At 42.0% G+C, this 101,188-nt stretch overlaps 11 protein-coding genes and 1 gene segment (V, D, J or C); 4 read left to right on the forward strand and 8 right to left on the reverse strand.

The window, feature by feature from the left end:
• Positions 1–611: 611 nt before the first annotated feature.
• Positions 612–2,656, reverse strand: LOC117057321 (vomeronasal type-2 receptor 26-like). Its single transcript, XM_033168161.1, has 2 exons — positions 2,548–2,656; positions 612–1,513 (listed from the first exon to the last, which is right to left on the reverse strand). The coding sequence occupies exon 2, from the start codon at positions 1,509–1,511 to the stop codon at positions 612–614; it is 900 nt and encodes a 299-aa protein (XP_033024052.1). The 5' UTR covers positions 1,512–1,513; positions 2,548–2,656.
• A 9,600-nt stretch (positions 2,657–12,256) lies between these two features.
• LOC117057322 (vomeronasal type-2 receptor 26-like) lies at positions 12,257–18,453 on the reverse strand. Its single transcript, XM_033168162.1, has 6 exons — positions 18,194–18,453; positions 16,297–16,588; positions 15,222–16,082; positions 14,453–14,680; positions 13,614–13,656; positions 12,257–13,158 (listed from the first exon to the last, which is right to left on the reverse strand). The coding sequence occupies exons 1-6, from the start codon at positions 18,451–18,453 to the stop codon at positions 12,257–12,259; spliced, it is 2,586 nt and encodes an 861-aa protein (XP_033024053.1).
• Positions 18,454–22,150: 3,697 nt separating this feature from the next.
• On the reverse strand, positions 22,151–25,608 carry LOC117057323 (vomeronasal type-2 receptor 26-like). Its single transcript, XM_033168163.1, has 4 exons — positions 25,468–25,608; positions 24,916–25,065; positions 24,453–24,579; positions 22,151–23,052 (listed from the first exon to the last, which is right to left on the reverse strand). The coding sequence occupies exons 1-4, from the start codon at positions 25,606–25,608 to the stop codon at positions 22,151–22,153; spliced, it is 1,320 nt and encodes a 439-aa protein (XP_033024054.1).
• A 68-nt stretch (positions 25,609–25,676) lies between these two features.
• On the reverse strand, positions 25,677–33,241 carry LOC117057325. The segment is given in 2 exon segments: positions 25,677–25,773; positions 32,937–33,241. Coding segments are annotated over 2 exon segments (402 nt in total).
• A 12,434-nt stretch (positions 33,242–45,675) lies between these two features.
• Positions 45,676–46,614, reverse strand: LOC117059303 (olfactory receptor 10S1-like). Its single transcript, XM_033170933.1, has one exon. It carries the CDS (start codon positions 46,612–46,614, stop codon positions 45,676–45,678), a length of 939 nt encoding a protein of 312 aa, XP_033026824.1.
• A 4,619-nt stretch (positions 46,615–51,233) lies between these two features.
• On the reverse strand, positions 51,234–52,172 carry LOC117057326 (olfactory receptor 10G6-like). Its single transcript, XM_033168164.1, has one exon. It carries the CDS (start codon positions 52,170–52,172, stop codon positions 51,234–51,236), a length of 939 nt encoding a protein of 312 aa, XP_033024055.1.
• Positions 52,173–58,443: 6,271 nt separating this feature from the next.
• Positions 58,444–59,373, reverse strand: LOC117057327 (olfactory receptor 10G4-like). Its single transcript, XM_033168165.1, has one exon. The coding sequence runs from the start codon at positions 59,371–59,373 to the stop codon at positions 58,444–58,446; it is 930 nt and encodes a 309-aa protein (XP_033024056.1).
• Positions 59,374–64,737: 5,364 nt separating this feature from the next.
• LOC117059304 (olfactory receptor 10G7-like) lies at positions 64,738–65,667 on the reverse strand. The gene has a single exon (XM_033170935.1). The coding sequence runs from the start codon at positions 65,665–65,667 to the stop codon at positions 64,738–64,740; it is 930 nt and encodes a 309-aa protein (XP_033026826.1).
• A 1,993-nt stretch (positions 65,668–67,660) lies between these two features.
• Positions 67,661–74,807, forward strand: LOC117057328 (vomeronasal type-2 receptor 26-like). Its single transcript, XM_033168167.1, has 5 exons — positions 67,661–67,740; positions 69,343–69,634; positions 72,483–72,710; positions 73,189–73,315; positions 73,906–74,807. Exons 1-5 carry the CDS (start codon positions 67,661–67,663, stop codon positions 74,805–74,807), a joined length of 1,629 nt encoding a protein of 542 aa, XP_033024058.1.
• Positions 74,808–78,463: 3,656 nt separating this feature from the next.
• On the forward strand, positions 78,464–89,021 carry LOC117057329 (vomeronasal type-2 receptor 26-like). The gene is made up of 5 exons (XM_033168168.1): positions 78,464–78,543; positions 80,132–80,423; positions 85,046–85,255; positions 85,844–85,889; positions 88,120–89,021. The coding sequence occupies exons 1-5, from the start codon at positions 78,464–78,466 to the stop codon at positions 89,019–89,021; spliced, it is 1,530 nt and encodes a 509-aa protein (XP_033024059.1).
• Positions 89,022–92,219: 3,198 nt separating this feature from the next.
• LOC117057330 (vomeronasal type-2 receptor 26-like) lies at positions 92,220–98,568 on the forward strand. The gene is made up of 5 exons (XM_033168169.1): positions 92,220–92,507; positions 94,626–94,919; positions 96,340–96,567; positions 96,958–97,084; positions 97,667–98,568. Exons 1-5 carry the CDS (start codon positions 92,220–92,222, stop codon positions 98,566–98,568), a joined length of 1,839 nt encoding a protein of 612 aa, XP_033024060.1.
• Positions 98,569–100,156: 1,588 nt separating this feature from the next.
• Positions 100,157–101,188, forward strand: part of LOC117057331 (vomeronasal type-2 receptor 26-like) — a 6,051-nt gene continuing 5,019 nt past the window's right edge. The window contains exon 1 of the mRNA XM_033168170.1: positions 100,157–100,276. Within this exon, the coding sequence (XP_033024061.1) occupies positions 100,157–100,276 (120 nt within the window). The remainder of the gene's footprint in view (positions 100,277–101,188) is intronic.

Consider the following 101,188-nt stretch of genomic DNA (forward strand, 5'->3'; position numbering starts at 1 on the left):
AGCCAAAATCATAAAGACTCAATAATCCCAAATTAAATGGTTCTTCTTTTCCTACCCCATTCTGTGTTACACTTCTATTTACTTATTTTTTAAAAAAAGAATCGTGGGGAAAATATGCAACAAATGCATATATTTACAGAAACTGGATTAAAGTTCTAAAGTTCAAAATAACAATAAACTGAGAGGAATAATACTGACAGTTTCCTTCAACCACAATATCTCTTTGTTGAAAAACACTCCCAGGGAGAAGATATAAAAAGAAACCACAACACATGTATTAAAACAGAAATAGATTTACAGGTATTATATTCAACTGATAAAATGAGAAATTCTGATACCGTAAGGAAGGAACCCATCACAGCTACCAATGTCCAATGAAGGCCTGAGCGGAAATCAAAAATATGCACGTGGAACATGTCAGCATGTCAGACAGCTGAACAACGTATTTGGTTATGTGCCGTAACACAGAAATTGAAATGCAGCTTATACTTTGTAGAGAAATGCAGTAATAATTTTAAAATGAATGTCTATAACCAATTTTGTATGCACGTATTTTCTCCCAACTGCCGTCTCCAACAGACCCTAGGGTATTATGAGTGAAGACAGATGGCTTAATTCTTTCTTCGTATTAGTTGATCCCTGCTGTTCAGTTCAGGCCTGAGCACAATGATGTAGCATTTTGGGGAAAAGATGCAACCCAGTAACCCAGCACTGGAGGCCAAGATGGAGAAGATCTCCACAGCCACCATGTGTTTCCCTCTTGTGCTCAGGTAGGTTGGAACAAAAGAGATCCAAACACTGCAAAATGCTAACATACTGAAGGTGATGAACTGGGCTTCATTAAAACTGTCAGGTAACTTGCGGGCCAGGAAGGCCACAATGAAACTAGCAATGGCCAGGAAGCCCATGTAGCCCAAGACGCAATAGAACATGGTGGACGACCCAATGTTACATTGTATAATGATTTCTTCAGCTACTGAATTCATGTCTAGATCAGGGAAGGGGGGAGACATTGTCAGCCACATAGTACAGATACCAACTTGAATGAGGGAAGCTGAAAGGACAATGGAATGAGCCAGCCTCTTTCCCACCCATTTCTTCATCTTGGATCCTGGCTTTGTGGCTATGAATGCTAATGAAACAATGATGGTCTTTGCCAACACACAAGAAACAGCAACTGAGAAGATGATGCCAAAAGCAGGTTGTTGGAGAACGCAAGTCAGTTTCCTAGGTTGGCCAAGGAAAAGCAAAGAGGAGAGGAAGCAAAGCAGGAGGGAGACCAGGAGAGTGTAGGTGAGATCCCGGTTGTTGGCTATGACTATGGGGGTATCGTTGTTCTGGATAAAAATAGCCAACACCAAAGCAGTAATCATGGAACATAAAACACTAAGTGAGGCTAAAGTGATTCCTAAAGGTTCTTTATAGGACAAAAAATGTATAACTTTGGGGATGCATCCATTTCTCTTCTTGTTTGGATATTGATCTTCTGGGCAATTGAAACATACGTCCATATCTGAGAAAAATAAAGAAAAGTATAAACAAAAATCCAGTGGCAATTCTTCTGATCTAGTGCATTGAATGAACCATGTATTGTGACAAATTGTACATTATGGCTGTTCCACCACAGCAGGACTGGGTGCCGAGGCACATTTGTGGCAGATTGGCCATGAGAGACAGCACACCAACCAGCAGTGAATATATTGTCGCATTTAAACACTGTATGAGATGGGGAGGTCCGCTTTAGGGCCTTATTGGAGAAGGAAATCTTTGGTTTGATTCCTTGCCCCTATAACACTTGTTCATTCATGCAGGTGCTTCTTTCTTCTCCCTTTTGCTTGCAGCCTACCAGTTGCTATGTTTTGAAGAATCACATTCTAGCATATCACGCCTATCACCCTCCTTTGCTGTGGCTTTTGTTTAATCTCCCTCCCACAGTCATAGCTGGATTTATACCAGAGGACTCTTGCTTTCTCTGCCAAAGCAGCAATTAAAACTGTTTGCAAAATTGCAAAGCAAAGCAGGGTCGGGCAGGGTTTCAAATTCAATAGGAGACCAGAGATTCTAGGAGACCAAATGCATTTCTTTGTTGGCCTTTCATAGCTCTTCATAATTCAGGGTATCCATAGGCTGTCACTGGGTTGCCATGCCCCTGATTTCCCCTATTCCTTAGTTTGCTTTGAGCTTCCTCCAAATATGATGCCTCTCATAGGGCTTTTTTGTTTCAGGATTTATGTATCGAAGGGGAGCAGGCTGTGCTCTAAAACTGACCAGATAGGAAATGGTTCAATCAGCTTCAACTCACCATGAACACCTCCCTCATTCTCTTAGAATGACAATGGTGCCCACCTGAGAGGTACCAGAACTGAGTTCCAGTGAGTTCTGGTTGAAAAAAAGCCCTTTGTGTCACCCAGTGGCTACAGTTCTGCTTTTGAATTTATCCTCCTCTGCTGATCTTGTTATGTTCACTAAATAAAAGTGGCCCAGCAGAAGCCCTGCCTGCTTGTTAGCCTTTTTCTTTCGTTATCAGGATGCAAGAGCTTTACCTACCAATCTGGTTTGAAATCTTCCCCTCTGGGCATGGAGCACAATCATAGCAACAAAACTTTTCCCCTTCCTTCGTTTTCTTCTGAAGACCAGAGTGGCAGGCTTCATTGCACAAAGATAAGGGAAGCACCTATAGAAAGGAGTAGGGGGTGGGAGAGCTTTCATATATGTCACCCACAGAGCCATCTTATGCTTCAGCAATGTGTGTTAAGTATTAGCTGTGTTTGTGAAGGGAGCATTATTTTAGTGCACTTTCAAGGTAATAATGATTTCAAAGTGGGAAAAGGGAGATTTGACATATCAATTCCACATCATATTTCTGAATGCACTAGACATCATTGTTGTTCTCATTATTCCCGTTGTTATTTAGCAGCTTTACTCATACCTGCAAACTTTCTGCAGGTGGGTAATTACAATCCATACCTGGTTAAAACTTTGGTGCCATAGAATTTTGTCCTCACTGATGATTAACTCTTTATTTCCTCTATCACTGGGACCCACCCGTCCAACTTTCACTCTCTGGAAAGACGTGTTTGGGAATGTGACCAGATTCATGATATCAAAACCTCCTCTCATTTCCCTGTTATCATTAAATGAAACCGTTTCTCCAGCTGAGTTGTTAAATGAAACACGTTGAAGAAATGAATTGATCTGTTGTTGTTTTTAAAAAAGAAAAATATAACTATTTGATGTTCCCAATTGAAACAGATTCCAAGGTCAAGTTACATGGTGAAATGTAAACCAGGAAGATTATTTTTTATTATAAAATGTATAAAAATATTACAAAAAGGGAAAGTTCTCAGATTCAATTGCCAAAATCTTCCAGTAACACAGGGAATCTCTTCTTGACTCATTCCCTGGAGAGCCAAAGCCAGTCGGAACACCCAGGGCTATCCAAACTTGGGTCTCCAGCTGTTTTTGCACTAAAAGAGCAATTATCCCTAGCTTGCATTACCAGTGGTCAGGGATGATGGAAATGGCAGTACAACAACAGCTGGAGACCCAAGTTTGGAATGCCCTACTGTACACAATACTGAAACAGATGACTGAAAGGCCTAACTTAGTAAAAGACAACTTCCTGTCCTCCTCCTGTTAATCAGTTCATTGACATGAGAATTTTTGGCTCAGTAACATTACCTGCCAAGGCTGCAGAGATGGAGATCCAACACTGTCACCAACGGTCACTGCTCTGTGCGGGGATCTTGATGAGGAAATGGCATGCAATGTGTGAGCTACAGCATAGGCGGCATTATAGATACTGTAGCTCTGCCCAGTCACGTGCATTTCAAAAACACCTGCAGGGAGACTTTCCAGCCTCTCCTCTCCAGTACATATTCCATCTTCCTTGACAGGCATACCTTGATCAGGATAGGGACAGTCAAATGCCTGCACCCAGAAGTCCTTCCAAAAGCCATCTGCTTTGGTCCTGTTTGTTTGGATGTTCTGAAGGAATTGGCTGAACTCTGGAAGCTCTTCTGAGTGAATTCTAAAGGAAAGGGCACCTTGGAACAGCAGAAAATCCCATTTTCTCTGAAATCCGTATGATACAAAATCTATCTGGGCTGTGATGATCCAGACTTTTCCAAATGATGGGTCCTTCTGATTTCTAATATCCATTATAAAGATAGCCATTCTCAGCCATGCTATTGTCCCATCTGTTCCATAGATGATAAACGTACTGGCCTTTTCATCTGTGAGACCTTCATAAATACTTTCAATTTCACCAAATATTTTTCCCATATATTCTATACGAGCTTGAAGTGGGACTCTTTTTGTGAAGGCTGAACAGATTCCATTCTGGGAAAACAATGGCTCCAGGATCTTCAAAAAATGTTCTCCGCTGTCATATTTGGCAACAAAGAGCCCCACCCACTTCCATCTGAAATACTGAAGTAACCGGATAATCCCTACATATTGAAGGTCTTCATTTGGGACCATGGTATAAAAAGACTTCTGCATTGATTGACTCTCCTTTGAAGCAAATGAGCCATATGTAAGCTAAAAGAAAGTGATAATTTAGCAGAACATTTGCTAAAGAAATTTGTAAGCACTATTCTAATTATTTCTTTAAAAAAAATACTGGCTGAATTTCTAGTTAAGGGAAATAATGCAATTTCCAGACTTTTTATCTTTCACGTTAATATTTCTCTTTTCCTTCTGAATTAAAGAGTCTCAAAAGAAACTTCCCCACATTCCCCTATGCACTGATTCTACCTGTGGAACCCTGTAGAGACTTAAGATATCTGCCATGTGGATAGAAGTGTCAGAAGTGAGTCCCCCTATCACAGCCATGAGGTTTTTCTGAGTGTCACATTTGTAGTTGGGGAGAAATCTTTGCCATTTGAAGAGAAGGTCCAAAGTGGTTCGATAGGTCATTCTCGCATCTGAGTAGCTGTCATAGATGTGGAAACCAAGGGTGACATTGGGCAAGATCTTCGGATTGTCATTGATCTCTTTTATGGCAAACACCAAGGCCAGGATATTCTGATAGAACTTTGTTTTTACACTGTCAATAGGGAAGATATAAAAAGAGAGGTCGGATTATGAAGACCTTAAACAGATTTGTACCACTTGGCTACAATATCATCAATTATATGATAAATTTAACTCTGATAATAAAATTGGTTACCAAAAAGAAGAATCAAGATTCCAGCTAGAACTCTTGATTAATTCCAAAAGGAATCTATAAAAAATGTATAATTTTTTACTCAAAGGGGAACTCAAGGATGAGCAAATTAAAGAAGTAATGATCCAATTGGAACAGGATTTGGGATACGCCATTCCATTAGACCTATGGGAAAAACTATGGAAATCAGATATTAATTTCACCACATGTAACACTATCAAAGAAAATATTATGAAGATGTTTTACAGGTGGTATTTAATGTAACCCGTGTAAAACTAGCCGGAAGATTGCCGGAAGAAATATCAACAACCTCAGATACGCTGATGACACAATCTTGATGGCAGAAAGTGAGGAGGAATTAAAGAACCTTTTAATGACTGTGAAAGAGGAGAGCGCAAAATATGGTCTGAGGCTCAACATCAAGAAAACTAAGATCATGGCCACTGGTCCCATCACCTCCTGGCAAATAGAAGGGGAAGAAATGGAGGCAGTGAGAGATTTTACTTTCTTGGGCTCCATGATCACTGCTGATGGTGACAGCAGTCACGAAATTAAAAGACGCCTGCTTCTTGGGAGGAAAGCAATGACAAACCTAGACAGCATCTTAAAAAGCAGAGATATCACCTTGTCAAAAAAGGTCTGTATAATTAAAGCTATGGTTTTCCCAGTAGTAATGTATGGAAGTGAGAGCTGGACCATAAAGAAGACTGATCGCCAAAGAATTGATGCTTTTGAATTATGGTGCTGGAGGAGACTCTTGAGAGTCCCATGGACTGCAGAATGTCAATCTGAAGGAAATCAGCCCTGAGTGCTCACTGGAAGGACAGATCCTGAACCTGAGACTCCAATACTTTGGCCACCTCATGAGAAGAAAAGACTCCCTGGAGAAGACCCTGATATTGGGAAAGGCTGAGGGCACAAGGAGAAGGGGACGACAGAAGATGAGATGGTTGGACAGTGTTCTCCAAGCTACCAACATGAGTCTGAACTGTGGGAAGCAGTGGAAGACAGGAGTGCCTGGCGTGCTCTGGTTCATGGAGTCACGAAGAGTCAGACACTACTAAACGACTAAACAAAAACAACAACAGCAACAACAAAACTAGCCAAAATTTATAAATTACCATCAAATTTGTGTTGGAGATGTAAGGTGTCAGAAGGGTCTTTGTATCATGTCTGGTGGGGATGCGATAAGTTTTTTTAAAAAAAATTGAGGGAATTGAAAAGAATGTTTAGAATAACATTTGGTTAAAAAAAAAATCCTGAAGCATTTCTTCTAGGAATCATAACAAATGACATCCCCAAAGACATGAAGAGACTTTTCTATATACAACAGGTTACTGGTTGCCAAAAATTGGAAATCTGAAGAAGTACCATCAGTTGGAGATTGGCAACATATTTTTTTTTATTGATTGAATTAGCAAAATTGACTGCAACAATTAGAATGCAATCTAACCAAAATCTCAAACAGGAATGGAAGTGTGTAGACGAATATATGGTTAAAAGATGCTCCAACAAAAAATTATTGATATGTATTGATTGATCTCACACAGTTAATATAAACAGAAATACAAGAATGTATGTTTAAATTATTAAGATATAAGAGTACAATCACAAAAATAAAGTTATAATATAAAAATAAGGAAGTCATGCACGGATGGAGGGAAGACACAGGGTTACGACATAGGGAAAAGATAAAATACAAGTAAGAAATGACTAAATGTGACATAATGAAATGAAAAATGTAAATTTACAAGTATAATGTATATGTAATATTATGTAAACATTTTGTATATGTATTGAGATATCAATAATAATAATAATGGAGGTGGGAATATTTTAATGCATGAGACTGGCTTCTGCCCTTTTCTTTGTAATTTCAACTCTAAGCATCCTAGCAGAATGAACTTATTTCATAGTCTATGAGTAATTTGATATCTTTACATTAAATATGTCATTTTCATTGCCTGCAGTTTTTGGCATTTCCTTTCCCTCTGATGGCACTCCTGCACCATGCCTCTCTGCATTTACATATCTACATGTATTCCTATAAACCTGAAACTATACTACTGACGAAGACTCATATTCTGAACATGATGGGGGTCCATGCAAGCTTATGGAATAGAGTATTGTTAAGTCTTGAAGATGTTGCAGGAGTCCTCTATGCTTTTGTCAATATGTTGGTTTTATTTAGCTTCCTGCTCACTCGCGTTTCAAATCAGTTTGCATATATACATATGCATATATACAGTCCTTTTTTCTGGGGGGACACAAGAAGATGCATACCCCTAAACAATTTGTGAATCTTTATACATTTCCATTTACTGTATTTATCTTTACCTATTTGAACTATAAAAATCTATAATCTCAGTTTTTAAAATTTCTTTGAGCATATGATCACACATGCAAAGAACACATGTTGTTCTTTGTTGATTCAATGGAAGGTAGAAAAAATAGGGATGGGAGGGATATTCTTGCTTACTGTGGAATGTCAAACAGCTCCTGAGAAGGATGTTCCTTGAATGAAACTTCTTTAAAAAGGTAGGTGGTCTGACTTACAATCCCACCAATGAAGAGGTCCCCGGCTTGGCCCCATTCATGGGGCACAAGGATTGGATCAGCTGCAGGGCACTTCATTGTCCGGACTTCACACTTTGTGTGAGGCAGCAGCAGCAGCAACAGCAGCAAGAGCCTCAACATAATAGCTTCAAACTCTCTCTTGGAAGATGCAGAGTTGTCCAAACACATCCCCTGTCTCGATTGAACTGTCTTGGAGGTTGCACTTAGCCTTCTTTTTAGCATCAGCGGGTGTACAAATGCTGTGAATATGAACTTAAATGATTAAACCTCCATTATTATTATTATTATTATTATTATTATTATTATTATTAAAATGTTGATAATAATGACCCCCCCTCTGCCCAACAGTCCTACATTTCACTGGCACAGGACCATATTTAATGCCCTTACTATGCTGGGTTGTTGACTGTTTTCTGATGCCCTTAGGAAACTCCTGAGAGCTCGGTCTAGCTGAACAAATGATTGTGATCTGGATCATTGCAGAGGGAGATAATTACTTCTTGCAGTTTGAGTGGCACATTTGCTCAAAAACTTTTTAAATTATTATTTTCCTCAGATGGAAAAAAAAATCCAGTTGGCTCTATTCCCTAAAAGACTGAGACAAGGGAATTTGAATTCTATGGTGAGTAAAACCCAGACAACGGCCCCAGACACTTAACTTTCGTTTTTTAAACAGTAATCCTCAGTATCTCCCAGAAATAAAGTGATGACATGTTCAGTTACACTTTCCTGTATTTTTATTTTATTTTAGATTTGAGCGTTCTTTTGTCAGTGTCTTCCACCAATGAATGAAGTCAGAGCTATGAATGATACGCGAGTTGTTTCAACACCAGGCAGAGGGAATCTGTGAAGTCCTTTGGAGTTTTTGTTTCCCTTCAGTGGCATCCGCTATTTCATTATTTAGGCCTGGGACAAACTGAGCTGTGAAGGAAATGTTGCCCCTAAGGCATCAAAGCATGACCTGATTACTTGCCTATGACTCTTAGACTGCCTGTTTGTTGGACCAAAAGCATAAACCTGGTGTTCTTGAACTGGTCACCCTATAGGTGAAGGGCGACTTGAATGGGAAAGAATTCAAGAAAGGTTAGATCCCGCCAAATGCCAGGCCAATGGCAAAGGGTGGGAACATCAAAACCCTCCAAAGAACACTCCAAAGCTGAAGCAACCGAAGGTGTCAGAGTGCACTTGCAGCTCATCTTTTGTGTTGAGCGGCTACTACCAAAATGACACTCCATTATATTCCCTAAGAAAAGTCAACCAGATCTTGAGATCCTCCTTAATGTTGCTGGACACGCTGATATGGTGATGGGGGGGGCGATCCCCCAGCGGTGAGCTGCACCAGATGTGCACAGCAGGCTCTCCCTGGGGCAATGACTCTGCAAGGAAAACTGAGATGACCAAGCAGAGATTGGACTTGCCTCAGCATAGTCTTTTTAGCATCAATCATGGCAGACAATAGAGATTTCAAAAGGTCCAGTTTCACCTCAGGTAGACAGGAGGTTTGCTTATACGTGTCCAACTCAATACCCAAGACAGACAAAATGGTGGCTGGGCCTTCTGTTTTGTCTGCAGCAAGCGGGATACCAAATTCCGCAGTAAGGGGCACAAATGCGGCTGACACTTGTGCACATGTGGCGGAGTCAGGGGACCAATAATCAAATAATCATTGAGGTAATGCGTGATGTATGGACAGACAGAAGTCACCTTCATGGCCCACTCTACAAATGTGCTGAAGGTTTCGAAGGCTGCACAGGTGACAGAACAGCCCATGGGCATGGCTTTGTCAAAGTAACAGCTATCCTAGACCTTGAAACCCAGCAACCAAAAATCATTGGGATATACCAGGAGTAACTCAATGTCACATTTTGCCAGCAGGGCACCTGGACCACACTCTCTAATTAATTTTATTGCATAATCGGGTGAGGTTGACTTGACCGGACACTTCTCCTGAGGAATTAGACTTTAATTTGATTTTGAGATGTTTTTAGGAGGTAATTTAATTATTGTTTGCTTTTATACCAATGTTATGTATCTGATGTTAGCCACTCTGAGCCCGACTTTGGCCGGGGAGGGTGGGATATAAATAAAAGGTTTTATTATTATTACTTGTTATTATTCCTTTGTAAGAAAATATGAAATAACGTAAAACCATTTTTGCGGAGGGGGGGAATCAATGGGGGGGTTGACAAGAAATTTTCTGCACCGGGTACCCCCTGACCTTCTCATGCCTCGGGGGGGGGGGGGAGGTGACAATTTTTTTTTGCTCCTGGGTACCAACTTTACCTTGCTACGCCCCTCACTGACAGGGTGCCTGGGTTACCCACTGCCAGTCCGCCATACCACTTTCTGGGCCCGGATCCTGAGTTTGGAAAGCTGCAAAAAGAGTTTCTGGCCCAAAAACACTTAGAGCGAGAGTGGGAGCCCCTAAAGTGCTTGCATATTATTATTTTTTTGGAATAGTGGCACCTGTCTTTGTTACATGACCCATTTTTATAATCCCAGCAGACCTTACGTGGCACCTTGAGTTGTAGCTTAGAAGGTTTTGCCAGGTCCCCCCACTTCTCTACATGGGGGGCAACCAACTCTGTTCATGCAACTCTATCTTTAATGTCTCACCTAACCATGGGATCCTCAGGAGCCCACTCTAAATTCTTCATCATAATCTAGGCCAGCCGCTTCACCAGCCTTCAGTTTTGCTTTAACGATGATGTGTTGATTATTAAATAAATGCTACCCCCTCTCAGTGTATGCTGAAGAAACCACCCCGTCATCCAGTTGTGGAAATTACATTCCACATCAATTTTTCTTATCCTTATGGCAATTGGCAAGTTTTGATTTAAGGCTACATGAGGTGGCAAGGCGAAGAAATCAATAAACTCACCATTAAGGATACGTTCCCAGATCTTCCTCCACAGTTGGATTGTAGGGTGCTGGTTAGTTGTTTTGAAGTTAGATTCCCTGACCTGACCCCTTCCAGTAGCCCCGTTGTCGCGGCGATGTTGCTTATTTCTCCGCACCCAGTCCCATTTAGGGAGCTCTGGAGATTTGTGAGTGGCCTTTTACCTGGTCCTCATGGTTGCTAAGAGAAGAATCAGATGTACCTGAGGACTCCGACAAGTCCAAAGAGGACCTTCTGCATTTGCTTCCATAGCTCCTATATTTTCACGATGTTTTCTTATTGTGTTGCACCCTATGCACGTCGGGGCTCGAGGAACTGTCAGCAGGGCTGGTGAAAGGTGACTTATCCCTGCACCTCCCGCATCGGGAACGACGGTGGTGTGAGCCCAACCTAGACATGCCAGGCTCGGCTCGCTCTAAACACTTCCTTAGATGGGCAATACTCCTGTCCTGCAAATTATCACACATCACTGAAAGGATATCCTTTAATAATCCCGCCAGGGTTGGCATCTATTACAACGCAACACCATAGTACAGCCCACTAGGCCCAGCCAGTTGAAGGAAGGAAGGAGGCGGGGGGGGGGGTGCCGTAACACAGCATTGTTGGAAGGTTATTAGGAAGGGGCGACTGCACACCACTGCCTTCCAATCTGTTCAGCGGACAGCAGTGCAAACCACCAGGCTCCCAAAGGCCAGTTAATGTGTGGGGAGGCTGGCACATGCTCATACAAACTAAATGGGGCAGACCACATGTTCAAAACAAAATGGTGGTGACCATGTGACCAAACAAAATGGTGCCGACTGTGTGATCCAAACAAAAATGGTGCTGAGCATGAGAAACCAACAAAAATGGTGGAGAATGCCTGCCACACAAGGGGGAAAACATGGGTGCAGCCTCCCTGCATTGCTCACATTATGCCCACAAACACCACAAGATGCCCACAAATTGGGCTAGTGTCCCCAGCACCATAGCAGAGTGAGGGGGCGGCTGCAGCTGGGGCACAGCCAAAATCATAAAGACTCAATAATTCCAAATTAAATGGTTCTTCTTTTCCTACCCCATTCTGTGTTACACTTCTATTTACTTATTTAAAAAAAGAATCATGGGGAAAATATGCAACAAATGCATATATTTACAGAAACTGGATTAAAGTTCTAAAGTTCAAAAGAACAATAAACTGAGAGGAATAATACTGACAGTTTCCTTCAACCACAACATCTCTTTGTTGAAAAACACTCCCAGGGAGAAGAGATAGAAAGAAACCACAACACATGTATTAAAACAGAAATAGATTTACAGGTATTATATTCAACTGATAAAATGAGAAATTCTGATACTGTAAGGAAGGAACCCATCACAGCTACCAATGTCCAATGAAGGCCTGAGCGGAAATAAAAAATATGCACGTGGAACATGTCAGCATGTCAGACAGCTGAACAAAGTATTTGGTTATGTGCCCTAACAGGGAAATTGAAATGCAGCTTATACTTTGTAGAGAAATGCAGTAATAACTTTAAAATGAATGTCTATAACCAATGATGTATGCACGTATTTTCTCCCAACTGCCGTCTGCAACAGACCCTAGGGTATTATGAGTGAAGACAGATGGCTTAATTCTTTCTTCGTATTAGTTGATCCCTGCTGTTCAGTTCAGGCCTGAGCACAATGATGTAGCATTTCGGGGGAAAGATGCAACCCAGTAACCCTGCACTGGAGGCCAAGATAGAGAAAATCTCCACAGCAACCATGTGTTTCCCTCTTGTGCTCAGGTAGGTGGGAACAAAAGAGATCCAAACACTGCAAAATGCTAACATACTGAAGGTGATGAACTGGGCTTCATTAAAACTGTCAGGTAACTTGCGGGCCAGGAAGGCCACAATGAAACTAGCAATGGCCAAGAAGCCCATGTAGCCCAAGACACAATAGAACAGGGTGACAGACCCAACATTACATAGCACAATGATTTCTTCAGCTACTGAATTCAGGTCTAGATCAGGGAAGGGGGGAGATGTTGTCAGCCACAGAGTACAGATACCAACTTGAATGAGGGAAGCTGAAAGGACAATGGAATGAGCCAGTCTCTTTCCCACCCATTTCTTCATCTTGGATCCTGGCTTTGTGGCTATGAATGCTAGAGAAACAATGGTGGTCTTTGCCAACACACAAGAAACAGCAACGGAGAAGATGATGCCAAAAGCAGTTTGTTGGAGAAGGCAGGTCACTTCCCCAGGTTTGCCGAGGAAAAGCAAAGAGGAGAGGAAGCAGAGCAAGAGGGAGACCAGGAGAGTGTAGGTGAGATCTCGGTTGTTGGCTATGACTATGGGGGTATCTTTGTGCTGGATAAAAATAGCCAACACCAAAGCAGTAATCAGAGAACATAAGACACTAAGTGAGGCTAAAGTGATCCCCAAAGGTTCTTTATAGGACATAAAGTGTATAACTTTGGGGATGCATCCATTTCTCTTCTTGTTTGGATACTGATCTTCTGGGCAATTGGAACATGTATCCATATCTGAGAAACATAAAGAAAAGCTTAAATGGATATTCAGTTCTTATTCATGTGACCTAGAATTGAATGAACCATGTATTGTGATGAATTGTACATTATGGCTGTTCCACCACAGCAGGACTGGCTGCCGAGTCACATCTGTGGCTCATTGGCCATGAGAGACAGCACTGGGCACCCACAAGTGACACATCACGCTCCAAGAATGAGCGACATGCCCTTGTGGCGTGGTGTTACACCCCTGGAATGTGTGCCATGCCCCCGGGATGTGCACCACACCCCTGGAATGCATGTCACGCCCCCTGCGGTGCATGTCACACCCCAGGGCGCCAGGTAGCGGAGCATGGAGCTTCACCACTGGCAGGCTCTGCTCCAAAACAGACCAGAAAGACAAGGATTCATTCATCTTCAATTCACCTTGAACACCTCCCTCATTCTCTTAGAATGGCAATGCTGCACACCTGAGAGGTACCAGAACTGATCTCCGTTGCGTTCTGGACAGTGCTTTTTTCAAAAGAATGTTTAGGGGTACTCTCATTTGGCTGCTCCCCTCCCCCTCCCCGCTTCCTGCCCACAACCCCCTCTCAACCCCCCGGACGAGGGATGCGAGGCAGCAGCAGTGCTGAGAGGATGGGAATGTCTGCGGCGGGGGGAGGGTGTCTGCCTGAGACCGCCAAAAGGAGCAGAAGCAGCAGCAGCGCCATCACCTCTAGTACGGCCGCAACAAACTCCCCTCCCCAGGCACCGATCCATCCATCCATCGGTCATGGCAACACAAAATGTTTAGGTGTACGCGTCCTGTCCCACTCCACCCCCCCACAAAAAAACACTGGTTCTGCCTGAAAAAAGCCCTGTGTGTCACCCAATGGCTACAGTTCTGGTTCAAGGTAGTTCTGCCTTTTGAATTTATCCTCCTCTGCTGATCTTGTTATGTTCACTAAATTAAAGTGGCCCAGCTCAAGCCCAGCCTGTGCGTCAGTCTCTTTATTTGGTCATCACCAGGCTGCAAGGGCATTACCTACCAATCTGGTTTGAAATCTTCCCCTCTGGGCATGGAGCACAATCATAGCAACAAAACTTTCCCCCTTCCTTCCTTTTCTTCTGATGACCAGAGTGACAGGGTTCATTGCACAAGGATAAGGGAAGCACCTGTGCAAAAATATGAGAGGAGTTGGTGGTGGGAGTGCTTTCCTATTTGCCACCCACAGGACAATCTTACGCTTCATCAATACAGGTATGTGAACTCTAATCATTACCTAACAGGGCAAACTCTCTGCAGGTTGGTAACTACGATCCGTACCTGGTTAAAACTTTGGTGCCGTAGAATTTTGTCCTCATTGATGATTAACTCTATATGGCCTCTATCACTGAGATCCACCTGTCCAACTTTCAATCTCTGGAAAGATGTGTTTGGGAATGTGACCAGATTCATGATATCAAATCCTCCTCTCATTTCCCTGTTATCATTAAATGATACCGTTTCTCCCTCTGAGTTGTTAAATGAAACACCTTGAAGAAATGAGTTGATCTATTTAAAAAAGATAAAGAAGAATCAAACTATTTGAGGTTCCCAAGTGAAACAGATTCCATTGTCAAGTTACAAGATGAAGTGTAAACCAGCAAAAGAGTAACCATGACTAAGATGCTGAATACTTTGTCAGCTTTTTTTTTTTTAACATATGAGAAGAGGGGCCATAAAGCGTAGCAACTCACTGGTTGAGCATCTTCTTGCATGGATAGGTCCCAGATTCAATCCCCAGAATCATCCAGTAACACTGGGAATCTCATCTTGACTCAAACCCTGGAGAGCCAAAGCCAGTAGGAGCAACCAGGGCTTTCCAAAGTTGGGTCTCCAGCTGTTTTTGGACAAAAAGACCAATCACCCGTAGCTAGCAGGACCAGTGGTCAGGGATGATAGGAATGGAAACCCTGGAGACCCAAGTTTGGAAACCCTAGGGTACACAATACTGAAACAGATGACTGAAGGCCTAACTTGGTATAAGGAACATCCGGTGTTCTTTCTCTTAATTGATCCATTGACATGACAATATCTGGCTTTGTTAGATTACCTGCCAAGGCTGCAGAGATGGACATCCAACACTGTCACCAACGGTCACTGCTCTGCACAGGGAGGTGGATGAGGAAATAGCATGCAATGCGTGAGCTACAGCATAAGCAGCATTATACATACTGTAGCTGTGCCCAGTCATGTGCATTTCAAAAACACCTGCAGGGAGACTTTCCAGCCTCTCCTCTCCAGTACATGTGTCATCGTCCGTCACAGGCATACCTGGATCAGGATAGAGACAGTCAAATGCCTGCTCCCAGAAGTCCTTCCAAAAGCCATCTGCTTTGGTCCTCTGTGTTTGGATGTTCTGGAGGTATTGGTTGAACTCTGGAAACTCTTCTGAATGAATTGTAAAGGAAAGGGCACCTTGGAACAACTGAAAATCCAAGTTTCTCTGAAATCCGAATGATACAAAATCTATCTGGGCTGTCATGATCCAGACCTTTCCAAATGATGCGTTTTGCTTATTTCTATTATCTATTATAAAGATAGCCATTCTCAGCCATGCAATTGCCCCATCTGTTCTATAGATGATAAGCGTACGGGCCTTTTCATCTCTGAGACCTTCATAAATACCTTCAATTTCACCAGATATTTTTTCCATATATTCTAGACGAGCTTGAAGTGGGATTCTTTTTGTGAAGGCTGAACAGATTCTATTCAGGGAAAACAATGGCTCCAGGATCTTCAAAAAATGTTCCCCGCTGTCATATTTGGCAACAAAGAGCCCCACCCAGTTCCATCTGAAATACTGAAGTAACCGGATAATCCCTACATATTGAAGGTCTTCATTTGGGACCATGGTATAAAAAGACTTCTGCATTGATTTACTCTCCTCTGAAGCAAATGAGCCATAGGTGAGCTAAAAGAAAAGGATAATTTAGCAGAACATTTCCTTAAGAAATTTGTAGGCACAGTTTGAATTAGTTTTTTAAAAATACTGGCTAGATTTCTAGTTATGGGAAAATAATGCAATTTCCCAGCTATTTCTTTATCACCCTAATATTTCTCTATTCTTCCTAAATAAAAGTATGTCAAAAGAAACTTCCCCACATTCCCCTATGCACTGATTATACCTGTGGAATCCTGTAGAGACTTAAGACATCTGCCATTTGGACAGAGATTTCAGAAGTAAGTCCCCCAATCACAGCCATGAGGTTTTTCTGAGTGTCACATTTGTAGTTGGGGACAAATCTTTGCCATTTGAAGAGAAGGTCCAAAGTGGTTCGATAGGTCATTCTCGCATCTGAGTAGCTGTCATAGATGTGGAAACCAAGGGTGACATTGGGCAAGATCTTTGGATTGTCATTGATCTCTTTTATGGCAAAAACCAAGGCCAGGATGTTCTGATAGAACTTTGTGGTTACCCTGTCAATAGGGAAGATATAAAAAGGGAGGGGAAAATATTTTAATGCATGAGACTGTTATGCCCTATTCATGTTCATAAAACATATTCAGCCAAAATCTGATTTATGATAGAGGAGAGCAATGCTATTTACAATCTGCAATTTCTCTTTGGCACACCTGCTCCGTTGCACTTTCATTTCTAAGCATCCTAGCAGAATGAACTTATTTCCCCATCTTATTAGTGGATTTATATCCTTACATTAATTATATTATTTTCATTATCAGCATTTTGGCATTTCCTTTCCCTGTGAAGGCACTCCTGCACCATGCCTCTCTGCTTTATATATCTATATGCTTTCCTGTAATCCTGAAACTATAATACAGTGGTACCTCGGGTTAAGAACTTAAATCGTTCCCAAGGTTCATTCTTAACCTGAAACTGTTCTTAACCTGTGGTACCACTTTAGCTAATGGGGCCTCCCACTGCTGCCACACCGCCACTGCCACACAATTTCTGTTTTCATTCTGAAGCAAAGTTCTTAACCAGAGGTACTATTTCTGGGTTAGCAGAGTCTGTAACCTGAAGTGACTTCAACCTGAAGCATTTCAAGGTACCACTGTACTGACGAAGACTCATCTGCTGAACATGATGGGGGTCTTTTAATGGGGGTCCACACAAGCTTTTGGAATAAAGTATTGTTAAGTCTTTAAAGTGTTCCAGAAATCAATGCTTTTGTCAATAAGTTGGTTTCATTTAGCTCTCTGTTCACTCCTGTTTCAAATCAGTTTGCCTACATATACATATTCCTTTATTATTTTCTTTTATTTGATTAACAAGAGAATATAAGGTTGACTGATGCTTTCTGAGGTGCCAATTTGGCACAGATGTCTGCCTTTGCACCCTTTTCTTGGTCTCATTTTCAGTAAGTGGAGGGGGGCACACCTATGCCCTTTAAAAATATGGTTCATTTTTTGGAAGGGGTTTGTTGGGTTGTTGTTTTATTTTGATGATAAATATTGTTGTTTTATATTTTGATTTTGATCTGTGACTCGCCCTGAGACCTCCAGGTATAGAGCAGTATATAAATTCAATCAATCAATCAATAAAAAATTTGAACATTGGCTCCCAGTACGTTTCCGAGCACAATTCAAAGTGTTGGTGCTGACCTTTAAAGTCCTAAACGGCCTCGGTCCTGTATACCTAAAGGAGCGTCTCCACCCCCATCGTTCTGCCCAGACACTGAGATCCAGCACCGAGGGCCTTCTGGTGGTTCCCTCACTGCGAGAAGTAAAGCTACAGGGAACCAGGCAGAGGGCGTTCACGGTAGTGGCACCCGCCCTGTGGAATGCCCTCCCATCAGAGGTCAAAGAGATAAACAACTACCTTACATTTAGAAAACATCTGAAGGCAGCCCTGTTTAGGGAATTTTAAAATCTGATATTTTAATGTATTTTAATATTTGTTGGAAGCCACCCAGAGTGGCTGGGGAGACCCAGCCAGATGGGCAAGGTACAAATAATGAATTGAATTGAATTGAATCACACAAGCAAAGCTGTTTGTTGTTGTTCTTTGCTGATTCAGTGGAGCACACATATAATAAGGGTGGTGGGAATATTCTTGCTTACTGTGGAATGTCAAACAGCTCCCGAGAAGGATGTTCCTTGAATGAAAGTTTATTAAAAACGTAGGTGCTCTGAGTAACAATTCCACCAATGAAGAGGTCCCCTGCTTGGCCCCATTCATGGGGCACAAGGATTGGATCAGCTGCAGGGCACTTAATTGCCCTGACTTCGCGCATTGTGTGAGGCATCAGCATCAGCATCAGGAGCCTCACCATGGTAGCTTCAAGATCTCTCTTGGAAGATGCAGAGTTGTCCAAACACATCCCCTGTCTCAGCTGAACAGTCTTGGAAGATGCATTGTTAGCCTTATTTTTAGCATGAGCAGGTGTACAAATGCTTTGAATATGAACTTAAATGATTAAAACTCCATTATAAGAAAAAGTGTTGATAATGATGGCCTCCCCCTCTCTCAATACTCCACACTCCTACATCTCACTGTCACAGGAGCATATTTAATGCTCTTCCTATGCTGGGTTGTTGACTGTTTCCTGATGTCCTTAGGAAACTCTTGAGAGCTCTATCAAGCTGAACAAATGAGTGTGATCTAGATAATTGCAGAGGGAGTTCATTACTTCATTATAATATGGACTTTGAGTGCTACTTTTGCTCAAAAACTTTTTTATTTTATTTTTTCCCAGATGGAATAACAAGTTGGCTCTGGTCTTTGAAGGACTCAGGGGAATTTGAGTGAAAAGTTCTATGGTGAATGAACCCCAGACAAGGGCCACAGACTCTGAATTTTAAAAAGTAACCCTCAATATCTCCCAAAAGGAAAACAATGACATGTTGATTTACACTTTTCTGTGCTCTCTCTTTTTTCTTTTCTTTTTTTTAGATATGAGGGTCTTTGGTTGCTTTTGTCAGTGTTATCAACCAATGAATGAAGTCAGAGCTGTGAATGATACGTGAGTTGTTTCAACACCAGAGAGAGAGGATCTGCTGAGTCCCTTAAAAGTTTTGTTTTCCCACTTCCGAAGAGTGGGCTTCCCTTGATTCTGCCTCGTTCTCTAGTAGTTCTTGGAATTTCCATAATTTGCCTTTCATTTCCCCATGGTAACCAGGATGCACTTTTCTGAAGTTGGTTCATCTGAGTTCAACCCTATAGAAGATATTTCCTGCAAGTACTGCTACACAATCAGCATGGATGGGTGTTAAAGAACCAGGTCCCCAAATTGTGAATGCACGGTGTGATTTAGGCTGGTGTCCTGCTCTGCAGCAGCTAATGACCAGGGCCTGTTAACTTCCAGTACAATGGTATTCATGTCTATCAAGAATCATGTTTCTTTGTGTTTATTAATTACCCCCAAGTATGTGGGTACAGGATGAGTTTCATAGAAGAAGGCGGCCTCCAACGATGACAACAGGTTCCAAATCACAGTCCGGAATATCTGCACCAGATGATGCACCTGTACTGTCAAGGGTAGTGCAACCATCTAGAAGAGGTCACCTTCCTGCTTCCCAGATCCAAGAGCCAACACTCCACACACCTCTATGCTATCTTTATTGCCCATGAATGACTCCAGACACCCATCAAGTAGCTAATTCTTATGTCAGGGAGAAGAAATCTTGGCTCCATCAGGATATTGATGAGACTTCACTCCAAATCTGAAGATCAGCACTCCCAAAGCTGCCCTACAGATGTTGATGAGCATGGTGGACAGAATAGAACACTGCTGGACTGAGCAGAAATCCCCACTCTAATTAATCTGAAAGTACTATTCCCTTTCCACAGGAAACCATGTAGGAGCCCTTGGAACTCCACTGACAGGCACACAGAAACACACAGCCAGGATTCTGGTACCAATGAATTGGAAGAGTGAAATTACACCTACAAAGTCAGAATGGCAGGTAAAAATGACAGAATACAATCAATTGGCAATAATGATGGGGAGAGTTAGAGGGTACTCAATGTAGAGGGTGAATAAAGAATGGATAGTATTTAAAGAATATTTGGGGGGGGAACTACTATGATAGCAAAAATCTCCTGGCAGACCATGAATGGTTCTTTTAATGTATAGATAATAAACTAAGGACTTTTTCTTTGAAAGAAATTAAGGAAACAAAGTACAATAACATGATACTGTGTAAAAAAAATAACAAATGAGATTCAGTTTTTTTAGAACAATCGGAAGTTTATCTTAGCTTTCTTATCTTTATTCTTCATTTTCTTTTTTTTCCTCCTCTATTTTTCGCTGTGTTTTTCTTTTTTCAACATAGTGTACGTGCATAAAGTGTAACATGGTAAATTGTTGTGTAAATATGTGTTGAATGTTTAATAAAGATAGATAGATAGATAGATAGATAGATGAAACACACAAGAGTAGGCCAGCTCTTATGAGCTAAGAAAGACAAGGGTCGAGATTTTTGTGATAGGCCAAATACTCTCAAATGTCTTTCCCAAATCATAAAGACTCAATGAACTGAAAATAACCCCAAATTAAATGGTTCTGGTTCTCCTTTCCAATCTGGGTTAAACTTCTGTTGAAGAAGAAGAAGAAGAAGAAGAAGAAGAAGAAGAAGAAGAAGAAGAAGAAGAAGAAGAAGAAGAAGAAGAAGAGTAGTAGTAGTTTGGATTTGATATCCCGCTTTATCACTACCCGAAGGAGTCTCAAAGAGGTTAACATTCTCCTTTCCCTTCCCCCCGCCACAAAAAAACTCTGAGAGGTGAGTGGGGCTGAGAAATATCAATAAGTGTGACTAGCCCAAGGTCACCCAGCAGCTGCATGTAGAGGAACAGAGATGCAAACCCAGTTCCCCAAATTGCGAGTCTACTGCTTTTAACCACTACACCACACTGGCATGCTGTTAGTGGTGGAAAAATTTGGTTCTCTTTACACTGTAAGAAGAAACTAACTCATTCTCTTTTCTTGACACAATATGCAAGCCAAAACACAGGTATCATTTAAAATTGGAACTTCTTTGAACTTTGTGGCACAACTCTCCAATAAATCATGTTGGGGGGAAATGTGAAACCAATGCATATATTTGTAGAGATAACATGAAAATACATTCTATTAGAAAATATTGGATACAGAAAAGTGTATATCAGGATAAATGACACCTAAAACACTGAAATAATTATGAGGGGTTTGTTGTTGTTTTTTAAATATTGCAATTTGCATTGGAAATGAAAGCTGGATTAAAGTTAAAAAGAACAAGAAACTGAGAGAAATGATACTGACAGTTTCCTCCAACCACAACATCTCTTTCTTGAAAAACACTCCCAGAGTAAAGAAATAGAAAGAAACCACAGCACATGTAATAAAACAGAAATGGATTTATTTTTTCAACTAATAAAATGAGAAATTCTGATACAGAAGAGAAGGAACCCATCACATCTACCAATATCCAATGAAGGCCTGAGTGGAAAAGGGAGAAAAAAATATCAGAATCAAAATATTTATGTGATGTAGAGAAATTCAGTTCCCCCCCCCCAATATCCTTTAAATACCAATATTCCACCATGGAACACGTCAACATGTCAGACAGCTGAACAAAGCATTTGGTTATGTACCCTAACAAGGAAACTGAAACTTTGTAAAGAAATGTAGCAACATATTGAAAAAGAATGTCTATAACTTAGCAAAATCTTTATTGGCATAACTTTGTTGTTGTTTAGTAGTTTAGCCGTGTCTGACTCTTCGTGACCCCATGGACCAGAGCACACCAGGCATCACTTACAAACATTCAAAATAAATAGGCCAGTACGATCTCGTCGCCATATCATCGGTACAGTCACTTGCCAAAGGGAAGAGGAGGCCAGCAATCTATTTCACCTCTGCGGGTCTCCAACAAGGGCAGGGTCCTGTAATGTACTTCAGCAGCAAAAGATCAGATAGAGGAATTTAGCTACTGTCTTGGTGAGCTCCTGTCACTCTATAACTTACGTTGTGTGCATGTATTTTCATTCAACTGGCTTCGTCAACAGACATTTGGGTATTATGAGTGAAGTCAAATGGCTTAATCCTTTCTTCGTATTAACTGACCCCTGCTGTTCAGTTCAGGCCTCAGGACAATGATGTAGCATTTTGGGGAAAAGATACAACCCAGTAACCCAGCACTGGAGGCCAAGATGGAGAAGATCTCCACAGCCACCATGCCTTTCCCTCTTGTGCTCAGGTAGGTTGGAACAAAAGAGATCCAGACACTGCAAAATACTAACATACTGAAGGTGATGAACTGGGCTTCATTAAAACTGTCAGGTAACTTGCGGGCCAGGAAGGCCACAATGAAACTAGCAATGGCCAGGAAGCCCATGTAGCCCAAGACACAATAGAACATGGTGGCTGACCCAATGTTACATTGTATAATGATTTCTTCAGCTACTGAATTCATGTCTAGATCAGGGAAGGGGGAAGACGTTGTCAGCCACAGAGTACAGATACCAACTTGAATGAGGGAAGCTGAAAAGACAATGGAATGAGCCAGTCTCTTTCCCACCCACTTCTTCATCTTGGATCCTGGCTTTGTGGCTATGAATGCTAGAGAAACAATGATGGTCTTTGCCAACACACAAGAAACAGCTACAGAGAAGATGATGCCAAAAGCAGTCTGTTGGAGAAGGCAGGTCACTTTGCCAGGTTTGCCAAGGAAAAGCAAAGAGGAGAGGAAGCAGAGCAGGAGGGAGACCAGGAGAGTGTAGGTGAGATCTCGGTTGTTGGCTATGACTATGGGGGTATCTTTGTGCTGGATAAAAATAGCCAACACGAAAGCAGTAATCAGAGAACATAAGACACTAAGTGAGGTTAAAGTGATCCCTAAAGGTTCTTCATAGGACAAAAAATGTATTACTTTGGGCATGCATCCATTTCTCTTCTTGTTTGGATACTGATCTTCTGGGCAATTGGAACAAGCATCCATATCTGAGAAAAATAAAGAAAAGTATAAACAGAAATCCACTGGCAATTCTTCTGATCTAGTCCATTGAATGAACCATGTATTGTGACAAATTGTACATTATGGCTGTTCCACCACAGCAGGACTGGCTGTCAAGGCACATTTGTGGCACACTGGCCATGAGAGACAGCACACCAACGAGCAGTGAACTTATTGTCACATTTAAAAGTGGCATGAGATGAGGAGGTCCGCTTTAAGGTCCAATATAAGGAGCACACCTTTTGGTTTAATTCCCAGCCCCTATAACAATTGTTCATTCGTGCAGGGGGGGGGGGCTCTCTGCGCTCCCTTTCACTTGCAGCCTGCCAGTTCCTTTTTGTTTCCAGAATAGGTGCATTTTAGCCTATCAGGGATGTCCCTCCTTTGCTGGGGCTTTTGGTTTTTCTGCCTCCCACAATCACAGTTGGATTTATACCTGAGGACTCTTGCTTTCTCTGCTAAAGCAGCAATTAAACTGTTAGCAAAATTGCAAAGCAAAGCAAGGTCAGGCAGGGTTTCAAATTCAATAGGAGACCTGAGATTGTTGGAGAGCAAATGCTTTCCTTTGTTGGCCTGAGGCTCTTCCTTTCATAGCTCCTGTTAATTCAGGGAATGCATAGGCTGTCACTGGGTAGCCACGCCCCTACTTCCCTCTATTCCTTAGTTTGCTTTGAGCTTCCTCCAAATATGATGCCTCTTGCAGGGCTTTTTTGTTTCAGGATATAATTTTTGAAGGAGAGCAGGCTCTGCTCCAAAACTGACCAGACAGATAAGGATTCAATCATCTTCAACTCACCTTGAACACCCCCCTCATTCTCTTAGAATGGCAATGTTGCACACCTGAGAATTACGATAACTGAGTTCCGTTGAGTTCTGCTTTGTTTCAAAAGAATGTTTAGGGGTATTCTCATTTTGGCTGCTCCCCACCCTTCCCCCTCACCCTTCCTACCCTCACGCCCTCTCAACCCCTAGATGAGGGATGCATGGCAGCAGCGGTGATGAGCGGGTGGGAATGGCGGTGGGGGGGGGGGTCTGCTTGAGACCGGCAAATAGAGGAGAAGGAACAGCAGTGCCATCACCACCACTGTGGCTGTCCCAAACTCCCCTCCCTGGGCACCGGTCCATCCATCCGTCCGTCATGTCAACACAAAATGTTTAGGGGTACACGTCCCACTGTGTCCCTACAGAAAAAAGCACCAGTTCTGCCTGAAAAAAAGCCCTGTGTGTCACCCAATGGCTACAGTTCTGGTTCAAGACAGTTCTGCCTTTTGAATTTATCCTCCTCTGCTGACCTTGTTGTGTTCACTAAATAAAAGTGCCCCAGCTCAAGCCCAGCCTGTGTGTCAGTCTCTTTATTTCGTTATCAGGATGCAAGAGCTTTACCTACCATTCTGGTTTGAAATCTTCCCCTCTGGGCATGGAGCACAATCATAGCAACAAAACTTTTCCCCTTCCTTTGTTTTCTTCTGATGACCAGAGTTGCAGGGTTCATTGCACAGAGAAAAGGGAAGCACCTTTGCAAAAATATGAGAGGAGTTGGTGGTGGGAGTGCTTTCCTATATGCCACCCACAGGACAATCTTATGCTCTGTTTTTAGCGTGCTTTCAATGTAATACTGATTTCAAAGTGGGGAAAGGGAGATTTGGCAGAGCAGTTTCACATCACATTTCTGAATGCCCTAGACATCATTGTTGTTCTTATTATCCCTGTTGTTATTTAGTAGCTTTACCGAAAGGTGCAAAATCTCTGCAGTTCGTAACTACAATCCGTACCTGGTTAAAACTTGGGTGCCATAGAATTTTGTCCTCATTGATGATTAACACTTTATCTCCTCTATCACTGAGACCTACCCATCCAACTTTCACTCTCTGGAATGATGTGTTTGGGAATGTGACCAGATTCATGATATCAAATCCTCCTCTCATTTCCCGGTTATCATTAAATGAAACCGTTTCTCCCGCTGAGTTGTTAAATGAAACACCTTGAAGAAATGAGTTGATCTATTTAAAAAGAAAAAGAAGAATCAAACTACTTGAGGTTGCCAAGTGGAACAGATTCCAAGGTCAAGCTACAAGATGAAATGTAAACCAGCAAAAGAGTAACCATGACTAAGATGCAGAATACTTTATCATCTCTTTTTTTACATATGAGAAGAGGGGCAGTAAAGGGAACAGGTCACTGGTTGAGCACCTATTGGCATGGAAAGGTCTAGATTCAATCCCCAGAAACTTCAGTGACACTGGGAATATCATCTTGTCTCAAACCCTTGAGATTCCAAGCCAGACAGTGTACACAATACTGAAACAGATGGATGAGAGGCCTAACTTAGTAAAAGACAACTTCCTGTCATCCTTCTGTTAATCTGTCCATTGGCATGAGAATTTTTGGCTCAGTAACATTACCTGCCAAGGCTGCAGAGATGGAGATCCAACACTGTCACCAACGGTCACTGCTCTGTGCGGGGATCTGGATGAGGAAATGCCATACAATGCATGAGCTACAGCATAGGCAGCATTATAGATACTGTAGCTCTGCCCAGTCATGTGCATTTCAAAAACACCTGCTGGGAGACTTTCCAGCCTCTCCTCTCCAGTACATGTGTCATCGTCCGTCACAGGCATACCTGGATCCGGATAGAGACAGTCAAATGCCTGCTCCCAGAAGTCCTTCCAAAAACCATTTGCTTTGATCCCGTGTGCTTGGATGTTCTGAAGGAAGTGGTTGAATTGTAGAAGCTCTACTGAGTGAATTGTAAAGGAAAGGGCACCTTGGAACAGCCGAAAATCCAAGTTTCTCTGAAATCCAAATGATACAAAATCTATCTGCGCTGTCATGATCCAGACCTTTCCAAATGAAGTGGTTTGCTTATTTCTATTATCTATTATAAAGATAGCCATTCTCAGCCATGCAATTGCCCCATCTGTTCCATAGAGGATAAGTATACTGGCCTTTTCATCTCTGAGACCTTCATAAATACTTTCAATTTCACCAGATATTTTTTCCATATCTTCTATACGAGCTTGAAGTGGGATTCTTTTTGTGAAGGCTGAACATATTCCATTCTGGGAAAACAATGGCTCCAGGATCTTCAAAAAATGTTCTCCGCTATTATTATTCACAACAAAGATCCCAACCCATATCCATCTGAAGTATTGAAGTAACTGGATAATCCCTATGTATTGGTGGGTTTCCTTTGGGACCATGCTATAAAAAGAAGTTGTCTGCCTTGATTGAATCTCCTCTGAAGCAAATGAGCCATAGCTGACCTAAGAGAAAATGATAATTTAGTAGAACATTTCCTTAAGAAATTTGTAGGCACAATACTAATCATTATATTGTTGTTGTTGTTGTTGTTGTTGTTGTTGTTGTATTTATTTATGTAAAAAAACTGCCTGAATTTCTAGTTATGGGAAAATAATGCAATTTCCCAGCCATTTCTCTCTCACACTATTTCTCTTTTCCTTCTGAACAAAAGAATAGTAAAGGAAACTTCCCCACATCCCCCCGTGCACTGATTCTACCTGTGGAGCCCTGTAGAGACTTAAGATATCTGCCATGTGGATAGAAGTGTCAGAAGTAAGTCCCCCAATCACAGCCAGGAGGTTTTTCTGAGTGTCACATTTGTAGTTGGGGAGAAATCTTTGCCATTTGAAAAGAAGGTCCAAAGTGGTTCGATAGGTCATTCTCGCATCAAAGTAGCTGTCATAGATGTGGAAACCAAGGGTGACATTGGGCAAGATCTTCGGATTTTCATTGATTTCTTTTATGGCAAAAACCAAGGCCAGGATGTTCTGATACAACTTTGTTGCTACACTGTGAATATTATAGATATATTTAAAGGGGGGGGGGAATACTTCCGTACATGACACCATTATGCCACACTCCCAGGCATTTGACACCTTCAGCCGAAATATAATTTATTACATATAAATATATATATATATGAGTACTTGCATCATATCTTTGACATAGCTGCCGTTGCTTTTATCTGTGGTTATTCTTCCCTCAGCTTTCACTTTTAAACATTCTTAGAGAACAAACTTATACCAGTATTATTACCAATTCTGTATAATTACATTTATGATGTCATCCTCACTGCCCACAATCTTCTGTATTTCATTTCCCTCTGTTGGCACTCCCACACCCTGCATGCATGTGCCTGTAGATCTGTCACTATTTCTATATCCCTGAAACTCATAATAGCACTTCATTAATTTGATGAAGGTGTTGGTTGTCCAAAAAAGGTTATGCAAAATTACAAATTAAAAGCATTTGCAGATGACATTGTATTAAGCTTAGAACAACCAAGAGTAAGCATACCAGAGATGACAGACGAGATAAATAGATTTAGAAAATTGGCTGTCTTTAAATTAAATAAAGGGAAAACCAAGATTCTGGTAAAAAATATGGATAGTCAAACAAAAAAGAAATTGAATCAGAATGTGGGTGATAAATAGAGGGGAAAATATCTGGGGATTTGGTTAACAACAAATAACTATAATATCTATCAAGACAACTATGTAAAAGCTTGGAAAGAAATAAAAAGAAATATGGAAATATGGAAAAGAATGAAGCTATTGCTGCTAGGCAGAGTTTCTGCCATCAAAATGAATGTCCTTCCAAAAACACTATTTCTATTTCAAAATGTCCCTTTCATAAATAATATTCTATGCTTCAAAGAGTGGCAGGAAAAATTATTAAGGATCATATGGCAGGGAAAGAAGCCCAGAGTAAAATATAAAATTATGATTGTTGCAAAAAAAATAATAATGAGGCTTCTTCCTGCCAGACCTTCAATTTTACTTTGAGGCATCATGCTTATGTTGGATAAAAGATTGGATTTTGTTGAAAAATATCAGATTGTTAAATTTAGAAGGACATGATATACAGTTTGGGTGGCATACCTATGGTATGGAAAAGCAAAAATATATAAAACTTTTACAAATCACATAATTGGAAAAAAAACCTGAGATTCCTGCATTCCAACTCTACAATTCTATCATTCTATGAATAGTATCACTGCTACTTAGCAAGGTGCCAATCTTGCAGTCATATCCGTCCTCCCACAAAGCCCAGCCTCTCCAGTACCTTATTGCTCTCCATTCCAGTAGTCAGCAGCAAAAAAACAACAACACAAAAAACCCACAAAAAACAAACCCTACTGCCAGGAGACTATTTTTGTGGCTCTGTCTCATCAAGAAATCTGCTCCTGCTTTACAAAAGAAAATAGCTCTCATTGGCAAAATTTACTATTTCCTATAATCTCAGTAAAATGCAGAATATTCAGAAAGCAGTTCAGTTAAGAGGACTGGCCCTGGATTGTAAATATAATTTCTTTGAACGTAAGATCACTCATGCAAAGATTGCTTTTTTTTAGAAATTGTTTTGTGATTTGGTGGAGCTGAGAAAAAAAATCAGGGGTGAGAAGAGAATATAATGCTTACAGTGGAAGGCCAAACAGCTTTTGAGATGGATGCTCTTCAAAGTAAAGTTCATCGAAAGAGGAAGTGACCTGGGAAGCTATCGCACCAATGAGGAGGTCACCTGCTTGGTACCATTCATGGGGAACATGGATTGGCTCGCCGGCAGGGCACTTCGTTGTGCCAGTCTTGCACACCATGTGGGACAACAGCAGCAAGAGCCTCACCATTGAGGCTGCAAACCCTCTCCCTGAAGATACAGGTACCTCTGTGTCCAAACACATCCCCTGTCTGACTTTTAGCACCAGCAGGCTTACAAATGCTTTAAATGTGAACTTAGATACTGGGCATTGGAGAGGAGAGAGCTGTCAAGGGTGGACTTGGACCACTGAAACAGCCTTATTAGTATGCTAACCAACAGACTGAAACGAACACAGGGACAAATATAAGAGGACACCTTCACTCTGGTGGGGCTCCCCTTTATTACACACACAGCCCAACAAGACAACAACAAGAACCCACCGACAGCATATGAATCGATACGGCTGACTTGACCCAATAAACCTCCCCCTCTCACACAAGCAAACAAAACCCACTGCAGTCAATCAACCATGCCCTGGGCACCCCAACCTCTCTCAATGCCAATGAAAACTAATAATAGAAAGAGGACCTACCCACACGATGCTGACACAAAAACCTCTCACGTATACCATGTAAAAGAATGAAAGTTTACTACACTCATTCTCTCCCTGCCCCGCCGTCTCTCCCCAAATCTCTTCTCCCCCAACCTTAGACTGTATGCATCAAAGTCTCACATCAAATATAACTGATCTGTGGAAAGAACGTTACGATCCGCAAACAGAGAGGGTGTATGTATTTTTGTAACCCCGGGAAAAATCTTTAATAAAGAGAAAAGGAAATAAAAATGTGAACTTAGATTGCAAGAATTCCATTAAAATAATAAAAAGAGGTGTTGGCAGTAATGAAACAAGCAGAGACCTATTTCTCTCTTCTTGCCCAAACTTCTAAATCTCAGCGGTGGAGGAGCCTGTTTATTTCTAGGCTGGCTTGTTGACAGTTTTCTAAGCTCTTCAGGAAAGGGTTGAGCTTTGCCCAGCTGAACAAATTACTGTGATCTGGCTAATTGCAGGAGGAGATAATTACTTCCTTGGATTTTGGAAGTCCCAACCAGAAATTGGGACTCTAAAATAGAGCCATCATCTTGCCCAAGAACCTAAGGAAATTCCAAATCCTATTATTATTATTATTATTATTATTATTATTATTACTCCCTGCCCATCTGGCTGGGTTTCCCTAGTGACTCTGGGAGGCTTCCAGCACATATAAAAACATAATAAAACATCAAACATTAAAAACTTCCCGATACGGACTGCCTTAAGATGTCTTCTAAAAATTGTGTAGTTCTTTATCTCCTTGACATCTGATGGGATGGCATTCCACGGGTTCTGATGGGAGGGCATTTCCTAGGTTTAGAGAAATTGAGGAGATGTTTCATATTTATTTATTAGCTGATCAATTTGCACCGAAGATTTTTGAAAGCTTCTCTACAGGTCAGACCGGGAGAGATCTTGGAGGGCTGCTGCAAGTCCGTGTAGACCAGGGGTCAGCAACCTTCAGCTCTCCAGATGTTTCGGACTACAATTCCCATCATCCCTGACCACTGGTCCTGTTAGCTAGGGATCATGGGAGTTGTAGGCCAAAACATCTGGAGAGCCAAAGGTTGCCTATGCCTGGTGTAGACAATATTGGGTTAGGTGGACCAATGGCCGTGACTCCGACAGCATAAGGTAGCTTCCCATGTGCCTATCCTGCCTTATACCAAGTCAGAGTATTTGCCCATCTAGCTCAGTACTGTCTTCACTGGCTGGCAGCATCTCTCCATACCAGGTATTCTAGCCCTACCTGGAGATTGGACCAGGCACCTTCTACATGCAAAACACATGTGTTGCAGATCTCTCTCCCCACCTCCTCCTCCTCCTCTTTCAGCGTTTTTGCACAGGCTAAAAATGCACCTGCACTGCTGTGCTTCCACGGCACAGAAGTAGCTGGCAGCGTCTGTGAGCTGGACCCCTCTGATGTTCAGCCAACTCGACTTGTCCTGTTTACTCAGTTCAGCACTGAAGTTGGGCTCTTTGCTTTCTTTAGTTGTCAGTAACCGGAGCAGAAAAGTAGGTCCCTCTCCTGGGTATTGCCTATACCACTGCAAGCTGAAGAAACTGCTAACGTCGTACTGGCAGGTGATGGTGGAATTTTCTCCTTCTTTGCTGATCTCCAAGTCTTTCTGGTGCACCTTTTCCTGGCATCTGATCCCTGTGTAGGGGGAAAAAACATTGTGTCTTTTTTTCCTCTACGACAAATAACTTTTCGAGCTGCTCATTGGGTCAGGTGCAAAAGACTTTGAAAATCAGTGGGGCCTTCCTTGCCACGAACGTTTTGGTGGTGCCACTTACATCTCATAGAACTTGGCGGGCCTGGGTCAGTGATGACTGTCCAGATGTTGTTGGACTCAACTCTCATCCAGCATGGCCCTTGTCGGAGGACCATAGCTCAGAGGTAGACTATGCAGAAAGCCTCAGGTTCAATACCTATCATCTCCAGTTAGGTTTAGGAGAGACCCCTGCCTGATCCCATGGAGAACTGCTGCCAACCCATATAGACATTACAGAGCTAGATAGACCAATGTTCTTAGCTGATATAAGGCAGCTTCCTATGTACCGTATTTTTCCGTGTATAAGACGCCCTCTATTTTGGGGAAACTCCAAATTAAGAAAAGATCCCTCAGCACTACCCGTGTATAAGATGAGCCCCAATTTTAAACTGATTTTTTTTTGTAAAAAACCCTAGTCTTACAAACGGAAAAATATGGTATCTTATGCTCAATGGTTGTTGTTGTTGTTGTTTCAATTTATGTACTGCCGTTTATCAGAAGATCCAAGGGCAGTGTACAATATTAAAAACACATTCTAGAACAACAACAACAACAACAACAACAACAACAACAACAATAATTTATTTATACCCTGCCCATCTGGCTAGGTTTCTCCAGTCACTCTGGGTGGCTCCCAACAGAATATTAAAAACACTTTGAAACATCAAACATTTCAAACTTTTCTAAACAGGGCTGCCTCCAGGTGTCTTCTAAAAGTCAGATAGTTATTTATTTCCTTGACATCTGATGGGAGGGCGTTCCACAGGGCAGGCGCCACCACCGAGAAGGCCCCCTGCCTGGTTCCCTGTAACCTCACTTCTCACAGTGAGGGAACCGCCAGAAGGCCCTCGGCGCTGGACCTCAATGATAAAACCTTAATAAATTCCATAATTATGGGGGTTGCGGTCCAGTAACATTGAGATGGTTACAGTTTCTCCATTTCTCCTTTAAAACGGGAAGCATCTTGCATAGGCAGAGAACAGAAAAAAATAAACAGAGAGAAAAGATTCAGCTTCTACCCCAAAAAGCTATTGACAACAGCAGCAAGATCCATGATATCTCCATTGCTGCCCTTGGTTTAGCTCTGCAGAAGCCACATGCAGCAACTAACAGCCAAGCCCTGTGTGCAGCTAATTTTTAAAATGAGATGGAGTCACCATTTACCTTCTTTTCCTGCTATTGTTCTCAGTCAGTCAGAAGCAAGCCTTGTTCCTACAACTGAACAAAAGTGGACTGTAGGAGTGGGAAATACAGTTGCAGATTCCAGCAAGAGACAACCTGGAAAAGCCCTTCTGTCCGTCCTACATGTATCTCACAGAGCTGGAAAGGACCACGAGGGTCATCTAGTCCAACCGCCTGCAATGCAGGAATCTTTTGCCCCACGTGGGGCTCGAACCCATGACCCTGGGATTAAGAGTCTCATGCTCTACCAACTAAGAAATATTCATGCTTGTTCTGTCTCTGTGCAAACTAAGGCTTTTAGCATGGGGCACCAACAGTCTGGAATTGCTATTGAAATCAGACAGGCAGCTACAATTTTGATAGTTCTTTGCCTACAGAGAATGATTTTGTTTCCCCAAGCATTTTTAGAGAATGAATTTGGTTCAGAGTTGGTTGCTTATTCTGTATAAGCCTATGGTGCCTTAATGGGTTTATTGTATGCCACCAAACTATCTTTCTGATGAGTTGGTGGTTTCTAAATACTCTTATAAATAAATGTGGCATTTATTGCATCCATCCAGTTCTGATCTACCTAATAAATGCCTTCTTGGATCAATAAGTGCCTTCTCTAGCTGACAGCGGACCAAGGCTGGTGGGGCAAGTGACATGTTTGCCCTGATGCATGATCTTGAAAGTGAATTCATGATTGGACTACTTGAAATCCAGAAGGCTTAAGCTGGTCGTGATCCTGAGAAAACCTCTGCTCCACAAAGCCCTCATGAAGGGCATCTCCAGGTTTTGTGTCAGGCCAGGTGTGTCTTTGTGGCACTGTGGCTCAAGCGCACAGAAATAGACAGCAGAATCATTCAGCCCGGTGTTCATCAGGTACAAGGAGGTGGTTTTCTTCTTTTGGTCCAAGCTGATTTTGAAGCGGTCGTGAATCTCAATTCCAGTCTGAACCATCAAGTGTATTAACTGGGGCTGCCTGCCCAACTGCTGCTTGTACCACTGCAAGCTATATTCAGTTCCTTCATAAGAGCAGTTGAATTGGACAGGTTCTCCCTCCTTGACAGAAGCAAAGTGGTCCTTCTGGGTCACAGAAAACTGGCCTGAAGTGCCTGGAACAGGAATTATGATTGAGAACATAAAAAAGAGCCTGCTGGATGAGATCAGTGGCCCATCTATCATTATCATTATTATTCACCCTAAGTTCTCAGGATGGGTTAAAACAATTAAAACCCAATATTAATAACAGTTTAAAATATAAGTATTAGCATTAATTATAAACAACAACAGCAACAACAACAAATTAATTGCATTTATTCATTGCTTCCAGAAAGAAGAAGAAAACCTTACAAATACATAAAAACACAAACAGCATGAAAATTCAAAATACAAAAAAATCTACCAGTGCTCATCCAATAACAATATAAATATTGTGAACATCAGAGAAATAATTATTTACTGAAGAAGAAGAGGAAGGAGGAGGAGGAGGAGGAGGAGGAGAAGGGAAGGAGGGAAGGGCTCAGTTTTCTTTAGCTTTAATGCAGGGTTGGAAAACCTCTGGCCTTCCAGATGTTCAGCTGGACCAAAACTACCATCATCTCTGATCACACCATGCTGGCAGCTGGGACTTGAAACAGCAGCACCTGGAGGGCCAAAGGTCCCCTACACTTCCTTTACTGGGGAAAGTAGCCCAATCAAATCAACATTTACTCAAAAGTAAGTCTCACTTCTGTGCCCAATGGGACTACTTACTGAAGTAAATGGGGTATGAGAAAATTGCAGCAGCTAAGCCTATGTTATGTTTTCATCAGATTGCAACTGTTGGCTTCCTAAAATGAAGGATTTTAACCATATCTGCTCAAAAATAAATCCTTTTTAACTCGGTGGGATTTCCCCTCTGTTCGGTGGGAACTCTCTCTGTTTCTCATTTTTCCAATCTTAAATTCAGCATTCCACATTTAGCAGAAGAAAATGAGTGTTCCAGCAAAGTGCCAGTGGATTCTCAGTTTTGCTCAATTTCTTTCTTACTTTCTTATTTCTTTCTGTTATATCCATTGAAGAATCTGAATAAATATGAGTAAGATTGGGTCAGCCTTCCCATTACAGCCAGCATGCCTAGAGCCCTGAATCATGAATGAGCTGGGATCAAACCGTGTTAACCCTTTACTAGAGAGAAAATACCTGTGGAGAGAGCCAGAAGCAAAGGAATGATGCATTTCACCAGGGTCTTCATCTTCTTTTTGGGTGACAGATGTGATGACTGTGCCTTGGCGAGTTTTATTTGCAGCAAGGGCTGTGGCACAGACCACAAACTTGTGGGTGGTTTCATGTTCCTCTCTCACGGGACCCAAGAAAACAGCACATTTTTTATACGCAACAGCGGCAGCTAGAGTACTGGTGGCCAAAAACTGGAACAGCGAGGAGACTCCCTCAACGTCAGAGTGGGCAAATTAAATTTTGCGAATATATTGAACTAGCCAAGATGACAGCGTCAATTAGAATGCAATCCAAACAAAAATTAGGAAAGGAATGGAAGTGTGTTGAAGAATATATTGTACAAAATTACTTCAATAGAAATCTCTGGATAAGTACTGATTGAGTTCATTAAGCTAAGATGCAATGATTTTAAAATAGAGGACTGATCAACGTGATGAACAATTATGAGCACAATGTTAGAGTTTTAAGGTAACGAGAAGAATATCATGCATGTGGGTGAAGGAAGTCACATGGGTATTTAGGTAAATGGTGACTGTGTATTGTAAGGTCCTTGGATGGTTGCTCATGAGAAACCAGGCAAAACTCCAGTCGTTCCTTTAGTAGTTTTATTGTGCATACTATGTACAGTGCAGAGCTTAAAAGTTCATGTCTGTATCAACTGTATTCAGAATCTGGGAGTGGCCCCTTCCGGTTCTGACCCCAACATAAGAGTTTCGGTATACGAAATCTCCGCCTCCCCTCTTTTCGTTTCACCCCTCTGCATACTTGGGGCGACGGAAATAGCGTGTCTCCCTCCTCGCCTGCTGAGCGAGAGGAGTGCAGGGTCTCTCCAACATCCCCAGAGCCTCGGCTCTCCAGCTCCTGAACTGCCTGCCCCTCCCCACTGGAGACCTCGCTGCTCCCTCCGCTGGACGAGGAGGTGCTACTGGTCAGGTGGGGCTGAGGCTCTCTGTAGCATCCTGAGAGCCCTTCCACCACCCTGTGCTGAGCCGGGGACAGTTCCCTGACAGGTATAATTAATAAACAAACAAACAAATAAACAACTTTTATTTATATCCTGCCCTCCCCGGCCGAGACTGGGCTCAGGGCGGCTAACATCAAATATATAACATTGGTATAAAATCAAACAATAATTAAATTACCTCCTAAAAACATCTCAAAATCAAATCAAAGTCTAATTAGATGGCTTTCCGCAGGATTAGGGTTGGGAACAGTAAATGTTCACCAGGCCGAACTGTTTACGCTGTTGTTATATGGGCCTGTGAGAATGCTGGGAGGCCTGTTTCATACTAGTTCTTAGACAAAAATGTTAGGTCCAGTCACAGACGACTCTGGGGTTGCGGCGCTCATCTCGCTTTACTGTGGTAAAGTGGTTCCTTTACTGTGAATCACATGTATTACAAGTATTATTATATTAGTTTACATTTCCAGAGTGCTGGGGAAAGGGTAGTATCTCTGGTAGTATGTCTACACCGTTCTCCTTCTGAGGTAGTTTGTCCATCTTTGGTCCCCACCCTGCACTCAGCTGTCACCCGTGGCTCCTAAAAGCTGTCAACATGTGACAGCGGCCACACCCCGGGATTGGCTTCAACCAGCCAGCTAAACCAGGTGAGGGGAGTTGATGGGTCTCAAACCCTCGGTGAGGGGCCAGAGACAGATCTCTATCAGACCTTTCTTCACAACTTGACAGAACTATATAGTTTCCAGTGCCCAGTGCTTTTTCTCAGGGGGTACTCAAGGGTAAAAGGGGACGCGGGTGGCGCTGTGGTCTAAACCACTGAGCCTCTTGGGCTTGCCGATCAGAAGGTTGGCGGTTCGAATCCCCGCAATGGGGTGAGCTCCTGTTGCTCTGTCCCAGCTCCTGCCAACCTAGCAGTTCGAAAGCACACCAGTGCAAGTAGATAAATAGGTACCGCTGCTGCAGGAAGGTAAACGGCATTTCCCTGCGCTCGTCACGGTGTTCCGTTGCGCCAGAAGCGGCTTAGTCATGCTGGACACATGACCCAGAAAGCTGTCTGTGGACAAACACCGCCCCCCTTGGCCTGAAAGCGAGATGAATGCCGCAACCCCATAGTCACCTCATACTGGACTTAACCATTCAGGGGTCTTTTACCTTTACTCAAGGGTCTGCAGTACTGGCTCCCTTTTTTCTGGTTGAAAGTGTGGCACTTAGTATAACAACTTCATAGTGAGTAACAGCACCTAGAAGAAAATGCTAATGTCCCTTGTGGGCAGGGGCATCTACTCCAGGGGGGGGGCAGGGGCCCAGGCATCCATAATTTTTATCCTATGGGTGCCTGTCCCCCACCCCCCACTGCCAGCGGCCACCCACCAACACCGCTCTTGACTTCTCTGCAGTTGGAATCAATGAAATCTGCAGCGCTAGAAGTCAATGAGATCAGTAGGTGGCAGCAGAGAGCCAAAATAAAAACCAGTGAAGAGCTGCTATAGCATTTGACCTCAGACCAGGGATGGGAGCATAGCTGTCAACTTTTCCCTTTTTTTTAAGGGAAATTCCCTTATTCCGAATAGGATTCCTCGCAAGAAAAGGGAAAAGTTGACAGCTATGGATGGGAGGAATCTATTCGTTTCACTTTCTCTCCGTTTCTCATTTTTCCAGTCTTTCCACATCAGCCTGTGTGGATTATTCTGATTTCTTTTCTTTTTTTAAAGAAAAAAAAACTTGTCAGCATTTTAGTGCATTTCTGTGTGCGATTTTGCCCAAGATACACATTTTTGCAAGCAGTTTCCTCTAACATAATTATACATATGTTAAATGTATTGTATGCCCACGTTACCCAAATGTGTGCTTTCACTATTATTAACATGGTTATATAACAGATTTTACCTTCTTTGTAGCAGATTTGGTGTGCTGCTTATTTCATGTCAAGCGCTGAGGCTGCAATCCTCTACTCACTGGGAATAAGTCTCATTGAACCCAATAAGCTTTACGTCTGAGTAGTTATGTATAGGGCTGCATTGTTATTTATTTACTTATTTACTTTCCTAGTTTATTTATTAAAATGTCTTCCATGCAGCTTTTCAGGTTGATAGAACTTTCCAAGGTGCCTTACAATAAAAGGAACACAAAGAAGAAACACCAAAACTACCGGTACTTTACTAACTACTCAATTAAAATTGGGAAATCATCTAAAACCTCTTCAATAGAAAATGAATGCAAATTTATTCTTTTATTAACCCCTCCATTTAAGCTGTGTGTGTGTGTGTGTGTGTGTGTGTGTGTGTACATAGAAAGAAATGTTTGAGGGTATGGAATAGGACGTCCCTATTTCCATTGGAGAAATGTTGGAGGTTATGATAACATACTGTGGTACTGCATGTTTCGGACAGGATCCATTCCGGAGGCCCGTCCGTAACGTGAAATGCCCAAAACTCGAAGCGCTGCATCTGCGCAGGTGCGAGGCACAATTTGGTGCTTCTGAGCATGTGCGAGCGGCAATACCCGGATGTAACCCATTCCTGGTTGCCACGGGACGTAATGTGAAAAGTCGCAACATGAAGCGGAAACAATATGAGGTATGACTGTATTAAGGAAAATAGGACATTGCCTGCAGGTCCTGAAATATAATTTATATTGTTATGAGGTCTGGGGGTGATAGGCTGCATGCCTGAACCCCCTTTTAATTCCTGGATCCAGCATGGATACAATTATTGGAATAGACAGGCTAGTTTCTTGGTGAGATAATAGCCCCCTAAGTATGGCTCTGCCTGACAGCAGAGCAGCATAGGTGCAGGGTGCTTGGGGCTCTCGGTGCTCCAGCCTCCACAACATTCGCCATGAAGGGGCCAGGCACCCACAATTTTTTGTGCCGGGGCTACACACAGCATGGGGGCATGCACACCCGACGTCAGTATGCCTGCCGGTGCATGCACATGACATCAGCACACCCGCTGATGTGCTCAGGTGACGTCAGCATGCCACAGGGCGTGCCGAAATCATGCATGCACACCGGCGGGCAGGCCGACGTCAGACGTTTTTGCACGACCTTGGCACAAAAATGACATATACACAGCATGTAGGCAAAGCTGCAATCGACCTACACACATGTTTTAGAAACAGCAGATCAGAAATTTTGACCAAAATAATAATAATGAAACAACTTGTTGCTAAACACTTTAATTCTGAGAACTATAGTCTGTCGGACTTATCAATAATTGCTATAGAGATTCCAACAAAGAGGGAGAACATTTGGATTAACATACTAGACATACAGTGATGCCTCGCAAGATGAAATTAATTTGTTCCGTGAGTCGTTTTGTATTACGGAAATTTCGTCTTGTGAAGCAGTTTCCCATAGGAATGCATTGAAATTTTCGTCTTGCGAAGCACGACCATAGAAAAATTCGTCTTGCGAGTCACCTAAAAAAATCGCAAAACCCTTTCGTCTAGCGAGTTTTTCGTCTTGCGAGGCATTCATCTTGCGAGGTACCACTGTATTAACACCACAGGGCTTCAGCCTGGAGGATGGTGCCGTGTTTCTCCTAAAAAAAGACATACCCATAAAATAAGCCATAGCAGGATTTCTATGCATTTGCGAAATATAAGCCGTTCCCCGAAAATAAGCCATACCCTGAAAATAAGCCATAGTGACGTGGTACCTCCCATTAAAACAGCCTGGAGAGGCGTGGCTATGCAGCATACTGATGCGACGCGGTTAAAATAAGACATCCCCTGAAAATAAGCCATACTGTTTTTTGTTTGGGGGGGGGAGAGACGGTGTCTTATTTTAGGAGAAACACGGTATCAGCATTTCTTCAGCTCAGTGGATTGAAGGACTTCTGAACTTTCCATTCCAAATGTTCAGTATGTACTATTTTGGAAACAGCATCACTTTTATAGGAGCAACGCAGAGAGGGAGATAGACTACAATATTTCTTTTCTGTGATCCACTTATGGCGCAAAGCTAATGTTTACTAGGTATTCAAGTGCCTGACATTAGGAACATTGATAAAGAAGATTTATTTGACAACCACCCAATTTCAACTTGTATTTCTGCAGTTGCTAAGGCAAAGTGTTTCCATGTTAACTTCTTATCCTCTGCGGAGCTCATTAGAGGCACACACAGGGATTTCCCAGCTCCGAACTTTGCTGAATCCTTAATTGTCTCATTTGCTGCTAATGGCTTTTGGGTCATGCAATCCCTGCTGTCTAATTAAACAGCACCTGTAATTAGAGCCCTCCCCGGTGTCTAGTTAGGCAAGGCCTTGGGAGCGGCACCAGTGTTCGAATGCTTAAGGAGATAATTCAATGCCCCGTGCAATTTATGGCACAGCCGAAATGGAGGCGAGCCAAAGTCAAATCAAACAGTTTGAACTCCTGCCGTTCCCTCCAGGCCAATTATAGCATTAACAGGTAACAATAGGTATATTGGAGAGGCAGCTGTGTGGTTCCTATGCTTCGCACGCTCTCTGCAAGCAAGCAGTGGGTTTAATGTTCCAATTACACCAATCGGGGAGGTCACTCGATTGATTTCATTAGCATGGCAACCGCGCAGTGTTCATCCCCCTGTGAGTTTCGCTCTCCGGTGAAATGAGCAAATGCTAAGCAGATGCTGAGGACAGGGGAAAGGGTATCGTTTAACATTTCCGAAGCAAATGGACTAGTGTGGCATGCTGGGGAATGAAAAACACATGCCTTTGCTTCTCTTGGAAATGCTGCTGGCTCAGTAGCTCAGTGGTAGAACATCTGCCTTGCATGCGGGAGGTCACAGGTTCAATCCCCCGTGGGAAGGGCTGGGAGAGATCCCTCCCTCAAACTCTGGAAAGTCTCTGTCAGAGAAGATACTGAGCGAGGTGAACCAGTGGACTGAATCAGTGGAAGGCAGCATCATTTGTTCCCATGTGTTGGCATGCTTAAGGGATAAAACTAGTGAGGAAACAGGAAATAGAAATATTCCAGGATAAGAGCGTCAGAAAAGCCCCGGTGGATCAAGCCTAGTCCAGCAACATCTTCTCTCAGCAAGCCAACCAAATGACTATGGGAAGCCTACAAGCAGAAACTGAGCGCAATAATGCCATAGCGGAGCGGCTTGCAGATGGCCAGGAAGTGGTCATAGGCCATGACGGTATAGAGGAAACATTCCAGGAAGTGGAATGTAAGGCTTTTCAGCGGCTGCTCATGAGAAACCAGGCTGACGCAGAAACTTCTAAACTAAGTTTCTTTATTGTGCAGATATACACAGTGCAGCTACAAAAAAGACGTCCAGCTCATCCTTCGGCAGAGTCTGGGAATGGCCCCTTCCGGTTCTTACCCTAGCATAACAGGCACGGGACGCGGAACCACCACCTCCCCCCTCTGCGTCTTTCCCCCCTGCGTAAGTGGGGAGACGGAAACGGTGCTTCCTTTCCCACCTCTGCCTGATGCAAGGGCTCTGCTACCTTGTCAGAGCCCTGACTCCTACTTTCCACTCCCATCTCCCCCTCCCCACTGAAAGACCTGCTCTCCTCTTCACTGGAAGAGGGGGAGTTACTCAGCAATGGAGGTGGGGGCTGGCGATACTGGAAAAGCCCCGGCAACTCCCCTCCTGTTGACGGAGGCAGCCCCCTGACATGGAAGAAGAAGAGTTGGGTCACGCAACCGCCGGCAATAGAATTCTCCAGCATTGTCACAGAAGCAATAGGTGCAATGTATGCTTAAAACCCCTTTCAAACTGTCTCAGAACCATACTTGATGAACGAACGTTGGTTTTGCACCCCTGTGTTAACGCAAAAACAAACTTGAATCTGATTTACGATACTCAGTTTGACAGAGTGAAACAAAACAAAACAAAACAAACATTTTGAAGAGTCATCCAAGCTACAAAACAGGAGAGTCTCCATAAATTCCTTGATGACGATAAAACGATTGGCTGCAATGGATTGAAATGTAGAAGGGACTTTCAAAGGCCTTGATATCGGATGTACTCATGGTTGAATTTCTGTAGCCCTTTGGAGGAAAGGCGTGGCAGAGGCAAGCTTTATGGCTTCTCTGAAACTGCCGATCAGGGCATCTGACAATGGAGTAGACCATTCTGGTTAGGAGCCATTGATAGCCTTATGAATTTGTCTAATTCTCCTTTAAAGCCATTTAAGTTGGTGGCCATTGCTACCTGTCTGAAGAAGGCAGGGTCAACCCATCCATGACTCACCCAAGGATGGCTGTAGGCAGGATTTCTGAATCAAATAGAGTTGGGGCAGGATTACCCTCGGGGTCCCTTCCAACTCCACAAATCTATGATCCTCACAGGCCTCTTGTGAGATCTCGCCAGAACCTGGACGCTGCCACCACAGCCATGCGACACCAGTGAGTGAGGTCCCATCTGCACTATACATTTAAAGCCATGCCGGATGTTTGGCTCCCGGAAATTGTTCAAAAACCGGAACACTCACTTCTGGGTTTTGATTGTTCGGGAGCCGATTTGTTTGAGAGCCAAGGCATTCGAGATCCAAGGTACGATTGTATACAATACATAGCACATACCACTTACACAAGTCATGGCTTCCCCCAAAGAATACTGGGAGCTGTAATTTGTTAAGAGCTGTAAACAGATGCCTGCTCCCCTCACAAAAAACAATTCTCAAGGTTCCCTGTGAAGAGGAATTATTTTAAAACTACTGCAACCATCGTATTTTGGCGAGTGGAATAGGAATAAACTGCCACATGAAGGCAGCCTTATACTCGGGCACTTAAATGGCTTCAGTTTCTCTTTTTGCTTGCAAATCCTGTCTTAAGGGCATATTTGTGTATGAATAAGTATTAACCATCACAAAAGAATGGCCAGACTGCCCAGGCAATTAAATCAGTGGCCATTATCAGGTATCCTGGCAGGCAGGATATCTGCTGTAGACTGCCTCCTTCTGTGATGTATGTATCATGTTTTGGGGTGGTAGTCTTGGGCTACAAGGTGAGCAATTTCAAAAGTCTATATAAGGGCTTGCACACCATTGTTCAGGGTTCTCCTCCCTCCTGCGTGTGGTGAGTGGGAACCCTGTTTCAACAGTTCTTTGAATAAAGATCAGGCTTACTAGCCGCATTGCTTCTCAATATTCTCCGGTTGGCCTCTGTTATTTTCTCCTACCGATAGGGAACCCACTTAAGGACTCTATACGGTCTCCGTATAGAGAAAGGGAGCAGATTTTCTTATAATAATTATATGACAGTTGGACCACCCAATATTTGTTGGTCTGCTAATTTCTGCCTCTGGTCATGCCTCCCACTGGCATGTGTCCCAATAAAGAAACAGCAGGCGGAAAGGTAAAAAGAGTTTACTCAAGGCTGTAGCAGTGAGTCTCGGCAGGATATCTCCAAAAGACTGAGTGTCACAAAGCACAAAGCATTTATACAATTGTAGCAAGCACACAATTGCATGATTTCCTGCGTCACTAGTGGCTAGGAATGCATGCTTAAGTCAGGTATTCGTCTACTTGGTTACAGAAAAGTTACTTCCTGACCCTCTCTTATCTCGAGCTCAAGCCAGGTGTAACTGGCCTTGTAGCTCCAAATGTGGGGACATCTTGCGGTTCTTTCTTCTTCTTTTTAAAAGGATTTTCTTGTTTTACAATGAACGTTCCCCTCATCAAATGGGGTGCGCATTTTTGCGTGGTCGCGAGTAGCCCCCTTGGATCACGGAGCAGCCCTTGGCAGTTGGTCCTGGCACTGCCTTCCCAGGTTGGATACCTGTGGACTCCACCAACTCTAAAAGCCGCCCAATCCTGGCTGGGGAGGTGTTGCCGGGGGGGGGGGGGGATTGGCCAGGTAGAAGGAGGTATTATACAGTACACACAATAGAACTGAGTCATACCTGGGAAGCGGCCGTTGGATTCAGAGCTTCCCCACCACGAAAATAGCTGTTTACTTGGCCTATGTTGTGAAGGCTGAAATTTCATCAAAGCACGTGCCTTTGCTAGACTCTTTTCGGGCACCTGCTAAAAGCATTCTTCTTTAGGCAAGCATACCTAGATGCTTAGGAAGTTGAAGTAATTTTAATCTTAATATTTTAGCTTTTGTATGTTTTAAAGTAGAATTTTTCTTGATTTTACTGCTGTGGTGTGTTTTTTGTTTTTTGTTTTGGTAAACCACTTTGCAGATTTTTAAAAATAAATTTTATTAAATAAATAAACAATGAATATAAATAAAATAACACAAGCCAAAACACAATCCATCCTGTAGATTTAAGTATCTGTCCATAGTCTCCTACTTGTTATCAGAAGCTCAGAATCCACATTCCTTTGTAAGAAAATATGAAATAAAACAAAACCATTTTTTGCAGGCAAAAAAAAAAAATCAATGTGGGGGGTGACAAGAAATTTTCCATACCAGGTGCCACCTGACCTTCCTTACACCTCTGCCTTATGTGAGGCTCTTAATTTATAAAGCCCTGTGCAAGTTGGGTCCAGGATAGCTTAAGAACTCCCTGAGCTCTTATCTCCCTACCTCAATCATTTAGATTACCCAGAGGGCATGGTTGCCATTCCTTATGCTGCAGTGGCCTTGCTGGCTTCAATCAGAAGTCGGACATGTAGGCCTCATTTGCACTATACATTTAAAGTGATATCAAAGCACTTTAAACAACCATGGCTTTGCCCAAAGAATCATGGAAATTCTGCTTTATTGAAGGTGCCAAGCATTGTTAGAAGACCCCTATTGCCCCCAGAGAGCTACCATTCCTGGAGTGGTTTAACACACAATCCCTCTTCTCATGGACTGCTGAGAATTGTAACTGGGAGAGGAAAGGGGGTTTCCGCTACCAACTCTCAGTTCCTTGAGGAGCTAGAGTTCCCAGGATTCTTTGGAGGAAGGCAAGACAGTTTAAAGTGGTATCATACTGCTTGAAATGTATAGTGCAGATTGAGCTGGCTGCCATTGGATGAAGGAATCAAACTCAGACTATGTATCTCTCTCTATATCTCAAATCGGAACAGAGTGGAAAGCAGGAAAGTGTTATAAATTAGATGCCATGCAGGGCTAAACAAGCTAGGATGCATATCCAAACAAGTGGCACACATTCAGTTAAGTCTAATTGTTTAATTCACACTGAAACAGAAGTTGCCTGTATGTATATTACTAAGGGTTTAACATTAGAAAATTCCATTGGAGTATACTAAGCTGGAAGAGTGCTCTCTAAGCTTCTAACTGAGTTGATAATTAACTGTTGATGTTCTCTGCTAGCTCTCACATGAATGTTTAACCTTAGAGCACATGATTAATGTATTCAATTGCAAATCTCCATTTTGAAACAGAGTTGCCTCTTGGGTTTTTGTTTCTGGGTAGTCAGAGAGCCTCTTCAGGAACTGCTTAGCTTTAGGCTGGATGCAGGCTATGGAAGAGACAGGGCTTTGATTTATTGCCCTGATCATAATTATGTTATATATTTAAGAAGAGAAACCTATGCTTGGATAAGAATATGCTTTATGGAATTATTTGGATGTATCATTGATTGTTTTTATACCTATTTTGAAGAAGTTCTGGTTAGTAAAGCTTTGAATCATAATGATGGGTCTGGACAATTATTATCCCCCAAGGAATGAGCTTTTATATATCCAATTGATTCGTGCATGTGCAATATTAATATGTGCAATACCCCCTGAAATGACTGTCTCCCAGCCTGATATGGAGATGCCTGGGATTCAACCTAGGAACTTCTTGGATGCAAAGCAGATGCTCTCCCACTAAGCTATGACTCCGCATTCTGTCAGGATGCTGTCAGCGGTTCCCAGCTGTTTGCCCCAGGAAAGTATAAAGACAGGGGAAGGTTCTTACCTTCTTTTTTTATTCAATAATTACAGAGAGAGGCTAGAGAACCCAGCCTCTTGGATAATGGTGTTGTCCTGAGTGAATCTCCACACACACACCCATCTCTCACACTTCTTCATTCATCACTTCTACTGGTGCTACTACGTGCCCTCTGTCTTTGAGCTCTTTGCTCTCCTATTTTTACCAGGTTCTGGGAGAGGGGGGTCTGAAAGGCTTTCCAATGACACCGTGTTTGTCAGCTGCCGCCTCACATCCTCCTCCTCCTCTCCCATTATCTCCCAACTTTCCCCCTCATCTGCCGCTGAGCTGTGATCTCCCAGTTGTAAATCTAAACTGTCTTTCTCTTCCTCCTCCCTGGAGGAGGCGGTCTCTGCCATTCCTCCTCTGCCCAGTCCCTGACACATTCACACCATGCATTTAAAGCACCATGATACCACTTAACACCAGTCATGACTACCCCTAAGAAAATTTCCCTAAGAAAATTTCACAGATGGGACTGTGACCCTCATGTTGAAAATGGTACCCCACCCCATCTTCCATCCCAGTCCAATAACTCTGCTTCTAAATTTGTGTAGAGCCCTGTGGAATCTGACTGCCCAACCTATCATTCCTGAGAAGCAATATGTCTCTTGAATGATTTCCTCAATGCCCTTTTCACTTCCTTGTTCCGCAGTGTGTATATGAACGGGTTCAACATAGGAGTGATGATGGTGTAGAAAACAGCCAGAGTCCCATAGGTGGAGGCACTTGAAGATGGACGCAAGTATATAAAGACTGGAGGTCCATAGTAGAGCAGCACCACTGTAAGGTGAGCACTACAAGTGGAGAAGGCATGGCACCTTCCCTCCGTTGTCCGGATTTTCAAAATGGTGGATGTGATGTAGACGTAGGAGATACATATGAGCACGAAGCAGCCGGCAGCCACGGCACCAATATTGGCCAGTATGACAGCATGGTTCACAGCTGTGTCGGCACAGGCTAGCTTGAGCACTGGTGGTATGTCACAAAAGAAGTAGTCCACTTGGTTGGGACCGCAGTAGGGCAGACGGAACGTCAGGCTGGTATGGATAGCAGCATGAAAGGAACCAGTGAGCCAGGTCCCAGCTGCGAGACCAGAGCAGACCCTCCTGTTCATGAGTGTACTGTAGTTCAGCGGGTGACAGATGGCAAGGTAACGGTCATAAGCCATGACAGTGTAAAGGAAGCACTCAGTGCTTGCCAAGAAGTGGAAGGTATAGAGCTGCACAATGCAACCCCCAAAGGAGATGGTTCTGTAGCTGGACCTTAGGAAGCCCATCAAGACTTTGGGCACCGTGACAGAGGAGAGACAGGTGTCTAGGAAGGAGAGGTGGCAGAGGAAGAAGTACATGGGGAGACCATGAAGTTGGGGTTCGAACAAGATGGTGACCAGGATGAGGAGGTTCCCCAGGACAGTCAGCATGTAGATGACCAAGAAGATGAGGAAGAAGAGAAGGGGGAGTTCGGCTGTGTTTGGCAGCCCCTCCAGGATGAAGACCGTCACAGTTTGGTTGGCAGGGCCCATCTGATAGCATAGGAGGCAAGGAACAAAGTGAGTAATCTGAACCGAAGGGCAAGACAAGATGAAAGGATAACCAAAGAATGCGAGAACATGCAAGTTGCAATATGCACTTCAGTGACTCAGCACATACACAAAGGTTGGCAGTATGAGCCCTGCAGCTCCTAACAGGAAGAAATGTAATTTAGGCATTCAAATGATGAAAGAAAATAATAATTGTCAGGCTCATTGCATTTTCTCTGTCTCTGTCTCTGTCGTTATCCATTCCTCCTCCTTCTCCCTCTCTCTCCTTCTTTTTCTCTTTTAACTGCCATGGGTATTTATTGCTAACCCTGATGTCTATGTTCCACCTTCACTGTTGAAGGAAGGATGCTTCTGAATTCCACTTGCTTGGAATCACAAGTAGGGAGAAGTGTGGCTGCAGGGAGGTCCTTGTTTACAGCTTATCTTAGACATCTACTAACTTGGACCACCATCAAGTCAGGATACAGGACTAGAATTTGACACTTGGCTATTTTTACAAAAACAACCAAACCTTAAACTCAAAATTTAAAATAAGATGTCACGTTTTCTTGATGGATATTAAAACGTTGATGTTTAAAAGTGAACTTCCTGAATTTCCAGGAATTTCCCTAGATTTCGTCGATGTTTATAACGTTGTAAAATAAAAGTCAATTTTAGAAGAATTAAATTTTCTGAAGTTTTGGAGAGGGACGTTTTCCTCCCTTTGTCACAGCTGCTTTCTACAGATCTCTGTCTGCAAGCTCCCAGCACATTTTTTTCAGACAAGCATACAATGGGAACAAGCATTGCTTTCTACTGATCTAGCTTGCTGCTAGTCTGGATTCATTTCATTTTTAAAAATCATTTTAAAACATAAGAACATCCAAAGAAAGAAGAACATCCAACTACAAGAAAGAAGATTCCACCTAAACATTAGGAAGAACTTCCTGACAGTGAGAGCTGTTCGGCAGTGGAATTTGCTACCAAGGAGTGTGGTGGAGCCTCCTTCTTTGGAGGTCTTTAAGCGGAGGCTTGACAGCCATCTGTCAGGAATGCTTTGATGGTGTTTCCAGGGACCACATGGCCCTTGTGGTCTCTTCCAACTCTATGATTCTATGAAAGGCCTATGTGGTACAGCATTCTGTTCCCTGTAGCTTCCAGCAACTGAAATTCAGAAAGAGGTGTTCTAGCAGAACCTGCTCCCCAATGCTGTTTAAGTAATGAACCACCAGCTCGAGAGCTTCCTAGAAGGATATGTGCATATCTTAACAGAAGCATAACTTTTTGCATTCAGATATTCTCACCTCCTGTAAACTTGCAGTGCTATGATGAATGTAGACATTGTTTTCAGTGTGGCACAGTTCTTGAGTGTCCACCAGTCTATATAGGTACTTTCACAGTCCAAACCACAGCCTTCTAGGGGAAGGATACACTCCATGGGGGCCTGAATGGGCCTTGGCTGATGCCCAGGGATTATCAGGGATGCTCCCACCATTAAAGGGGCAATCTCGCTGCTCTGTTCCTTTCGCCCAACGCAACTGACACGGCAACATTGTGCTGCTGATATCGGCAAGGGCATAACCACCTAGGACAAATGTAACAGTTTCCTCTGGGTATTCTAGCAGGATCACTTCATTAATTCCCCCTGTTGAGAGACAGAAGCTTCATTTTCCTAGCAAACACAGGGGAGGGAGAACTTTTACATACCAAAAGCTACATTCCCTCTGGGTTTACAGGGGCCATACTCCAGTTGTGGGTGGGGCCGGAGGCAAAAGTAGACACAGCCATGGACGTGAGTTTTACCTTTGTACAATAAGTTAATTTCTACACATGCTTGTATGCCTCTCTATGTCCTATTAGGCTGGCTGACATTATGATTTTTATTATGCTTTAATTATTGATGCTCTGTGATGTGTTTTTAATGTGGTACACTGCCCTGGGATCTTCTGATAAAGGGTGAAATATAAATTGTAATCATCATCAACAACAACGACATCATCGTCAGTGCATGCTTAAGCCATGAAACTCACTCCCATAAGGAGGGGGGTGGGATAAAGGATGATTATTTAAAGGGGATATTATAAAGGCTGACCACGGAACTCTGAAACCAGGGGGGGAAACGGTGTATGAGACTGGAAGAAACATTTAGGTATTTGTTAAGATGTGATTTATTAATATCTGAAATTGGAATCAGAAGGAATCTAGGCTATAGTATTAGAAAGTTAAGTTAAGAGAGGATATAAGAAGTTGTGATGTGGAATTTGATGTTTTGTTTGATAAGAATAAGATTTAAGATATGTTGATTATAATTGTAAGATTAAGATTAGGTGTAAGAAAGAAGATTTTACAAGGTTACAAAGTTACTAAAGAAGATTAGAAATGAACGCAGAAGAGAGGACGTGAGGAAGTCCCAAACCTAGGATTATAAAAAGGATAAGGATGGATAAATAAGTGTTTTGTTGGTGTGTATTTTGTTTTGTAATTTTGTAGTGTTTGTATTTGTATTTTGTGTATGCTTATTATTACTAAAATCCAATAAATTCTTATTAAAAAGAAAGAAAGAAAGAAACTCACTCCCATAAGCCACAACGATAGGCTCCAACTTTGATGACTTTAGATTAGAGAGATTCATGGAGGATAAGGTTATCAGTGGTCACAAACCCTGATGGCTCTGTTTTATCTCCGCTGTCAGAAGCAGTATGAGTCTTAATTCCAGCTGCTGGAGAGCACAGGATGGAAAAATGCTGGTGCACTCAGGCCCTCCCATGAGCATCTGGGTGGCCACTGTGAGAACAGGATGCTGGCCTAGGATGAAACTCTGCCTGAACCAGCTGGGCTCTCACTGTATTCTCCATTCAGGCAAGCAAGGAGCATTATCAAATCTCCCTGTCACATTCCAACCAGGCAAGAGGAGAGTATGAAGTAGGGCTGATCAGTGGTGTGGCTTGGGAAAGGGTGTGTGGCCTAAACACATGAGCAGAGGAGGGAGGGAGGACACCCACCTGTCCTGTTCCAGAACTGAGCTACCTGCAACATGATTGGTCAGTTCACGGAAGCCACACCTATCACTCAGTCAGGTTGCCAGTTGCGTTGCTAGAATGCGCTGCAACGTCACCCAAGTGACCCCAGTGAGCATTTCAGTTTCAAATATTCTGATTATTTCTACTTTTAGTTAAGTGGGTTTTTTTATTTATTTACTTGATTTAAGGGGGCGGAGGATTGCATTTGGTCCTGGGACCTGAGGTTCCCACCCCTACTATAACATTTACCAGGGAAATAAAACAAAACAAAACAAAATTCCTTCCAGTAGCACCTTAGAGACCAACTAAGTTTGTTATTGGTATGAGCTTTCGTGTGCATGCACACTTCTTCAGATACTCCATTTACCTGGGAGTAAATCCTGTACTCCTCTACCTCCACCTCCACACACCCCTTCATTTATCCTGCACATTGAGTTTTTTGCCTAGTGGGAATGTGTCCTCAGACTCTTATAGTGCCATCTTGCTTCTCTGGGCAGATAAAGAAGTGTGTGTGTGTGTGTGTGTGTGTGTGTGTGTGTGTGTGTACACAAAGCTTATTGTATAAGACTAAAATTTACGTCCGTTGCTCCGCTGACTCTGGCCAGCCGCCCAAAGGAGTTGCAGCCAGGTTGGGGGAAGGGGTGATGAAGAAGCCAAAGCAAATTGGTTCAGCCTGCTTGAGGAATTTATGTCTTCCTCCCACCTCAAGTTAAGAGCATGGATAGCCTTTGTGTTGCTCCCATTGTACAGCTTGAGCATGTGAGGACTTTGTGAGAAAAGTTTGAGTTTTGCCATGGGTGGGGCTTATTCCCATCAGAAGCGTGAATCTTGGAAGGCCGTCTCCCAGGGCCCTGACTGACTTCAGCTACAGAACCTGAGGCTGCTAACCGGGCTCTTGGGCCGGGGTGTTGTTTATGGGGTTTTGTTGGGGAGGTTGTTCCTGTTATTGATATACCAAAAAATATATATCTTTACATTAGATCTTATTATGTGGAAATTGTTTGATTTGGTTGTGTATTTTTTGTGTATTTTGTGACTAGTTTGTTATGTCAGAATTATGTGGTTTTTTTCTCCTATTTGTAAACTGCCTTGAGCATGGTTTCAACTATGGAAAGGTGGCACACAAATAAAATTACATATATACATATATGATTTTATATGTATGCCGCCTTTGCACAGTTAAAACCATGCTCAAGGCAACTTACATTTTTTTAAAAAAAAAAATGCATAACTACAATGTAACAAAAGTAGTCATAAACATTTAAAACATACCCAACCAAATACAACAATTTCCATATAAATCACAACAAGATCTAGAATAAAGATACAGGAAAAACCAACATCATCCCCACAACAAACCCCAGCCCCATATGTATGGGGAAGTTGATTCATCCCACATTCCCTTTCCCCAGTGCCCACCTTTAAGAAAACTGATTAGCTAGAAACATTCTTTAGATCACCCAAGATTCTTGTTCACCACAGACACCATTGGAAAATGAACACATTTCTATTTTGCACCAACACAGTATAAGACAGCATTCCCCATATTGTCTGAGTGAACACAGCTAATGGCCAGTGAAATCCTATTAGCTGCCCAGGTAATCATTCAATTGGTGAAGACATCTTCCTGCTCCACAGCTTTCTTAATGCGCACTTCATCTCCTTGTTTCTCAATGTATAAATGACAGGATTCAGGAGTGGGGTTACAGTGGTGTAGAACACAGCCACCACCCCGTCCAGTGGGTCTTCAGACCCTGGCCTCAGATAGATGAACACTAGGGGAACATAATAAGTTATGACAACTGTGATGTGAGCAGCGCAAGTGGAGAATGCTCGGCGGCGTCCCTCGGCGCTACGGATCCTCAGGATTGCAGAGATGATGTACACGTAGGATGTGAGGATGAGGAGGAAGCAGGTCATGGCCAAGAAGCCAATGTCTACAAAGGTCACCATCTCGTTGAGTGCCGTGTCAGCACAGGCCAGCTTAAGCACAGCTGGGATGTCACAGAAGATATAGCCCACTTGGTCCCCATGGCCATAGGGCAAGTGGAAGGTGAGAGTGGTCTGTATCATAGAGTGCAAGGAGCCCCCGAACCAGGTCCCAAAGGAGAGGCAGAGGCAAACTTTATGGCTCATGATCGTGCCATAGCGGAGCGGCTTGCAGATGGCCAGGAAGCGGTCATAGGCCATGACGGTATAGAGGAAACATTCAGTGCAGCCCAGGAAGTGGAAGAAGAAGAGTTGGGTCACGCAACCACCAAAGGAGATGACCCCACCACCTTCAAGAAACCCAGCGACCACCTTGGGTACCACCACTGAGGAGACAGTCATATCCAAGAAGGACAAGTGGCAAAGGAACCAATACATGGGTTTGTGCAGCCGGGGTTCAAATGCCACTGCCAAGAGGATCATGAGGTTTCCTATGAAGGTGAGCAGGTAGATGAGCAGGAAGAAGAGGAACAATGGGACTCGTAGTTCACGGGGATAAGGAAACCCGACAATGATGAAATGGTACTGTCCCGTTTGGTTTTCACACTCCATGTAACTTAATGTTCACCTTAGCGTTGTTAATGATTAGACTACAAAATCCAAACAAGGGAGAGAAGGGGTTGGCATGCCACATCAACTGCTCAATTCTGGACAAAATTACTTGTAATTACTTGTAGGTTATTTCTAGGAGATAAAATGAAAGTACAGATAAAATTAATATTGTGGGTGGGTGGCAGATTCCAAACAATACCCTCAATTTTCACATGGACTATCAAACATCTAGACCAGGGGCGGCCAACTTCCAAGAGACTGTGATCTACTCACAGAGTTTAAAAATGGCAGTGATCTACCCCCTTTTGGGGGGTTCAGGTCAAAGTTGTTGAGCTTTTTTTAGGAAGCAAAGCCCTGTTTTTTTGGGTTCACATAAAAGTTGTTGAGCTTCTTTAGGGAGGAGGAAAGCAACACTGAGCTTTTTTAGGAAGGAAAGCTCTGTTTTTGGTGGTTCAGGTCATTTATGGGGTGCAGGGCAAAGATGTTGAGTTTTTTTAGAGAGCCAAAGGTTTTTAGCTTCTTTGGGGGGAGCCACTGATCTACCGGTGATCTACCACAGACATCCAGTGATCTACTGGTAGATCACAATCTACCTGTTGGACATGTCTGATCTAGACAATTAGTTATATGAATTTCAAACTAGGTGTTCAAGTTTTTAGTTGGACTGCTATGCTCGGAGATTAATTTTGCTGAGAATCATAGTTCTGATCTTCAAATAAACAAAGTTATGTTTGAGCTGTAAGAGTAGGATGTTTTGTTTTGTTTTATTGTAAGGATTTCATATTTCACTAACAGGTTTTTGCATTATAGCTTTGTACAGTAGCCAAAACACAAGTTAATTTTTTGATTTCAGAAGACCTTGGCTGCAAATGAAAGCAGAAGTTGTCTCTGAAACTTAATATCATCTCTGTTTTTATTCATTCCAGCTATTCTCCAGGAATTACATAAAACAGGTCTCATGTTCTATCCCAGGCATCTCTAGGTGGTGATTCCAGTGTCCCTTCTTAAAGTGGTTACACAAATGGGTGTCACTGGCCACACACTGAAAGGTTGTCAGTGAACTACCCTGCGTGCGGGGATATGGGCTTGGCTGGCTGCCTACACTTACATTGCGCAGAGCACCCCCATATCCCATTTACCCTGATGTGCCCCAGTTCCCCGGCTGTGGGGCTGGGAGGGATACGCGCCCAAGGCCTAAGCCAAGGTCTTCCTACTTTTGGAAGTTTAATAAAGTTGTGGCCTAATTTTAATTCCATAATGTTGTCAGAGTCTTTATTTCCTTTCCCAAGTTCCCGGGGGGCTGGGGCTGTCGCACCTGGTCACTCAATTCTTAACTATGTCGAACTCATCCCGTCACGAAATCTTACCTTTCTGCTTGATGTAATGTGAGGTGTTCTGTAGCCTGCAGAAACTGAAGCTCTCTTTTAATTTATGCCACACTCCTTTTCAGTGTCTCCTTGGTCTTCTTTCTCTGCATTTCAAGACAGTCACCACTCTTAAACATAAAGTCAATGCCTAGGTGCGAAAAGAACGCCAATCCTTTCTCAACTTAGGCTTGTTCGCACGTTACACTGAACAGAGGCACACATGTACAAGTTTCTATGTGAAAGCGTATACACTTGTTGATCTGTACAGTTCTACTGTTGTGTACACATGTACACACTGTGCACTCATTGAACATTATATGTTAATAGCTGTATGAGCGTATAGCTCAACTATTTGGGTATTTTTTTTACAGCGGCATGTGAGCAACCTGCGTATCTCTTTAATCTGAAATCATAGAAGACAAAAATGTTCTCCTGTTCCAGTAAGATAATCTCTAATCCAAAATCACTCCAGAATGTATACTGTGAGCATAACAATAACCCTCCCTTTGTCTTGGGTATTTAACCAATGGTTCTGGGATTCACCTAGTCCTAGATGGTAGCATCATGGCAATTTATGTCACCAGGCTTCATCACCACCAGTTCCCATAACATTAATCTGTTTCCCTCCGGATCACCCACAGCCAACTAGTGGGTGGGGATTTCCTTTGTTTTCAAAATAAATCTATAATGATCTCTCATGTTGGCAAAATATAATGAGAGGTAACTGAAAAGGGGGAGGCGGTGGCATGTTATTACTATTACAGTATATATTGCATTTATGAATCACCTTTTCTCCCACCGAATCCAGGGATTGCATCAATGATTAAAACAAATACAAAAAAATGAGCTCCATAAATAACATAAGACTCAATTTAAAACACACGGCCGGTTGCATCATTCAGCAGATGTCAGGGATTGGACTCAAGAGGTCGAGACGGAGGAGGAATGGCGGAGATCACACACCCCTTCTCCTGACGCTGCAGGAGAAGAGAAATGTAGTGTTGATTTACAGCAGGGGTTTGAGGAAGGTCACAGCTCAGAGACAGACAAACAGAAGAGTTGGGAAGTGTGGTGTTGGGAAAGATGGAGGGAACAAGGAGAAGCGGATGACAGAGGATGAGATGGTTGGACAGTGTTCTCGAAGCGACTGGCATGAGTTTGACCAAACTGTGGGAGGCAGTGGAAGTTAGGGGTGCCTGGCGTGCTCTGGTCCATGGGGTCACGAAGAGTTGGACACGACTAAACAACTGAACAACAACAAGCGTAAGGGGGGGGGAGGCAGAGCAGCCAGCTGACACGTAGTCACTGGAGAGTATTTCTGACCCCCCTTCTCCCAGAACTTGGCATTTGTTAAGGGTGCAGGAGCAAAGGTCTCAGAGACACTTGACCACGAGCGGCCACTGTAAAGGGAAATACTGTTGCTAGGGAGGAGGGGCTGAGTTGGAGCAACGCCATTGTTAGGGCTCTTTTGTCTCTTGCTATTATGAATGAACAAACTCATTAAAAAGGACTCTACCTTGTTATCTCTACCTCTTCCTGTCACAAGGGGAGGAATAGACTTCCCAAGCCCTGACAGTAGAGAACTGGCAGCCTTCACGCCACAAACTAATGATGTAATGGATTTGAAGTAGGGGAATCCTCAAACAGCTATCACTTTTACATTCCCACTAGCATATGAGATGAAGTCCCATTCAACAGATTCCTCCTGTGTTGGAGCAAGAGACCCCCAGGGCAAAAAAGGTTCTCTCCATGACTAGACATGTCTCGCCTACACAGTTTTTCTCCCTCTGTCCTAACACTAGAACTCATGGGCATCTAATGAAGCTGAATGTTGTAAGATACAGGACAAAGAAAATACAGTCATACCTTAGTTCTCGAACACCTTGGTACTCGTACGTCTTGGCTCCTGAACACCGCAAACCCAGAAGTAAGTGTTCCAGTTTGCGAAATTTTTTTGGAAGCTGAACGTCCAATGCAGCTTCCGCGGCTTCCAATTGAGTGCAGGAAGCTCCTGCAGCCAATCAGAAGCCACGCCTTGGTTTTCGTACATTTTCAGAAGTCGATCGGAATTCCGGAACGGATTACGTTCGAGAACCAAGGTACGGCTGTAAAGTGATTCTCCACACACCATGCAATTAAAGTGCTGCCACGATCAGAACACGGGAAGTCACCCAATTTGTTTAATTTGGAACGTATAATTGGCTTTATAAATTGTATTATGATTCGGCATGATTTGATATTGTAATAATGTGGCCCATATTGGAGTGTTATCAATGAAAAAAAATAATTAAAATATATTATTATTATTATTATTTTAAAAAATGCTCTCACCAGAGGCAGTGATGGCCAACAACTTGGAAGGCTTTGAGAGGATTAGAAAAATTTATGGCAAATAAGACTATCTATCAGCAGCTACTAGCCATCATAGCTATGCTCTTCCTCCATAGTCAGAGGCAGTCATGCTTTTGAATACCAGTTGCCAGACACTGCAGGAGGGGAAAGAGTGCTTGTGTGCTCAGGCCCCATTTGCAGATTTCCTCCGAGCTTCTGGTTAGTCGCTACGAGAACAGGATGATGGACTAGATGGGCCATTCAGCAGGCTTTTATGTTCTCACACACCTAACTACATATAGACCTACAGCACTTTTGCCCTTTTATTCAGTTGAAAAGGTCTAGTGGCTTACATAAAAGCAATAACAAACAATATGGCCCACAGGCTTAAAATCCATAAACAGGGGTGAGCAGAAGGCAAAGGAAGATCTTCTGGTAGATTGGCAAGAGTTCCTGACTCCTAATAGTTTCTCCATAGCAACAACCACAAGGAGTTGTTGTTACAGGGAACCAGGCAGAGGGCCTTCTCGGTGGTGGCACCCGCCCTGTGGAACACCCTCCCACAAGATGTCAAAGAGAAAACCAACTACCAGACTTTTAGGAGACATCTGAAAGCAGCCCTGTTTAGGGAAGCTTTTAATGTTTAATAGATTACTGTATTTTAACATTCTGTTGGAAGCCGCCCAGAGTGGCTGGGGAAACCCAGCCAGATGGGCGGGGTATAAATAATAAATTATTATTGTCAGGGAAAGAGGGACTACTCGGGAGGAGCAGGAAGAGTTTGGATTTGATATCCCGCTTTTCACTACCCGAAGGAGTCTCAAAGCGGCTAACATTCTCCTTTCCCTTCCTCCCCCACAACAAACACTCTGTGAGGTGAGTGGGGCTGAGAGACTTCAGAGAAGTGTGACTAGCCCAAGGTCACCCAGCAGCTGCATGTGGAGGAGCGGGGATGCGAACCCGGTTCCCCAGATTACGAGTCTACCAGGAAGAGAGAGAGAGAGGATAGAGCGGGGAGTGAAGATAGTGATTCCTCCAGCAAAGGGGGGTCACTTAGTTATTGTATGCAGCCCCCAATAATCTCCACAGATTCATCTGACTCATCCAGCCCCTGTAGGGAAATGTCTCCGGAGGAGAGGGAGGGGCCAGGCTTGGGAATGGAGGAGAAGGGACCCAGCATTGGCACTCACAGACAGGAAAATGAGCCAAGAGGGAGGAGAAGGAGGAGGAGACGCAGACGTCATTTTAGGGTGCCTAGCCGTTGGCTTTGTTGGCGTGCGCGCGAACACTCTCCACTCTGAGGAACGGAAACTAACTGAGCAGTCATGCTCCAGAGACTCTGTAATTTCATTATGAACAATAAATAGTTTTAGCTTACCGGAAAGCTTGTCATCAATCATGAGCAACATCTAAAGGGAAGAGCCATCCCTGAAAATTATTATTATTATTATTATTATTATTATTATTATTATTATTATCTATCATCTATCTGTCTGTATAAAAATATATATAACAGCGGTTTACAACATTACCATTGCTATTATTATTTCAGTTTATTAGTTGCTACCCACATAAGGAGACTCCAAGCAACTTGCAGAATTTGAGAGCATAAAGCATGACACAAAATAAAAAAGAATGGTACATTACAATAAAAGTCATACAATAATCTATAAACAGCAGCAAAACTTTCAGCAAGATGATAAGTGGTGAGCAGAGCAGAGCTGGATTTTTAGCACATGTCTTAATGAAGAATTGGATTAATCAGGTTATTTATTTATTATTTATACCACTTAACTGCAAATGTCTCTAGGTAGTGTACAATAAGCTGAACAAATACAATAGAGAGAAACTCCATTACAAGCCAGCTGTAAAATCAGAAATGAGCTTAAATTCTTACTGAAATAAAAAGTTATTGACTAGTTACCAGAAGTTCCATCAGGGAGTGGCCCTGTCTCATCTCAGTTGGCAGGGGGTTCCACAAAATTGAATCCACCATATTGAATGCATGATGCTTCATGAATATGAGCTGTGCCGCCAAATTATGGGAGACAAATAACCGTAAATCCCCTGAAGACCTCAGTGCTCAAGCAGGGATTTGTAGAAAGAGACAGGTGGAAGATTCAGTTTCAAAAAATAAAATAATAAAATAAAATAAAATAAAATGGTAGGTGGGTGGGTGGGAGGTGGAAGAGACGAAACATCCCACCACCGTTATTCTCACAGCAACCCATGAAGTAGGTCAGGTCAAGAGATTATGACTGAACCAGACAGAAACATTTTGCTCCCCCTTTCATAGTACTGGAACCAGGGCCATGGAACAAAGCTGAAAGCAAAGAGATTCAAGACGGAAGAAGGGCATTCACCGTACCATAACACTCCATTAGACTGTGAAATTTGCTACCACAGAATGTGGTGGGAGACACCAACAAAGATGGTTTTAGAATAGGATTGGAGAAGTGGATGGAGGATACAGCAATTGGTGGCTACTGGTAATGAGGGCTACATAAAGACCAGTTTACTTGAACTCACCACCTGCCAAGCTCTCTCTCTCTCCTTCATTCCTTCCCTTTCATTCAGGAAGATATCTTCCCCAATACAAGTTTCTTCATTGCCCTTTTGATTTCTTCACTTCTCAAGGAATAGATGATGGGGTTTAGTGCAGGGGTGATAGCTGTGTAGAAAATGGACATCACCTTCTGAACCGAGTTGGTTGTGGATGGCTGCAAGTATATGAGGACACAAGGGACGTAGAGGGTCAAGACCACAATGAGGTGGGCTGTGCAGGTGGAGAAAGCTTTCCTCTTTCCTTCCTCCGAGCGCATCTTCAGTATGGTGGCAACAATATGTACATAGGAGCCCGTGATCAAGAGGAAGCAACCGAGGGCGACCACGCCAACATTGATCATGATGACAACTTTGTTTATCAATGTGTCAGCACAGGCCACTTTGAGCAAAGGTGGGACATCACAGAAGTAGTGCTCAAGTTCATAAGGGCCACAGTAAGGGAGACGGAAAGTGAGGACAGTCTGAATAGTGGAATGGATGGTCCCGACAATGAACGTTCCAGCCATGAACTGGGCACAAACCATCTTGCTCATAATGGAAGAGTAGCGAAGGGGGTTGCATATGGCCACATAACGATCAAAGGCCATGACAGTGAGGAGAAAGCCCTCTGTGCCCCCAAAGAAGTGGAAGAAGTAAAGCTGAGCCACACAGCTCTGGTAAGAGATGCTTTGAGAGCCGTTGATGAAGCCAGCCAGCATCTTCGGAACGGTGGAAGTGGAGTAACAAACATCTAGAAGGGACAGTTCAGAGAGGAAGTAGTACATAGGGGAGTGGAGCTGAGGACTTAGGCGGATTGTGAAGAGTATGGCGGCATTCCCGAGCAACGTCAAGAGGTAAATGGCAAGAAAGAGAGTGAAAAAGAAGATCTGAAGACCCTGGACTTCAGAGAAACCCAGGAGAGTGAATTTAATCACAAGAGTGAAGTTGTCTTTTTCCATCTGCCTTCAATTGATTGTTGTGGTTGTTAATGGAACACACCTGAATGTGGGATGAAAACGAGAATTTTGAGGAGGGGAAGAGGAGGAGGAGAAACTAATCAGTCCATTTTGATTTACCGCCATTTCAATTTTTCCAGTGTTGAGTTCAGTTTGCCACATTTCCACATCAAATTACATTTAAAAAAAATCCTCATGGAAATTTGCCAGCATTTCAGAATTCTACATGCAATATTGGCTAATAGACACATTTTGGCAAATAATTTTGCCTAACATAATGCATTCTGTATATTGATTTCACTAATATATGCATTTCTACGCACTCGTCTCCCTAATATGTGCATTTTTGTACACAGCATTTGGTTAGAGAGCAGCATTGTGAAATACAGAGAATAGCAAATTTTGATGGATAGCTGTGTTTTCCTTCACTTTTTATTTCAGGAAGTTGAAACTAGGCAGGTTTGCTTCTCTGTTCTTCCAACAGCCACTTCCCACAGCATCAAATTAGAAGTAATATGCAGATCAGGTGTGTTCTCATCCTGAAATATCTGGGTTGAGGAGATAGCCCTCTTGAAGTCATATGCATGCTGAACATTAATCTATCTTGGCTTTCCCTATATAACCCTTCAGATTCCCATTATCCCTCACCAATGTTGACTGTGGGTAAAATAAGTTGTGTATCCAGCAGCATCTGGGGAGTGGATACCATGGTTAGGGAATACTGAGCTATGAGAACATCGATACTTAACTATGGACCTTTTCAATTGGCAGTATTTGAACTTACCTGAACCACAAAAAAGCTGGCAAAAAATCAGTTGCATTGGCCTTCAAATGCACAACATAGTTGGATCTCTCTGGCAGAAGATCTCCCTGTCTTTATAAGAGCTCTAGGATGTCTCCAGACAACGACTCTTGCATCAAAGTCACATGCGTGATCTACAAGAACATGAGTCCCTCAACTATGGAAATTTCCAGTTGGAAGGATTTGAACTGTTGGTAAAACTGAATGTCAGATTAGTTGTATTCACATGTCAATGCACAATATTATTGCATCTTGCAAATACTCTGACAAGTAGAACTCCCTGTATTTTTAGAGAGGGGTGATCCAAGTCAATGACCCACGCAACTTCATTAGCTGCCTTGAGAAGGAGCCAGTAGTTGCATCTTCTTCAGATGTTGCAAGACGCTTGAACAAGAGACTCTAGAATGTACAAGGAGAAAACAAATGTCTTCCTCAGCCACATTTGAAGGTCGGTTTGAGTACACCAGCTGGAGGAATTATGAGCCCTCTTCTCACCCTATCTCTGGTTCTTATTCAGCACGGGAGACGAGATTTCTCCCCAAGCATATTTTGACATCAGTTTGGTGACTCCAAGGAAAAGTACCCTAAAGGATCTACACACCAAGTTTAATGAGCAATTACTGATGTTTGCATCATTAGTGCAGAATAATAACTACCAGTGTCAGTCAATTTACTAACCTAGCAAGTTTTTTATAATATAGATTGTTGCGCTGGCAAAGAACGACGCGATGGACAGGATGGTATCAACGGGAAGGCGACCATGAGCAGTGCCCGTGGGCTCCCTTTTATTGGCAATCTCACACAGGTTAATGATTAGTTCCACAGACACAGTTTCATGAACCAAATAAGGAAACCCCTCACCCAAAGGTGGGACATCCACACCATATAAGGAAATGCTCCTGCCCTGGGTTCCTTTGGTGACACCCCCAAACTCCTCCATTGCGTACGTACTTTTCCTCCATGCCTCTCTCTGCATGCACCCCTCCCGCTGCTCATCTTGTGACTTTCCAGTACTTTTCCAACCATCCCTTTGTTCTCCTGTCCTTGCCAACACGTGCATCCCCATCCTGGCGCTCCTGTCAGCGTGGCTTACCAGCGCTGCGTCTCTAACCTTCCAGGTTTTAGTGTAGCTTGCCAGCGCTAATCCAACCATAATCCCCACAATAGATGATGATGGTGATGATGATGACGACGACTAGAACTATACTGCCCTATACCCAGGGGTCTCAGGGTGGTTCACAGAATAAAATCAAGATATAAAATCACAAAATACATAATGAAAATTAAAACAACAGCCCAATAGCCCCCCATTGCTTTCATCCAACCTTCCAGGCTGATTTGGTCCCAGTTCTGGTTGCACATATAAATGGGGTGCAAGAAGTAATTCCTTGACTATGACAGGCATGAATACTAATATTTGTCTACCTCTATACATTGGTTAAAGCTGTGGTTTTCCCAGTAGTAATGTACGGAAGTGAGAGCTGGACCATCAAGAAGGCTGATCGCCAAAGAATTGATGCTTTTGAATTATGGTGCTGGAGGAGACTCTTGAGAGTCCCATGGACTGCAAGAAGATCAAACCTTTCCATTCTCAAGGAAATCGGCCCTGAGTGCTCACTAGAAGGACAGATCCTGAAGTTGAGGCTCCAGTACTTTGGCCACCTCATGAGAAGAGAAGACTCCCTGGAAAAGACCCTGATGTTGGGAAAGATGGAGGGCACAAGGAGAAGGGGACGACAGAAGATGAGATGGTTGGACAGTGTTCTCCAAGCGACTAGCATGAGTTTGGCCAAACTGCGGGAGGCAGTGAAGGATAGGCGTGCCTGGCGTGCTGTGGTCCATGGGGTCACGAAGAGTCGGACACAACTGAACGACTGAACAACAACAACAACAATACATTGGTATAGCAATGTCAGTGGCAGAGAGCTATTGAGGGCCAGCACTAAGTCTACTAGCTCATGGAGTTGAGATCAATTGATGGCCTCTTTCAAAAAAAAAAACCCTACCCAAGATCAGCATTGCATATTTTGGGTCAACTTTTATTTATTACAATTGCTCCGTGCTTATTCATTACATCAGTGTGATGTTGTAGAGAAAAGAATACAAGCCACCAAGTTGTGGAAGCAGACAGTACAGAGAAAACTTAGTGTCTGAACCCAGCATGCTACACTCATTTTCATGTTATCGTAGAGTTGGTAGGAACTCCCAAGGGTCATCTAAGCTCAGCCATCTGCAATGCAGAAATCACAGCTACCTTTTGAGGTTGTCCATTCCACTCTTACCATCAGAACAGATGTTCAATAGAGTTGCACACTGTGTTTTATTGTTAACTGTTGGAATAAGGGTGCCTGGGCTGCTTATGCTAGCTACCCTCCCCTCAGTTAAGAATGCTGATTCTGGTTTACACGGAATGTAAGTAACCTCTGGAGAGCAGGGGTAACAGATCTGGTGAGGGAGTGAAAGGGCTTTCTGATTGTGAAGGAGACAATATTCCAGGTCTGAGCTGGTCTCCTGCAGAATGCTTCCATTAGGGCAGTGAGCATCATAGTAAAGCGTGAAGAAAAGGTCATTGTGGTGTAGTGCATAGAGTGCTGGACTGGGGCCTGGGTTCAAATCTCCACCCTGCCAAAGAAGCTTAGTTGGGCAGCTTTGGCCAGTCACTATCTTTCAGCCTGACCTCCCTCATAGGATTGTTGTGAAAATAAAAATGGGGATGGGGAGAATCGTATGTACCAACTTGAGCTCCTTGGAGGAAAGATGGGATTTAAATGTGATAAAGAAAGAAACGAGAGCTTTCAATGTAAGGATTGTTGTATTTGCTTCCATGCAGTATTTTATCTTTCCTAAGGACTTCTAATTTCATCAGACACCTGGTCTTACTACATTCGGTCATGAAATACAGCAAATAACGTTTTAGAACGAGAACAGGTTTAATAACAGAAAAATAAAGTTTTGATAAATTTGCACTTCTCCAAATTGTGCGATATAGGTGTCCGACCAAAAAATGTATATTAGGACAAAGTATGCATAAAAATGCATACATTGGTGATAGTAACATGCAAAACTGCATTATATTTAAGGGAAATTGCTTGCAAAAATATGTACATCTGGAGAAATGTGCTCTAAAATGCTGATGATGTTTAGTGAGCACATTTCCCCCCCCTGCAAACTGATGCAGAAATGTACCAAATTCAACCTAAGATTGGAAATATGTGAAACTGAGAGAAACCAACACTGACAGTTTCAAGGATTCCTAACAAAATAGGAAATAGGAAATTCTTTCCAGTAGCACCTTAGAGACCAACTGAGTTTGTTCTTGGTATGAGCTTTCGTGTGCATGCACACTTCTTCAGATACACTTAGGATTCCTAAGTGTGACTGTCAATGGAGAGAGATGTAATGGGGAGATGTAGTGCTGTACAACAGAGCTGGTCAAAACCTGGACCAACTCTGGGAAATTCAGGGGGGACCTTTCAGTTCACTGAGGATTAGAATCTTCTAACCAAGGTTCAAGGGACATGGGTGGTGATGTGGGTTAAACCACAGAGCCTAGGGCTTGCTGATCAGAAGGTCGGCGGTTCAAATCCCCATGATGGGGTGAGCTCCTGTTGCTCGGTCCCTGCTCCTGCCAACCTAGCAGTTCAAAAGCACGAAGTGCAAGTAGATAAATAGGTATTGCTTTGGCAGGAAGGTAAACGCAGTTTCCGTGTGCTGCTCTGGTTCACCAGAAGCGGCTTAGTCATGCTGGCCACATGACCCAGAAGCTGTACGTCGGCTCCCTCGGCCAGTAAAGCGAGATGAGCTCCGCAACCCCAGAGTCATCCGCGACTGGACCTAACGGTCAGTGGTCCCTTTACCTTTACCTTTAACCATGGTTCAACTTGTCAGTTTCCATTTCTTGGTGCAGAAAGTATTGATCTGATGTGCAGAGATCTTTCCTATTCTAATTAATTCAAGAGGGTTCTGGAAGCTTCTTTCTGTGAAAGGAACTGGTGCAAGCTGGAAGTTTCTAGCTGATATGTAAGTTTCTATTCTGCCTAGAAACAAGCAGAAGGTTCATGATGTTTGGGTTATTCCTTCAGAGAAGCTGAGTGTGGCTGGCTTAAAATGGTTCCATTATCTCTTTCTGTCAAGGTCATATAATAATAAGGCCAGAAGGAGCCTGGGTTTCATTCACCTTTCTATCTCTCTTCCCTTCTGGTGTGGTGTTCTGTATATAGTATGCTTAGTGTTAAGGTTTTAGTCTTATTATAAGTTATTGTATGTTTAAGTTAAATCTGCTGCAACTGGATTTCTTACGGACAGTGCCAATCCCGAATGTATTTGATTTGTGACCATTATGCTCATTTGCCTTCAATAGCCATAAAGCTCTCTGAACGAAATATTAATTGCCTCTGATCTATTTTTGGGGAATCCTGCAACAGCAACTCTCCCTACTTGTGATTCCCAGTAACTGGCATTCAGAGGTTCTACTCTGAGCAAGACTAGCAGTTGCTACAACTCATAGAGATACAGTTCATCCCAACTCATGGTGCTTCTATCTACAGAAGCTGCATTGCTGTCCTTCAAGAAAACACCTTCTTGGATGTCAGTTTCTTCAGCATCTTCTTGATTTCTTCATTTCTCAAAGTGTAGATGATGGGGTTCAGGGCAGGTGTCACAGATGTGTAAAAGAGGGCCACAATGTTCAGGACAGAGTGTTCGGTGGATGGCTGCATGTAAATGAATATGCAAGGGCCATAGAGGAGGAGGACTACAGTGAGGTGAGACGCACAGGTGGAGAAGGCCTTCCTCTTCCCTTCCTCGGAGCGCATCTTGAGAATCGTGGTGGCAATGCGGATGTAAGAACCAAGGATCAAAGCAAAGCTGCTCAGCGCCACAACGCCAATGTTCACTGTGACCACGGTCTCATTCAGAGAGGTTTCTGCACAGGCTACCTTCAGTAAGGGCGGGACATCACAGAAATAGTGGTCAAGTTTGTAAGGCCCACAGTAAGGGAGGCGAAACGTGAGCACAGTCTGAAGAGTCGAATGAAGTGCCCCTACCAGGCAGGTTGCAGCCACCAGTCTGATGCAAGACACGTTGCTCATGATCCCAGAGTACCGGAGAGGGTCACAGATGGCCACATAGCGGTCATATGCCATGACAGTGAGCAGGAAACACTCAGTGCCTCCAAAGAAGTGGAAGGCATAGAGCTGAGCCACACAGCCCTCAAAGGAAATGGCTTGGGAACCGGTCAGGAAGCTGGTCAGCATCTTGGGCACAGTGGTGCTAGAATAAAGCACATCCAGGATGGAAAGCTCGCCAAGGAAATAGTACATGGGGGAATGGAGCACAGGGCTGGACCAGATGGTGAGGAATATGAGGATGTTTCCGAGAAGAGTCAACATGTAGATGAAAAGGAAGAGCAGGAAAAAGAGGAGCTGGAGCTCCAGAACATCAGAAAACCCAGAGAGAGTGAATTGAATCCCCACAGTCAGGTTGGGTTTCTTCATCTAACCGTGGTTGTGTTCCAGATAATGGGAGCCTAAGTAAGAAGGTATAGCACCTAAAAAAGAAGATCAAACAAAAGCAGAAATTCTTCTTCCTCCCCCCCCCCCCCCACACAGCTGCCATTAGAAAAAACGGAGAAAGAAATGTTAAATACACGTCACTATGCCATCCCTTTACTGGGCACTGGGCAGAACACCACGAGCAGGATTTAATAAGCAGAAATATTGGATGTACATTTGATGGATGAGATGGGGTGGAGGCAAGCGTGAGGATGGAAGTGGATTGGGTGTTCTGTGCCAGTAGAGGTACTAAGTTGAGGATAGGCTACTTCTAGAGGTGGAGGAGAAATTTGGTTCAGTTCACAATCTGAAGGCAAACCTACCTAATTTACATTTCCCAGCACAACTCACAAACCAAAATGCAGCCATTCATTCAAAATTCTCACTTCTCTGAATTTTTGCAATGCAGTTAGGCTCACCATACATCAGAAGTATTCCTGACATGTCCTAGTTTTCGGGTGTAAAAATGGTGTCAGGTGGGATTTTTGCAGAATTGGGAAAATGTCCGAGGAAATGCAATGGGGAAAGCAGCTGTAACAGCTCTAAAAGCTTAAAATAACTATTTTGGGAGGAGGTTTCCCCAACAATTTGGGTTTGTTTTACTTTTTGAAAAATGGCAACCCAAAATACAGTTGTCCCACCATGCAATGTGTACAACAATGAACGGACATTAGTTTTGCACCGCTATGTTAACGCAAAAACAAACTTGAATCTGATTTACGATACTCAGTTTGCCAGAGTAAAACAAAACAAAACAAAACAAAACATTTTGAAGAGCCATCCAAGCTACCTTTCCTCCAAAGGGCTACAGAAATTCAACCATGGGTACATCTGATATCAAGGCCTTTGAAAGTCCCTTCTACATTTTAATCCATTGCAGCTGATTGCTTTATCGTCATGAAGGAATTTATGGAGACTCTCCTGTTGTGCATCTTGAACATGGGCTTGGTGGAAAGAGAAAACATTTTATAAACATTCTGTAACCACAGGGAGACAACCAAATAATTCCCCTAAGAGTGAAGGTGCTGAGACGCAGGCAAACATGTGTGCATAAAATATATTGATTTATTCCCCTTGCTATTTCCTAACCAAGGGACAAGATTAATGTTGCAATAAGAGGGGGTTCATAGGGAGCAGACTGTAGGTTCATTCCTTATCTAAGATTCTATAGTGTGACAAAAAGGATTACACTGGCAGCTGCCCTTCTGCCAGTGCTTTTCTTCTAGAAAAACAGTGCAAGTACTCTGTTGTTACACTAAGGTGTTACACTAATTACCACATTTTTAACCAGTGCTTTTCACCCAGGAAAACAGGTGCCGGTACTACATACCCTTGAGTATCACCAGAAAAAAGCACTGCCTACTGCTTATACGCCATTGACTCCAAAAGCACTGGACAATTGATATTCTCCCCTGTAATTATTAAAATTACACTAATCAATTCACCTGGCCAAGGCTCCAGAAGTCAGAGTGGGAAAAGGATCAACAAGCAAGTCTGAAATGATTATAAGCTCCCCATTGCTTCATAGGCTGCTATGGTAAGGGAGGAGAGAGAGGCAGGGACCTGTTACTTATCAGTTATCAGTTTCCATCTTTCATATCAAATCACTGCATCTTATTTGGCATCCAAGGCATTCCGTTGTGACAGTGTTTAAGTTAACAATAAGGTGGAAACGTCTCCCTTACAGTGCCAAATTGACAGAGTCAGCTGCCACGCAGTTTGTCTTGTTCAGATCAGGTGGAGGAGAGTAATAATACTGTAGAGAGAAGCAGGGGAGTCCGTGCACACAAGAGTATTTGCCATCAGGATGTTCCTCCTGCTGCTTCTGCTGCTCCCCAATATGGTGTCCCAAGTACAAAGTGTTAAATGCACAACTATTAATCCTGTGCATGTTCCACACGAGTGGCATGAGCCAGGTGACCTGGTCATTGGCGCAATGGCATCTCATATTTATTACGTATTCCCTAACTTATCCTTCAAGAAACACCCTTCCCAGGACTTCATTAACAACCCATTGTAAGTAACTGGTTCTTCATATTATTTAATTTATTCTTTAAAGCTTATATTAGACTGAAAAGAACGTTGATTGATTGGGAGGAATGCCTTAGAACTTAATTTTATATATATGAATTTCCTCTTTTATAACAAATTACAAATAGCAATTATCCAATTTTCCTTTTCACACACACACACACACACACACACACACACATACGACGTGACTTCCCTCATCTTCCCTTTCTGGTTTGTTACAAAAATTGTTATCATCTTCATATTAATGTACTTTAAATGTTATTACAGTATCTTCCTCCATGTTTTAATTAAATAAAATTTTGGGTGTTTATTCAAAACCTGCCAATGAGTCCATTTCTTTATGTTGTTTTGGTAAATAGGTGGTAAAATATTCATTTTTAAAGTCGCTATTGTCATTTTCATGCCATTTATCTGTTAACTGCTAATTCTGCATAGTTCATCAGTTTTTCTTGCCATTGGTCTTTCGTTGGTACTTCTTCAGTCTTCCAACCTTGGGCTAATAAGATTCTTGCCGCTGTTGTAGCATACATGAATATTTTCCATTTTTCTTTCAGCAGTTCTTGAACTGAAATGCCTAGGGAAAAGGCTTCTGGTTTTGGTTTTGGTTTTACAAAAGTCATTTTAAACATTTTCTCAATTCATTATATATCATTTCCCAAAAGTTTTTAACAATTTTGCATTCTATGATAAAATGTGCCTTCCATTCCTTTACATTTCCAACAGTTCTTTGACCCTGTTCTGTACATTTTTGCCATTTTTACCAGTGTAATATACCATCTATATTTCATTTTCATGTAATTCTCTTTCAGCAGTATGCAGTCTGTGAATTTTAAATTCACTTTCCATAGTTTTTCCCAGTCTTTGAATTGCATATTATGTCTTAAATCTTCTGCCCATTTAATCATTACTGATTTGACTTCTTCATCTTTGGTTTCCCATTCTAATAAAATATTATACATTTTCTTTATTAATTTGGTATTATCCTCTATAATTTCCTCTATATAAGAAAGGATTCAGTTACGCAATTTCTAGATTCCAAAAAAAGAAACTCATTTTTAAAATGAGATTTTATTATAAATATCCAGGCACATGGGCTATGTACATTCTGTCAATGAACATTAGGCATTTTTTTTATTCAATTCTGTAAAGAGAAAGAAAAGAGAGAGTAGGAGAAAGAGAAAAGGATGGCATGGAAACATAAGAAAATCATATAGCCAAGCAGTGAGGTATTTAACTTTGCTGATGATACGAAAAAGTTCAGGGTGGTAACAACAAATGTGGGTCAAAGAGCAATAAAATGATCTCTCCAAACTGGATGCATGGGCAGGAAAATGGGCAATGCAGTTCACTGAATGCTCATGGGGTCTCAACTGGTTGTAAGAAATTATCAATGAGATATTGTTTGACGAAGATGTCAACGAAGTGTGGAACAGCTGTAGAAAACACTTTGTCATTTTAAAAAATGAGTATTATAAAAGGGAGAGCCTGCAAGCTCTCTTTATAGGCAGGCAGGTGAATCTCTCATATCCAGATTATGTGCACTGCTTAATTTCCCCATGAAATAGTAACTCACTTTATTTGCAGGGTAGTGACAAAGTTCTACCAACACATCCTGGCCTTGGTGTTTGCTGTTGATGAGATCAACGAGAATCCCAGGATGTTGCCCAATATGTCTCTTGGGTTTCACATCTATGATGGCTATTATGATTCAAAGATGACCTACCGAACCACCCTGGACCTCATCTTTAAATCACATCACTTTGTTCCGAACTACAGGTGTGGCATCCAGAAAAATGTAATAGGAGTCATTGGGGGACTTAGCTCTGATACCTCCTGGTGCATGGCAAACATCTTAGGTCTTTTCAAGATTCCACAGGTAGAATATAGATTTTGGGGGGAAAGAGATTCCATGCCATAATTCATTCCTCTTCTTTTCTTGCAGTTGAAATCTATTCATTGATAAATATGCTGTGGTAAAATGGAAAGGGGCTGCAATATTTGGGGTGTGGACATAATATGTATATCCAATATTATGGATATACATATCCATAATATGCATATCCAACAATGTGTACAGTATGGGAGGGGCAATTTGTGTTTGATAGATGAAATAGAAGACTGCTGCAAAGGTGGAAGGTTCATAAATGAGGCATCTAGATCAATCCTGAAATCACTACACTGGATGTCTGAGAGCTGCCAATCTCACTTTATGATCTTGTCAATTTATGATGTTGTAACATATACAACCTAACAGAGATCTTCAGGATTCCCTAAGATATCTTCCCAAGAGAGTAGATAGTAGATAGAGAATCAACTTCTCTCTGCAATCACTACAGAGCAAAAGTGCATGATCAACCATTTCTGTTGCTCTGCCTTCACCTTGGGAGTTTTGTTGAGTCATCCTCCTAGCAGTATATTAACATGGGCCAAGATAAATGCTCCCCTATTCTTGGAGACAATCAATGTGTACAAGTATGAAGCTGTGATGATGCCATAATAATAACAACGATAAATTTCTACAAAAACCATTGAGCAAGATTGCCTTTCTTTTTCTATGCAAACTGAGGATGGTGCTGTCCCCAAACTTTGTACATCTGGGATATATAGGTGCTGCATTTATATTAAAAGAAATTAGAATAACATGAGTTCTTGTTTCCACTTGGAAAGTTTTGCCTTTTCATTTTTCCAGATTTCATATGGTTCATTTGAACGAGCCATAAATGATGGAACCAAGTTCCCTTCCTTTTACCGCATGGTCCCCAATGAAGACCTTCAATTTCAGGGAATTATCCAGTTACTTCTGCATTTCAGATGGAAATGGGTTGGGCTCATGACTACAGCTAATGAAGCTGGCGAACATTTCTTACAGACAATTGAACCCATGTTTTTCAAGAATGGAATCTGTTCAGCATTCACAGAAAGATTTGAACTCAATCTGCATTATAATGGTAACTTACTAGAAATGCTGGATGACTCAAGGATTTTGGTACCAACTTTCAAAACCAGCAAAGCCAGAGCAGTTCTTGTATATGGAGAAAGTAGATTTAATATATGGTTGTCAAGTGCTTTAAGCATAATGGAGTTCTCTCAGCTATTATTTCCTCAAAAGAAGTCACATGAAGGAAAAGTGTGGATTACAACAGCACAACTTGATTTCATATTATATAGCCTTCAAAACAAAATAAATGTTAATATACAAATGCTCCATGGTGCTCTCTCCTTTGCAATTCACTCCAAGGAAATTCACAAGTTTCAAGACTTTCTGAAGAGAATACATGCTCATTGGACAGACACAGATGGTTTTATCCAAGATTTCTGGGAAGATGCATTCAGTTGTTCACTTTCAAATTCAACTCCCTCAACATTCAACGATCACATGTGTACTGGAGAGGAAATGCTGGAAAGCCTCCCTGCACCATTTTTTGAAATGAGCATGACCGGGCCAAGCTACAGTATCTATAATGCTGTCTATGCTTTGGCACATGCCTTAAATAGCATGCACTTGGCTGGAGCGATCCACAAACGTAGAGATGCTGGGGGAAGACTCTCTCCTCAATATGGAGAAGCTTGGCAGGTAACGTTCTCTCTTACAAAGCATCCGCTGTATTGATCCATTATGTGAGTAAGCATTTAATTATCAGTAAAGAAATAATAGAAAAGGACTTGAGAAATTAGAAAGCAACTTTAAGTCATTTTATTGTATAAAATGTGAGAATTAGAATATTTCCTATAATGATAGTAAACAGATTTTAGATGGCACAGACTTTCACAAGCAACAAACTTACAGATAGCTCATATTTTACAGAGGGCAGTTGCACATAGCAAAATCATTTAAAGCGAGAATAACCTCTAGAAAACCATTTTTAAAAAATCTTAAGAATTGCTGTACTTATTGGCAAGGGACAAATGTGGTTCTTTCTCTTCCTTCTCCTCTTCTCTCTCACTGAATGATGCTTCAGATGCTTAAATAGTTTGAGAGATAGCCAGAGGAATGCTTTGCCTATTGCACAGGTCACAATTGTGCAGCTTTGCACTCAGTGAGGCCACAGTCACACCATTCTCCTTCTCATACATCTTGACAGCAGAAACTAATGAAAAGTCCTGCCAGGTGTTCTCATGTTACATTCCTATGCTTAAAACATGAACATGAGAACATGAGCTCTTACTTGACTTCTCAAATTCCTTCCCTTTCTTGGATCTTGACAATGGCAGGTCCCAAGCAAGCAGGACTATATTCTTAACCAGGCATGTCCAACAGGTAGATTGTGATCTACCGGTAGATCACTGGCTGTCTGTGGTGGATCACTGGTAGATCATTGGCTCCCCCAAAGAAGCTGAACAACTGGGGCTATCCGAAAAAAAGCTGAACATTTTACCTCCTCCCTAGAAGAACTCAACAACTTTGACCCAAACCCCCACAAAAGGGGGTTGATCTCTGCCAGTCTTAAACTCTGTGAGTAGATCGCAGTCTCTTAGGAGTTGGCCACCCCTGTACTTAATTATTCACATTTATTTATGGAAGTCTGTGAACTGTTGAATTTACACTGATTCATGTTTTCAATGTCTTCCTGTATGGAGAAATGAAACAAGGATGCTCTCCATTGTAAACTGAAGTGTTTAACTCTTAGAGGAAAGGGATTTAATACCATCTAGGAAAGTTATTCAACAATCATAATCAGACTAATAGAATGCTATACAGACCTTTTGATTCTCCTTCCACCTAGCTCCACTCATTCCTGCAGAGAATCTCATTCAACAACAGTGCTGGAGATGAAATTAAATTCAATGAATACGGAGAGTTGGCAGCTGGCTTGGATATAACAAACTTGGTCACATTCCCAAATAGATCGTACATCAGAGTCAAAGTGGGAAGGTGGGATCCTAAGGCCCATCCTGGCAAAGAGTTCACCATTAATGAGGACAGAATCAAATGGCACAGAGTCTTCACTGAGGTACACAAATAACTGCACAGGCCCTGAAATCCCATAATTAAGACTCCAGTGAGGAGATAGAATCAAGGAGTCTCCCAGACTTAAGGAGCTCTTGTTGCAGAGGTCAAACACAGGAACCACCCACCCCCCAAAATTCTCTTCTGTAAGGTTTCAACCCCCATCCCATCCATTACTGTCTTCAGTCACCTGGCCAACACCTTCACTACCTCCTCTGATTCCAATGGAATGGAAAGTTAGAACTTCACATCATCAGCATTCAGATGACACCATGAGCCAGATCTTAGGATATTATTCCCAACAGTTTCATAGAGATAATAAATAAGCAAAGAAACAGAATGGACCATATTGGAACACTACAACCCCAAATACATAGAGTGGTTTCCTAGTCCTAGTTTCTCAAATGACCCTACAAGAAGTAACAGAAATAATTCACCCCAACCTTGTCTTCCTATTAAACTCTTCCCATATCTTTGGATAGGTGCCACCTCTTTCTATATGTAATGACAACTGCCGTCCTGGTTACGGGAAGAAAAAAAAGGAGGGAAAGAAGTTTTGCTGCTATGATTGTGATCCATGTCCAGAAGGAATGATCTCAAATGAGAAAGGTGGGAGATGTCATCTTTGGATAAACCCATTTATTTTAATAAGCTCTAAACTCTTTTGCAAACTTGCTGTCATTAAACTGATGGAGGAGGGAAGGCTTAACTTAAATAGATGTGTTGTTCTAATTGTTTATAGTTAGTATGAATTTAATTCTATCCATAAAAAATATTTAAAATGTTTTAAAATGGGAGGTAATATATTTTTCCTCCAACTTCTACAAAGTTAGGGTGGAATAGAAGTGGTGCTTTCTCGTGTAAGACTTAGATTGTTTGACAACAGTGTGAAAGTCTCATTAAACTTTCCTTTCTGGGCTCCAAAGATTTCAGCTGTAATGTATTTCTCATTTTGCTATGCACTACATGTCATTACAAAAGAAAGGGAAGGGGACCAGTAAAAACAGATCTCACCCATGTAGAAAATTCCAGATTTGATACAAAAGTTTAGTTTTTGATGCATCTAGGGCAAAAGTGTAGGGGCCAGAAGTTCTTAAACATTTTGAGAGAGAAAACACTATCCTAGAATTTCAGTGAGTAAATTCTTAAGAATAGTATTGGATGCTTGAAAATGTCGTGCACTCTTTATTTGTTTACAGACATGGAAGCCTGTGTCAGTTGCCCAGCAGATCAATATCCAAACAGCATCCAGGATCTATGCATTCCTAAGATTCTAAACTTCCTAGCCTTTGATGAAACCTTGGCCATTGTTTCAACTTCCTCTGCACTTTTATTCTCTCTGGTCACAAATCTAGTGCTTGGCATCTTCATTAAGCATCGCAATACAGCCATAGTCAAAGCCAACAACCAAAGCCTCACCTATAGTCTCCTTATCTCCCTCCTCTTGTGTTTCCTCTCTTCTTTGTTGTTCATTGGAAAACCTAATAAGGTGACTTGCCTTCTCCGACAAAACGCTTTTGGCCTTGTCTTTGCCGTGGCCCTCTCCAGCATCTTAGCCAAAACCATACTGGTGGTTTTGGCATTCATGGCTACCAAACCAGGAACCAATATGAGGAAATGGGTAGGCAAAGAACTGGCTTATTCCATTGTCCTTTCCTGCTCCGTTGTTCAAGTAGGGATCTGTGTCCTCTGGCTGGCAACCTCTCCCCCATACCCTGATGTGGACATGCACTCAATGACAGGAGAAATCATATTTCTTTGTAATGAAGGGTCAGTCCCCATGTTCTATTGTGTTTTGGGCTACATGGGCTTCCTGGCCACTGTCAGCCTCACAGTTGCCTTCCTAGCCAGGAAGTTGCCTGACACTTTCAACGAAGCCAAGTTCATCACCTTCAGCATGCTGGTCTTCTGCAGTGTTTGGCTCTCCTTCATTCCAACCTACCTGAGCACCAGAGGAAAATACATGGTGGCTGTGGAGATCTTCTCCATCTTTTCTTCTGGTGCTGGGTTACTGGCTTGCATTTTTGCCCCTAAATGCTACATTATTGTGGTGAGGCCTGACCTGAACAACAGAGAGCAGCTAACACAAAGAAAGGTCTAAAGGACAGCGAAATTTGTGGTTACCTTGGTTCTTAGGTTACCTGGACTTTCTGGCAGGCATCACTTTCCCTGTCGTTTCCCCACCAAGACTTTTCCAGTAAATTTATTTTCCCTTCCTACTCTTCTCCTGTATCTCCATGGGTGGCACACATTTCTTCTCAAGAGGTTTTGTGCCTTTCCTGTGGAGACCATAGGAAGCTGCAGAGAAAGGAGAAGAATGAAACACAGGAATACTGCAAACAGCCTAGTTCTGAGTCAGACCAGTTGTCTATCTAGTGGGACAGTGCAGCAGATTTGGCACTGTCCTGAGCTAAGTTGAGTCTACAGTGGTACCTCGGGTTACAGACTCTTCAGGTTACAAAGACTTCGGGTTAAAGACTCCACTAACCCAGAAGTAGTACCTCAGGTTAAGAACTTTACCTCAGGATGAGACGGGAAAATGTTGCTCCAGCGGCACAGCAGCAGCAGGAGGCCCCACTAATTAAAGTGGTACCTCAGGTTATGAACAGTTTCAGGTTAAGAACAGATCTCCAGAACAAATTAAGTTCTTAACCTGAGGTACCACTGTATCTGGAAAGATCTGGCCATCAGTCAGGTCAAGTTAGAGCAGCTATATATCACTCCAGCTCAAGTTAGTTGCCTAAGAATTTTCTGAGGTTGTCAAGCAGTGGTGTATCAGGCAAGAGAACACAGTTATGAGGCTGGAAAACATGTGAAATAATCTAGACCTAATGCGCTCTGGGTGTGTCTTCCCATGATAATGTAGGAGACAGACTACCTGATTCGCCTTCCTAGCTTATGCCCCACCCTGTAGCACCCCTGTCTTCACTCCACTGCTGTTAGAAGGGGGCAGAGATCCTGCAGGGGGCTCAACCACAAGCAGCTTCCCCACAGATATGTTATTTGCAAAAGAGAACCCTGCGGAATTGAACCCCTCCAAACCTGAGTTTGAAGAAAGTCCAACTTCATTTTCTCCCACTCCACTGCTTCCAGCCATATGTTTAATCAGACCTTTTGACACTAATTGGACCTTAAGCCAGCTCTTGAACTGCTTCACAATGGATCTGACATCCTGCCAGAGATTCCTGGCTTCATCAAGTGTGGCCTTGACTGTTTGGGATGCCCTGGATTGCTTTTCACCCTTGTTTCCACCTTCACCCCATTTCCAGGCCAGCTCCCTGTCCTTTTGTGAAGCCCATCTTGCACACTAGCTGCCCATAGAGATACATGCTTTTGCATGTAACAGAGAACCAAAGACTCCAAAGACTGACAACGAAAAGCCGTCTACTAAGTGGCTGCTGACAGTGTGAACTGGGTTCATTCAATAAAAAGAATATGTTACTAAGCTATGCTCCTTCCCTTGTCTGCTCATGGAAATTTTCTGGCATGGCATCCTATCTCATAGATTTTGCTTTTGGAATAATGACCACATTTCCCTTGAAACTCTTTTAAGCACCTGCACCCCAAGATGCACTGGAAGGACAAAATTGCAGCAAAATAAATTTAAGATTTTGGGTAATGAGAATCTAAACAGAGTTCTGCTGTTCTTTTGATTGGCTAAGAAGTGGATTGAAACAATGTATGCAAGTAAAGCTGTCAGCCAGGGTTTTTCAGAGAGATTGTGTTTGTCCTGGAAAGCTGATGAAGAACAAAATGAAATAAGAATAGGAGGCTCCAAGAACAGAAGAAGATGAAGTTTGTGAGGGCTGGAAGTTCTTGCTGACCTTGGTGTATTTCGATCTGAAATTGCTTCATCTTAAAGCTTTGTCCTCAGTAGTGAACACATCTAGATGCTTTTTAGCAGGAAGTGTTTTGCTACTTTCATTCGGTTTTAGGTTTACTTGTTCAAACTGTTGTTATTTACCATATGCCTTAGTGCACTACCACTCAAACAAGTGCATACACTTGGCTTTACCAACCTGGAAGTTCACACACACACACACACACACACACACACACAAAAACAATTTTAATTGAAACTTTTCAACAACAATAACAATCAAGCTACTCTATAGAAGAAGGCTAATATAAAGTAAAATGCAAAAAAGGAGAGAGACGGGAGGCACTTTATCATATTTTTATCATATATATATGCAGTTATTTATTTACACAGAGAGAATTGGAGCTTTCCATCACTCCCCTGAGACCCTACTTCTTCTCCCAGTATCTCCCCCTGGGAGACCCTATCTACCATGCCTGTCCTGCATGGACCCTCGGGCTCCAACTGTCTGCTTCTTGTCCTTAATGTGAGATAAAGGACTTCCTTCTCCACCTCCTACGCTTTCTATAAACATTTCCAAATCTGAATGATAAAGAAGCAGAAAGAAAACAAGAGAGGGTGGGGGAGGGGTGGGGTGGGGAATAACATACAAAACAAGGTTGAAAAGACAAAAAGGAGGAAAAATAAAATAAAAACAAATAGGTACATCCACATCTCTATCTGCCAATTGTTGGCATAAACGCTCAAGGGTTATTTCTCACTGTAGTTGGTTATCAGCTTTTCTCCCAAACTGCTAATGGTATCTTCCCCATTTTCCTTCACAGAGCTCCGACAATGTACTTCTGACATTCAGAAATGGTTGGCTCAACTCTATTAAAAAAAAAATGATAGAGAAATTTTAGGAAGAATATTGATTTCTGCTTATCAGTGGTTTCAAAAAATAACAGAGATTTGTGGATATCCTGCATTGCCAGGAAGAGAAAAGGATGACCTTCTAGGTCATTCCTAATCTATGATTCTGTAATGTCACAAATATGTTTACTTTGGCGTTGCTTGTGTAACCTTGCTATTTCCTAACCAAGGGACAAGATTAATGTTGCAATAAGAGGGGGTTCATAGGGAGTGGACTGTAGGTTCATCTAAGATTCTATAGATTATCTAAGATTCTATAGTGTAACAAAAATGATTACACTGGCAGCTGCCCTTCTGCCAGTGCTTTTCTTCTAGAAAAACAGTGCTGGTACTCTGTTGTTACGCTAAGTTGTTACACTAATTACCACATTTTTAACCAGTGCTTTTCACCCAGGAAAACAGGTGCCGGTACTACATACCCTTGAGTACCACCAGAAAAAAGCACTGCCTACTGCTTATACGCCATTGACTCCAAAAGCACTGGACAATTGATATTCTCCCCTGTAATTATTAAAATTACACTAATCAATTCACCTGGCCAAGGCTCCAGAAGTCAGAGTGGGAAAAGGATCAACAAGCAAGTCTGAAATGATTATAAGCTCCCCATTGCTTCATAGGCTGCTATGGTAAGGGAGGAGAGAGAGGCAGGGACCTGTTACTTATCAGTTATCAGTTTCCATCTTTCATATCAAATCACTGCATCTTATTTGGCATCCAAGGCATTCCGTTGTGACAGTGTTTAAGTTAACAATAAGGTGGAAACGTCTCCCTTACAGTGCCAAATTGACAGAGTCAGCTGCCACGCAGTTTGTCTTGTTCAGATCAGGTGGAGGAGAGTAATAATACTGTAGAGAGAAGCAGGGGAGTCCGTGCACACAAGAGTATTTGCCATCAGGATGTTGCTCCTGCTGCTTCTGCTGCTCCCCAATATGGTGTCCCAAGTACAAAGTGTTAAATGCACAACTATTAATCCTGTTCATGTTCCACACGAGTGGCATGAGCCAGGTGACCTGGTCATTGGCGCAATGGCATCTCATATTTATTACGTATTCCCTAACTTATCCTTCAAGAAACACCCTTCCCAGGACTTCATTAACAACCCATTGTAAGTAACTGGTTCTTCATATTATTTAATTTATTCTTTAAAGCTTATATTAGACTGAAAAGAACGTTGATTGATTGGGAGGGATGCCTTAGAACTTAATTATATATATATGAATTTCCTCTTTTATAACAAATTACAAATAGCAATTATCCAATTTTCCTTTTTTCACACACACACACACACACACAACGTGACTTCCCTCATCTTCCCTTTCTGGTTTGTTACAAAAATTGTTATCTTCTTCATATTAATGTACTTTAAATGTTATTACACTATCTTCCTCCATGTTTTAATTAAATAAAATTTGGGGTGTTTATTCAAAACCTGCCAATGAGTCCATTTCTTTATGTTGTTTTGGTAAATAGGTGGTAAAATATTCATTTTTAAAGTCGCTATTGTCCTTTTCATGCCATTTATCTGTTAACTGCTAATTCTGCATAGTTCATCAGTTTTTCTTGCCATTGGTCTTTCGTTGGCACTTCTTCAGTCTTCCAACCTTGGGCTAATAAGATTCTTGCCGCTGTTGTAGCATACATGAATATTTTCCATTTTTCTTTCAGCAGTTCTTGACCTGAAATGCCTAGGGAAAAGGCTTCTGGTTATTTTTTATATATACAAAAGTCATTTTAAACATTTTCTCAATTCATTATATATCATTTCCCAAAAGTTTTTAACAATTTTGCATTCTCACCACATATGATAAAATGTGCCTTCCATTCCTTTACATTTCCAACAGTTTTTTGATCCTGTTCTGTACATTTTTGCCATTTTTGCCAGTGTAATATACCATCTATATTTCATTTTCATAGTTTCATAGTAATTCACTTTCCATAGTTTTTCCCAGCCTTCGAACTGCATAATATGTCTTAAATCTTGTGCCCATTTAATCATTACTGATTTGACTTCTTCATCTTTGGTTTCCCATTCTAATAAAATATTATACATTTTCTTTATTAATTTGGTATTATCCTCTATAATTTCCTCTATATAAGAAAGCATTCAGTTACACGATTTCTAGATTCCAAAAAAAGAAACTCATTTTTAAAATGAGATTTTATTATAAATCTCCAGGGAAATGGGCTATGTACATTCTGTCAATGAACATTAGGCTTTTTTATATTATTCAATTCTGTAAAGAGAGAGAAAAGAGAGAGTAGGAGAAAGAGAAAAGGATGGCATGAAAACATAAGAAAAACATATAGCCAAGCAGTGAGGTATTTAACTTTGCTGATGATATGAAAATGTTCAGGGTGGTAACAACAAATGTGGGTCAAAGAGCAATAAAATGATCTCTCCAAACTGGATGCATGGGCAGGAAAATGGGGAGTGCAGTTCACTGAATGCTCATGGGGTCTCAACTGGTTGTAAGAAATTATCAATGAGATGTTGTGATCCTAGTAGATGGTTTGATAAAGATGTCAACGAAGTGTGGAGCAGCTGTAGAAAACACTTTGTCATTTAAAAAAATGAGTATTATAAAAGGGAGAGGCTGCATGCTCTCTTTATAGGTAGGCAGGTGAATCTCTCCTATCTAGATGATGTGCACTGTTTAATTTCACCATGAAATAGTAACTCAATTCATTTGTAGGGTGGTGACAAAGTTCTACCAGAACATCCTTGCTATGGTGTTTGCTGTTGATGAGATCAACGAGAATCCCAGGATGTTGCCCAATATGTCTCTTGGGTTCCATATCTATGATGGCTATTATAATTCAAAGATGACCTACCGAAACACCCTGGACCTGATCTTTAAATCACATCACTTTGTTCCCAACTACAGGTGTGGCATCCAGAAAAATGTAATAGGAGTCATTGGGGGACTTAGCTCTGATACCTCCTGGTGCATGGCAAACATCTTAGGTCTTTTCAAGATTCCACAGGTAGAATATGGATTTTGGGGGGGAAGAGATTCCATGCCTTAATTCATTATTATTCTTTTCTTGCAGTTGAAACCTATACATTGATAAATATGCTGTGGTAAAATGGAAAGGGGCTGTAATATTTGGGGTGTGGGCATAATATGTATATCCAACAATGTGTGCAGTATGGGAGGGGCAATTTGTGTTTGATAGATGAAATAGAAGACTGCTGGAAAGGTGCAAGGTTCATAAATGTGGCATCTAGATCAATCCTGAAATCACTGCACTGGATGTCTGAGAGCTGCCAATCTAAATTTATGATGTTGTCACTGGCTTAAAGGTAAAGGTACCCCTGACCATTAGGTCCAGTCACAGACGACTCTGGGATTGCTCGCTTATCTCACTCTATAGGCCGAGGGAGCCGGCATTTGTCCCCAGACAGGTTCCAGGTCATGTGGCTAGCGTGACTAAACCACTTCTGGAGATCCAGAGCAGAGCACAAAAACGTAACTTACCTTCCTGCTGGAGTGGTACCTATTTATCTACTTGCACTTTGACGTGCTTTTGAACTGCTAGGTGGGCAGGAGCTGGGACCAAACAACGGGAGCTCACCCTGTTGCGGGGATTCTAACTTCCAACCTTCTGATCGGCAAGCCCTAGGCTCTGTGGTTTAGATCACAGCGCCACATGCGTTCCTAAGGTTTACAAATGCATAAATGAACACTGCTCCAAAGTCCCACAAAACCCCTTCGACATGATAAAAAAAGAGGAGGATAACATAGGCTTCAAAATTAACCCTGCGCAATGGACTACAATGTGGTCTAAATTTCCCTTTAAATCCATATCAGCAAAAATAAAAGAACTCAATCTAAAACTCATTTACATATGGTACCTAACTGGCACTGATATGCCCAGGAACCTCAGCAAAATGCTTGAGAGGCTGCACTTCCACAGGCCCATACATCCACATGTGGTGGGAATGCCCCCAAACACAACTCTTCTGGACAACAGTCATACAAGATATCAGCAAAATATCTAAACAGGTACTAGAAGTCACCCCAGAACTGACCCTACTGAACATCTTCCAAGATAACAACGTCCTCTCACACTATAAAGAGCTTGTAACCCACCTACTCTCAGCAGCCAGAAACATCCTAGCCAGACATTGTCAGGACTTGTCATGGAACATTGGTACCAAGTAGTATGGGAAACAGCCTTGCTAGAAACCTAGCCAATAGACTGAAACTGACAAGGGGAGAAATAGAAGAGGACTCCTCCACTCTGGTATGTCCCCTTGATCACATACACAGCCCAACAAAACAACAACACAAACACGCTGACATTATACGATTCAATATGACTAACTTAAACCAACAAGCCATGCTCACACACATGCAAACAAATATCACTTCAGCCAACCAGACAATCAACCGCACCCTAGGCAAACCTAACATCTCTCACCACCACAAAAACATTACAAGTGAATAGAAAGAAAAGCTACCCAAGTGATGGTGAAACAGAGACCCCAGGCATACACTAAGTAAAAGCACATAAGGTTGACCACCCCACCCCCTCCCTCCTGTCCCCGCCTATTTTCTTCCCAACCCTATATAGCATATAACACCAATGTCTCACAACAAATGTAACTGATATGTAGAAAACACAACATGAAGAAAGAGGCAATGCATGTGCTTTTGTAAGTGAGGAAAATCTGTAATAAAAACAATTATTCAAAAAAACTCACATGCATAAATAATTCATAACACATTAACTAATAAAGTTCCTCCTCTTAGAAATCTAGATATTCCATTCCTGGGGAAGTATCGTGTTATTCAGCAAGATTAATTTTCAGCGGATAATTAAACACACTGTTTTCTTGTTACTGTTTTGGTATTTGGCCTTCTGCAGAGTTATATATCGGTGCCAGTATTGGGCTGTTCTGCTGCATTGTTGCATTTCATCTTTCTTGGAACTGTTTGGTATAGCATTTCTGTATTTTACTGATATTTTATATGATGTGGTTGATTGTGCTCAGAGAATAATAACATATACAACCTAACAGAGATCTTCAGGATTTCCTAAGACATCTTCCCAAGAGAGTAGATAGTAGATAGAGAATCAACTTCTCTCTGCAATCACTACAGAGCAAAAGTGCATGATCAACCATTTCTTTTTTTTTTTAAGAAACTTTATTTAAATTTTAAATTAAAATATACAAATCCATAAAACAAATTGAGAAAAAAAAATACATAGTAATCAAAACAAGCAAATCTTACTCCCATACCCCCTCCCCCCCTCAACCATTTCTATTGCTCTGCCTTCACCTTGGGAGTTTTGTTGAGTCATCCACCTAGCAGTATATTAACATGGGCCAAGATAAATGCTCCCCTATTCTTGGAGACAATCAATGTGTACAAGTATGAAGCTGTGATGATGCCATAATAATAACAACGATAAATTTCTACAGAAACCATTGAGCAAGATTACCTTTCTTTTTCTATGCAAACTGAGGATGGTGCTGTCCCCAAACTTTGTACATTTGGGATATATAGGTTCTGCATTTATATTAAAAGAAATTAGAATAACATGAGTTCTTGTTTCCACTTGGAAAGTTTTGCCTTTTCATTTTTCCAGATTTCATATGGTTCATTTGAACGAGCCATAAATGATGGAACCAAGTTCCCTTCCTTTTACCGCATGGTCCCCAATGAAGACCTTCAATTTCAGGGAATTATCCAGTTACTTCTGCATTTCAGATGGAAATGGGTTGGGCTCATGACTACAGCTAATGAAGCTGGCGAACATTTCTTACAGACAATTGAACCCATGTTTTTCAAGAATGGAATCTGTTCAGAATTCACAGAAAGATTTGAACTCAATCTGCATTATAATGGTAACTTTCTAGAAATGCTGGATGACTCAAGGATTTTGTTTCCAACTTTCAAAACCAGCAAAGCCAGAGCAATTCTTGTATATGGAGAAAGTAGATTTAATATATGGTTGTTAAGTGCTTTGCGCATAATGGAGTTCTCTCAGCTATTATTTCCTCAAAAGAAGTCATATGAAGGAAAAGTGTGGATTACAACAGCACAATTTGATTTCATATTATATAGCCTTCAAAAAAAATTATATTTTAATATACAAATTCTCCATGGTGCTCTCTCCTTTGCAATTCACTCCAAGGAAATTCACAATTTTCAAGACTTTCTGAAGAGAATACATCCTCATTGGACAGACAAAGATGGTTTTATCCAAGATTTCTGGCAAGATGCATTCAGTTGTTCACTTTCAAATTCCACTTCCTCAAAATTCAACTATCACATGTGTACTGGAGAGGAAATGCTGGAGAGCCTCCCTGCACCATTTTTTGAAATGAGCATGACTGGGCCAAGCTACAGTATCTATAATGCTGTCTATGCTTTGGCACATGCCTTAAATAACATTCATTTTGCTGGAGCGATCCGCAAGAGAAGAGATGCTGGGGGAAAACTTTCTCCTCAATATGTAGAACCTTGGCAGGTAACGTTCTCTCTTACAAAGCATTCGCTGTATTGATCCAGTATGTGAGTAAGCATTTAATTATCAGTAAAGAAATAAAAGAAAAGGACTTGAGAAATTAGAAAGCAACCTTAAGTCGTTTTATTGTATAAAACGTGAGAATTAGAATATTTCCTATAATGATAGTAAACAGATTTTAGATGGCACAGACTTTCCTAATCAACAAACTTACAGATAAATCACATTTTACAGGGGGCAGTTTCACAATGAAGCAAAATCATTTAGAGCCAGAATAACCTCTAGAAAACAAATTTTAATTTTTTTAAAAAAATTGCTGTACTTACTGGCGAGGGACAAATGTGGCTCTTCCTCTTCCTTCTCCTCCTCTTCTCCCTCACTGAATGATGCTTCACATGCTACAAGGACCAAAGGGTTTGAGAAATAGCCAGAGGAATGCTTTGCCTATTGCACAGGGCACAATTCTGCAGCTTTGCAGTCAGTGAGGCCACAGTCACACCATTCTCCTTCTCATACATCTTGACAGCAGAAACTAATGAAAGCTCCTGCCAGGTGTTCTCATGTTACTTTCCTATGCTTAGAACATGAACATGAGAACATGAGCTCTTACTTGACTTCGCAAATTCCTTCCCTTTCTTGGATCTTGACAATGGCAGGTCCCAAGCAAGCAGGACTATATTCTTAACCAGGCATGTCCAACAGGTAGATTGTGATCTACCGGTAGATCACTGGCTGTCTGTGGTGAATCACTGGTAGATCATTGCCCCCCCAAAGAAGCTGAACAACTGGGGCTACCCTAAAAAAAGCTGAACATTTTACCTCCTCCCTGGAAGAACTCAACATCTTTGACCCGAATACCCCAAAAAGGGGGTAGATCACTGCCAGTTTTTAACTCTGTGAGTAGATCGCAGTCTTTTGGGAGTTGGCCACCCCTGTACTTAACTATTCACATTTTTTTATGGAAGTCCGTCAACTGTTGAATTTACACTGATTCATGTTTTCCTAGTCTTCCCGTATGGGGAATAGAAACAAGGATGCTCTCCATTGTAAACTGAAATGTTTAACTCTTAGAGGAAAGGGACTGACCTTTTGATTCTCTTTCCACCTAGCTCCACTCATTCCTGCAGAGAATCTCATTCAACAACAGTGCTGGAGATGAAATTGAATTCAATGAATACGGAGAGTTGGCAGCTGACTTGGATATTACAAACTTGGTCACATTCCCAAATAGATCGTACATCAGAGTCAAAGTGGGAAGGTGGGATCATCAGGCCCCTCCCGGCAAAGAGTTCACCATTAATGAGGACAGAATCAAATGGCACAGAGTCTTCACTGAGGTACACAAATAACTGCACAGGCCCTGAAATCCCATAATTAAGACTACAGTGATGAGATAGAATCAAGGAGTATCCCACACTTAAGAAGCTCTTGCTGCAGAGGTCAAACATAGGAACCACCCACCCAAAGCATTTCTCTTCTATAAGGATTCAGTCCCCCATCCCATTCAACACTGTCTTCAGACACCTGGCCAACACCTTCACAACCTCCTCTGATTCCAATGGAATGGAAAGGTAGAACTTCACATCATCAGCATTCAGATGACACCATGAGCCAGATCCTAGGATATTATTCCTAACAGTTTCATAGAGATAATAAATAGCACAGGAAACAGAATGGACCATATTGGGACACTGCAACCCCAAAGCCATGGAGTGGTTTCCTAGTCCTAGTTTCTCAAATGACCCTACAAGAAGTAACTGAAATAATTCACCTCAACCTTGTCTTCCTATTAAACTCCCATTAAACTCTTATTCCTATTAAACTCTTCCTATATCTTTGGATAGGTGCCACCTCTTTCTATATGCAATGACAACTGCCGTCCTGGTTACGGGAAGAAAAAGAAGGAGGGAAAGAAGTTTTGCTGCTATGATTGTGATCCATGTCCAGAAGGAATGGTTTCAAATGAGAAAGGTGGGAGATGTCATCTTTGGATAAACCCATTTATTTTAATAAGCTCTGAAGTCTTTGGCAACCTTGTTGTCATTAAACTGATGGAGAAGGGAAGGCTTCACTTAAATAGATGTGTTGTTATTGTGTATAGTTTATATCAATATAATTCTATCCTTTAAACATATTAAAAATGCTTTAATATGGGAGGTAATCCGCCGAAAGCCTGCAGCACTGCAACCAAACCTGACGGCTCCATCTGGACTGGCTCCGCCTCCCCAGCATAAAGTCTGGTTGTGCCCAACCCACCTTCCTGCTCTGCTCTTGGGCGCATTTAGAGCCGTGTGACACTGACTTTTGATGCTCCATGGCTTCTCTCCAGTCTGTTCCTACTTGGGAGTAAGCCGCCTTGAGTTCAACAGGACTTAACTCCCAAGTCAGTCAGTAAACATATAAAGATAGCAACCTGCTAGGTTTCCATGTTCGCTGGGCTTTCCCGCGGAAGCCCACAAAGAAATCCATTCCATGGAGGCTGTGATGAAACGGCAGCTGAAGAAGTGCCAAAATATTACTCTTCCGTTCTGCCACCACTTTCCATTCTTGGTAACATGGTTGTAGTAGTAGAGTCCTTTAAGTTCCTGGGCTCTATAATTTCTTATAACTTAAATTGGTCAAGCAACATCAATAGTATTATTAAAAAGGTCCACCAGAGGCTGTATTTCCTGCGTCAACTAAGGAAATTTAATTTGTCCCAGGAAGTGTTGATCCAATTCTACAGAGGCATCATTGAAACTGTTCTCTGTGATTCTATAACAGCTTGGTACAGTACAGCCTCCAAGAGAGACAAGAAAAGGCTCCAACGAGCTGTAAGAATTGCAGAAAGGGTAATTGCTGTTAGCTTGCATTCAATAGAGACAATTTATGCTACCCGAGTTAGGAAGAGAGCAGAGAGAATTGTAGCAGATCCTTTACATCCCGATCATCATCTGCTTGATTTACTTCCATCTGTACGTCACTACAGGAATTCATATACAAAATCGGCCAGGCACAATAATAGTTTTTTCCCCTTGTGCCATTAAATTGTTAAATTCATAGTAGTATAGCTGAAGGGGGGGGTAAATTATGGGTGAGGTTTCTTTGCTTCTTTGTATTGTGAGGAACAGTGTCTGTATGTTTACATTGCAATGTAGCCGAAACAAATTCCAAGTATGTTGGAAAATGTACTTGGTCAATAATAAATTATTCCTATTATTATTGTTATTATTATTATTATTATTATTATTATTATTATTAACCCGCCAATCTGGCTGGGTTTCCTCAGGCACTCTGGGTAGCCTCCAACAAGACATTAAAAACAGGAAAAAAAACTTCAAACATTAAAAACTTCCCTGAACAGGGCCGCCTTCACATGTCTTCTGAAAGTCAGAGAGCTGTTTATTTCCTTGACATCTGATGCTAAGACAGGGCTTGTGATGAAGCTCAAGCCTTCTTTCTTTAGGGGAATGTGTGTGTGTGTGTGTGTGTGTGTGTGTGTGTGTGTGTGTGTGACACAATCATTATTATCCTAAATTTAAAAATTGGGAGAGGGTGGCTTTTAGTACAGCCCTCCAGTGTACACTAGTGTAGTGGCCAAAATGATGGAAACTTCTGTAAAAAATGTATTTCCGAGGTTTGATGGTTCGTAACACCACTATTTTTGGAGTAATACTGGTGCTTTTTTTCTGGGGGGACACAGGGGGACACAGACCCCTAAACATTTTGTGAATTTAATGGGAGAAGAAATTCACCGTACTTATTTTCCACGATTTGAACTGTATTTATTTTTCCCGATGGTGATTTTCTTGAGTCAAAATAAGAGTACCCCTAAACATTTTTAAATTAAAAAAGCACTGAGCTATACCATAAAATATATATCAATTGAAAAATAATTTAATGAAGAATATAATGCAATAACTTTTATGAATGATTATTTATTACAACAGCAGTCATAAAGAAGAAATGTGAAAAACACACACAAAATGAGATATACAGGTTACATTGCCATGTTGGCACTTTGCGATAAGTGGGTTTGGGGTTGCAGTTTGGGCAAACGGTCTCTGAAAGGTTGCCATCAATGATCTAGGGCAAAAGCATTTGGGCCAGAAGTTCTTAAACATTTTGAGTAGGAAAACACTATCCTAGAATTTCAATGAGGAAATTCTTAGGAATAGTATTGAATGCTTGAAATTGTTACACATTGTTTATTTGTTTTCAGACATGGAAACATGTATCAGTTGCCCAACAGATCAATATCCAAACAGCATCCAGGCTCTATGCATTCCTAAGATTCAAAACTTCCTAGCCTTTGATGAAACCTTGGCCATTGTTTCAACTTTCTCTGCACTTTTATTCTCCCTGATTACAATTCTGGTGCTCGGCATCTTCATTAAGCATCGCAATACAGCCATAGTCAAAGCCAACAACAGAAGCCTCACCTATGGTCTCCTCATCTCCCTCCTCTTGTGTTTCCTCTCTTCTTTGTTGTTCATTGGAAAACCTAATAAGATGACTTGCCTTCTCCGACAAAAAGCTTTTGGCATTGTCTTTTCTGTGGCCCTCTCCAGCATCTTAGCCAAAACCATACTGGTGGTTTTGGCATTCATGGCTACCAAACCAGGAACCAATATGAGGAAATGGGTAGGCAAAGAACTGGCTTATTCCATTGTCTTTTCCTGCTCCATTATTCAAGTAGGGATCTGTGTCCTCTGGCTGGCAACCTCTCCCCCATTCCCTGATGTGGACATGCACTCAATGACAGGAGAAATCATATTTCTTTGTAATGAAGGGTCAGTCCTCATGTTCTATTGTGTTTTGGGCTACATGAGCTTCCTGGCCACTGTCAGCCTCACAGTCGCCTTCCTAGCCAGGAAGTTGCCTGATACTTTCAATGAAGCCAAGTTCATCACCTTCAGCATGCTGGTCTTCTGCAGTGTTTGGCTATCCTTCATTCCAACCTACCTGAGCACCAGAGGTAAATATATGGTGGCTGTGGAGATCTTCTCCATCTTTGCTTCTGGTGCTGGGTTACTGGCTTGCATTTTTTCCCCTAAATGCTACATTATTCTGGTGAGGCCTGACCTGAACAACAGAGAGCAGCTAACACAAAGAAAGGTCTAAAGGACAGCGAAATTTGTGGTTACCTTGGTTCTTAGGATACCTGCACTTTCTGGCAGGCATCACTTTCCCTTTCGTTTCCCCACCAAGACTTCAACAGTAAATTTATTTTCCCTTCCTACTCTTTTCCTGTACTCCCATGGGTGGCACACATTTCTTCTCAAGAGGTTTTGTGCCTTTCCTGTGGAGACCATAGGAAGCTTCAGAGAAAGGAGAGGAATGAAACACATGAATACTGGAAACAGCCTAGTTCTGAGTCAGACCAGTTGTCTATCTAGTGGGACTGTGCAACAGATTTGGCACAGTCCAGAGCTAAGTTGAGTCTACAGTGGTACCTCGGGTTACAGAAGCTTCAGGTTACCCTTGTTTCCACCTTCACCCCATTTCCAGGCCAGCTCCCTGCCCTTTTGTGAAGCCCATCTTGCACACTAGCTGCCCATAGAGATACATGCTTTTGCATGTAACAGAGAACCAAAGACTCCAAAGACTGACAAAGAAAGCTGTCTACTAAGTGGCTGCTGACAGTGTGAACTGGGTTCATTCAATAAAAGGAATATGTTACTATTCTCCTTCCCTTGCATGCTCATGGAAATTTTCTGGCATGGCATCCTATCTCATAGATTTTGCTTTTGGAATAATGACCACATTTCCCTTCAAATTGTTTTAAGCACCTGCACCCCAAGATGCACTGGAAGGACAAAATTGCAACAAAATAAACTTAAGATTTTGTGAATTAGAATCTAAACAGAGTTCTGTTGTTCTTTTGATTGGCTAAGAAGTGGATAGAAACAATGTATGCAAGTAAAGCTGTCAGCCAGGGTTTTTCAGAGAGATTGTGTTTGTCCTGGAAAGCTGATGAAGAACAAAATGAAAGAAGAATAGGAGGCTCCAAGAACAGAAGAAGATGAAATTTGTGAGGGCTGGAAGTTCTTGCTGACCTTGGTCTATTTCGATCTGAAATGGCTTCATCTTAAAGCTTTGTCCTCAGTAGTGAACACATCTAGATGCTTTTTAGCAGGAAGTGTTTTGCTACTTTCATTCGGTTTTAGGTTTACTTGTTCAAACAGTGGTTATTTACCCTATGCCTTAGTGCACTACCACTCAAACAAGTGCATACATTTGGCTTTACCAACCTGGAAGTTCACACACACACACACACACACACACACACAATTTTAATTGAGAATTTAAAAAATACTATACAATAACAATCAAACTACTCTACAGAACAAGGCTAATATAAAGAAAAATGCAAAAAAGAAGGAGAGAGAGGGGGCACTTTATCATATTTTTACCATATATATGCAGTTACAGGTGGGTAGCCGTGTTGGTCTGCCATAGTCAAAACAAAATCAAAAATTCTTTCCAGTAGCACCTTAGAGACCAACTGAGTTTGTTCTTGGTATGAGCCTTCGTGTGCATGCACACGAAGGCTCATATATATGCAGTTATTTATTTACACAGAGAGACGTAGACCCTTCCATCTCTCCCCTGAGACCCTACTTCTTCTCCCAGGCTCTCGCCCTGCGAGACCCCATCTACCATGCGTTTCATGGATGGACCTTCGGGCTCCAACTGTCTGCTTCTTGTCCTTAATGTGAGATAAAGGACTTCCTTCTCCACCTCCTAAGCTTTTTATTAAAGTTTCCAAATCTGAATGATAAAGAAAAAAAAGAAAACAAGAGTGGGTGGGGGAGGGGTGGGGAATAATATAGAAAACTAGGTTGAAAAGACAAAAAGGAGGAAAAATAAAATAAAAACAAATAGGTACTTCCACATCTCTATCTGCCAATTGTATGTATTGCAATTATTCAAAATTGTTGGCATAAACGCTCAAGGGTTATTTCTCACTGTAGCTGGTTATCAGCTTTTCTCCCAAATTGCTAATGGTATCTTCCCCAGTTTCCTTCACAGAGCTCCAACAATGTACTTCTAACATTCAGAAATGGTTGGCTCAACTCTATTTTAAAAAAAAATGATAGAGAAATTTTAGGAAGAGTATTGATTTCTGCTTATCAGTTGTTTCAAAAAATAGCAAAGATTTGTGGATATACTGCATTGCCAGGAAGTGAACAGGATGACCTTCTAGGTCAATCCTAATCTATGATTCTGTAATGTCACAAATATGTTTACTTTGGCGTTGCTTGTGCAACCTGAAGGCAGGATGTCCAAATTGGGTTTTGCTTTGTAACGAATTGATGGGTCTATGGATCGTAATAAACATTGTGGGTGTTTACTTTGGCCGTTTCCTTAGTGCTGGTGTGCCATAGAGTCCAAAAGCACAAAAAAGTGATACTCTCGCCTGTAATTATTTAAATTACTATAATCAATTCAACCGGCTGAAGCTCCAGATGTCAGAGTGTACAAAAAAATAATATCAAAATGCAAGTCTGAAATGATTATAAGCTCCTCAGTGCTCCCTAGACAGCTATGATAAGAGTGGAGAGAGATGCTGGACTTTGTTACCTCTCTGTTATCAGTTTCCCTCTTTCATGCCAAATTATTGTGTCTTATTCGGTATCCATGCCATTCTGTTGTGACAATGTTTAAGTTAACAATAGATGGATACATGTCCCTTAGCAGACCAAATTAACAGCCAACGACCACCCAGTCTCTCTTGTTCAAATCAGGTGGAGGAAAGCAATAATATTATAGAGAGAAACAGGAGTGTCTATGCAGAGAAGTGCATTTGCCACCGGGATGTTGTTTCTGCTTCTGCTGCTCCCCAATATGGTGTCCCAAGTACAAAGTGTTAAATGTACAACAAATAATTCTGTTCATGTTCCACACGAGTGGTATGAGCCAGGTAACCTGGTCATTGGAGCGATAGCATCTCATATCAGTTATGTTGTCCCCGAATTATTCTTCAATAGAAACCCTTCCCAAGCCATCATTAATACCCCAATGTAAGTAACCAGTCTTGATTTCTATTTTATGTATTCGTTGAATGTTGTATCTGACTTAAAATAACTTTGATTGATTTGGAGTAAAAGCTGTAGAACTTTGTTTTATAGAAATTTCCAGGCAAACAGGGATTTAATATACTCTTCTGACAAAGCAGTATAATACTATTGTCTAAAAATATATATATAATCCTTTTCTGGTTGTGTCCTCTCTTTACAGAAAGGCAAGTGAATCTCTCATAACTAGATTATGCTCACTCTGTAATTTTCTCATTAAACTCGATTCATTTGCAGAGTGATGTCAAAGTTCTACCAGCACATCCTTGCTTTGGTGTTTGCTGTTGATGAGATCAACGAGAATCCCAGGATGTTGCCCAATGTCTCTCTCGGGTTCCACATCTACGATGACTATTTTGATTCAAAGATGGCCTACCGAACCACCCTGGACCTGATCTTTAAAGCACATCACTTTCTTCCCAACTACAGGTGTGGCGTCCAGAAAAATGTAATAGGAGTCATTGGGGGACTTAGCTCTGATACCTCCTGGTGCATGGCAAACGTCTTAGATCTTTTCAAGATTCCACAGGTAGAATATGGGTTTTGAAAATTTAAAAAAAACAAAAACTTTTCATGCCATAATTCACTTTTCCTTTCCTTCCTCTCGAAACCTATCGATTCATAAATGTGGAATGATAAAACGGAAAAGGTAAAAGGGGCTGCAATTGGGGTGAGGAAATAATATGCATGTCCAAGGATGTTTATGACAGGGACAATTTGTGTTTGATAGATGTAATAGAAGATTGCTGCAAAGCTGCCAGGTTCCTAAATGAGGTGTCTAGATCACTGCACTGGCTGCCTAAGAGTTACCAATCTCAATTTATGATGTTGGCACAGGCTAAAAGGTAAAGGCACCCCTGAGCTTTAGGTCCAGTCATAAATGACTCTGGGTTGCAGAGCTCATCTCGCTCTATAAGCTGAGGGAGCCAGTGCTTGTCTGCAGACAGCTTCCAGGTCATGTGGCCAGCATGACTAAGCCGCTTCTGATTAACCAGAGCAGCACACAGAAATGCCGTTTACCTCTCTGCTAGAGTGGTACCTATTTATCTACTTGTAGTTTGATGTGCTTTCGAACTGCTAGATAGGCAGAAGCTGGTACTGAACAACGGGAGCTAACCCCGTCGCAGGGATTCAAACCACTGAGCTTCCAGTCAGAAAGCCCTAGGCTCAGTGGTTTAGACCACAGCACCATCCACGTCCCTTGGCACAGGCTTACAAATGCATAAATAAACACTGCTGCAAAGCCCCACAAACCCCTCTGATGCAAAAAAATATGGGAAGATGACATAGGTTGTGAAATTAACCCCACCCAATGGACTAGAATGTGGTCCATACCGCCCTTTAAATGTATATCAAAGAAAAGAACTCACTCTAAAACTCATTTACAGATCGTACCTAACACCACAGAAACTGGCACTGATAAGCCCAGGAACCTCACCAAAATTTTGACAGGCTGCACTTCCACAGGCCCATACATCCACATGTGGTGGGAATGCCCCCAAACCCATCTCTTCTGGACAACAGTCATACAGGATATCAGCAAAATATCTAAACATGTACTAGAAGTCAACCCAGAACTGACCCTACTGAACATCTTCCAAGATAACAACGTCCTCTCACAATATAAAGAGCTCATAACCCACCTACTCTCAGCAGCCAGAAACATCCTAGCCAGACATTGTCAGGACTTGTCATGGAACATTGGTACCAAGTAGTATGGGAAACAGCCTTGCTAGAAACCTAGCCAATAGACTGAAACTGACAAGGGGAGACATAGAAGAGGACGCCTTCATTCTGGTATGTCCCCTTGATCACATACACAGCCCAACAAAACAACAACACAAACACACTGACATTATACGATTCAATATGACTAACTTAAACCAACAACCCATGCTCACACACATGCAAGTAATTCATAGCACTATAACTAATAAAGTTCCTTCTCTTAGAAATCAAGATATTCCATTCCTGGGGAAGTATCGTGTTATTCAGCAAGATTCATTTTCAGCGGATAATTAAACACACTGTTTTCTTATTACTGTTTTGGCATTTGGTCTTCTGCAGAGTTATATATTGGTGCCAGTATTGTGCTGTTCTGCTGCATTGTTGCATCTTTGCTGGAACTGTTTGGTATGGTATTTCTGTATTTTACTGAGATTTTATATGATGTGGTATATTGTGCTCATAGAATAATAACATATACAACCTAACAGAGATCTTCAGGATTCCCTAAGATATCTTCCCGAGAGAGTAGATAGTAGATAGAGAATCAACTTCTCTCTGCAATCACTACAAAGCAAATGTGCATGATCAACCATTTCTATTACTCTGCCTTCACCTTGGAGTTTTGTTGAGTCATCCTCCTAGCAGTATATTAACATGGGCCAAGATAAATGCTCCCCTATTCTTGGAGACAATCAATGTGTACAAGTATGAAGCTGCGATGATGCCATAATAATAACTATAAATTTCTACAGAAACCATTGAGCAAGATTGCCTTTGTTTTTCTATGCAAACTGAGGATGGTGCTGTCCCCAAACTTTGTACATTTGGGATATATAGGTGTTGCATTTATATTAAAAGAAATTAGAATAACATGAGTTCTTATTTCCACTTGGAAAGTTTTGCCTTTTCATTTTTCCAGATTTCATATGGTTCATTTGAACGAGCCATAAATAATGGAACCAAGTTCCCTTCCTTTTACCGCATGGTCCCCAATGAAGACCTTCAGTTTCAGGGAATTATCCAGTTACTTCTGCATTTCAGATGGAAATGGGTTGGGCTCATGACTACAGCTAATGAAGCTGGCGAACATTTCTTACAGACAATTGAACCCATGTTTTTCAAGAATGGAATCTGTTCAGCATTCACAGAAAAAGTTGAACTCAATCTGCATTATAGTAGTAACATACTAGAAATGGTGGAGATCAAGTATTTGGTACCAACTTTCACAAGCAGCAAAGCCAATGCAGTTCTCGTATATGGAGAAAGTAGATTTATTATATGGTTGTCAAATGCTTTAAGCATAATGGAGTTCAATCAGCTACTATGGACTCAGAAGAAGTCACGTGAAGGAAAAGTATGGATTACAACAGCACAAACTGATTTCATATTATACAGCCTTCAAAAATTGTTTAATGTTAATATACAGACACTCCATGGTGCTCTCTCCTTTGCAATTCATTCCAAGGAAATTCACAAGTTTCAAGACTTTCTGAAGAGAATACATCCTCATTGGACAGACACAGATGGTTTTATCCAAGATTTCTGGCAAGATGCATTCAGTTGTTCACTTTCAAATTACACTATCACAGCAACCATGTGTACTGGAGAGGAAATGCTGGAGAGCCTCCCTGCACCATTTTTTGAAATGAGCATGACCGGGCCAAGCTACAGTATCTATAATGCTGTCTATGCTTTGGCACATGCCTTAAATAACATTAACTTGGCTGGAGCGATCCGCAAGAGAAGAGATGCTGGGGGAAGACTCTCTCCCCAATATGTAGAACCTTGGCAGGTAACGTTCTCTCTTACAAAGCATCTGCCATATTGATCCATTATGTGAGTAAGCATTTAATTAACAGTAACGAAATAACAGAAAAGGACAGGAGGAATTAGAAAGCAACCTTAATCAACAAACTTACAGATAACTCACATTTTACAGGGGGCAGTTTCACAAAGAAGCAAAATCATTTAAAGCCAGAATAACTTCTAGAAAACCATTTTTTAAAAAATCTTAAGAATTGCTGTACTTACTGGTGAGGGACAAATGTGGCTCTTCCTCTTCCTTCTCCTCCTCTTCTCCCCCACTTAATGATGCTTCAAATGCTACAAGGACCAAATAGTTTGAGAGATAGCCAGAGGAATGCTTTGCCTATTGCACAGGGCACAATTGTGCAGCTTTGCAGTCAGTGAGGCCACAGTCACACCGTTCTCCTTCTCATACATCTTGACAGCAGAAACTAATGAAAGGTCCAGTCAGATGTTCTCATGTTCCATTCCTATGCTTAGAGAACATGATGTTTGAGAACATGAACATGAGAAAATGAGCTCTTACTTGACTTCTCAAAGTCCTTCCCTTTCTTGGATCTTGAAAATGGCAGATCCCAAGCGAGCAAGTTTATATACTTAACTCTATCACATTTATTTATGGAAGTCTGTCAACAGTTGAATTTACACTGTTTCATGTTTTCCTTGTCTTCCCGTATAGGTAATTGAAACATGGATGCTCTCCATTGTAAACTGAAGCATTTCACTCTTAAAGGAAAGGGATTTAATACCATCTAGGAAAGCTATTCAGCAATAATAATCAGACTGTTAGAATGCTGTACTGACCTTTTGATTATCTTTCCACCTAGCTCCACTCATTCCTGCAGAGAATCTCATTCAACAACAGTGCTGGAGATGAAATTAAATTCAATGAATATGGAGAGTTGGCTGCTGGCTTGGATATAACAAACTTGGTCACATTCCCAAATAGATCGTACATCAGAGTCAAAGTGGGAAGGTGGGATCCTAAGGCCCATCCTGGCAAAGAGTTCACCATTAATGAGAACAGAATCAAATGGCACAGAGTCTTCACTGAGGTACACAAATAACTGCACAGGCCCTGAAATCCCATAATTAAGATTCCAGTGATGAGATAGAATCTAGGAGTATCCCATCCATCACTGTTTTCAGTCACCTGCCCAACACCTTCACTACCTCCTCTGATTCCAATGGAATGGAAAGGTAGGACTTCACATCATCAGCATTCAGATGACACAATGAGCCAGATCCTAGGATATTATTCCTAACAGTTTCATAGAGATAATAAATAAGCAAAGAAACAGAATGGACCATATTGGAACACTACAACCCCAAATACATGGAGTGGTTTCCTAGTCCTAGTTTCTCAAAAGACCCTACAAGAAGTAACAGAAATAATTCACCCCAACCTTGTCTTCCTATTAAACTCTTCCTATATCTTTGGATAGGTGCCACCTCTTTCTTTGTGTAATGACAACTGCCGTCCTGGTTACGGGAAGAAAAAGAAGGAGGGAAAGAAGTTTTGCTGCTATGATTGTGATCCATGTCCAGAAGGAATGATCTCAAATGAGAAAGGTGGGAGATGTTATCTTTGGATACACCCATTTATTTTAATAAGCTCTGAACTCTATGGCAACCTTGCTGTCATTAAACTGATGGAGGAGGGAAGGCTTAACTTAAATAGATGTGTTGTTCTCATTGTTTATAGTTAGTATGAATTTAATTCTATCCTAAAAAAAATATTTTAAATGTTTTAAAATGGGAGGTAATATATTTTACCTCCAACTTCTACAAAGTTAGGGTGGAATAGAAGTGGTGGTTTCTCGTGTAAGACTTAGATTGTTTGACAAGAGGGTGAAAGTCTCATTAAACTTTCCTTTCTGGGCTCCAAAGATTTCAGCTGTAATGTATTTCTCATTTTGCTATGCACTACATGTCGTTACAAAAGAAAGGGAAGGGGACCAGTAAAAACAGAACTCACCCATGTAGAAAATTCCAGAAAAGTTTAGTTTTTGATGCATCTAGGGCAAAAGCGTTTGGGCCAGAAGTTCTTAAACATTTTGAGATAGAAAACACTATCCTAGAATTTCAATGAGTAAATTCTTAAGAATAGTATTGGATGCTTGAAAATGTCATGCATTCTTTATTTGTTTACAGACATGGAAACCTGTGTCAGTTGCCGAGCAGGTCAATATCCAAACAGCATCCAGGATCTATGCATTCCTAAGATTCCAAACTTCCTAGCCTTTGATGAAACCCTGGCCATTGTTTCAACTTCCTCTGCATTTTTATTCTCTCTAATCACAATTCTAGTGCTTGGCATCTTCATTAAGCATCGCAATACAGCCATAGTCAAAGCCAACAACCGAAGCCTCACCTATGGTCTCCTTATCTCCCTCCTCTTGTGTTTCCTCTCTTCTTTGTTGTTTATTGGTAAACCTAATATGGTGACTTGCCTTCTCCGACAAAAAGCTTTTGGCATTGTCTTTTCCGTGGCCCTCTCCAGCATCTTAGCCAAAACCATACTGGTGGTTTTGGCATTCATGGCTACCAAACCAGGAACCAATATGAGGAAATGGGTAGGCAAAGAACTGGCTTATTCCATTGTCTTTTCCTGCTCCGTTGTTCAAGTAGGGATCTGTGTCCTCTGGCTGGCAACCTCTCCCCCATACCCTGATGTGGACATGCACTCAATGTCAGGAGAAATCATATTTCTTTGTAATGAAGGGTCAGTTCTCATGTTCTATTGTGTTTTGGGCTACATGGGCTTCCTGGCCACTCTTAGCCTTACAGTCGCCTTCCTAGCCAGGAAGTTGCCTGACACTTTCAACGAAGCCAAGTTCATCACCTTCAGCATGCTGGTCTTCTGCAGTGTTTGGCTATCCTTCATTCCAACCTACCTGAGCACCAGAGGTAAATATATGGTGGCTGTGGAGATCTTCTCCATCTTTTCTTCTGGTGCTGGGTTACTGGCTTGCATTTTTTCCCCTAAATGCTACATTATTCTGGTGAGGCCTGACCTGAACAACAGAGAGCAGCTAACACAAAGAAAGGTCTAAAGGACAGCGAAATTTGTGGTTACCTTGGTTCTTAGGTTACCTGGACTTTCTGGCAGGCATCACTTTCCCTTTCATTTCCCCACTAAGACTTTACCAGTAAATTTATTTTCCCTTCCGACTCTTCTCCTGTATCCCCATGGGTGCCACACATTTCTTCTCAAGAGGTTTTGTGCCTTTCCTGTGGAGACCATAGGAAGCTGCAGAGAAAGGAGAGGAATGAAACACAGGAATACTGCAAACAGCCTAGTTCTGAGTCAGACCAGTTGTCTATCTAGTGGGACAGTGCAGCAGGTTTGGCACAGTCCTGAGCTAAGTTGAGTCTACAGTGGTACCTCGGGTTACAGACGCTTCAGGTTACAAACACTTCGGGTTACAGACTCCGCTAACCCAGAAGTAGTACCTCAGGTTAAGAACTTTACCTCAGGATGAGAACAGAAAATGTTGCTCCAGCGGCACAGCAGGAGGAGGAGGCGCCACTAGCTAAAGTGGTACCTCAGTTTAAGAACATTTTCAGGTTAAGAACAGACCTCTAGAACAAATTAAGTTCTTAACCTGAGGTACCACTGTATTAGGAAAGATCTGGGCATCAGTCAGGTCAAGTTAGAGCAGCTATATATCACTCCAACTCAAGTTAGTTGCCTAAGAATTTTCTGAGGTTGTCAAGCAGTGGTGTATCAGGCAAGAGAACACAGTTATGAGGCTGGAAAACATGTGAAATAATCTAGACCTAATGCGCTCTGGGTGTGTCTTCCCATGATAATGTAGGAGACGGACTGCCTGATTCTCCTTCCTATCTTATGCCCCACCTTGCAGCACCCCTGTCTTCACTCCACTGCTGTTAGAAGGGGGCAGAGATCCTGCAGGGGGCTCAACCACAAGCAGCTTCCCCACAGATATGTTATTTGCAAAAGAGAACCCTGCGGAATTGAACCCCTCCAAACCTGAGTTTGAAGAAAGTCCAACTTCATTTTCCCCCACTCCACTGCTTCCAGCCATATGTTTAATTAGAACTTTTGACACTAATTGGACATTAAGCCAGCTCTTGAACTGCTTCAGAATGGATCTGACATCCTGCCAGAGGTCCCTGGCTTCATCAAGTGTGGCCTTGACTGTTTGGGGTGCCCTGGATTGCTTTTCACCCTTGTTTCCACCTTCACCCCATTTCCAGGCCAGCTCCCTGTCCTTATTTTGAACCCCATCTTGCACACTAGCTGCCCATAGAGATACATGCTTTTGCATGTAACAGAGAACCAAAGACTCCAAAGACTGACAAAGAAAAGCCGTCTACTAAGTGGCTGCTGACAGTGTGAACTGGGTTCATTCAATAAAAAGGATAAATAAAAAGAATATGTTACTAAGCTATGCTCCTTCCCTTGTCTGCTCATGGAAATTTTCTGGCATGGCATCCTATCTCATAGATTTTGCTTTTGGAATAATGACCACATTTCCCTTGAAACTCTTTTAAGCACCTGCACCCGAAGATGCACTGGAAGGACAAAATTGCAGCAAAATAACTTAAGATTTTGTGAATTAGAATCTAAACAGAGTTCTGCTGTTCTTTTGATTGGCTAAGAAGTGGGTAGAAACAATGTATGCAAGTAAAGCTGTCAGCCAGGGTTTTCAGAGAGATTGTGTTTGTCCTGGAAAGCTGATGAAGAACAAAATGAAGAAGAATAGGAGGCTCCAAGAACAGAAGAAGATGAAGTTTGTGAGGGCTGGAAGTTCTTGCTGACCTTGGTCTATTTCGATCTGAAATGGCTTCATCTTAAAGCTTTGTCCTCTGTAGTGAACACATCTAGATGCTATTTAGCAGGAAGTATTTTGCTACTTTCATTCGGTTTTAGGTTTACTTGTTCATAACAGTGGTTATTTACCCTATGCCTTAGTGCACTACCACTCAAACAAGTGCATACATTTGGCTTTACCAACCTGGAAGTTCACACACACACACACACACACACACAATTTTAATTGAGAATTTAAAAAATACTATACAATAACAATCAACTACTCTACAGAACAAGGCTAATTTAAAGAAAAATGCAAAAAAGAAGGAGAGAGAGGGGGCACTTTATCATATTTTTACCATATATATGCAGTTACAGGTGGGTAGCCCGTGTTGGTCTGCATAGTCAAAACAAAATCAAAAATTCTTTCCAGTAGCACCTTAGAGACCAACTGAGTTTGTTCTGGTATGAGCCTTCGTGTGCATGCACACGAAGGCTCTATATATGCAGTTATTTATTTACACAGAGAGACGTAGACCCTTCCATCTCTCCCCTGAGACCCTACTTCTTCTCCCAGGCTCTCGCCCTGCGAGACCCATCTACCATGCGTTTCATGGATGGACCTTCGGGCTCCAACTGTCTGCTTCTGTCCAGGTGAGTAAAGGACTTCCTTCTCCACCTCCAAGCTTTTTATTAAAGTTTCCAAATCTGAATGATAAAGAAAAAAAAAGAAAAAGAGAGTGGGTGGGGGAGGGGGGGGAATAATATACAAAACAAGGTTGAAAGACAAAAAGGAGGAAAAAATAAAATAAAAACAATAGGTACTTACAAATCTCTATCTGCCAATTGTATGTATTGCAATTATTCAAAATTGTTGGCATAAACGCTCAAGG

Source organism: Lacerta agilis, chromosome 14, assembly GCF_009819535.1.
Source record: "Lacerta agilis isolate rLacAgi1 chromosome 14, rLacAgi1.pri, whole genome shotgun sequence".
Taxonomy (NCBI): domain Eukaryota; kingdom Metazoa; phylum Chordata; class Lepidosauria; order Squamata; family Lacertidae; genus Lacerta; species Lacerta agilis.

What these genes read in the sequence shown, in the direction of transcription:
- LOC117057321 (XM_033168161.1), bottom strand. Translation starts at nt 1,511, where the DNA reads ATGGACGTATGTTTCAATTGCCCAGAAGATCAATATCCAAACAAGAAG.
- LOC117057322 (XM_033168162.1), bottom strand. Translation starts at nt 18,453, where the DNA reads ATGTGTTTGGACAACTCTGCATCTTCCAAGAGAGATCTTGAAGCTACC. An exon ending in GAGCTGTTTGACATTCCACA is followed by an intron (nt 16,589 to 18,193) that starts GTAAGCAAGAAT and finishes CCCTATTGACAG; the next exon opens with GGTAACCACAAAGTTCTATC. An exon ending in CATCTCTGCAGCCTTGGCAG is followed by an intron (nt 14,681 to 15,221) that starts GTAATCTAACAA and finishes TTTTTTAAATAG; the next exon opens with ATCAACTCATTTCTTCAAGG.
- LOC117057323 (XM_033168163.1), bottom strand. Translation starts at nt 25,608, where the DNA reads ATGACTGGGCAGAGCTACAGTATCTATAATGCTGCCTATGCTGTAGCT. An exon ending in AGAGAGTGAAAGTTGGATGG is followed by an intron (nt 24,580 to 24,915) that starts GTAGGTCTCAGT and finishes ATTTTTGCAAAG; the next exon opens with GTGCTTCCCTTTTCTCTGTG. An exon ending in GAAGATTTCAAACCAGAATG is followed by an intron (nt 23,053 to 24,452) that starts GTAGGTAAAGCT and finishes TATTTTTCTCAG; the next exon opens with ATATGGATGCTTGTTCCAAT.
- LOC117059303 (XM_033170933.1), bottom strand. Translation starts at nt 46,614, where the DNA reads ATGGGCCCTGCCAACCAAACTGTGACGGTCTTCATCCTGGAGGGGCTG.
- LOC117057326 (XM_033168164.1), bottom strand. Translation starts at nt 52,172, where the DNA reads ATGGAGTGTGAAAACCAAACGGGACAGTACCATTTCATCATTGTCGGG.
- LOC117057327 (XM_033168165.1), bottom strand. Translation starts at nt 59,373, where the DNA reads ATGGAAAAAGACAACTTCACTCTTGTGATTAAATTCACTCTCCTGGGT.
- LOC117059304 (XM_033170935.1), bottom strand. Translation starts at nt 65,667, where the DNA reads ATGAAGAAACCCAACCTGACTGTGGGGATTCAATTCACTCTCTCTGGG.
- LOC117057328 (XM_033168167.1), top strand. Translation starts at nt 67,661, where the DNA reads ATGGCATCTCATATTTATTACGTATTCCCTAACTTATCCTTCAAGAAA. An exon ending in GACTTCATTAACAACCCATT is followed by an intron (nt 67,741 to 69,342) that starts GTAAGTAACTGG and finishes CTTTATTTGCAG; the next exon opens with GGTAGTGACAAAGTTCTACC. An exon ending in AATGATCTCAAATGAGAAAG is followed by an intron (nt 73,316 to 73,905) that starts GTGGGAGATGTC and finishes ATTTGTTTACAG; the next exon opens with ACATGGAAGCCTGTGTCAGT.
- LOC117057329 (XM_033168168.1), top strand. Translation starts at nt 78,464, where the DNA reads ATGGCATCTCATATTTATTACGTATTCCCTAACTTATCCTTCAAGAAA. An exon ending in GTCTTTTCAAGATTCCACAG is followed by an intron (nt 80,424 to 85,045) that starts GTAGAATATGGA and finishes TCATTCCTGCAG; the next exon opens with AGAATCTCATTCAACAACAG. An exon ending in GGCACAGAGTCTTCACTGAG is followed by an intron (nt 85,256 to 85,843) that starts GTACACAAATAA and finishes AAGTTTTGCTGC; the next exon opens with TATGATTGTGATCCATGTCC.
- LOC117057330 (XM_033168169.1), top strand. Translation starts at nt 92,220, where the DNA reads ATGTCAAAGTTCTACCAGCACATCCTTGCTTTGGTGTTTGCTGTTGAT. An exon ending in ATCTTTTCAAGATTCCACAG is followed by an intron (nt 92,508 to 94,625) that starts GTAGAATATGGG and finishes TCATTTTTCCAG; the next exon opens with ATTTCATATGGTTCATTTGA. An exon ending in GGCACAGAGTCTTCACTGAG is followed by an intron (nt 96,568 to 96,957) that starts GTACACAAATAA and finishes ATCTTTGGATAG; the next exon opens with GTGCCACCTCTTTCTTTGTG.